Below are 141235 nucleotides of genomic sequence, written 5' to 3'. Positions count from 1 at the left end.
TACTAGCATTCACGTGGCCAGCAGGACAAGGGAGGTTCTTCTGCCCCTGTGCTCAGCACTGCTCAGGCCACACCTTGAGTGCTGTGTCCAGTTCTGGGCTCCTCAATTCAAGAGAGATGCTGAGGTGCTGGAAGGTGTCCAGAGAAGGGCAGCAAGGCTGGTGAGGGGCCTGGAGCACAGCCCTGTGAGGAGAGGCTGAGGGAGCTGGGGGTGTGCAGCCTGCAGAAGATGAGGTTCTGGGCAGAGCTCATTGCTGTCTGCAGCTCCCTGCAGGGAGGCTGTAGCCAGGTGGGGTTGGGCTCTGCTGCCAGGCAAGCAGCAACAGAACAAGGGGACACAGTCTCAAGCTGTGCCAGGGGAGGTCTAGGCTGGATGTTAGGAGGAAGTTGTTGTCAGAGAGAGTGATTGGCATTGGAATGGGCTGCCCAGGGAGGTGGTGGAGTTGCTGTGCCTGGAGGTGTTGAAGCCAAGCCTGGCTGGGGCACTTAGTGCCATGGTCTGGTTGGTTGGCCAGGGCTGGGTGCTAGGTTGGGCTGGCTGAGCTTGGAGCTCTCTTCCAACCTGGCTGATTCTACAATTCTTCAAGTCAACCCCAGCAGAGAAGCAGACACTGATGAAACCCAAGGTTACTTTCACTTCCATCTCCACTGCCTTCTTTCTCTGGCATCTCCCCAGCTGATGCTTCCATGAGTGCCTGGCAAAAACCACTGTGCAATGAAGAGGGCAGCTTTGGGTGTCACTCCATAGGTTGTCTTGAGGGACCTGAAGTGGCACTGCCAGCACACAGCTGAGCCTGTATTTGAAGCAGAAGAGTCTAGGCCTTCCAGCGCTGTTGCAGGATGGTGTCCCACCAGGAATCGTTCCCCCCCCCCCAAAATGTGTCTTTCTCTGCAGGGAAGGTCTTAACTGTATGTCTGACAGATGCAGGAGTGCACACATGCATCTCCTGGAAGACAACAAGCACTGTCATCTGCTGCTGGTGAGGAGAAGAGAAGCAGGGAAAGGTGTAGCAGTCCTCCAAAGTGCTAAGTGACCTACAGTCTCAGTGGGAGGCATGAAGTTATGCAGCTCATTAAACCTTAAAAAAGCAAGGGGAGAAGCTGCTTCCAATTATCAGGATGAAAATTAATGAAATCAAAACTGCAGACAGGCTGGAGAATTATGCAATAAAGAGGGCTTTGCTGGCATTAAGCAGGCACTCTGCAGTATTTGTGTGGTTCTAGCTCAGCCTTGGCTGGAACTTGTGGTGGTTCTGCACATAAAATGTATCCAAATTAATGAATTAAAAATCCCTGCTAATCCCACACGATTTTCTGTTTGTGGTTCAGAATGATTAGCTGGGAAGTCTCCTCAGAAAGGCAAAACGAGGTTGGGATGTGTTGTCTGAGAAAATGACCTGTTTGTGTTGGAATGGTTGGCTGGTTCACGGAAAAGCCCAGCTGCTCTCTTCCTGCAGGGCTCGAAGGCGCAGGGCAGCAGGCACTGCATGTAACATGGTGCAGAGAAGCTCTGCCACCTGGGCAACGTGGGACTGAAGCTGAGTGAGTGTGGTAGTGAATATCCTCCAGCAAAGGTGCCCTTAAGTTCAGGAATGGTCTTATTAAAAGGCTTCACATCAAACCACAAAGAGCATCTTCTAGGGTGTTAGCTCTGCCTTGGGATCCAAAGAGAGTTGCTGTATTAGACTCGTAGAATGGTGAGGTTGGAAGTGACCTCTGGAGATCATCCAGTGCAACCCCCTCACTAAAGCAGCACCCACAGCAGCTTGCCCAGGATTTAGTGTCTTGGCAGGTTTGGAATCTCCAGAGAAGGAGACTCCACAACATCTCAGGGCAGCCTGCTGCAGGGCTCCAGCATCCTCACAGAAAAGTATTCCTGGTGTTGGGGTGGAGCTTCCTGTGTTCAAGTCTGTGCCCATACCATTGTACACATCCTCTCACAGGGCACCACTGGAAAGGGAGTGGCCCTTCTTGACACCCACCCTTCAGATACTGATAAACATTAACAAGATCTCCTCTCAGGCTGCTCTTCTCCAGGCTAATCAGCCCCAGCCTTTCTTCCTCAGACAGATGTTACAGGCCCTTAGTCATCCTCATAGCCTCTGCTGGACTCTCTGCTATTTCCCTGTCTCCCTAGAACTGGGGAGCCCTGAAGTGGACACAATACTCCACCTGTGGTCTCACGAGGGCAGGGCAGAGTGGGAGGAGAACCTCCCTCATCCACCTCCAACATTATCACAGAATCATTCAAAAATCAAATCTGAGAAGTGAACCTGGTGCACCCTGCTGTAACCAGCGGTCAGAGCCCTCAGGAGCTCACATGCAAAACCCCACAGGCTGCACCAGCTTCGTGCAGCCAATATTGCTTTTTCCCCTAAAGCCCAGGCCACCCAAGTCACTTTCGCTTTCCTTCTCCCAGCGTCCATGAAAGGGCACAGTTGTCTTTCTAGGCAGCTGAGTGGAAAAGCCTTCACTTGCTGTGCAGCCTCCATAAATGTGCCCTTTGTTTCTGCCGTAGTGATCCTGGCCTGGACGAGATGTGTGCAGGGCCCAGAAAGTGCTCACTAAGGACTGCAGAACCCACTGGCCTGGTGAGCCAGGCACAGTGGAAGCAGTATACGTGGAAAGGTGTCAGTGAGATTGCTGTTGCCCTGAATGTAGATCTCCAGGGAGAGCAGAATGCTGCAATCCAGACGTTTATATTACAAAGCAGTGGGGGATGATTTGCTCAGGCAGAAATCAGCCCCTGCAAAGCACATCCACTGCGGCGCAGAATGCGCTCATGGGGTACAGTTCTGCACCAAAACGCCTGACCTATAAGCAGCGTTTGGGTCAAACGTTCAGGCCTGTGATGTTTAGCACTGAAGTGAGGCTTTGGAAGGAATGCTGAGGAAGAAGGCTGTGTAAATTGGGGTTGCAGTTGGATCTGGAGTGCTCTGAAGTCTGCCGTCAGCTTTGCGCACAGGAGCCCTGCCAGGCTGCCTGCCACGGGCAGGGCAGAGCTGGGAGCCGAAGGTCTGAAAGGCTCAGAAGAAGTAGTGTCTATGGAGAGCAGCTCTCCCTTCTTCATGCAGAGCCCTTTCTATGCCTGGATCTGGAGACAAGAGAGATGACAGGAGCACAGTTTCAGCAATCTTGTTTCTCCTTCGCCCCTCAGCAAGCCAAAGCTCCACACTCCACAAGCTGCTAAAGCATTGGCTTTGATGGTGATTACTTACTGCGAGAGTGGAGAGACACTGGAAGGGGTTGCCCAGGGAAGCTGTGGATTCCTCATGCCTGGAAGTGTTTAAGACCAGGCTGGATGAGGCTTTGAGCAACCTGGGCTAGTGGGAGGTGTCCCTGCCCATGGCAGAGGGGTTGGAACTGGATGAGCTTTGAGTCTCTTCCAACTCAAGGCATCCTGTGATTCTGTGATTCTTGGTGTCTGAATCAACTCTCCAGCCCATGCCATTCTGTGATTCTGGGGTCCCATTTCATAGATGATGCCTATTAAGAGGCTGGTTGGGGAAATGGCCACGCAAGTGTCCCCAGAGGGTATTTTAAGCTCAGCTACAACCATCCTTCAAGTTATCGTGCACAAAACCTTTCCTTATCTGTTTTAATGCCAAGAACAACTCAATGTATTTAAACCCAAAAGAAGACCAATAGCAAAAGCAGATCATCTCTCACCCATGCACAAAGTGCTAGTGGATGCAGACTCCACCAGAGGAGGTGTGGGAATGGTGATGTCAAGGTTAATGCAGCCTAAAAAAGGCTCAGACCCCAAGTTGCTGGTGACAGAGGGGGTGTAAAGATGACCTTAAGGGACACCTTGGCACTGTTTGTCTGAATTTTCTTTGGCACTCTTTAGCCGTATAAATTCTGTTTTCTGAACCATTTCTTTTCTACCTCTTTACATTTCACACAACCACAGAATGGTAGGGGTGGGAAGGGACCTCTGGAGATCCTTGAGACCAACCCTACTGCCAAAGCAGGTTCACTTAGGAGAATGTCACACAGGAACACATCCAGACTGGCTTTGAATGTCTGCAGAGATGGAGACTCCACCACCTCTCTGGGCAGCCTGCTCCAGTGCTCTGTCACCCTTAATTAAAGAAGTTCCTCCTCACACAGTCTCAAGCTGTGCCAGGGCAGGTCTAGGCTGGATGTTAGGAGGAAGTTCTTCCCAGCAAGAGTGATTTGCATTGGAATGGGCTGCCCAGGGAGGTGGTGGAGTTGCCGTCCCTGGAGGTGTTGAAGCCAAGCCTGGCTGGGGCACTTAGTGCCATGGTCTGGTTGATTGGCCAGGGCTGGGTGCTAGGTTGGGCTGGCTGAGCTTGGAGGTCTCTTCCAACCTGCTTGATTCTATGATTCCATGTTTACATGGAACTTCTGATCTTCTGGTTTGTGCCTGCTGTCCCTTGTCCTGGCACTGGGTGCCAGTGACAGAAGCCTGGTCCCAGTTCTCAGTTAGAGACCTGCTGTAGACCGAATAAAAGGAGAATGTTTCATTCAAGAGCAGTGTTGTCAGCAACACAGCCCTGGCAGGAAAATCACAGTGTTCAGTTCTGATGTACAGAAATTAGGGGAGGGGGAGCTGTGTTAATAGATTAATTTTTAGTAGTTGAGGGCAGGGCAAGGAATATTGAAGTCTGACCTTGAATTTGTTGTGGTTTTGCCTCAAGAAAAGGTCACGTTTACCGAGCACAAATGCCTCATCTTTCTAGGGCGAGCTGTTTTCACCTAATCCATAACATGCTTGCAGTTCTGATGTTGGTAATGAACTGCACTGATTTTTGCTGTGTAAGTAATAAATTCACCCAGCAAATTTGGCAAAAAAATAGCAACCCGGGCCAAATTTGCAAGATCTTGGGGGAAGCCCTGAGAACCATCAATCTCGGCACTCCAGAGCTGACAGAGCTCAACTGTGTTTTTCCCAGCCGCTGCTCCGATAATTTATACATTTCATTTAACATTGCTTTTCCTTAATCAGTGTATAATTCATGCAGGGCAGAAATTAAGTCGTCCCACACTTGGTTTCAATTTTGCAGTTCCTAGTAGGGGATTTTAGTGCTCTCCTATTATTGCTACAGAGGCTTTCGGTCCCCCCCCCCGCCTCGCGCTGTTCTTGGTCCATGTCGCCTGTCCCTTGGCTGGCTTAAAGGAGAAACCGCATCGCAGGGGCTGAACCTTCACCCTATTGCCACCAAACGAAGCAATTCCTGCTCTCTGCCGTCTGAACCTAGCCTGGGGTGAAGGAAACACGATCCGCTTCGGATCAGCTCGCAATTAAAAGAGTTCTCTATGAATCAGCATGACAATGCAGGTGCTAAGCAAGCATCCCCGCAATTAAGTCGGTTTAGCAGTTTTGGGGCAAGTCTATTTTGCTTTTCTTTCCTTGTTTTTCTTTTATTTTTTTCCCCTTCACGTCATTAAGCTTAGGCTTAATGCTCCCAGCAAACAATAGCTCATTAGTGGATTAGGGATAATTACCACCAGCAGTAATTATTCCTAAGGCTTAATGGGCCAATTTGCTGCTGTAATAGTACCCCAGTATTGTGGCGCTGCGGCACAAAAGCTGGGAGCGCTGGAATGAACCATTGCCTCGAAGGCCCTGGAAATGGCTGAGAGTAATCCCATCCCTCCCCAGGACACCCCACCTTGGGGTGGATGAGGTCTGGGGGGTCTCATCGGCTCCCAAGCTTCTGTTTTGGGAGCTGGCTTCGTGCTGAAGTGCATCCGCGTGGGGACAGCTACCTGCTGCAGAGAGCTGGCACCTGGAGGTAGCTGGTACCTGGAGAGCTGGCAGGTACGAGAGCTCGCAGGAAGCTCTGCAAGGTGCCAGTTTAGCCAAAGAGCTGACGGGCAGGAGAAATTCTTAAAGAACGAAATGTTAAGAGATACTTAAGGAGCAAGTGGCTGCGGCAGGCGGAACAGCACACGGCGAGGAGGCAGAGCTGCTCACCCAGTCACCACCTGCGGGCTGCGTTCAGAGGCCATAGAACAAGTGGCAAAACAGTGCTCCTGGAGATCTGCTGCTGCAGGGATAAGAATGAATGACTCAGCTCCATCTTCACAGTTCCCTGGCTGCTCCAGCTGCCTGCAGGTCTCAGCATCTCCATACAATCCGTGGGCAAGGGTTGAGCGGAGAAGCAGGGACCTGAGAGCAGAGGGGTGAAGGGATCTTGGAGGTCTCTTCCACCCTGGTTGATTCTATGATTCTATGATTCTATGAAGTCCAAGCCTGCAGAGCTGCAGTCCTGTCTGCAAGCAGAGTAAAGTGATCTCAAGGACTGTCTTTTTATTTTAAGCATTATATTTGCAGTCACTCATTCCAGGCCAGAGTGCCATATCATTTTTCTGCTTTTAGGAAAGGGATTAAGAAAGTGAAAAAAAAAAAAGACCTAATGCTAGAGTGGAGTTAAGTGCCACTTCTTCAGGCTCCTGTCAGATCTTGTAATTTGGAATAATTACCAGTGTCAGGTCAGGGGAAGGAGTTTGATGTGAATTGCCTGGCAGAAAAGTAACCCAGCATGTGGGAAGTGGAGGACTGAGGAGGCATCGCCAGGGAAGTCGCTGTTCAAGCAGCCTCACTTTAACACCTGACCCTGCTTTGTGTCCATTTTATTCCATGTCACTCAGACCTGGGCAAATCCTGCTCATGCTGAGACTGGTGGTGAGTTCTGATTTATTTTAACAGCCCAGCCTATAGACTCCTGCTTAGCAGGAGGTCTTGTGGGTTGCTGAGCACTGTTCATTACTGTATAACATCCTTTAAAAGGCAGAGAAAAGCTAACCAGGCTTATTTGTAGCTCCATGTAGGGAAGTATGGAGCTCCACGTTTGCATCTGCTGCAAGTGCCCTCGGGAAAAGTTTGGGGGAACCCATCCACATTATGCCCAGCCCTGCAATCCAATCTTGGTGTCCTGAGAAGCCTTGGCAGTGACTGCTGCGTGCTGTGGCTACTGCCAGTGACACTGAGTGAGCAGTGGTGTGAAGAGAAATGCCCACTCAGTCTGAGGCCTCTGCAAGAGGAGGTGCCCTGGAGCAGAGAAAGGAGCCACTCCAGCATTGGGCTGCTCTTGTGTCCCATCCAGTCACTTTCTTGCATCTGCAACTCATCTAAAATTTTAAATAAGATTATTTTTTAATGGGGAAAATATCACTCTCAGAAGCATTTGTACACTTGGAGTTCTTCTTCACATTGAGATGGAAACTTCTGGATTCCAGTGTGTGCCCATTGCCCCTTGTCCTTTTGCTGGGTGCTGCTGAAAAGAGTCTGGCCCTGTTTTCTTGGCCCCTGCCATTTAGATTTGATCAGTATTGACCAGATCCCCTCTCAGGTTGCTCTTCTCCAGAGTCAACAGCCCCAGGGCCTCTCCTCCATGCAGAGATGCTCCAGTCTGCTCATCACTCTCACAGCCTGCACTGGACTCTCTCCAGTAGCTTCCTGTCTCTGTTGGCCGAGGGAGCCCAGAACTGGAGTGATATTTCAGATCTGCCCTCACTAGGGCAGAGTAGAGAAGAAGGAGAACTTCTCTTGACCTGCTGGTCACAGTCTTCTTAATGTACTCAGTTTTGGTAGCATTGGTTGGTATTCGTCCTTGGAGCTGGTGCTTCCCAAAGGAATTCTTGGCAGAGGTCTTACCTGCAGGCACTCAGCATGCAGTTATTCTCTTGTCAGGCTCCCTTGGTCCTTTCCAGTGGAAGGAGAGAGCAGGCAGGTACCGGGCACCGGGTTGGTGAGCTTCATCTGAGGATACAGGCCAGAAGCCACAGCCTGCATCTGGCCGTGGTGGTTGCTGCAGATGCTCCGGTACAGGTCGGCTGCTTTGTGCTCCTCTGCCGTGAGGGCCGAGGCGCAGGGCTCGGAACGCATGTTCGTGAGGCAGGGCAGGTTGGAGGGAGGAGGGCAGGGAGGTGCTTGCGCGGCAGCGGTCGGGGCCGGAGCAGTCCTGGCAGCCGCTCCGGGTCCGGCTCTCCCGCCCCCTCTGCTGGCTGCTGAGCCGTGCCGGGGTCCCAGCAGCAGCGCAGCCTGCGGCGGCTCCGCCGTGCTGCGGCTCCGCGGCCGCCTCCGCCCCCTGTGCCGCGAGAAGCGGCTGCTGGGCAGTGGAGAAGGAGCAAGGGTAGCCCCTGGCCAAAAGTCTCTGCTCACTTCTCTTGGGCCTCGCATCCCTCATGCTGCTGCTGCTGCAAGGGTGAGCAGTTGTAGGCTCCAACAGCAAATAGTTCATGGCGTGATAGACCCTTGAGGCCAATTTGTGCCTCTCTTGGTTGGATTATTCTGTACCCAACTCTAAAGATTCCTCTTTTCCCCACCAATTGGGAGCCTCTTTAATCTCTTATGTGGATATTTTGGTGTCTCATGAGTGGACTCACCCTTAAGGCTTTCCTCGAGTCTCTTATGCCCAGCTTTCCAGAATTTGAGGGAGCTCAGCATCTGTGAGACCTTGACAGCTCCACCAGCTGTGGCTAGCTGGGAGCACAGGTTTCATGGCAGAGAGTATGGGCTGGCTGCTGGGAGTGCTCATGGCTTCACTCCAGGCTGGCAAGGTTCAGTACTGGGGAAAGGAAGCCAAAGCTAAACTCAACCCTCTTGACCAAACCCAAACAAACAAAAGACCCAAAGCTTCTCAGTTTCTTGGGGAGCCTCATGTTCCCCAGGGGTTCATATTTGCTGCAGCTTTCTGTTTAGAGGTCTGGTTACTACTTCCCAGCTCTGCACTGCTGTCTCTTGCAGCCGTGGGCAGGACGCTTACTGTGCTCTCATCTAGTATCTCTAAGCTCAGCCTTGCATAGCTAGGCACTGTGCATAGTCTTCCCCTTTCAGTCTGTCCAATGAGTATTTCAGGAAGAAGGAAAGTCCTTGACAGGGCTTTAGGTTCCAGATTTAATCCTGTAGATTCAAGCACCTTGAATCCATTTGTGTCAATTTAGGGGTTGGTCTTTTCTCCCATGTAACAAGGGTGAGAGGAAATGGCCTCAGGTTGCCTCAGAGTAAGTTTGGGTTGGATATTAGGAAATATTTCTTCACTGGAAGAGTGGTCAGGCATTGGAACAGGATAAATTTCTTTGTCAAGTTCTGGAACAAGCTGCCCAGGGCAGTGGTGGAGTCTCCACCCCTGGAGGTGTTAAGAAGATGTGCAGATGTGGCACTGAAGGACATGGGTTAGTGGTGACCTGGCAGGGCTGAGTTCATGGTTGGACTCAATGATCTCACAGGACTGCTCCAACCAAAATGATTCTAATTCTACCTTTACATGTTCAGATGGGATCGAGCCCAAACCCTTCCGAAGGCTCCTCTCCAGGCAGCAGTGGCTGTGCTGCCCTTTAGCAGTGCTCTGAGGACGCAGGGGGGGTTGGGAAGGGGAGGTGGAGCTGATGGTCATTTCATGATAAAGTGATAATGCCAATAATCCCCGGGCCCACTTCCCCCCCTCCTCTTCTGCCTTTGAACTGAACACTTTGCCTGTCTCAGCTGTGGTTGCCTTTTTGAACTGTCACTTGGGGGGGATTAGATGCATGTTTAGGCTGGGTGAACTCATGAATGAAAATATTTTCCTTGGCAGTTTTAAAAATGCTTCCCCCCCTTGAAGAGCTGAAGCCTTTGGCAACAATCTGCTTTTCTTGCCCAGATTACCACTGTCATTTTGGGAGGTCTTTTCCCCCCAGAACAAACAATGGAATTTTAATAACAGAGCAAAATAGACTCAGAGCCACTTTTATTTATATTTTCTTCCTTTATGCTCGAACACTTAGAATGCAGCTCCAGCAAGGGCACATTTAAGCTTTGTATGACTTCAAAATGATGAATTAAGCTCTGGGAGATTTACTTCCCCAGAAAAGGATCTTTTGATTCATTGCCTTGAACACATCTCATAAGAACAACAAAGATCAGAGAAATTAAAAATGAAATGATACTAATCAAAAAGAACCCTCAGTGAAAGTTGCAGGCGCAGAGGAGAGCAGCCCCAGCACTGCTCCTTCTGCAGCCAGCTCTGCCAGTGTTTGCCCAGCAGCTCCTTGCTGTAGAGGAGGTTTGGCTCCACAGCTCAGTGATCAAATGTAGCAATCACCATCACAATGAGGCTGAATTCATTCTGAGCACTCATTCGATGTTAGGACCTACTCGGATCTGTGTGCAGCTGTGCTCAAACCAACACAGGCTTTTGCTGCCTGGGAAGACAGGCACTCACCGAGCTCCCTGTGCCATCTCTGCCACCACTCTGCTTGCAGAGCATCCTTCAGCGCTTGACTCCTGGGTTCAGCTTTGAGTCCCTCACTTCAAGAGGGACACTGAGGTGCTGGAGCGGGTCAGCCACTCAGCTGTGCTTGTGCAGCAGGAAACACCAGCCAGACCCTGTGAGAACTCCAGCTGTCTGCTGCCAGAGCCAAAGCAAAGGGGTTCAGCCATCTCACCACTGAAATACTGCAGTGACTGAGCTACTGTAAGCCAGCATCTGTCAAAGATATTACAGCTGCTTTCCCGTTTCTCTCTGCTTGTAAAATGAAGGGTGAAGAAGCTGCAGGAACATGGCTTGTGTCCAGGAATGTGATAAAGATGCAAAGGAAAGCAGCGACTCTTGGGGCAATTAACCTCCCTGGTCACTTGTTGTAGCTCTGCTTCACTGGATCCAAGATGCTGCTGCACCTGCACTGTGCAGTTGTAGAAGATGCTCTTCCCCACTGCCTGGATCGAGGGAGGTGGTTGTTGCTTTTCCAAGACACTTTGTCTAAAGCAGAGCAGTGGTATGTAGATAACAGAAAGTGCTGCTGATAACTGGGGAACTTTGGTCAAGAGTTAAACACCTCCCCCAGGCGAAAATGTTTGTCTTTGAGCCTTGCAGCTGGAGCTGGTAGTGGAGCTTGCAGGAAGGAGAAGAGCTTCTGCTCTCCCAAAAGGCTGCTCCATTTCTGCCTTGACATCAAGTGCTGGTTTGGGGCAGAATGTAGAAACCCAGCACTGCTCTCTCAGGCTTGAGAAGGGGCACAGAGAAGAGAAGGACTCTGAAAGCCAGGGCTGCTTCTCTCCCAGGATCCATACGTTTCTCCTCCTTTGCAGCCAAGAAGAAGCAATGGGACTGGCAAAACCTTCACCAAGCCAATGCTGCAGCTGAGTGCTCAGTGGCTTCAAGAGTAAAATGTGCAAGCAAGCAGAAACTAGAGCCTTGGGGCACCAAGCCCTCTGACACACCAACCCAGCTTCAGATGCTTCCAGACCCACCTCACTTGCTGTAGGAGGTGCTTAACCTCCTCCTGGAGCAGTGGCACCAACAGCTTGTGCCCTGCTGTGTCCTGGGAACATCTGGGATGGGCCAGACAGCAGCCTGAGGCAGCAAAGAGCACTGGAAAATTGGTGCCTAAATGTTGGTACTGAGCACTCTGTGCTCTTCCTGGCAAAGGTTGTGACTGACTGTGGTGGCTGAGGGAGGCCACTGACAGCTGTGGGATGAGATGCGACTGGGCACACTCCAGAGAGCACAGGGTTGGGATGTGAAGAGACAAATGCAGTGTCTGTGCTGTATATAGAGCTGCAGGCTGCATCTTCTAAACTCATGAGAGCATCTCTGGGGCTGAATGCTGTGGTGTCAGTGCTGGGGAGGGGGGGGGTGTTTCTGAGGACCCCAGCCACACTCTGAACTGAGCTGCCCAAAGTGTAACCAGAAAACCAGGGCAAATGAACCTGCAGAGCTCCTGCTGTGCCCTGTGTTCTGGCAAGGGCTTTCTTACCATGCCTGTGATCCACTTCTGTTCAGACTGGTCTCTCACTGGTCACTGCTGCTCATTTAGAACCAGAGCAAATGGTATTTTTAGAGGCTTCTGTAGCAGCACAGCATCCAAAAGCACCAAACACAAGCCAGAACTTCTCTATTCTGGGAGCAGGCAGAAAGGGTGGACAGCTGTGCAGCACTTGCACTTTTGCATCAAGAGCAGTGTGGGCAGCAGGGCAAGGGAGGGGATTTTGCCCCTTTACTCTGCTCTCCTCAGACCCCACCTGCAGTCTTCTGTGCAGTTCTGCAGCCCCCAACACAAGCAGGACATGGAACTGTTGGAGCGAGTCTAGAGGAGGCCACCAAGATGCTCAGAGGGCTGCAGCAGCTCTGCTCTGAGGACAGGCTGAGAGATTTGGGGCTATGCAGCCTGGAGAAGAGAAGGCTTCCAGGAGACCTAGGAGTGGCTTTCTGATATCTGAAGGGGGCTACAGGAGGCTGGGGAGGGACTACTGACAAGGTCTGGTAATGGCAGGATGAGGAGGAATGGGTGGTTTGAACTGGCAGAGAGGAGATTCAAACTGGATGTTGGGAAAGGGTTCTTTGCAGTGAGGGTGGTGAGACACTGGCACAGGTTGCCCAGGGAGGCTGTGGTTGCTCCCTCCTTGAAGAAGTTCAAGGCCAGGCTGGATAAGGCCTTCAGTGACCTGTTCTAGTGGGAGGTGTCCCTGCCTATGTTGAGGGGTTGGAACTGGATGAGCTTTGAGGTCCCTTCCAACCTGAACCATTCTATGATTCTAGAATCACAGAATGGTTTGGTTGGGAAGGGACCTTAAAAGCTCACCTGAACCTACCACCCTGCAGTCAGCAGGGACAGCTGCAACCAGAACAGGTTGCTCAGAGCCCCAGCCAACCTGACCTGTGATGGTTCCAGGGAATGGGTATCTCCCACCTCTGTGAAATACTGTCACAAGTGCCTCACAGTCAGCAAAAAGTGAAAGACCAAAGGAGAAAATGCAGGACACATTAAGTAAAGTGTCTGAAGAATAAACTGTGAAGTCCTGAGCAGGAGGAACAGCACTTCATGAATCATTCACAGGAACCGAGATGGTCACTTTAAAAGCTCTGCTTGTGCTGTAGGTCCTGGTCCTGTAAACCCTTAAACAAACAACCTCATGGTCACACGAACAGTTCCTGCTGGAGTCAGTGAGTTCTGCCTTTGAGAGCAGAGTTAATAAAGTGCTGATAGCTGCAGGTCCATTGGCTTTGTCGGAGCAGAGCTGCACCTCCCACAAGCCTCCCCTTTCTTGCTTGCTTTAATAATACAAGTATGAGAAAGCACTGGCAAAGTCAGTGTGCCTCCATGGCTAGAGGAGGCTGTGCTGCCACCACTGAACTCCTGCCTTGGCTACCTGCCACTTCTTCCAGCAAGAAAACCCCTCGTGGAGATGAGGACTGGGCAGGAAAAGGAGGGAAAAGCACCGCCCTCCTGGCAGCACAGAGGGAGGCAGGGACACAGCTCAACAGGCATGTCCATGATTTGCCTTGTTAAGGGCTATTTCCAAAGCACTGGGCAACTTCAGGAGGAGCCAAATAAAACAGAAAGTGCAGTTCTGACTTTACTGAACCATCCATTGGGTAATTTTGTCAGGCAGTCCAGTAATTGTAATTAGCTGAGCCCATAGCTTTGATTGGGGTAATGGGTTGGGTTTTTTGGTTTCTGGTCAGTGAAAAGACTTCATTTTTTAGCTAATGCAAAATGTGAAGTCAGTGCTTTGTTATCCTTCCAGCAGGCTGTACCTGCCTTCCACAGAGCCTCAGACATCAGAGTTCAATCAGCATTAAATCATCCCCATAGTTTAAGTGTTTGCTTATGTGCTTTGAATTGTTACTTACATCCAGAGGAGCGGTGATGTTCCTGGTCTTCTCTCTCTGAGCTCCCCCATACCCTAATTATGTCATTGAGAGAAGGACATTTCCTGGCAGCAGCTCACTGCAACAGCCACTATTGAACTGTGGACAAAGCAAAGCTGTAATAACTCACACATGTGGGCTGTGGCTGCAGGGACAATTAACCTGCTTTTAGCAGTCAGCACAAGCCCTTTCTGGTTAGCATTTCCCAGTGAGGCTGCCTTACGGAGAGCAGAAGTCACACGGCATGCCAAGCTCCAGCATTCACCTGGCCAGTGTTCCCCTCAGGTGTATCACTCCCTTACGGCACAGGCCACCATAGGCTCTAGTAAAGAGCTCCTCTGTCGCCACCCAGAGACGCTGGGTACGGGCAGGCTCCCAGCGCATCCTCCACCTGTGTGAAACTGTGCAACAGCAGACAGCTCCTTCAGAGGCAGCAGCTTAAGGCCAGCACCCACGTTAGCAACGAGCTGTGGGTGAGAGCAGTGTGATGAACGTGTCCAAGGGAACAAAAACGAGTGATATTTTTGGCTGAATCACTGAGCTTGGCTGACTTCTTTTGTCCCCTGGTGACTGAGCTGGCAAAGCAGAGAGACAGCTCCCTGGTGAGGTGCAGCCCCTCTGTGAAGCGTTGCTTGATGCTCTGAGGCATAAAACATGTCCACACTCCACTGATAAAAGAGTGTGAGGCCATAATTTCAATCAACTGCTGCCTCAGAGTCAATCTCAAAGTGTTGCTACTCACTGTTTACTAAATACATAACCTTATTAGTAAGGGTTGTAAAAGCCTGATAAGGTTTAACAAAAGATCAGAGGTAAAGACTGATGTTAAATACAACAGAGACAAGGAGAAATAAAGCTGATAGAGTTTGTGCACTGATAAAAAAACCCCAAAAGTCTTCATCTGTTCCACGTTCACATATGGAAAATATTCCCAGGGGAGAGCAAGCAGCATATTTTTAGGACACTATTTCATCTTAGAAAATCAATGTACAGGCTATTAAAACTCCATTTTTCCACCAATGATAAGCATAATTACATCTCTCTTGCAATAAAAAGTAGTGCTTATTAAATGTAAATATTTAACAATGATTAAAATACATTTGAAGGGAACTTTATAGCTGTATTTTATGTGTCCCCATCTGGGTTGCCTTTCCTAAAGCACTAGAGGTTTGTGGAGAGTTATTAAATGATTATTTTGAGAAGGACTAACCCTGGGCCTGCCCCTGGCCTCCATTCTCATTCCATACACTTGCAGACCGTGCTGCAGGCTGCCGTGTTTATGAGCCAGCCAACGCACTGCCGGGCTGGCAGAGCTGCAGCCAGGGCAGAGTGGCAGAGCTGCAGCCAGGGCAGAGTGGCAGAGCTGCAGCCAGGGCAGAGTGGCTTCACGGGGCGGGAAGCGCCGCACTGCTGTGTCCCTTCTGCAGCCAGTTCTGGTGGCCAGAGAGAGTGCCCTGACTTCACACGCTCCAGCTCTGCTTTGTTTCCAAAGGAAGCAAGCTGGGTCCTTAAATGGGTTGTTCAGTTTTGTTATGACCCTTCTGGGGCTGCTCCAAAAGTAAGCTTCAGTAGAAGGTCTAACCTTATGAACTGCAGATGTGCTTTAGCAGCACTATGGGTGCAAGCTGCTGACCCCGGCCACAGCCTGCGGCTCTGGGTGCAGGACCGACCCTCCGCAAAACACCACCAGAGAATTTCTCCAGCCAAGAATTCACGGGGAGCCAAAGGCCTGTCAGATCCCAAACCCCATTTCCAGTGAAAAGCTTCCCTAGGGAAAGTCCTTTTGCGTTCCCAGCGGAAGATCCTGACAGATTTCTAAGGCAGTTGTAATCCATTTGCTAGGAAATTCTGCAGCTGATTAAAGAGCTGCCCGGTGGGGACGGGAGCCACACAGCGCTGCTCGCACAGCGCCGGCGAGGAGCCCACTCCCTTTGCAAGTTCTCGGCAGAGTTTGTGCCCAGAGGTGCTGCTCTCAGCCCGTTCGCTTTCGCAAGGACGGTGCTCTCCCAGCGATCCCAAACGCTCTCCTATTTGCCTGCTGCTACAGGAGACCTGTGCGAAGCTCAGCTTTATACTCCGGATGGCTCCAAAAGGCTGAAGTCCCTTTCAAATTTGAGCAGTAATTCTGGCCGTGGGGCAACAGCACCAAAGTCAGCTACTTACTCGAGAGAGTTTTAACAGGATCAGGCTGCTGAGAGCTCGTTAAAACTCCTGATCCCGCAAAGAAGCAGGAGCTCACAGTGCTGCAAAGTTCTTTCACATGCAAAAAGAATTTATTGTAAAACAAAAAATCACAACGGAAAAGCCACAACTTCGCTAACCAAAACAACAACCAAACAACCCCAAAGCCCAAACAGCAACAGCAGAAAAACAACAACCCTCCAAACCAGGCGACAACAAAGCAACACAAATCCCAAACAAACCCCCCAAACAAATGCAAGGCAAACGCCAAACCTCGGCAGCTTTGTCCAAGGTGGTTGAAAATCACAATCAAGTGCCCCAGATCTCTTTCTCAGGAGGCAGCCAGCCACGTCAAAACCTGCCTGGGGAGCACATTTAAGGCATCTTTATTTTTCACAGCCTCCTCCTTGCAGATTATCAAACTCCTTTAGCAGCTCTGAGAAGCTGAAACAGAAAAAGGCTCAACCTATGAGACTCTTCAAACCCTTTTATCCGAGGAGGAAAATTTCTCTTTCAATAAACCTTCCTCCATTATTGAAAGTAGTGCTTAACCCCCTAAAACACCCCAAGGAAGAAGCTATTTATCCCCAGAGGGGCACACAGGGCATCTCTGCACAACAGCAATATTCAGTGCTTTGGATCACATCTGACAGAAGGAAAATTAGTTTACAGCAGTGATGAACCTTTGGAAAAGAAAGTTCTGTCTAAGAGAAAAAAATAAAGAGTGACACCAAAAGGGCTTGGCAGCCTGGACACCTTTAACTGCTTAATTAAACCTTGCAACTAAGTCTTCAGTTATGTCTTTTTTACTAATTTTGGTGCTGAAAAATACTGCTTGACGTTAGAGCATCATTGTGTGAGGTTTAATTAGGGAGTTCTTTCTTGCCTTTTTTTGTTTCTCCAGCAGAGCAAACAGCACCTCGTACCTGCAGGCAGAATGTCACAGGCAGCTCTTCCTGGGGACTTCTGTAGTCTGGAACACAGCAGAGATATTACTCACATAGAATGTATTAATATAGAGACATAAATGATCATAGACATGATAACATTGATTACCACCTTGACATATCAATGGCAATATATTAATATCAATACAGTAAACCAAACAGATTCACATCAATACATTAATATAAATATATTGTTATATTTACATATCATATCTGAGTACTTATTGATCTCTGGAATACATCCTAAAGGCCGTGCCTGTTGCCACTGAAGTCAAAGGGGCATGAGCCTGATGGCAGCTGGAGCAAGCACTTCCTTGTAAGCCATTTTAAGCAATAAATATTGCTGAATAGTATATATATATATAAAAAACATAATAGATGTCAGAATAACTAAATAAAGAGGCAAGATAATTTCAAGCAATTTGTTCTCCAGCATTTCTGAGCTGTTTCCGCACAGTACTGAACCAAGCCCACGCTCAGGTACTCATAGGTGCTCACACGGCAGCTTCGAGTTAATACCCACTAAGTATGTTCCAGTTTGTGCCATAACATCAGGGACTGGTGGAGAACTGCACCTTGAGAACCAGCCCTCTCTGTGTGTTTTCCCTGGGCAAAGGGATTTTGTTGAAGCCATTGTGTCTGCTCATCAGGGTGAGTTCAATCAATCTATCATTGTTTTCACCCTGGATACACAGAGCGCCTCCAGCTTTAGCTTCTGAACGAACACTTCCAGTGCAGTATCTGCTAACAAACCCAGCTTGCCCTTAGGAAAAAAAAAAACAACAAACTTTCCCTAAATATGTGGTGTTTTTTTTTTCTGGTAAAAGACATTTTTGTTCTATATTTTTAGATCTCTCCCATCCTATAAACCAGCCTCCTGGAGGTGCTTTAAACTGTAAGCACAAAATAAAACGGTGCATACATTCTGCACGCACAGAGTGGAAATCAAAGAGCAGGAGGCTGTTTTCACAAGCATTAAAGAGGGGAAATCGTTGCCTTCACTTCTCCCCTTTGTTCCCACAAGAGTTTCTTGAACTGAAAATTACAATGCAGGCTTCTGGCTTTAGGCTGGGTGCTGAGCTTGGGCTGAAGTCGCTTTTATGTTTCTTGACAAAAATGCAATCTCCTCCTGCCAGCATCACCAGGTACTTCTGCGCGGCTGGAAATTGCCCTCGCTGTAATCTACGCTGGCTGATTTAGTACCGAATAACTGTCCATCACAGAGAAGCCTGCAGAAAAGAAGCTCCTGCTCCAAGCCTTCTGAAATTGGGGTGATTTTTTTTCTCCCCCGAATGCTGCATTTTCTGTTAACTACACGTGGAGCTGATCCGAGGCTCATCAGTGACATGCTCCTGCACCCGGGAAGATGGGCACTGTGCTTCCAGCCATAAGGGCCCAAACCCTCCCCGTGTTTTCTTTTCCCATCACACGCAGGTAAGGCTACATGTGCTTGATTTAGGTGGAAAAGCTGCTGAAGCGAGCCGCTGAGCTGTGCTCCCTGCTCTGCTTTCCACAGGCGGGTCGAGTTCACCACGGTGAGCGCAGGGCTCGGGAGAGAATTTGCATTCTGTGTCGAATAAATCATTTGCAACCAACCCCTTCCCATCTCCCTGGTGTTCGCAGTGGGTGACAGCAGAGCTGAGGCCACTAAAACGGAGCTACCCACAGGCTGGGAAATGCCACAGGGCTAATAAACTCCCTCTCTCTCTAGTGAATTATTTCATCGCTCCGCTCTCTACCGCTTTCTCCTTCAACTTCACGGCGACCGAGAGCTTTAATCCCTGCTTTCCTCTGGAGGAGACCTTGATGTTTAGGTTTTTCTGTAGTACCTTTAGAGCATTCATTTCACTCTGCAGAAGTCCTGGTCTGCAATATTTGCAGCAGCACTTAGGCTCATGGCTGTGGATGGAGCCTGAGCCTCTGCCTGTGAAGCCCAGGGCTGGTCCCTTGCCTCCTTGCTGAGGGGTTTTAGCTTCCCGCTCAGCAGCTACTGGTCTGGAGCAGCACTTCTGGGAGTGTAGCAGGGGAAATGTGGTGGACACTGACATCAAATCAGTCTCTTGACTCAGTTATTGAAAAACAGAGAATGCCTTTAAATGCATGGAGATTTCTCACTCCTTGACGGGAAAACATTAGAAGCCTGATGCTTTAATCTTGCTGCATCGCCTCAAGTTCAGGGCTTAAAGCTGAAAGCTTGCAGTTCCAGCTCCTGCTCTGCTTGCAAAGATTTCTAACAGGACATAACGTAGCTTACAGCAGCATTAATCCTCTAATAGTGACACCTCCCCATACCACCCAGGCTCCACTGTCCCTGGGCTTGAGGCGGGAGGAGATGAGGCAGCCCTTGCTCCTCCAAGGCCCTAATTGCTCACATTTATTGCCTTTAGGAAATCTGGGAAAGGGCCTAGCCCAGGTCTTTCCTCTGCTTTCCCGTGCTGCAAGACAAGGCCCACTGAGTTCAGTGGCTGCAGGATGAGCCCCCAGATTTCCCCGTCAAATCCAAAGGAGCTGCACGCCTGGGGAGGGAGACTTAGGAATCCACATTTATACTGCTGCAATTAACTGCAAAATTTGGCCCTAAAAATCCCACTAATGTAAACAGCAGGGCTGCAGGTCAGCTCCGAGCACACAGCCCGGGATTAACGGCAGCTCACTACTGCAGCAATTATCTCCTGGCAAAGCCAAAAAACTGCCTTCTGAAGCAACCCTGGGGCTCTCAGTACTCTCCCTTACACCTGTAAAACGCCAGATCAGGCCACCAAACCAAGGGGCTGTTGGGGTTTTTCTTCCCTTTTCCTTGAGTTTCAGCGCAGTGAGCAGTGTGTTCTGAGCGTTCTTTGGCAACTAAATCTTAGCCCCCTCTGTGGAAGAGTGGAGAGCGAGCAGAGCGCCTGGAGCCGATGTTTACCGGGAGGGTTAACAAGCCTGGCAATAAAACCCTGGGTAATGATGGCTCTGAAGAGTTGCATTTGCTCTGGAATTTACTTTTATAAAAGCATGAAATTTTATGTAGAAACAAGATCTATAACCACCTATATAAAAGTAAGGGAGTGTGTGTGTGTGTTTAGTGCCTCTCAGAATGATGGACTAGATTCTGCACTGCTGCTGCGGGGCAGATCTCACATGGGATCAGGGCTCAGTGTGTAATTCAATATTGGTTATTTCATAAGCTTTGTCTTTGGCAGGCAGAAAAATATGATTTTCTTGAACCAATTTATTATATGACTTGATTTTTATGTCAGTCTTCCCCTGACAGACTTATCCTTAGCATTTACTGTCAGAAATTGAAGCTGGTTTGGTTTCTTTGTGCAGATACGATTTGAGAAATTCTGTTCTTTGGCTTTTTTCGGGGTGTGTGTCCACACACAATTCCTTGTTTCCATGGCTGTGCCAGTCAGCAAGGAAACTGAGGTGCACGAAGAGGTAAGTTCAGATTTGCTCGTCGTGGATTGGCAATAGAGATGAAGAAGGCATGTTTTTTTTGTGGAGTTTGCCCACCTTTACAACAAACACCCAGCTCAATCCGCAGGCTCTGCACAGAGCAGTGAGGCATTTTCCTCAGACACCTCCTCCCTGCTTCTCGTTCAGCTTCGTGCCACGAGTTAACAAAAGCTGCGATTTTCCCCACCGTACCCAGGCAAAATTCCCCGTAGCAGAGACACAAGATTTGCCCAAAACACTAAGGACAGCTACTTTGGGCTTCCAATCCGAAACGAAAAGTGCAATTACTGATGCCGAGTGAAACTCCAAATGAATTCAAACCGGGACAGGGCTGGGCGGCAGTAGGGGAGTTCGCCGATCTCCTGCGGCGAAAGCTCGGCTCTCCTGAAGGGAGCAGCCGCAGCAGCTAATGGGAGCAATTTTAATGTTACAAACCCCTCCCATGTCGCTGGGATTTCCAGCTCCGGCGGCAGAGAGGAGCGGGGGGAACTGCGGCTTCCTTCGGCAGTCGCTCCGGCGGAGCCCGGCCGGGTGCCGCGAGTGCATCGCACGGGTCCCCCGCAGCCGAGCCCGGTCCGCTCCCGCTGCTCTGCCGCCTGCCGGCAGCGGAGCGGCCCGGGCCCGCGGGAGAGAGGCTGCTCTCCATCCCGACATCCCGCAGCTTTGCGATCCCGCAGGAGAGGGTCTGCTCTCAGTTCCGACATCCCCCATTTTCGCAGTTCTGCATCTTTGCAGTCCCGCAGGAGAGCATCTGCTCTCCAGTTAGGCATCCTGCAGCACGGCAACCCGTCCCCCTTTTCTCGGCACCCCCCCCCCCCCCCCCCCGCCCCGTCTTTTTGCCCAGGTGCGATGTTTGCCCCAAGCAGCCCCATCCTTCCTTGCAAGCGAGGAGCGCAGGGCTGCGTAGCTGTGCTGTAGCAGCCAACAAGGTGAGGCTAGAACATGGATCTGCATGTTCACATGAGCCCTTCCACTGCCATTTTCTTGTAACTATAGGAGCCAAATGCATATAAACATTTAGGTGGATTCCTTCCAAGTGCAAGGGGCAGCTTGGAAAACACTTGGTGCCCTGATCCAGGATGTGCTTGAACACACGTGGAAACCTCAGGCAGGTGAGCATTCCCCATGGATTTCAGATGGGCCATGCAGAAGCCAAGATGTGCACTGCTGGCTGCATACCACAGTGTGCTGGGACTGATGTCTGACTGCTCAGGGGAGTAATCCCACCAAAGCCCCGTAATAAATGCTTGCAGGATCAGGCCTGGAATGATTCAGGAGAAAGTTTCCCTGGTTTCTTTTGTTTCTTTTCAATCTCTCAAGTGACAGATGATGTGTAAGAGTCAGTCCCTGAAGATCTTGTGCATTACAGACAGACAACAGCCATAAAATAGTCCCTTGCTTGCAGGTTTCTGAGCTTTGCTCTTTCTGCAAGGTCTGGTTTCATGTTTATGGTGGTTGGTGAGAAGCTGTAAGAGGGCCGAGAGAGCCCTTCCCTTAAATGTACTGTGCAAAGAAATAAGTTTTTAGAATGATTGCTTAACCTTTACACTATTATTGCTTAACCCTTTCACTATTATTAGACAGAAGGGGACATTTTAGGACAGGAAAGATGGAACAAAACAAAAATCCTAAGACTGCATCATAAAAAATCATCTACAGCTCCTATGAAAAAGGGCTGAATTTACCTCCCTGCTCCAATGGGTAAGGATGGCAAAATGAGGCATTTAAAACACAATTTCCATGGCTTTTTCTTGCCTGTCCATTTTTTAACTGGAGATAAATTGGTTTAAGTCATTTAGAGCAGAGGGTTTCTTGCCTGATGTTAGTGTGTGGAGCAGTCAGTTGTCTCTGTGCTGTAGTTTACTCATTGTTCTGGAGGAAAGTAACAAATATTGGCTGCCCACCAATAATTGTTTGAGAGACCCAGATATGTGCTGCAGATTTTGGCTGTGTCCCTAGGCCTTATATAAGCAAGATGGGTTGTTTCTAAAACACTCTGCTCCTCTGCACCGAGCACGCAGATGGTATTTGTACTAATCAAGCGAATTCTGCCCTCTGCAACATGCACCCAAAGGCCACTGCCAAGTTTGCAGCCAAACACTGCAAATTTACTCCACTTAGGAGGTGTTTGGAAGGGGAAAGCCTTGGTCACTGGTGAGATGCAACAGTGTGGGTAGAGGTCCTGATTTTTTATCCCCCAAAACTCTGCATTAGGGAAAGGAAACCCCAGAAGCCCTCCAGTGGCACATACCATCAGCTCCAAACCCCTTTACTAATCCCTCCAGCTCATCCCACTGAGCCATGACAAACATTTCCCTATCTATGATCCCACTTTTTGATGGAAAGAGTATTCCACGTGGAAAGACGAGAAGGAAACTTGAATTAAGATTGTGTATGTATAGAATATGTATTTCAAATAAAGTAGATAGCAGAAAGAGGGTATCAACCGAGGCAGCTGGCAGAGATGAGATATTATGGTACCAAAGCATGCTTAATTCTCCTTGGAGCTTGTGCAGGGTTCAAGCCATCCTGCCTCTCAAGAGCAAATGTACAGACAGCACCAAAATCTTATTCACTTAGTAGGAATTCGTTGTGGATCAAACAGAAAAGCTATCAGGGCCTCCTGTGGGCTGTGACCACCGCAATATCCTGCACAACATCCAGCAAGCATTGCAACCAGCACTCCAAACGTGCCCACAGCCAGCCTCAGAGAGACCCCCAACAATGGAGAGCTGTGTTCAGCACCATGGGCTGTGGGAAATGGAGAGAAGACAAACGGACTTTATTTTACAACATAAAGAATGTTACACCCTTCAGTAATACGTAACTAATAACTTAAACCCATTAAAAACCTCCCTTCTCTTCTCCTCTGCTCACGAATGGAGCCAAAGCTGTAAAAATTCATGGAGGAGGCAGTAGCAGGCTGGCTGGGGTTACAAAATCTACACAAAGCTGCTAGAAATCACAGTTTTCTCCATGGAAGTAATGGACATAACAAACACACCACACAGCTCGCTTCCTAATCCATTCCCAGGAAGCTGCATTGCGTGAGGCTGAAGGGATCTGAACATCCAGCAAGGCTGGGAGGCAGCAAGGGGCAGGCAGGAGGGTGTGTGGGAACTGGATGGACGTGAGGTCCCACTGGATGTGGGCTTCTGGGACAGGAGGGGACCCCAAAATGTCCCTGATGCCCTAGACCTGGCTTTGGTGCATGCAGGGTGACACAGAGCTGGCAGTTGACTGATCACACTGGGAAACAAAAGCTGTGCCTGGAAGAAAAGGGCTGCTTTTCATTCCTGTTCCCTGTGTCAGGCAGAAATTAATGACTGAATGCACCTTTCTCTGATGTTGCCCATCATGCAAATAGCGGTGGGCAGGAGTCAATATGAACTTTAAACACACCTGACACAGGTGGCTCTTGCCTTTCAATGCTGAATGGCCACTGGCCAACAATTCACAGCGCAGCATAAAGGAATCCTTGTGGCAAGCAGCCTTCCCTCTGCTTATATTTGTTATTCCAGAATGAAGCTATTCATCGGGGCTGAGATGAAACTGCCCAGGTGAACAGCTTCCTGGAAGCCACAGCTCCTGCAGGAGCACCACCAAAATCAGCTGCAAAATGAAGGTGCAGTGAGTTTGGATGCCAAGGAGAAAGGACAGGAATTAGACCATGAAGAGCAGGATGCAGCCTGCAGGAGATGCTCCGTCGTGCAGGACCCTGCTGCCACAACATCCTTATCACAGTGTCTCTCCCAGCCACTGGCCAGGGTGAATCATCACCCTGCAGAATTTCACCCAGCCAGTGGGTCTCTGGACCTCTGGACCACCTCCTTCTGCTGGTGGCCTACGCTGACACAGAACGGATGGAAACAAGGCAGTGAGTGGTATTTGATGTCAGGCAGTCCACGGGTGCTTCCAAACCTGCAATGGAAATAAACTTTAGGCTGTTCTCAGGAGGGATTTGATGCAAAAGGCTTTTTCCTACAGAGCAGTTGCGATTTATCTCCAGCAAAACAGACACAACCCTCAACGTTCTGCTTCATACTGCTGCCATTTCCCCGCAAGCCTGTGCCTCATTCCTCTTCTGCTGGATGAAAGCAGATCCCACTCTAACATCATCTCATCAAACTACAGAATAGATTGCACTGAATCAAAAAAAGATACACAGACTAAATATTTTGGTCTGTAGTCACCAAAATAACCTCAGAGGGGACTTTGTAAGCAGTTTGGGAAGTTTTCTTTCGGCTTATGCACAGAGAAATCTCCACATACTATCGGAGTTGGGATTAATTTATCACCAAGCCCAGGAACTGTTCCCAATTGGAATTAGCCACACTAATGTCTGGAGCTGACAGGCACAGCTGCAGCAAGCTCGCTCATGTTTATGGTTGCAGTTTTCCCTGCCTTTTAACAGCTTGTGCGCTAATGGAAGTGCAGGGGCTAAAGCAGCTCATCTCCACACTGCTACTGCGGCGAGTCCATTAAGGCAAGAAAGCACCTGGAGGGCTGGGCTTTAGGCTGGTTTTTAAGCTCCTGATGGGATCAGCAGTAGGTGCAGAAAATAGCTGCACACTCCTAAGTCTTCCCTGTTCTTTCAGAAAATCTCTGACAGTCGAGTGCAGAAGATTGCATTCGGCTCATCTTCCTGCGTGGCTTGACTTGAAAGCCTGCTTAGGAACACAGACTGCTGCAGAAGGCTGGAGAGCCAAGCCTTTGCCCAACAGGGAACACAAAAGCAGTGAGAAGGCAGAAAGAAAATGAGGGGAAATGTATGCAGATTTCAAACATGGTGAGGAGCAGAAAGAAGGCATCGACCCAGGAAGCTGGCAGAGATAGGATATTACAGCAGCAAACCATCTTTGATTTCTCTTGGTGCTTGTGCAGGATCCAAGTCATTCTGCCTCTGAAAAGGAAATGTACTGACAGCAAGAAAAACTTATTTATTCAACGAGAAAAAGCCATAGATCAAGCTGACAGGTTGCCAGCTGCTGTGCATTAAAGCTTCCATGCAACGTGCATGGTACAATTGAGGCCTCAGGGGTTACCCTGGGGCTCCACCTTGGTTATGGACAAGTCTCTGCATGGGTACCTGTGGCCACATTGGTTCTTTATGGCTTTGGTATGGCCTTGGGACTGTACCTCCAAGTTTTCTTTTCCTCCCCATGGAAACATGGGAGCAGGGCAAGAAAGCAGGTTTGACATCTGCCTCACCTGCCACGGGAGTTGGGAGACAGCCAGGACAGGCATCTGGACTGGGAACTTGGCAGCAATTCCAGGTCCTGAGTTTTAGGCATCATAATAGGTCAGTAATGTATTTGGAGCATCGCATGCACACTAATTCAGCTGGAATACATCCAGGTTATCCATCCATTTGTACAAGGAAACAGCCAGAGGCAGAGCAGCCGCAGAGCAGACAGCGCCAGTGACTGCCAGATGTCACCTCTCTGGCAAGATCCTCATTTGGCTGAGAGCCCTCATTCTGCCCGGCTGGAGCAGGCACCTCTGCCAGAGGCAAGCCACAGCACCTGCCGGCTGGGCAGCAGGATGGGACCTCCCTCTGCTTCCCATTTTCCGTCCTGACCCTGTCCTCTGCAGGACTTCAGGGAGTTGCAGAAGAGCAAAAGCCGTGGGGCAGAAGTGGGGAACGAGTTGCAGAGGGATAGAAGAGGGGGGAGACTGATGGGGACTTCTGCGGGTGCTTGTATCCTCTAGGCGCTCATCTCGGCCCCGAGGGTTCCGTCCCGCCCCAGCTGCCGGTGTCCCCGGAGGCAGGCCGTGCGCGGCAGCCTGCCCGCCTGGCTCCGGGCTCCGCTGCGCCCCCAGGTGGGGGACACCAGAACTCACTGGCAGCAGCGGCAGGGCTGCGGCGCTTGCCCAGCGAGCCGAGAGCCGAGAACTCGCTTCCCCGTCTGGTCCTTCTGACAAGGCTGTGCCTGCGAACTGCTGAATTAGGTCTGTGCTGAGCGTACTCACCGTTTTCCATCAGCCCTAACTACGTATTCCACTCTGTCCCCATGGGGACCGGGATGCTCCAAGGATGTTTAAATGAGCTTACGGAGCCCTTTGCCTGAAGCTCAGCAGCAGCCCAGCTCGGCAAAGCTGAGAGGGATTTTATCAGTATTTCAGTTCTGGAAGAAGGAACAGGGGAAGCTGCCAGTTTGAAGAGGGAATCAGCTGAGAGGGGAGCAGATGTGACACTGCTTTTGGTGGATGCTTTTGCAGGAAACCTGTGAGGAAAAAGGGGTGAAGGACTCTGGCAGAGGAAGGAGAAAGATCATAACTCGTTAGGGAGGAGGGGAAGAAAAGAATTGCCTTTTAATCTTTGCTTCTTTTCTCCCATCCTGCAGCATTCCAATCTCTGGCAGGTCACTGCCAATACAGCAGTAAGGTCATATGGGTACAGACAAGCAGGTTCTTAGTCCCCTGGGGGGGCTGCAAGACTTGGGCTGGCAAATCTGCTGCATCTGGTGGGGCCTCGGGCTCTCCTGATTTGACTCTTCCTCTCGTCAGTGCCCAAAGCAAAGAGTAAGCAGGCGAACAAATGAGCTGGGGGTTTGGGTTCCTGCCCACAAGCATCACCAAGTCTTTGAGTGAACTCATGCAGCATCTCCCCATGCTTCACCAGTAACTAACACCTTGAGCTGCCTTTTCCTCCATGCCTGTTGGAGGACAAGCCACTGGGACAGCACACTGAGCTGGTGTATACCTGGAACGGGTATACCTGAATGCCCAGGAGGTGTTGCCACTGTGCCAATTAGAGCAAAGTCCTGGTGCTGTTTTGCTGCACAGACTGCTGAGGAAGGCTTCTACTTTCCATCTGCCTCCACCACTGCTGCTTCTCTGTAGTTATTTTCATTTTAGCTGTATGCCAGGTTTAAGGCTTCAAGGATTTTTCTGCGTGACCTCTAAATCCCTTCACTGGTCAGTATGATGCATCACCATTCAGTGTAATATCCTTCTGTCTGGTTTGCTGGCCTCAGACTTATTATTTTATGTTTCTGTACATTAAACTGCATTTTCCATTCACTGGCCCAGGCAGCCAGTGGATCCAAATCCCTTGTTCCTCGTTATTTGTTCCCTCTCCAATTTCGAGCCCTCCACAAAACTTTGGTAGTTGGTGGAGGCATTTCCATTCAGGTCATTTGCAGGTATTACAAATGAGGGAAGTCCCTTGGTGTTCTCATTTGTGGAGCCTTGGCAGAGCAGGATTACCTTTGCAAAGGAGGACGTCGGGCTTTAGCAGCATGACGAGCGGATATTAATAGGTACCTCTTGGTGCAGATCCTCTGACAGACACTGGCAGGGCTGCTTTCCTCCCCTTGCACGGATGAAGGCTGTAAATCTTTTGCTAAAATTGCTCCAAAGTGTAAAGTCTGTGAAGAAATGAAGAAACAGGGCAAGAGTCAGGCATTAGGAAAAGCAGCTGATTAGGGAGTGGGAGCTGCCAGGGGAAAAGAGGAATCCGAGGCACCTGAAATAGTGCTGCGAGGTGCAAAGGGGAATTGGATGTGGAGTGTGGACAGGACTGCAAAGGAGACGTTTTCCCCCGATTGATAAGGTTCTTTTGTTCCTGCTGTGTGCCTCGCTACCAGCCTCCAGCCCTGCTGCCTGCCCTTGCCCCTCTGGCAGGTACTTCCTCACCTCGTAGCTGAAATAAATGAACTGCAGCCCCCAGAGCTGCACCGAGCCCTGAGCCCTGCATCCTGGCCCCGGCCCAGCGCTGCCACGGGGGCACAGCCTGCCACCCCGGTGCCACAATCACGGTACAAAGTAGGTTCAAGCCCGGATTCCTTACGGATATTTCCAGGCACCTCGGCAGCGGCAAAGGAAGCCAGAATGTCTCCCCATCGGCCAGGCAGGGTTTATTAAACATGTGTTTCGGTTTGCAGGCAACCCTTGCTCGCTTGCTTTAGCACTGTTTATTCCTGTCTCTCACAGCCTTTATCAGCTATCCACATCAGCCCTGTTAGCACTGCGAGGGCTGAGTCACACAAATAGGACTTTTATCTGCAGTCCAATCTATAATCAGGCAACAAAACCCCCTCATCTCGCTTCTCTTTAGAGTCCCAGCTCAGGCTCTTAAAGAAAGAGGGACTTCACAAAGGAATTCCAGTAATTATCCACTCCCCTCCATCCCCCAGATGTTGTTTGGTATGATAGAGGTACCTGTGGATACTTGAAAAGAGCCCTTGAAGCTGCCTTCTCTTTAATGGAAGACTTTTAGGAAAGTGAACTTTAACTTTTAAACTTCCCTATGAAAAACAGATCCATGTTAAGTTTGATACCATTTGCCTCAGGATGATCTCAGCTCTTAAAATATGATGGGTTTAGTCGGATTAAGAGCCTATATTGTTGCTGAAGAGAAAGAAGGGTGCCTCTTTAATTGCAGCTCAAATCTACCTAACAATTGCCACATGTTGAACAAGATTTAAGAGTTATTAAATATGAAAGCCACTATTGCTCCTCCACCACCAGCAGCCTTTGTTTTTTTTAAACCTGGAAAGGACTAAGGGAGAGGGGGAGGAAAATATGAAAAACAAACCAGACAAAACCTGCTGCAAATCTGCATTCTAAAGAGGTGTTTGCTGTCTGGGGGGGCTGAAGGCACTGCCATGCACTTCTCCCTGCAGCAGCAGCTGCTGCATTAACTCCAGCTCTTGGGGGTCTGGCAGCCTTACTGCTAGGAAACCTCAGTACAAGTTCACAACGGTTGTTGGTCTGCTGATGTCTGCTATCTGAGGTTATTTACAAGCCATGGGTTGATGGCTCAGCCAGAGCTGTGCTAAAGCAGAGGCTCCTCTGGCTCTGGCGTTGAGCAAGGCAGCCAAGGCTCATGACCTGCCATGCTTGGCTTGGCTCACAGCAGATGGGCTCCTGTGCAGCCTCACAGCAGGCACAGCCCAGCAAAGACACCAAGGACCATTGTGCATGAAAATGTCTTTAAACCCCTCCTGCTCTTTGGCCTCTCAGAAACAAGAAAGCCCCAACATTTCCCCCCTCGCCCCCATGATGAAGCAGCAGCCTGCAGGCTGAGTGGTCACTACTGCAGCAGTTTGGCTTTCTGTTGTGCCCCTGTGTGGCTGAACAGATCTGAAATATCTGAAACACAGCAACAGTGCTGATGGTCAGGAGCTTGGCAGCAGTAAGACACAAGGGATGGGGATTCCACTGGCACTTGGGTAGCATTTGCCACGTTGCTACTGCATTCATTCAGTTCCTTTATGTCTATATTGGCCACACTTTGACCATCCACTTGTCACCCTGGAGCAAGCCTGGCAGCAAAGCTCTGGCAGTGGTGTTACATTAGCCCACTCTTGATGTCATTAGCTTGGTCGTTTGGCTTTGCAAAGCTGAGCCCAGCCCTAAGCACAGGCACCAAGCCTGTAGGTAGAAGCTGACAGGCAGGGCAGCCCCTGTGCTCTCTCAGCTGCTGGGGAGAGCTGCTAAAAAGTGGCCTACTCAGGGTCCTCACTCTGCTTAAGATCCTCTGCAGGAGCATGGTTATTTTGGAGAGCTCTCTACTAACTGTGCACTCCTCCGTGCTCTGAGTTGCTCTCTGCTGGTTAGGGAGCTGATCCCTGTGGCAGCTCAGCTGGCTGGATGCCAGAGCCCTGACACTGGTCTGGGAGCAACCTTTAAAGTGGAGCATTCTCTCCTTCCCCAGCTGTGCTTGGAATGGTCTGGATCATTCAAGGGACTTCTACCCATTGCTCCTCAGTGTGAATTTCCCACTCAGCCACAGTCTTTTCTCCCTTCACGTTAGTGATAGCCCTTCTGTAGACAGAAGCTCTGCTGGGCTGTGGTGCTCCTCTGGCAGTAGTGACCTTCGTGACCTGAGCTATCGACTTCAGTCCCAAAGTAAGAAGGCAGCAGATCTGTTCAACTGGCTGAGCACAAGGATGCAGCTGTGCAGGAGGTGAGAGCTGACATCAAATAGGTCAAGGCAGTGAGGGAGGTTTTCACAAATCACCTGCTGTAATTTGCAGACAATTAACGTTGGGTCAGACGGGGAGCTACAGCTACTGGAGCTGAAAAAATACATTAAACATTAAAAGAAAAGCTAACCTGTGACTTTCAGAGGTCCAGTTCTTTTCAGATGTTAGCCCTCTGCTCTTCTGTGCTGTGCCTGATGCTATCTGAGGGAGATCTTCAGCATCCAGCAGCAGGTTTTAAAGCTATGGTAATGCAGATTTCATACAATCAGTGATTCCTTTTCCAATGCTGGCAGCCAAGGAGGATGGTATAGTTTAGGGCAGGGGCCACTGCAGATCTTTGCAATCTGGCAGGAGAACTCAGCTCTAAGCCTCTCAGGTTACAAAGCAAAAGCAATTTTCATTTTCCCTCCTGCTCAGCAAAGTAAAAGCCAGCTCCTAATTTTCAGCAAAGCAATCACAACAGTTGGATTTTTGGTGTCTGCTCTCAGACACAGCCCTGTAAATCTGGAGTTGCTTATGGAGCTGGGAACCCAGTCCCCTCCTGGGCAAGGTGTGGGAAAGGGGAAAGCAATTGGCTTTCTACCATGGTTTTAAGTGTGCCTTTCTAGAGGGCCAGCAAAAGCCATTAATTCCTCCCAAGTATCTTCTGCTGGCTCAGCATTGCTCCCTGAGGTCTCTGCTGGGGAGCTCTCCTGCAGCACCTTCTCCATTCAGGTTCCAACCAGTCCCTGCCATCAGCCTTTTCCCTCTTGCCCACTTTCTCTGTTGCACACCTGCCTCCCCATTTCTGATCATGGAGCTATGTCCTACCTGAGAGCCAAGTAGAGATGCAGATTTTTCCTCAGCCTGAAGTCTCCCCAACAAATGCCAGTTTGTGGTGCCAAGGCAAAACTAAACCCTTCATTCTCACCGTAGGTGGAAGTGTTGTTTGGAATAGGGGAGCAGGGCTCCCAGGTTCCACCTGTGCCCATCCTGCTGGCGTTCCTTGACGTGAGCATGGTGTTGATCACCCAGTGACAGGGCACAAGCTGGGACACAGCAAGTTCCATCTGAACATGAGGAAAAAATGTCACAGATTTGCTTCCTGTGAGGGTGCTGGAGGCCTGGAGCAGGCTGCCCAGAGAGGTAGGGGAGTCTCCTCGGGAGAGATTCCAAACGCCCCTGAGCACTGCGATCCTGGGCAAGCTGCTCTGGATGAACCTGCTTTAGCAGGGGGATTGGACTGGAAGACCTTCAGGGGTCCTTTCAACCCCGACCATGCTGGGATTCTATGAAATTTCTCCAACCAACAGGACCAACTTTCAGGAGAACTCCAAACCTTTGTCCTCTTGCCCATCCCCACGGCAGAGCTGGAAAGTTGGAAGAAAGCTTTGTTAACTAATCAAGGCAGGAAGGGGAACAACTGGGGTGTGCAGGCAATAAACCATCCTCCCTGAGCTCTCGTTCCTGGGCTCCAGCCTGTCCCCCCAGAATGAAACAGATCTTCAGTTGTGGGCTAACAGTTGTGTGGATAGGGAGTTGGCCTTGCTTCTTCTTCTTTTTTCCTCTTCTTCATTCTCATTTTTGACTTCCAAACTTTTCTTTATTATGAAATTCCGACTTGCAGCTGACCCTTGAGTAATTGGTTTTGTTGCAAGGGTTATTTGAGGTCTAAATGAGCCCAATGACATCTGTTTAATTTTAGATGCTTGGAAAGTGTTCTAAAACTAATGAAATCCAAACGTAGGAGAAACTAATAGAACAATTTTATTTATTAAAAAGCCAGTTAAAAATAAGTCTAAACATTTCAAGGAAACAAAAGAGGTGAATGGGATTTGTCCTTGTTTAAATTGTGCTTATTATATTACATTTCAGTGAAATGCCCTCTCGACCTGCCACAGTTTGCTCGAGTTCCTCGTCAGGCTCCTTCCAGTTAATTTGCTTTGACATAAACAAAAAGGAAAAGACCTCAGGAATCAAATGCACTCACCCAGTATTTGGGGTCTCGCTGCTGATTATAGCCAGACACAAATAAGAATGAATGGAACTTGCTAAAAGCAGGACCATGTTATTAATTCTTCATGAATATCTGGATGGTCATGGGAAATGTACGAAGCCACACAAAGCTCAGATGTGTCACCAACTGCAGCTCGAGTGCTTGTTCCCTGGACAAATGCGGAGCTGAAATGCCCAATTTGCCATTTTCCTCCTTAGGAAGGTTGAGTCCAGCTCATTGGGCTGCAGAAATGTGAGGTGGCTTAAGTGAGCAACCACAAATCATGAGTGAGGAGAGGTGATCTGTCCATTTTGCAGACTTGGTTTGCTACCTGCGTTTGCTTGAGAGGAGTGCTCGGCCAGAGGAACAGCACAGCCATCATGGAGCATCCAGGAGACAATGCCCCCTGACCTCTGCAATACTCAGTGCAGCAGGTGACCTTGTTTCCTAGGTAAAGGTTACCCACAAATGGCAACCACTTCTTGCTACTCATGGGTCAAAAGCTGTCCAACCTGCTCCCAAACTCTCTGAGTTATGATGTCAGCTCCTTTGTTACCTCCTGAAGCAGCTGTGGCTGTCTGGAGAGAGCATTTCACCCTGTGGAGAGAAGGCAGGCAACTTTTATTCATGAAATGCCAAGATTTCTGTAGGGGCAGGCAGGATCCACTCTGGTGCCTGTGAAATCCTTGAGCAGCTCTTGAGAATCAGTGATTGACTGTAGCTGTAAGTTAGGCTAGAGCTGACGGATGCACAAAAGATTGGTGGAATCAGAGTGACCAGCATGGTTCTGGGAGCTGGTTGTGTTTGCTGTGCTTACATCTGATAGCTAAGTAAAACTCTTTAACCATAGTTTATTGGACATTTCTCTGTAGTACAGGTGCTGAGCTCCAGATAACTGCCTTAGGTGGCCCAGTGCTTAGCCTTATCATTGGGTCATTTTCAGCTCAGTTGACAGAAGGATCTCTGGTGGAGCTGTAATTGGAGTTTACAATGTTTGCAAGTATTAGGTGACTTGTAGCTTAATGCCATAACTATAGGGACGATAAATTACATGGTCATTAGAGGGCTTTAGCTATTCATAGAGCATTAGGCATAAGGAGGACAGTCACATTTCTCTAATAACACATAAAATGCATATTCCAATTAAAAGCATAATGGGCTAGAGCTGGCATTGCATTACAGCCCCTGCTGCGCCTCACTGCTGGGCAGTCGCTGCTGCCACAGCCGCGGGCTCCAGGGCTTGCGCACAGGGATAACAAATCCTCCCAGGCAGGGCCAGGCAGCAGCCTGGTGCTGCCGCGCAGGAAGGCTGTGCTTCGGGGATGTGGAAACCCAGCTAGTGAGCAAAGCTTGGAGGGGCTGGCTTCCTTGCTTTCCTTTTTGCTCTCCTCAATTGTTTGGCTCCCTAAACCAAGTGAAGCTTAATTAAAAGCAGTTGAGTAAACAAAAAGCTGTCAGAAATGAGATTTGGAGGCATTTGTCTTCCAGAAGCGCTTCTGCCGCTGTACGTTGCTGTGTGTTCTGCTGTGTTCTTGGAAGGATGTCCAAACCATCTTGGTTTTAAATCCCAGCCTCTTTCTGTCCCTGATACGTGCAGGGTTTCTGTCACCAAAGGGCAGCTCCCAAGAGGGTAGTTGGAGGTAGACTTTGAGTGTAATGCAACTTATTCTGCAGCGTCCAAGCACAAAGGTTTTGCTTCTCTGTTCAGCCAGCATGGCAGTCCCCAAGGACAGCACAGAGCTGCTGTGTGTGCCCTCAGAGCTCGGTGTGTTCACTAGCCCAAGGCCACATTTCATTTGTGTTTGAAGGTGTTGAGTCCTCAAGTGTCTGTCTCGCTGCAGAGAAAGAAGAATGTGCTCGTGTGACCTTCCAGAAGAAGGCTGCTGGTCAGACTGGGACCTCGTTTCTTTATCTGAGGTTAGGCCTCCCTGTTTGTTCACCAGTGACTCCATCCTTGTAAAGCTGGGAGAGATACGGAGCTGTTTGGAGGACAAACTGAACTGTGCTTCCCTGGTCAGTTCCTCACCCCTCTCTCCCTGCTCAGCCTGCAATAACCTTCTAAGTCTTGGCTGTTAAAATGGTTATAAACTTGCTTTGGGAGCCTATGGGTTTGCATCACAGCTCCACAAAGATTATCTGAAGTGTGGCTAAGGTGGGCTAGGAGTTATCTCCCAAAGCTGTTTCACAACAAGCAGAACTACTAAAGGCCTCATTCCAGATTGTTAGGAGATTAGGAAGGAAAGTTAAATGGGTCCCCAGGGGGGAAGAATTAAACACCTCTTAGAAAACAAGAATGTCTCTTGAAACAGTGTCAGGAGTGATTAAGAGAGAAATTGGCTGCTTTTCCTCAGGAATCTTCAGCACCAGACAGAAAAGAGTAACAATAAGCAAGGTTTAAGTCACTACCAAGATGAAGAGCTGTATGTCCGACTGGAAACTGCTCCTTTGCCTGGACTTGGAGCAGACCACAAAGCCAGATGATGAAAAGGACCTGCGCATGAAGAAGGCAGACTGGAGAATGCCCATCAGCTGTGAGTTAGAGCCCTCTGACACACTCCTCCATCATGAGCTCCTCCTGGTGCTCCCGGGGCTGAGGTGCAATCTGCCCTATTCTCCTGTGCACAAGTTTCTGCTATGCTATAAAAGTAAGCAAGGAATAGTCCTTGGTGCAGAGGCCAGAGGTCCTCTGGGTGCTGTAGGAACACACACAAGTACCTTCCAATGGAAACAACAGGATGTCTGCCTGCATGGCCAGAAGTTTCTTGTTCTGTCATAACACTGCCATCTCCCCACTCCTCTTCCTAAGCCCTTCATCCCTCTTTGCTAATGGTTTACAACAGAGCACGATTTAACTGTGTGTATTGATGTAAATCATGTCACCTTCTCTCTGAATTATACAAAATCATTCACACTGAAGAACTCATGGAAGGGTTTTTAAGGCTTTGATTTATCTTCTCTCTTCCATTACTCCAGGCAAGAATAAAAGCCAGACACAGATTTGGCTCTCTCCTTTAGAAAGGGAAAAAAATGTAGTTAGTTAATATCTGCAGCTTGTGGTTCCTCCATATTCGTAAGCTGGACTGGACAAGCTCTGAAGCAGGTTTGTTAGTCCAGACTCTCTCCACTGAAATCAGTGGAACTACAGAGAGCTGCACTACCTTGAGCATGGCAAGTCTTGCCCTTCGCTCACTGGATCCAAAGGGTTTGGATTGGCGTCATGGCCTGCCAACTACTTCCCTCAACCAGCCACCATGGCTACAGCCAGGAATGACCTAGAGAAAAAGCAGTTTTGTAATCTTAGAATCATAGAATCACAGAATAGACCAGGCTGGAAGAGACCTCCAAGATCATCCAGTCCAACCTAGCACCCAGCCCTGGCCAATCAACCAGACCATGGCACTAAGTGCCCCAGCCAGGCTTGGCTTCAACACTTCCAGGCACAGAGATTCCACCACCTCCCTGGGCAGCCCATTCCAATGCCAATCACTCTCTCTGACAACAACTTCCTCCTAACATCCAGCCTAGACCTCCCCTGGCACAGCTTGAGACTGTCCCCCCTTCTTTATATCCTTGTAGTTATTTCAAAGGCTTCCAGAGTTCTTTTAAAGGAGCCACATTGTACTGGACTTGTCTTTGCCCAACCTCTGGCTGCCAACACTAGCCCAAGGGGCTAAGATGTGATGCTGAGATGCGAGCTCCGGGTGTGTGCTGGGCATTCAAATGGTCCCATTCCAGTGTATGAAATAAGCCTTTCATACACTGCTTTCTTAACCTCATCACCCAAAAGTGAGATTTAGTTATCCATTTAGGTGGCCACATCTGAGAATCTGGCATTCACAGCATACACAAGCACACAGGGTATGCAATTGTGGCCATCTGATTGTGGTACTCCGCGCGTGGCCGATTGCCTGGATTTCCTGTGAGGAAGAAGGAGCATCTGTCCCCTGCGGAGCAGCAGAACCACCCCAGCATATGCAGCTGTACTTGTATGCACAAGGTGCAGGGGAAATCCTTGGCGTGGGGCATCTGTGTCAAAACCAGACAAGGAGAGCCCCAGAAACTCAGGTATTAGGAGTTAACATTAGCACAGCTTTTGAAATCCCTCCTTGTCCTGTCACTTTAAATGTTTTATTGATTAAGGCCTGGATTACTTAACCTAAAGCCCTGTATTTATATTTAGCCAAGGTAAGTTATGAGTCACGAGTAATCCTTTTGATCCGGAGGTTGCCATGGGTCAGCAGAGAAATGAGTTGAGTTATAATATCCTAGCAAACTAGCTGTGTGTACAGAGGAGCACGTTAAATAAACTCTCCTTTCGAGAGGCTCGCTGCTCCCCTGCTCTGCTTCTCTTACACCAGAGAAGGTTGTGTTTGTTTTCCTTTCTTCCCCCATCTAAACCCCAAATATATTTGTGATGACAGATGTGAATATAGTCACTGATGTGTGTAGCCAGCTGAACTGTCTTTCCTTTGAGGGTGTCAGCACTTCAGTGCTGAGCCTGAGCTGCTGCAGTTGGGGACTGAAGCCTTTAAAAACACGTGGGAGTAGAATGGACTGAGCTGACTGCTCCCTGCTGGGCTCCAGGTTGAACTGGCATTATTAGCTCTGTCTGCACCTGAGCCATCAGCTCTGCTATGTACTGCTACAGCCCAACAAAGTGATCTTCGTGATCTTCACGATCTTCAGAACCTGCAAAATACCTGAAATGCAAGCTTGGGTCTAAGCATTGCCCTGCGCGTGCAAGCCAAGGGGAGCTACAGGGTAGTAAGTTACTGCAGTTCTCAGACAGGCCAAGCCTGCAGACATGAATGAGATCAGGAACTTGGTGGGTTTTTTCCTTGCTTTTTACAGTCTTAGGGCCTGTCAAGCAAAGTGGTTGTGATGGTTTGGGAGTTACCTCCCCCCCCCCCCCTTGTGAAATCACCCCGGCTAGACTCAGGCGGCTGGAAGCTAATTCACAGCTTAGCACAGCACACAGCAGGTATTTACAAGAGGTACAGCTGTAGACAGAAATAGACGAGACGAAAGCAACACAGAAATGCAACTGCCCTCCCAGAAATCAGAGTCCCCAGGAGGGCTCCCAGCCATCCTTCCACCTTCTTCCCACCCCTCTACCTTATCCCAGAGTTTGCCTCACGTGCAAGGTGAGTTTGGAGGATTGGCCAGGGAGCTTGGAAAGCAAAAGGATTAGTGACACAGGAGCAGCCCAGGGAGAAAAGCACAGCCTCTGTCTTATCTGTATTTGTGTTCTTGGGTTTGTACATCTCAGTATTGTTTCCTTTTCACAGCCTAGCATCTCATTTCTCTCACTGAAATATTCCCATTAGCCTCAAGCTAGCACACTGGTGAGTACCCACAGCTCCCTTTCAACTCACAGAACCATAACAGCGTAGAGTCACAGAATAGTTTGGATTGGAAGAGACCTTAAAGATCTTCTACTTCCAACTTGCCTATCATAGGCAGGGACAACTCTTACTGCAGCAGGATGCTCAAGGTCCCATCCCGCCTGGCTTTGAACAGCTCCAGGGTTGGAGCCTGCATTAATGTCTCTGTCTCCCTTCCCAGTCAGGGATGCAGAGCATCCTCAAGGATGGTGCTGTGTGGTGCAGCTGTGCAACTTCCACATGTGCACACAGCTGGACCATGCATGCACAGCAGCGAGAGGGCTGAGGCCTCTGCATGCTCTGGGGAAGGATGCAGTTACTCTGGAGCCTTGCACGAAGCTGTGCTTGGACTCGCAAGAGATTTTGTCCAACACCGTCCTGCTGGCAGCCCTTGGGATGCAGTGCAGAGGGAGCCCAAACCATGGGCCTGAACCCGCTTTGAGCTGAAGTGGCTCTCCCGAAGCAGCTTTGTGCTGGTTTGCTCTCTTTGGTGTGGTTAACGTTTTTCAAACACATGCATGCTTGCGAGAAGCATCTTGCACATGTATTTTTGTCATGGAAATGGAATGCTTCCTGGCTTCCTGCAGTCTCTTGGTGTAAGCTTATGGCCGAGACCGAGCTAGTGTTAGCAGTTGCATACTAAAACCCTGCAGGAGAGACAGAAACAGATGTGGCTTCCCATCCAAATCAGGTAGACATTGCCAGTGTGAAGCTGGCTGGCCAGAGGCTCGGGTGACTGCCCACTGAGTTCTTTTGACATACTCTAATGACCTCCTGGGTGACACATTGAGATTTTCTGGGCTTGCTGATCATAAAAGGTACCTCACAGTCATCAGAAAACAGATGATGAGTCCCAGATGTTCACCACCCCTGGATTACCGAGGAAAGCAAAGAGAGGGGACAACTTTAAAGGGACCTAAACAAAAGATATGTGTCCTGGTTTAGGTTCCTAACTCGCCAAGTTTGTCTGCTCAAATCCAGAGAAGTGTGGCAGTCCTGGGGCTGTCAAGTAACGTCACTACAGTTCTCAGTGAGCTGGGGCTATAGATCACTTGCAAACGTGGCAGCTGGCTGCATCTTGCTTCAGCTTCTGAGTCTTCTCTTAACAAGCACTCCAATGTGATAGCAGAAACCCCCCAGATTCAGGAACGAATCTTCAGCCCAGCAACTGGAGGAGACAAGGAAGGGTTCTGGTTTCAGTGCACGACTGTCAGAACTTCCACCTTTTGTCACCCATACTGATACGTGGCTGTGCCATCTACTGGGCTCAGTTGCACTTAGTCTTTACCTATAACTCAGTAAAAGACTTGCCCCCAGGAGATTCCCTGTTTCACAAGTGGCCTGTTTTTGAAACAAGAGGATAATAAACGAAGGAATATTTTACTACCCCAGTTCAACAAACGCTTCCACACTGACAGATTCCAGTATGCGGTGATGCAAAGTCCATTTGGTGCTTCCTCTTCCCATAGACCACCAGCAGTTCTTGCTCAGTGCACAGCCAGCCTCCTGACACAAGTGTCCTCTGCTTCTTTCTTACCTTTGTGTTTCTCTCAACAACTCACACCATCCCTTGCATGATCTCATTTCTCCACGTTTAGTGGTCAGGAAGGTTAAGATCCAGAGGAATCGACAGATCTGATCTGCAGCTCACAAACCCTCCCTCTTGCATAGTTCAGTGAAGACCATGCCCAAACTGAATTCCTGCATTGCAGTGCTCAGCTTTACAAGGTAATAGTTTGTCCTTTGCTTGAACACACAGGAACTCGTTGGCAATTCATCATTCTGCCTCAGCTGCTTTTGTTGAGTAGGCAGGTCCCACTAATGCTGACCTTTGCACGGGTTTAACGTTTCCCCTTCACACCTTCAAGGCTGAGGAGCTTGACTGACATCAATCATTAATTTTTGAACAAATAGGGCATACCTTTTCCTATGGTTCTTCTCAAAGATAGGAGTCTTTGTTCATCACAACAACTGGCATGGTATGAAGGGGGGAGTCCAAAGGACACCGGTGAGGGTGGAAGTCTGAGACCAGCCTGTCTTGGTGCTGCTGTTTGTGCTGTGTGTTACCTCTGCTATGCTGTCATGTCCTCTGGGTACCACAGAGAGGATAGAAAAGTCTGTGTCTGCACTGCAGAGCTCAATGCATTCAGGATGGGTGGCTCCACCTGCAGTGGACAAGTCTGCCTAGGTACTTTGGGCACCAGCAGTGATGACAATGGAAGTTCTGGGGAGAGTCACTTCAATTCAGTAGTAAGCCAAAGAAGTTGAAAAACCCAAGAGACCCTGGGCGAGGCAAAAATCCCTAAGGTGAGGAGAAATCATGATGCAGAGAAAGCTGGCAGGGGGGCTTCTGCTTCCCTTGCTGTTCTGACCTGAATGGAGCCTGTTCAGGTCAGGCTGGGGGCCACGCTACACAGAGCGTCACAAGAGGTCTTCTTGCTCTTCTTACTTCCCAGATGATGTAGGTGAGATGAAAGAGAGACTCTGCCTTCATTGACAGCCTGATGGGAACAAAACATGAAGTGGAGACAAGGGCAGAAGATGATTCCTTCAACCAGAATTTTTATCTCCCCTGCATGGCTGACCAGAACTCACCTCCCTAGCTTAGTGACTGGAACCCTCCACAGATATGGTGCAAAAAGAATCATAGAATCAAGCAGGTTGGAAGAGAGCTCCAAGCTCCTGCAGCCCAACCTAGCACCCAGCCCTGGCCAATCAACCAGACCATGGCACTAAGTGCCTCAGCCAGGCTTGGCTTCAACACCTCCAGGCACAGTGACTCCACCACCTCCCTGGCTAGCCTATTCCAATGCCTATCACGCTCTCAATTTTATACTCTTAGAGACTGAAAAGGTTGCTAAGTGTGAGGGTGAATGGTGCAAAGTTTGAAAGCACTTTTGTCAGTCTGCCTTGCCAGCTCTGCTAACACACATCAGCAGCTGCCTGCCACTAGGAAAAGAGTGCTGAAGTAAGGTAGTGCCGCATCTTTTGCTTGTTGGTGTTGGTTACTATGATTTCTGTTCTTGTTGAGGACATCCAGCCTGGAGAGCCAGGCTAGTTATAGTCATAATATTTGTCCTTACAATTTCTGACTTGAATTCCTCTGCTCCTGTGTATGAATCATCCTTAAAATACCCCCTTGAAATTTTGGGTAAGCAACCAACCATCCCTAGTGCTATCAGCTTGCAGAGTCCTGAATCCTAAACTGCTCCAGCTGTGACTTGAGGGAGCCTGGTCTAAGGAGAAGGGAGGGATTTGGGCAACAGGTGCTCTTGTCAGCATCTCTTGCCTTTGAGGGGAGCATAGCTTACAGTGCAATTTGTACTGCAGCATAAATCACGGCTGCCTCAAGCCGCACGTAATTGCTCTGGTGCAGTCTGCAGCTGACGTGCAGCGGTGAGGGCTGAGGGCTGCTGGTGCAACAGATGTTGGTGAAGAAAGCAGTTGACAAGTGACATGGCTCTTGTGGCCTCTGAGCTCCATGAAGAGTTACAGAATCACAGAATCAACCAGGCTGGAAGAGAGCTCCAAGCTCAGCCAGCCCAACCTAGCACCCAGCCCTGGCCAACCAACCAGACCATGGCATTAAGTGCCGCAGCCAGGCTTGGCTTCAACACCTCCAGGGATGGATGGTGACTCCACCACCTCCCTGGGCAGCCCATTCCAGTGCCAATCACTCTATCTGACAACAACTTCCTCTAACATCCATTCTAGACCTCCCCTGGCACAGCTTGAGGCTGTGTCCCCTTGTTCTGTTGCTGGGTGCCTGGCAGCAGAGCCCAACCCCACCTGGCTACAGTCTCCCTGCAGGGAGCTGCAGACAGCAACGAGCTCTGCCCTGAGCCTCCTCTGCTGCAGGCTGCACACCCCCAGCTCCCTCAGCCTCTCCTCACAGGGCTGTGCTCCAGGCCCCTCCCCAGCCTTGGAGCCCTTCTCTGGACAGGGACAGTTTTCTGGTAGTGGCAGCTCCTCAACAGCAGACAGACAAAGGGGGAGATCTGGGAAGGTTTTTGGTCCTCTGGTGAGAGCCCATTCAAACTCCACCTGCACCCTCAGAAACTGGTAGAAATGAGTCCAAATGAAGGAAACCTGAGCTGAATGAGGTCACCCCTTCTGCATGAAGTAGGGAGGAGGGTTTGCTCTGGACGTGTGGCAACGTGGCCTTTGCGTTACCCACTGTGCTCAGACTTCAGGAGTGATCCTGAGCATGCAGCAGGTAATGTCCTGGGTCAGATGCCCAGAGAATCCTGCTGCAGCTGGCTACTTGTGCCAGTTCCCATGTGCAGGAAGGAAGAGAAGCTCTCTAGGAAGGGTGAACTTGGACTGAGGAGTCTCTGGGAGGAACTACAGGCAGGTCTGGGGAGGAGATCTGGCTAGTAAGTTGTTATAGATTCCACACACAACAGACTGGAGCATAGCAGAGGGGTCTGCATGCCTGTGCAGTGCCTGTGACCACTTAGGAGAGGTGAAGGAAAGGCATCTGCTTCTAACTGCTGCTTTGTATTTCCCTCTTGTCGATGCATCTGTGTGAGCTCGTAGGTGCTCAGCACCTGGGGAAACCCTATCACCTCCTTTCCATGGATGAGCTGGAGCATGCTATCCCCTCATGCCTGGCCAGGGAGCCTAAGCCTTCCTGCGCAGCAAGGAGCGTGAAACCAGACCCTGCTGGTGCCTTACAAAGTCCCAGATCCCAGTCCAAGAAATTCAACCATCTCTATGATTTTCACTTGAACAGGACAATGTAGCTGTGTCCCTAGCCCATCCCATCAAGGATCTTGAGTACTGAGGCAGAAAATCCCCCTGAATCTTGTTGTCATGATGCTTTGACCTCTTCCTAGGTGAACTGTTGTGTGTGCTGCCTGAACAGCACATCCAAAGGCCAGAAGAACAGCAGAGACTGCTATTGAATGGCCTCTGTAGGACAAACCCAAACACACAGGCTGCAGCCAGCTAACAGCGAGCACTGCTCTTTGATTTCTTGAGAGCATAACTGGAGAGGGCTGGGGAGGGAGCTAAGAAGTTAGCCACCACTCCTCTGGGCACAAGTGGATACTTGATCTGAAACAGCTGATAAAATAGTTGAGTGCTCTCACAAAACAAATCCCTGCTTCTGAAGAAGCTGCAGAAAATGGATTTTGTGCAGGAATGCCCAGGCTGGAGGGGGGACATGCTCCTCTTCCAGGCATGCTCTTGACTAATGTCCTTGTCACAGAGCTCTCAAACAAATGGCAGTCACCTGGCACTGGAACAGATGTCACTGTTCTTCAGCCAGACTCCACTGCTAATCCTCTTTTTTTGTGTGTTTGGTTGTTGGTTATAACCAAAACCAGGCGAGAGAAGAAAGCCCAGGGGCAACCTAGGCCTTTGCTGCACACCTCAGGAAGGGGCACCGCAGCGGAAACCACTGCTGAGCTCTGGGGGGCTGGCAGGCTTGGGAGCCCGGGGCCAGGCTTGCAGGCAGCCTCCCCATTTTACTGGGACTTGAACAATTCACTGGGCTTGAAAATGGCCAGGGGAGGGCAGAAGGGTCACGCAGAGTTTGAAGCCCACTCGAACTGCAGGGCTCTCGTCGGTGACCTGCAGATTGTGAAACACCAACCTGAGCTTCCAACTCTTATGTTCTGCTTGGTGCTAAAGCTGCGTGGGGCTGACACAGCCAGGACAGACAGCCGTGAAGCGTTGGGCCTGGGCAGGTTCCACTGGCAGAGGTCTTCTGGAAGCCAGACTGGATTTTAAAGCTCCCCAGAGGAGCGGAGCTGGCCACTGGCACTGGCTTCGCTGGCACACACCCACGCGAGCAGCAGCGCCTCTGTGGTTTAGAGAGGACCTCTTCTCAAGAGCTGGTTATGATTGGGCACCAGAGAGATGCAGGATGCAGGACACCCAAGCCAAGAGAGATGAGCAGAGCGTGTGTCTAAGGGGAAAGGGAGGGCTGGCAGTGCGAAGCAGGTTGCTAATGAATTTTGAAAGCTGGGATTTGTTGGTTGCTAATTAACAAAATGAAAACCCGAGGTGGAGTGCAATTAGGAGACTTACTGTGAGCTCCTAACTCCTCCTGGGCTCCTGAGAGGGTGGTTTGTTAAACTGAGCTCTCATGGTGTTGGGCTGGAAAGATATAAATTAGCTCATAATGCAGGAATATTTTCATTTAATAAAGCTGCCCCTAATGTCATCTGGAGTTCCCAGGCTTCTCAAGAGGAAAAGAAGGAGAACTATCATGTTCTACAAAAACAGTGACATTTTACCCTCTGTATTTACTCTTCCAGTTGAAGTCCTGCAGTAGGTTGAGGTCCTTGTGGCAGCAGCGCTTGGCACTTGTAGCAGGCACCTCACATGCCCTTCCAGCCAGCCATGCTGGGGCAGCACTGCCTGCAGTCAGAGCTGCTCCTTCCCTGCAGCAGAACAAATTACCTGACAAATAACAGCTCTTACCCTGAGGGGTGGGTTAAGAATAGATGGAGAGGAGCAGGAGAGCATTTGCAGGCCCACGTGTGAAGCCTGTCAGCTGCTGCAGCCACAGCTGGGACCATGCCAGCAGCGCACCGGGAGCAGGCAGGGGGGCAGGAGCGCTCAGTGCCCGGCGGCAGGCAAAGGCCAGCCATGTCTGCCTCATCTTCACAGTGCTGATTTAGGGACTTTTAAGATCATCAGGCCCAACTGCTAACCCATCACTGACAGATCACCACTAAACCGTGTCCCCAGCACCCCAGCAATGTGACTTTTCGATCCCTCCAGGGATGGGGACTCAACCTCTGCCCGAGACAGCCTGGGCCAGGGCTTGGCAGCCCTTTCAGTGAAGAAATTGTTCCTAATATCCAACCTAAACCTCCCCCAGCACAGTCTGAGGCCATTTCCTCCTGTTCTGTCACTTGTTCCTTGGGAGAAAGAGGCTGATCCCTGTCTTGCTACCACCTTCTCTCCAGCAGTTGTAGAGAGGGAGAAGGTCCCTTCTCAGCCCCCTTTTCTCCAGGCTACAGAGCCCCAGCTCCTGAGGATAGCAGAGCTGGGCACACAGGGAAGCTCCAGGGCAGGCCCTGGCCACGAGGCACTGGCCAGGAGCCAGCCCATGGCTGTGTTTGTGTCTGCAGTTCAGACCCTGTGGCACCGTAGAGCATCTTAGAGCAATGGGAGGCTGTAGCCAGGTGGGGTTGGGCTCTGCTGCCAGGCACCCAGCAACAGAACAAGGGCACACAGTCTCAAACTGTGCCAGGGGAAGTCTAGGCTGGATGTTAGGAGGAAGTTGTTGCCAGGGAGAGTGATTGGCATTGGAATGGGCAGCCCAGGGATGTGGTGGAGTCACTGTCCCTGGAGGTGTTGAATCCAAGCCTGGCTGGGGCACTTAGTGCCATGGTCTGGTTGATTGGCCAGGGCTGGGTGCTCCCTGGAGGAGCTTGGAGGTCTCTTCCAACCTGCTTGATTCTATGATTCTATGAAAACTGAGGAGAGATGGGGCCAGTGTCCAGTGGATCACATCCACTTCCCTTCGGAAGCCTCCCCCACGTGGTCTGCTCCAGCACCCAGCAGCTTAACTGCTGGACCTATTTCAGTAAGACTGAACTCTGCCTTTCCCCTTCCTGTTCAAAGGGAAGGAGCCTGTGCTGGTAGGGCTCACTTTTAAAAGCCTTTAAAAAGTTCTCTTTGGCTGCACCTCTTTGAAGTCTAATCCAATCTGCAATGTATGTCTGCCAAGTTAATCCCAACCTTTTCAGGACACCCAGCAGCGTTACAGAAAGGCCTTCCAATGCAATTAACTCTCCTGATAAGGGGGACAATTCTGGCATGGCTTACCCCAGCAGAGGGGTGACCACGCAGAGCCAGCTCCCTGCAAGCCCACTGACTGCTCACCTTTGCTAGGCTTGCTCTGCCTTTGCCGCCGGAGCGGAGGTTTGGGTTAGAAAATGCTGGTTTTTAATAAGGCAGCAGTGTTTTTAGAAGCCCTCCTGGTTTGTGCTCACTGCAGAGCTTTGTGGCTTTCTCAGGGTTTCTCTGGATATTCACTGCTCGAGTTCCTCTCTGTGCAGTCTGTGTTGTTATGCTTGACCCCCAAAGAGTGAAATTCTGACACAAGAGAAGATACTGAACACAAAAAAGGGGTGGAAAGAGCCTTAACTGAAACACAACATCCACGAGGGGAAATGAAATTCTGGGCTCTGCTACCAATCCTTAAATATCACAAATCAAACTCTGCTTAGAGGGTGGCATAGAGAACCTTCTGGCCCAAACACGGGGAAACCAAAACTGGAAGCGAGAGGTGAACTTGCAAATGCAGTGTAAGTTATTAATGGAGCAGCTTCCCAAGGGACATGATAGGATCTTCTCTGCTCAAACTCTGCTCTTACTGCTATGATTTTCTTCACATGGCCACATTCTCAGGCTGACCCTCTGAAACTCCGTCCCACAGGGTGAGGCTCCGATCACCCTCCTCAGCTCCTCAGATGCCAATCACCCTCTCTGCTCAGGCTGACGAGATGACTGACACAGCTGGGGCTTGGAGGAGATCTTGAAGTGGCCTTCCACTATCTGAAGGGAGCTGCAGGAAGGCTGGAGAGGGACTATTGACAAGGTCTTGTGGTGACAGGAAGAGGAGGAATGGGTTTGAACTGTCAGAGGGGAGATTGGACCTGGATGTTAGGAAAGGGTTCTTGGCAGTGAGGGTGGTGAGACACTGGCACATCTTTGATCACATTGGGTGATTCTGTGTGCCACAACCTCCCTGGCGATGTTCAAGGCCAGGTTGGATGAACCTTTGAGTGACCTGTTCTAGTGGGAGACATCTGCAGAGTGGGCTGCCCACTTTGTCAAAGACCTGCTCATCCCTCTTGTAAGCAGCAGCCAAGTCACCTAATTAATTAATTATAGAAGCAGCAGGATTGTGCATCAAGGATGGGGCTGGATGCAAGCCCTGCTCTGGTGGCTGCATGCTAACATGGCCCTGTTAGGATGGCAGCTGAGGAGTCTCAGACTTCTGCCCTTGATTTTACCAGGTACATACCCCAAAGTTCTCTTTGCAAACCCAGTGGCTGCTGGGTCTGTTGGGCAGCCAGTGGCTGCTGCAGCTCTGAAGAGGCTCTCCAAATGCTCTTAATTAGGACCAGTTGAAGAATGGATTAAAATTCCCCCATCCCCTATGGTAAATATCTCTGCCGTTGGATCACAGGATCACAGAATCAAGCAGATTGGGAGAGAGCTCCAAGCTCAGCCAGCCCAACCTAGCACCCAGCCCTGGCCAATCAACCAGACCATGGCACTAAGTGCCCCAGCCAGGCTTGGCTTCAACACCTCCAGGGACAGCGACTCCACCATCTCCCTGGGCAGCCCATTCCAATGCCAATCACTCTCTCTGCCAGCAACTTCCTCCTAATATCCAGCCTGAACCTGCCCTGGCACAGCTTGAGACTGTGTCCCCTTGTTCTGTTGCTGCTTGCCTGGCAGCAGAGCCCAACCCCCACTCTTTTCTCTAAACTTTACCTCCTGTGAAGGCTTTCCCAAAATCAAAATACCTCTGGTTATGGCTCTCTCTTTTCCTGGCTGCAAAAGACCTGGCCTTGCATAGAGAGGGAGTTCTGGCAGGAGTTCTTGCTCTGCCTTCAGCAGTTACATTTCCAAGAATACCATCCCCAAAGAAAAGGGAAAGCAAGTCAACATGTTAAACTGAAAACCGAGGTTCTGCTTCTCATTGCTGAGTCTTCTCTGCCAAGGAAAAAAAGAAGCACAGGCAGCTAGAAAGGCCAGTGGCTTTGCAGACCTACAGAACTCAGCCTGGGCTGCTCTGAAAATAAACAGCATCTGAGCTAGATAGCTCTGCTGAAACATAACCCTGCAGTCACAGAGCTAATGACTAAGCCTTTCTATTGGTCTGCGTAGCAGAGAGCTTGGAGCACACATGTAAGCAGGTCAGGACGGGTGAGTCATCTTGACTTCATAAGAGCTTACAAATCTTGCTAAAGATTTGAGAAGTCACATGGCAGCAGCCCTCACCACTCCTTTTGTTAGCCCCCTGCTTTGCCAAGCCAGCCAGTCAGAAATCATAAAGAGGAATCCAGCCAATCTGCCTGGCAGTGCAGCCTCCCTGCGCTGGTTGTCTCGCTGTGGGCAGCCCTCCCTTCTGCCATCAGCACTTTGCAACGCAGAGCATGACTTCCTCTGCTCCTGAGGTAAGCAAATGCTTTGCATTTATCAAGTTCCCAGAGGCTGAACGGAGATAGAGGCAGCAGACCTCACATGTTTATGTTTCTGTACTGGAAGTGAGCCACGGGAAGTTGCAGTTAAAAGGCTGCAATGGCTCAGGGTTCAAGGGACACGATCGACTTCAATGGCTTTAACATAGCTGAACATCTGAAGCTCTGTTTGCCTTGAGAGTGAATTTTAAGTGCTCAGAACCTCTGTGAACAGGCCAGAAACCAGAAACCTACAGTTACTCACGGAGCCCACTGCTAGCTCATGTTGGTTTACAGCCTTGTTCTCCTATTAAACAAATACTAATTGCCCCCAACCCCTGCATCAACAATCTAAACCCCATCCAAGCTAGAGCTGCTCCCACATCTGGACTTCCCAGCACTCATTTTCCCTTTGTACCTGGAAATTTTGCCTGTGATTTGGAGGTTTTATTTTAGGGGTAGATATGCAGCTGCTTGGCAACCCAACTGCGTTACTGGGCCAGTTAAGCTGCTGGCCACCCTGAAATCTCAACTCTGTCCACTGCTGACGATTAGATCAAAGCACTCACAAATGTGCAGTGAGATGAATGCTTTGGGGCTCGCCAGACCCTCTGCAGCTGCAGCCTGCACTAGTGATAAATACCAAGTGTCCAAGACATGGTGAATCCATGGCGCCAGCGCACGAGCAGAGCACCTGAGAGCTGCCAGGAGGGTCAGGCTGCCAGAACTGGCAACACTCATCTGGTGTCTGGGGAGAAATATTGCAAGACAACCCAGCAGTGCAGGGCAAGTCCACACAGACAACCACAACAGCTCCATACTGTGAAGGCAAACAGGCAATGCAACTGGGCATTGAAGCTTGTCAACTTCCCTCCCAGTCAGCGGTGCAGGTCGAACCTGTTGCTCACACAGCAGAAACGTAACCATCAGCTCCCCGACAGGCTGCTCTTCCCTGCTCCATAAATCAGAACTCAGGTGTGGCCCCTTGGCAAGAGAGATAAAGAAGTGATTGAATGTCAGTGGAACAAAACGAGTGGTGGAAAGGGCTGAACATTACACACTTGAGTTGCTGGGGAATTAAATTAACTTAATTGACCAGGGGCAGATAAAATCTCTCTGTTACCTGCCAGTTGTGTTACATTTGCCATCCAGGGGCTTAGTGCAGACTGAGCTCTCTGCTGCGCACGTCTGCGGTGCTGGGGGGAGTTGGTGCACTGCTGAGCCAGACTGATGCACTTAGGAACAGGAAGAAGCATCCTCTGGCTTTTACTGCAAGCACTGTGTCCTTCAGCCTGTCCCCCATCATCTCCTCTAGGCACACAGGAGGAGCTGCTTTGCTGCTGGAAAATAAAGGGCAAAAGCTGCTCCTTCTTGGAGATGTCTCTCTCCAGTTCAGCCTCTGTGCCTTGCAACAGCACTTTACTGGACCCCAAGCCACCTGTGACTATGAAAGTCAAGTCTCTGACTGATCAGCTTCCCCAGCTTCTCAAAACCTTGCTGGAGGCCCATTAATAACTCCTGTTTCTGTACCAGCAGCTGGATGCGGTAGCATACCCTTTTACTGCTAACACTGCCTGGATGGGGATGCAGAGAGAAGGAGAACCTAGTGGTTAAGAGCCTTGCCCTCCTCCAGTGGAAGAGGAGCTTTAAACCATTGCACCTGTGAAATGGAAAGAGAGAGAGCAGAGCTCTTTTACAACCTGTTAAAAACACTGAGTGTCCATTTCAATTAAAATCGATCTTGAGGAGGAGGGGAAATGAGCAGCATCAAACCATCTCTGCACTGAAAACATCTCTGGGGGCATCAGGGGTGAATTTTCCACCCATGGGTGTAAATTATTGTTCTCATGGAAGAAGAGTTATGCTGTACCAGTGGGCATTCACACAACACCTAGGAGAGGAAGGAACTTCATGAACTGTACAGAAAGTTGGGCACAAAGAAAGAGGGATTTTTAGTGACAAGCATGGGGGGGGGGGGGGGGGGGGGTGGGAAGAGAGAGAGAGAGATGCTGGGGAAGATCTGGCAGCTCACTGGGATCAGCTGGAGCAGGGCACTTCTGGCCAGGCAGACCTGTTTCTGTTTGTCCTCAGGAGAATTTGTATCTCCCAACAAAATGACACAGCCTGCGTGAGGAAGGGACAAACCCGCAGTGACTTGGCCCCTTGTCCTTACTGACTTCAGCCCCTGGCTTTCAGCAGCTAGGGATGGAAATTCTCCCACTGCCTCCAGCTATTTCTTAAGAGGCTTATGCAGAGGACGAGCAGACAGCGACCAAGGCACCTGTCTGTTGGGACAGAAGATGTGAAGGGTTTGCTCTTCACTCATCTAGGGGCACTGTCTCCACTCATTAAAGTTTTCACTGAACACTCAAATGTTCCTAACTGGATCACATCTCCACTCCCCTCCTATTGAATCCTGGGAGAACTTTTCCCTCTGGCGTTTCCTACTCATCATCCAGTCACGAGGGTAGCAGTCAGTGCCATTCCTTTCCCTTGCTTCCATCATATTTTCTTCCCTCATGGACCGAGCTGTGGTTCACAAGCTCCAGGGACTCCCTGGGAACCAGCAAGGCCTGCGTGCTCCCAGGGGAGACCTTTCTCTCTAGCTCATCTCTAGAGCTTGGATGCCACAGCATCTTCTCCTTTTGCAGCTGCTGGCCAGAGTTTGCTCCCTGGACCACCTCAGAGTTTCTGACTCCAGCCTAGAGATGGAAAGACAATACAGGTCCCCATAGGGCCAAGTGGAAAAGCAGCCCAGGCCTTGGGAGCTCCTGTGAGAGTTTTTCAGGAACAGCAAAAAGCTGAACAGTTGTGAAAAAGAACAACCTCAGAGCAAAGCAAATTCGGCAGAAGGATTTGTGAACAGAGGTTGGGGACAATTCTGCACGTGTTGGCTGCTTCCAGGGGAATCTCTCAGCAGCAGCAGCAGCAGCCACCAGTAACTCCACTCCACTTACTGTGTTTCTAACTACTGAAACTCCATGGCCAGACTGTGGAGGGCAAGAGCACCATGATCAGCTACTGACTGGAGCTGGGGTTGCAATGAACAGGACTCTTAATGCTTAAATGGAGCAGCCCTTTGCCTGCTTGACAGCGTCTGCCTTGGGGTCTCCCTCACTTCAGAAATGGGGACACTTCAAAGATTTTACACCCCTGTAAACCAGCCTGAATTAAATTAAAGTACAGAGCTTCTGCATGCCTTTCCCCCTGTGATTTCCAGAAAGTGGGACTTCTTTCCATTTCTGAGTGTCTCAAAGCTCTTAGCACTGCTTCCTTTGCCGTAATCTCCTTTGCCTTTGCTATGCACTATGCTCCTCCTAATAAAACAAAATATTCAGCCTCCCATTTTACAAGCTTTTAAAAGAACACCAGACTCCTGTGACGTGGTAAAACCTCTTCTCTACCAAAGCTTAAAGGGGAAAAAAGAAGACCAGAAAAAAAGGGCAGATAAGTTGGGAATGTGTGGCATTCTCCTCTGCCTGCAGAGCCTTTGATTTGACAGCATCTGCAGGCACGTTCTGCAGCAGTTGCTCAAGATGAGCAGCCACTGGGCTTATCTTGGGCTGTGCAGCTCCTTGGTGGCAATAACCCTCTTCATGCACAGCCACAACCACGTCTGGAGCAAAATGTGCCTCTGCTCCTGTTGTTTGGTGGCACTCAGTGAGCTAAGTCACCCTGGTGGTGGTGGGGACGGTGCAGTTTTAATCCAGCGTTAATGTTCTCATTGTGTGTGTTTGTGAGAAAGGTCTTTGACTGAAGGGAGAACATTTTGTCACCGCAGCCTTATCACTCCTCATATCAGAGCTCCCCTTTTGGGCTCCAGACTCAGTTGACTCTAATCTGCTTAAAGGGAATTCTGAATCTGGCCCTGAAAAGGCTGCAAGTTACCTGGAAGTGCAACATTCAGCAGAGAGAGACAGAGAAGGAGGCTGGCCAGAGAATTCCACAGCATCTAAAGGCTACATGACACTGAAAGTACATTTCCTGCTACCAAAAACGTCTCTCTGAGCCATTTCTGAAATCTTTGGCTCATTTTGTTTGTCAAGTGCTTGATTTCCACACTTAGTGAGCAGCTGGTGAGGACTTCCAAAACATGAAGCAATTACTAGATATGGGAGTTCTTGGCTATTTTCACAGCAAGATTTCCTCAAACACTGCAGTATTTAAGTCAGTAAAAACAAGAGAGGGAGGTTAGGTGATTATGTTCATTGAAGGTTGGACCGGGTGATCTTTGGGGTTTGGTTGTAAGGGGCTTCCATGTATCCTTACAGTCAAACAGGCTCTAGTCCAGAGACAAAAAGTGGTAAGAAGCTTTGCAATGTGTTTCCCTGCCTCAGCAGAAAAAAACAGAGAGACATCTCAAATCTCAGTGCTGGATCCCCAGCCCCTTCTCCTGCTGCCTCTGCAGCTGAACTGATGATGGCAGCTTGCTAGGCTGTAGGTTTTTATTGCAGTGCCTATGGAGTAAAGCATAATTCATGCTGCTGCTCACCCTTAAAACAGGAAATAATATACCCATTTAACTTAATCACAATTTATATTACATGTGCATATTTCTAAACAAGTGCTGTAGATGGAGAGTTTGGTAGCAATAATATTTATGAATTACACTTTTAGTTAGCAAAGGCAAATGTGTGACCTCTTACATTTTGTTTGACATTCGAATTTGGTGTCCTGTATCTGTGACACTGCTGATGGATGCTTATTAGCACTCTGTATAAACAGGAAATGCTTCCCAGCTGACCATTTATTAGCACACGATGTGTGCAACCCAAAATTTGAATTTTAGCTGCAGAGCTCTTCCCCAGCCACTGCAGAGCCTGGAGGCCAAGCTGGGGCTCTTTCTTTTTTTCCTGCACAGCAAATAGAGCCATAGAGCCGCAGAATCATAGAATCACAGAACCATAGAATCAAGCAGGTTGGAAGAGAGCTCCAAGCTCACCCAGCCCAACCTAGCACCCAGCTCTGGCCAACCAACCAGACCATGGCACTAAGTGCCCCAGCCAGGCTTGGCTTCAACACCTTCAGGTACGGCAACTCCACCACCTCCCTGGGCAGCCCATTCCAATGCCAATCACTCTCTCTGCCAACAACTTCCTAACAACATCCAGCCTAGACCTCCCCTGGCACAGCTTGAGACTGTGTCCCCTTGTTCTGTTGCTGCTTGCCTGGCAGCAGAGCCCAACCCCACCTGGCTACAGCCTCCCTGCAGGGAGCTGCAGACAGCAATGAGCTCTGCCCTGAGCCTCCTCTGCTGCAGGCTGCACCCCCCCAGCTCCCTCAGCCTCTCCTCACAGGGCTGTGCTCCAGGCCCCTCCCCAGCCTTCCTGCCCTTCTCTGGACACCTTCCAGCACCTCAACATCTCTCTGGAATTGAGGAGCCCAGAACTGGACACAGGACTCCAGGTGTGGCCTGAGCAGTGCTGAGCACAGGGGCAGAAGAACCTCCCTTGTCCTGCTGCCCACACTGCTCCTGAGCCAGCCCAGGATGCCATTGGCTCTGCTGCCCACCTGGGCACACAGCTGCCTCCTCTTCAGCTCCTCTCTACCAGCACCCCCAGGTCCCTCTCTGCCTGGTTGCTCTCCAGTCACTCTGTCCCCAGCCTGTAGTGCTGCTCGGGGAGGCCACTCCATGCACAGCACAGACTGGGCAGAGCACAGCTTCTGCGCTGGAAGCAATGCCCCGCGCAGAGCCTGGCGAGGCAGATGAATGCCAAAGCTTCCCTATCATTTGTGCAAAAAAGCCCAAACCAGAGCCATGGGAAATGTATCCTGTGGAAGGATTGTGTAGAACTGAGAATGAACTGTCCCGGGTTAAATCAATATATCCATGTGCCCACGTCCCCCGGCCCTGACCCAGCCAGGAGCCATTCCCCCTTGAGTTCATTGCCGCAGAAATGCAGGGAAGGAGCATCACTGCCTTCACCGGAGCTCTGACAGCTGATCCACCTCTGAGCTGTCCTTTGCAGGACTGCAGACAGGATCGTTTTTCATTCACACTTAATTGCTTTTTTAGGGAAAAAAAAAACCCAAAGCCCATGCTTAAATTCCTGACAAATAAGCTGCAAAGCTTTTGCAGTGAAAGGTTCAGCACTTCAGCCCAGCCAGGCAGAAGCCAGAAACGCCATCAGTGTCAAAGGATCCTTCCAGCAGAGAACTTGGACATAGCTTTCCCAAAGAGCAGCTCCTCCTCTCCAGTTTTGGTGATGAGTTGCTGGGGCAAATACAGAAAAATAGAGAGAACATTTCCCTTTCTGTGTCACGTTTAAGGCAGCTCTCAGGAGTGAGAACATGAACCTGTTTTTCCTAAGCACAGGCTTAATGTTCCAAAGCATTTGGATAATCATTATTTGTTTAACAGAAGAACTGTGATGCCCTGGTAAAGTGCCTCAGGGGGAAGAGTTCATTTTACTTAGAATCATAAAATCAGTCAGGGTTGGAAGGGACCACAAGGATCAGCCAGTGCCAACCCCCCTGCCATGCCCAGGGACACCCTACCCTGGAGCAGGCTGCACACAGCCTCAGCCAGCCTGGCCTCAAACATCTCCAGCCATGGGGCCTCAACCACCTCCCTGGGCAGCTCATGCCAGCCTCTCGCCACTCTCATGCTCAACAACTTCCTCTTTATGGCCAGTCTGACTCTCCCCACCTCCAGCTTTGCTCCATTCCCCTCAGTCCTGTCCCTCCCTTACAGCCTAAAAAGTCCCTCCCCAGCTCTTTTGTAGCCCCCTTCAGATCCTGGAAGGCCACAAGAAGGTCACCTGGGAGCCTCCTCTGCTCCAGACTTCACAGCCCCAACTCTCTGTCTGTCCTCACAGCAGAGCTGCTGCAGCCCTCTGAGCATTAACCAGAATGGACCAGGTTGGAAGAGACCTCCAAGATCATCCTGCCCAAGAAGTTCTGCTGCACAGTCTGGGCCAAGGAAGTTATTCTCCATTGAACAAGTCAGCAGAGAACCTCCACCCAGCTGCTGCAAGCAGCAGGTCTAAAACCTCGACCATTACTAGTAAGTACCTTCACTAAATATACAGCTCTCCCCATTTCAGGACCCAACCACAGGAAGGTTAGCAACCTGGAAATTGAAACTGGCAGATCTTTAATCCAACATTCTGCTTTGGAGTGGAAAAAAAGCAAGGTCTTTATAGATGGGAGTCAAAGGTTAAATTTAGTTTGTATCAAATGACAAAAATCTGCTTTTGGGGAGGTTAGATTCTCATGCTCAGAGCAATTCGAACTGTAATGAAAGCAAACACTGGAAGAGATAATCCCATTAAAGATGAACTATTCACTTGAACCTCAAATATTTGGTAACTAAAATAAAACCATCCTAGTCAGAGGATGAAGTTCAGCTCTTAAGGGAAACTGGAACTCAGCACTATACCTCAGACTGCACCAGAGAAAAAGTCAGCACTGCTGTTCCTGAAAGAAATCCTTCTTTTGGGGAACAAATTCATTCATGTTCTCCTCTTGAGGTCTACACCAAACAGTAGTGACCCTTGTGAAGGTGTGTGCCTGTGCACTGCAGGGTAAATCCTGCTTGTCTCCAAACAGCAGCCTCTCAGGGATGGTGAACCCTGCCTGGAGCTGGGGGTCAGTGGGAAGTCAGGAGCTGGGGGATGAATGTCTGCAGCTGCCAGCTGGCCAGAGCTCGCCCATGACATCCCATGGCAAAGGTTTGTGCCTGCTCTTCCCTCATTCCTTCCAACACCAGCAGCATCAGGATGCCTTTCCTTCGTGCCAGCCCTCTCAGTCATGCATCTGCTTTGAGAGGGAGATAATCCTGCTAAAGACCAAAGTCTGAGCTCAGAACAAACTCTCAAACAATCCTGGTTCCAGTAAGCTCAGCCTGTCCCCTGTCACTGCAGCCTAGCACAAAGGCAGTGCCCTGGGAGTGCTTACCTAGCCTTGGGCAGTGTACTGAGTGTGGTTTGGAGGTCCTGCTGCTTTTAAATTATCCACTTTTCAGAACACAAAGGGGAGCAAGAAGTATTTTTAAAGCCCCATTACTAAAGAACTGAGCTCTCTCATACAGTATGACAAAGCTTCTGGCTTTCAAGAAATACCAAACCCCATCTTTAATCCCTGAACTTCTGACACCCCAATGAAAACTTCCCCCTAAATGCAGCCACAGCCAAAGGCTTTCCTCATTCCCAGGGGCCTGGATGTCGATTTGAAGAATTTGGGAGGAGTCTCATATTCTTCCCTTTTACAACTTAAAATAGACTGAAGAGATTTAAACAAACAAACCCCCAACAACTTTAAAAAGAAAGAAAGAGAAAAGAAAGAAGAAAACCCCAACCATAGACTGATCTTTCTTTTTTATGCCAAGTCCCAGCCTGGAGAAAAGTTTATGGCTGAGTTCTAATCCCCTCCAACCCCTGGTTTATAACAGAAATGCTGACACAATGATAACCACAGCGTTCCCAGTGCTGGGGCTATGATATTTATTGCTCCCTGGTGCCAGCAGGGGTTAATCCTTATTAAGGGCATTCATTTTCTGGCCTGGTGGAGAACAGACCCCGGAGTGATCAGGCAGAGTGTGGGTCGCCAGTAGAGTTAATGGAAGATATCACACAAGATATACTAAGTGAGGAGTCTTTAAGGGGGCTACTGGAGGTGTTTCTGAGGATTATGTTGCTTTCCCAGGGGAGCTGAGCTCAAATTCAAAGTGTCTCTATCCAAGAAGTGTCTCTGCTGCCGTGGAACAGCAGACCCCGAGAGGAGCTTTGTTCTCCCTTTCAGCCTGAAGGAAGAGCATGGGAGGGAACATGGCATGATCGTGGAGGCCACAATCAGCAGCAGAACAGATCCCACTGCTTAGGAATCATCAACCTCTCTCACACCTGGACAGCCAAAATCCTCTTCTGTGCTGGACTGTCCTGTTTGAGGGAGCTGGAGGAGCAACAAGACCTTTATCAAACATCTCCCAGCTGTTCCTTCTGTGAAACTCACAGCTTCTCTCGAGTCAGAAGCTTCTCCACACCTCATCCTCAGAAGCATAACTTAGCAACAGGAGCTGAAAAATGTCTCCAGGAAGCTATGAGGGATGATGTTTGGTTGGTTTTGTTGTGTCGTGTTGTGTTTGTTGTGCCTCTTCTCCTCCCCTCTCCTCCTCCCTTCTCCTTCTCCTTCTCCTTCTCCTTTCTTTTCTTGCTTTCGAATCTTGCTGTACCAGACAAGCACAAAGGGAAGCTGCAGAATTGGTTCAGAAAAGAGCAGGTTCAGAAAAGAGCAGCCTTTTGCTGTCACTCTGGGTTCTCCAGCAGGAGCATGAAATCACCTGCCAAGTTCTCAGCCTTAGAAGTCAGTCTGCAGGCTTTCAGCAAGGGGTTTGCTTGCAGTGAAAAAGCCTCTCGGCAGCAAAGGAGGGAGCATGCGTGCAGAGTTCACCATAAGTTCAGTGAATGATCATATTTTCCCCACAATAATAAATACTTCTGCAATTTATAAAGGCCTCCAAAGGCTGAGATATGTGGGGGATGCAAAACCAAAGTGTCTTGACAGGACAGAGACAAAGGAATGAGCCAGGGAGTGAACTGACTACTAAAATCCCTCCTCTCTGATTTGTTTCCTTTAGAACTCGTCCCCTGAGAAAAAGCTGCACTTTCCAGAGAGGCTTAAAAAGTACAAAGCAATCCTCTGGGCATGTGAACAGCCAGAGAGGGCTTGAAAACCCTTCCATCTGAGCAGGGAGTGAAAGCAACGCTGAAGGTTTTCTCCTATATGATGACTGTGTTTTGAAACAGGAGCAGTGAAAGAGAGACAGAAGTCAGGCAATCATTAAAGGGTGATAATCAGAAGTATGTTTCCATAGAATCAGCCAGGTTGGAAGAGAGCTCCAAGCTCACCCAGCCCAACCTAGCACCCAGCCCTGGCCAATCAACCAGACCATGGCACTAAGTGCCTCATCCAGGCTTTGCTTCCACACCTCCAGGGACAACAACTCCACCACTCTTTCTTCATCTCAAGGCCATCACAGAATCATAGAATGAACCAGGTTGGAAAAGGCCTCTAGGATCATCGAGTCCAACTATCCCCTAACCCTTCCAATGAACTAAGCCATGGCATGTTCTGCCTTGCTACCTGGAAGGCCTCTGGTAATCTCAGGGAAGACCAGGGTGATTTCAGCAGAGCTGCAGAAAACCAGGAGTGTTCAAGAGAGCAGGAAGCTGTCTCCAGCTCTGGGAAAAACACTCTTTGTTTGCAAACTCATCTGGAAAGTGAAGTGGCTAATGCACATTCCCTGGGTATTCAGAGGAGCTGCAAAGGAAAACATCAACAGCTGGAGTTTTGTTTAAATCTATGGGGCAAACACACTGCCAGGACCTCCTCTAACAGATGAGAATCAGAAATGATGAAAACAGCCACTGGGATAGTCAGGAAAGTGCCTTTAATAAGGAGGCAGAAATCCTCATTTCCCTTGGTGCTTCCTTCTGTCCGGCACAAAGAGTTTGGACCAGGAGTCGGTGGAAGCAGGCGAGGCCAAGCACGGGACTGCAGTGTCCTAGAGCATCTCTAAAGCCTGATGGTTTGTTAGTGGAAGCTGGGAGGGGAGAGTGCAGGGCAGAACCAGTTAGAGCCAACAGGACAGAGCAGTGCCAGCAGATGTTGCCTGGTCACACTTGCTCCATCCACAGCACCACCCAAAGGGGAACGAGGCTCCGGCAAAGACTGGCACCATGCAGTTGGCTCCAGTTTGGTAGCCAACTTCCAGGAATTCACAAACATTTTGGCACAGAGAAATTACTGAGAGGAGAAAAGATTAATATAAAATCTTCCTGAAATATTTGCTGGGATACTAAGAGCTTTAGTGGCCTCCTCTGCCCAACGGAGGGAAACAACTGGAGGTGCCTTCCTTCCTTCCTCGTAGGCTTGCTTGCCCTCACTCAGCCACTCCCTTGTTTTCTGCCTTCATTTTGAAGGAGGATTGAGCTCTGCACTGGGGAGAAATGTTTTCTCACCCGTTAGCCACTTGACACAGAGGAATTCCCACAGAACTCAGCATGGCCTCTTGCTCCCTGCCCCACCAGCACAGGCTGGTCCAGCAGAGCTGTGCACATCCTTGGAGCCAGCAGCCCAGGCGAGCCAGGTCTTGTCATAAGGTTGCCTTGAAACCATCAGAAGGACGAAACCACTTGCAGATGGCTGAGTGCTAGAGATGGTACAGTGGTACTTGCCCCTCACTTCCTTGAGATGGGAAGAAATGGAACAGGGGAGGAGGAGAAAGCAAGCAGTGTGAGGGAAGAGGAACTCCAACAAATGCAGTTCTTCTGACAAGAGAGTGCTGAAGGAGTGAGTGAGATCTCTGGCAAACCCAGTGGGACTCTGAAGACAAGCTGGCTGCTGCAGTATTTATTGCTGTGCTTTGATCAAACCCCTGACATCAAGGACTCCCTCAGTGACTGATTTTTGTCAGAATAATGCTGCAGGAACTGGAAGTGACAGATGATTTTTTTTTTTGGACATGAAGCCTGTGCATAATTGCATGAGAAAGAGAACATAAAGAAGTCTGCCCTGCAGCAGCTTAACGTGGCCCTGGAGAAAAGAGCTGTTAGCACTGCTGGCTGGTGTGAGCCACGGCAGGAGCGACTGCTGCCAAAGCCTGGATCCGCAAGTCAGATGGCTGAGCACCGGGAAGAGGCAGCACAGCCCTGCAGAGGCTGGGCCTGGCAGGAGGGAATTGGGCTGAGGACTGCACCTCCAGAAAGGAAACAGAAATTGGCTTTATTGTGTCAGGCCTGTCCCCTGTTCTGCAGCAACAAAGGCGTTGCTGGGGCTTGTGATCACTGTGGGACACAGCATCCCTCTGCTGACTCTGCTGGGCTCCCGAGGGCTGAAGGACACTGTGCTGTGTGCTGCCTGTGGCTCCTCACAGGCACAGAGGCTCTCTAGGAACATGCTGCAGTTCCTTTGCTCTTTTTTCATTACAAAGAAAAGGTAAAAGCAGCCACTCCCAGCTCTGGAAACTTCTGTATGGGGAGGCCTTCAGTGAGAATTTCTAATTCATACCCTCCCCAGGAGCGTGAGAGGGCTTCCAAGCACTGAAGGGGCAGACACAAATGAGCCCACTGGTGGAGCTGCCAGCTCTGCCATGCCTGCTCTTTGGCTCATTTCAGTGAGCTGCCAGGGCAGGATTTCTCCCTGGGTCTTGGTGTATCACACACACCTGTCAGGCAGAAGCTCCAAGCCAGCCCTGGGGAAAGCTCTTTAAGAGCCACTGCTGCAATACCAATGAACTCTCCAGCTGCTGGCAGTCTGTTTCTCTAGGACAACTGATTTCAGGACACACTGACCAAGCCACTGCCACCTCCACAGACCATACCCTGGGGCAGAGTCTTGTAATACCCAGGACTTGACCTGTGGGTCCTCTTGCACACCCACAAGTGAGGTTTGAGCTCGGCAGCGCTCAAAGGGCACCACCCTGATACAAGAGCAATGTGAAGGCAGGGCAGAGTGTGTGCCAGGCAGTGTGTTTCACCAGGACCCTGGCCTGAAGGAAGTGGTAAGCATCCTACCGAGGGAAGTCTGGCATTCAGTGATACACAACTCCAACCCACCAAGGTTTTAGGCAGATCCTACAGTTCCTCTCCCAAGTGTTGCTGACATTAAATAACATTGCAATGTTCTGCCCTCACTGCCTGGCTCGGAGCTGGGCACAGCTGTGAGCCCTGCTCCCTAGGGCTGTCATGAACAACCTGCAGGTTGCTTCAAGCAATTTCTTCTCTGTCTTCCTTCGCTCCAAGTCCTCTGGCAACATTTCAGATGTGAATTTGCCTAACCTGCAGCAGGGATACACAAATGTTTCAGGAGCTCCATTTTTAAAGTGCTGCTCTGGGTCAGGCCAGCTTCTGCTGGAATAAGGGCACAGGGAGCTCAAGCAAGACTTGCATGTTCATCTGGGTCCAGGGGAGACCCTCCTCTGCTCTGGAGCTGTGGACTCACTGGGTCTGCACATGCACCTCTCTAAACCCTGTTTGTCTGTCTGTGGACACCAGCTCAGCTATGGGCTTACAAAGCTGACCAGTGCTGCCCTGTCCTTCAGAAAGACCACCTGAACCCAGCAGGACTTACTGCTCTAATGCAAAACCTTGATTGTTTGGTACAGGATGGGATTTAGCTGACAGTTTAAACTGGGCAAAAAAACGTGCCTGACTTTCTGGGTTTGCCCTGGTTTTGCAGCATAAGCTGGCTCAGAAATGTGCAGACTCTTTCAAAAGGACTCCATGCAAAACCAAGCACATTTGGGCGGTCTAAACTTGCTTTAACAAGTGGAAAGATTTACTAAACCAGACCTGATGTGATGACTTGGGAGGGATTATTCACCACTGGTGCCATTATATTGCAGCCAGCCTGAGGAACTGAAGCACTCTGGGTGCCGAAATCCAGCTGAGCATCACCTCGGACCTGTGCTGAACGGAGCTCCTGCCTGCGAGTGCTGAGTGCCAGGGGTCCAAGGGGCTGCACAGTGGGCGAGGGCAGGTAAGACCTAACTTTGCATTTCCATGTGAGCTTTCCAGAGGGTGATGCAGTCAAGCTCTGCACAGCAATCTGCCCAATAAAGCAGTGAGGCAAAGCACAGCTTTGATAAATGGTGTGCTTCACGACCGCAGTCCAGGTGCTGCTGTCACTCATGAGGCAAATCTGTTCTGCTTTATTCTAGAGTGTGTTGGATTCCAGGTGTCAGGAATTTCCCCTGATCCTCTTATCCTGCTTGTGGCTTCACTTTTCTTTAGGGGAATGGATTAACCACTTACAGCCAGAATTTGGTAACCATTTTTAATGATGGTCTCTCAGATGGGAAAGGAACCCCAAGGAACTGCAGCTGCTCCCAATGGATCAGTGCATGCAGGTAGCACTGGCACAAATGGAAGCAGAGTCCTGGCAGGATGGCACATCCTGAGCTTGCCAGAGAGACCATCCAGGAATTGGTGTGTTGAGGAAGAGTCACAGGGAATGCCAGGAATTACTCCCTAGAGTGAGGCATGGCCAAAGCCAGGGCCGGAGCAAGATGTTTCTGTGTAAAACAGGCAGGCTCAGCTCCATTTGGTTTATCTCCTCAGGTTTAAGTGCTCACTCAGATCATGTCCATGTTCTGTCTCTGATCAATTTCCCTGCTTGAGTATTTTCCCAGCTCACAGTCCATGGACAGCTGGCAAGCAGCACGGAGCTTCTTGTCCAGTAGTGCTGGCTTCCTTCCTCAGGTCCACCTGTTGTAATGTAATAGAGGCTGTTAAACACGCATTTAAAGGTGAGCTTGATGTATTACTTCTGCTGTCACAGCCACAAGGAAGCTACATTACAGCAAACGGAGGGAGATCAGGCTTGTGGGACTGCAGATGAACAGAGTCACGCAGCGGCAGAGCCTTGAAAGGCCTTTTTATGCTGACTTATTTAACCACGTGGGCAGGAATTTATGGAGCCTGGGCTGGAACTCATTCTGCACACACCCAGGTGCTTCTGCACGAGCCTGGGTGCCTCTGCTGTTTTCTCTCTGGTCCAGAGCATTGTCACTCCAGACCATGCAGGACCCCCCCGCCAGAGCTGTGACACAGCCCATGCTGGCGGCGCGGCTCAGCTGCCTTGTGCCGCAGCCACTGTCAGAGCTGGGTGACGCTGCCGGCAGTGCGAGGGGCGTGGGGCCGCTGCTTCCCACCAGCCACCTCTGTGTTTCGCTCTGATGAAGGCTGCATCTCAGGACAACAGTGCAGCTGCAGAAAGCAAAGCTGGAAGGTGACTAAAGCATTGTCTGCCATTAAGTGGGGGGCAGAAATGTGAGCTGAAGCATGGCTTGGACGCACAAGCAAGGCCACTCCAGCTGACTCCACCACGAGCAAACTACACACCAAGGCTGAATATCCAACACCCAAAAATGCTGCTAGTAGCACTGCTCCTTTTCTTGTTCTCTGTACAGATAGCAGCAAGTCTGAAGCGTGTCCAAGTAAGGTCCAGGTTCTCCTGCGATCTAGGGAAGAGTGCGTACTAAGAGGAGCACTTGGCAAGTTCTCATGTGTGACACAGCTAACCAAAGCACAGACTCCAAGCCCAGTTTAACATCTTTCCTTCCACAGCTGCACAAAGTGAGAGCAGCACGAGGTGCTGGAGCTCTTATCCCACGGAGAGGAGGAGTTCTTTACACCAGATCTGTGTGGGGTTATCAACATTTTGTTGTTGCTGCTGCTGCTGTGTGTATAAACAATTCAGAGAGCTAACTGGAAGAGAAACACCTGAACATCATTTGTTTTTCTCCATTGGATAGTCACCTTTGAAACCAAGACTGGAAAGTTTCAGCCAGGGAGATTGAGCCAATTCCCATTCTGGAATCTCACTTCTGCTACAGAGCTTCCCCTCAAGTTAGGGACATGCTTGGGCTTCCCCAGAGCTAACCACTACCCAGGAGAGCTGGGATCCAGATGCCTGTTTGAATCACACACTATCAGTCTTATCACTACACAGCACATGAGGATGTCAAGATCCTGACAGGCTCGAGAGCAGGTACAGCTGATCTGATTTTATGCTCAGCTCCTCCTTCCAGCATTCCCCAGTGTGATGCAGCCTCACAGTGCCTGGTGGAAGACAGGCTGCCAGGGTCAGGACCTTGGTGTTTAAATGTGTAAGGACTTCCCCTTTGGGAACTAAACACTTCAGTGGGAGCTGGGTCTGGCTGTAATCCTCGGATCTTCCTCTTCTCTTGTGAGCATTAAAAGCCTTCATTAGCTTCCCTTACCAGCCAAATTACTCTGCTCTATGTTATTTCTTCATATGAAGTTGTTTCAGTTAGATCTGATTCACATTAGCCTCTTGTATAAAGCATCTCCAAAGGGAAGTGAACTGCCCAGGTATTTCAGACTCCGTGGTGGCAGCACTGCCTCTTATCACCAAGGATTTTAAACCAGCTGTGTCCCTTCGGAGGTGCTTTATGGAGAGGACAAACATGGATCACATCTAACTGCTGCAGCCCTTATCTATTCCTGCAGCCACTCCACCGCAGCAGAATGGATAGGCTAGATCCAGATGAAGCAGTTCTGGTGGGGAAAACCACACTCAGCTGAAAGATGCATTTTTAGCCTTTTGGATATAGTTTCAACTTCCAGGAGACCTGCTCTTTTGAGGGGCTCTAACTGGAAATCCCAACGCACCCACAAGGAGTTGGGCAAAAGCCAGGAAGTGCAAAGTCGGAGGACAATAATTGTTCTCAAATGGCGACAAACCTGCGAGGTCGGCAGAGAACAGAGGAGCTGTGCTGCTGAGAGGAGATGGCCACGAAGCTCAGGCTGATAGTTCTGTACACTAAGCAGAGCCGACCATCTCCGCAGGGTGTTTAGCCGCTGCGAAGGCGGAGCGGAACAGTTCAGCGCTGGTCTAACTCACAGGGCAGGAGGGATATTGAAAGAGAATCTGAAGGCATCGGGTTAGACAGAGCACGCACTGCTAATTCTTTGGCTCGTTCTGTTTCAGTTTCCCAGAGGTGAAGAAACGACAGCTTTTGTACTTTGTAAATGATTGCGCTGAGAAGAATTTGGCAGCTGGGGCTGGAGCGCTCGGTGCGGCTGTGAGGCGCTGCAGGCAATGCGAGCCGTGTGCGGGGCAGCCAGGCACGCCTCGGGGCCGCGGTGCTCGGAGCCAGGCTGGGAGCTTGCCACTGCTCTGGATTCCTCCGCACCCTGGACAGATGCCTGTGCAGTGTGGGAATGTGCTGTGAGGGGTGGCGATGCTTCGGGGAAAGCTTTGCTTTGGAAACTGCAGTTGCAAGTCATGTAGAATCAGCTTGAGGGAGCCTGGCGATTACTTTCCAAGGATACCTCCCCAGCAACCCCCGGTGTGCTGCTGCTGCAAATCAGCAGAGCTCTGCTGACTGCAGCCTAGCTGCGTCCACCTACTCCAGCTGAGGCTCTGCACAAAGGTACTTAAGCAACACAGAGGACCGAAAACTACCAGAACACCTTTAAAGCTAATGTGGCAGCGAGCAGCAGAGGCATTCAGCTGAGCAGAGCAGACTGCTTTCATCTCTGGCAGTTAAAGCAGAAAAGTGAACTTCAGGTTCTCAGAACTTTACTGCGTCTGTTAAAGCAGTGCTGGCTTTCAGCAATGAAATGAGTGCTCAGGCCGAGTGTCTCTGCAGAATTTCGGGCACTCTGTGAAGGGGTAAAATTTCAGTTGCAGACACAAGAGAAAGTAGCAGACACAACTGCACCTCGGCTGGCGCGGAAGGGCAGACTGCGGAGCAGGCAGGTTACACCGGGGGAACAGGCAGCAGCTGGTGGCTGCCCCTGCTGTTACCACTAAGTCAGCCACGAAGCCACAAAAAGTTAGGACAAGTAGTAAGTAAAGGCAGCCTGCCTTTAAGACATCCAGAAGGGCTGCTCTGCGGGTTAGCAGCAGGGAACCGCTGAGATCTGGGCTTGGGCCGCAAGCCGGGTGCCTCGTTCCCAGGCAGAGGGCCGGCAGCAGCCTGCATCACTCTCTGGTGGCCCTCTGGGCAAAGAGCAGAGGCGAGTTGGCAGCCCAGCGAGCGAGCAGCAGCCAGCGCCCCTTGCCAGAACTGAGACACGGCTGCAGCGCGGGCCCCTGCGGTGCGGGAGGCGCAGGGCTTGCCAGCGGAGCGGCGAGAAGCCCCGGGCTGTGGCTGGGTACGGGCCGGGAAGAGGCCGGGCCGGCTGGCACTCACCAGCCGAACGCCCACAGCATCCCCCGGAGAGCGGTGCCGAGGCCAGGCGCCGCCGGGCTGAACCGGCTGCGTGCGGCAGGACCAGGCAGAGATCCATTCCGCACCCGGCCACAGCTCTCCGGGCGCAGCGCGGAGATTGCCTGCGCCTGGAGCGGGCTGCAGCTCTGCTTTCCTCGCTCATGTGGCTTTCCACTTTGCACTGCTGCTCGGCACAGGCCTCCCGCTCATCCTTGCACTTCATTACAAGTGCCCTCGGCCCCTCCTCCAGCATCCTAGCAGGCAGTGCTGGGAAAGCCAGCAGGGACCGAAGGGACAGGCAGAACCTGAGTGACTGCTGCACCCTTTCACTGCAAGCCCCTGCAATTACCTTCCTCCTAGGTGGGGATCTTTCAGTGATTATCTGTTTCTTCTGCTTTTCATCAGCTGGAGAGCTGCGTCTTTGGGACTGTCCTCTCAGCATCCTTACCTACTCCTTAATGTCACAGGCTTTGGCCAGCCAGTCCAGTTGTAACTTCTCTCAGTCCCAGCCTCATCCTCCTGGAAGAGCAACCGACAAATAAAGCAGAGTGGGAGTTGCCATGTTAGTGTGCTCCCCTGGAGCCCTCGGGGAGAGGTCCTGAACATGATTCCTTCCGCTCAGATGGAAAGAGGAATTTCTGTTTGAGCCTCCATGAAATCACAGTCTTCTTCTTTGCCCCCCCTTTTTTTTAACTGAAATGTTAAACAAAGTAAATATTACCTTAGAGCCTCTTATTCATGTAGCAATAAAATGAGACACTTCCTTGGAAACAAGTTTTAAGACACAAGTCTTGTAATATTCCAATTTATTGGAGTGGAGCTCACAGCTGACCTGAGGCCTGGAGGGGCTGGAAGCAACAGTCTGTGTGAACTTCCAGCTCTTTCCCTCCTTCTCCAGCATATGAGGTGCAAAAGTGGTCAGTTACTCAGAGGCTTCCCCACCCTTGGTAAGCTCGTGTGCTCGTATATCTCTCCTGGTGCATAAAAAAGACATATTGCAGAGAATCTGCTGAGAATAGCTTGTAAAATACATCATTATATGAATCAGCCTCATTAGAAGTCTCCTTCTCTCATGATTTAAAACAGACACAGGACTTGCAGGAATGGAAACCAGTGAGGCTTCCCCCCCCCCCCCCCCCCCCCCCCCGCCTCTCCTCCTGGCATGTTGTGCTCAACCAAAAGTTGAAACAGAAGAAAATGACTCTCTGAACTCAAGGCCAGAAGCAGAAAGCTAGAACTGCCTTGCTCTGATGCCTGTCTGGCGTGATGAAGGCCTTGGGTGTTTCCCTGGATATGCAACTTTCCAGCTTCATTAATAGAGCCTCGTCCTGCTCTTCTAAACAGCACGGAGCTGCATTCTTGGCGTGCTCCAAATCCCCCTGACTCGGGACCCTCTAACACTTCCCATTCAGCATCCTCAGCCATTCCAGGCTTTTCTCCTGCAGCTGCTGCTGTGTTTATGAGGGGGATTACAGGACATGGTGCCTGCCGTAGCTGGAGACAAGGCTCAGCAACCCAGGAGGCCTCTCCCAGCCCCACTTTCTGCAGGGACTGGCATACCAGGTGCCACGGCTGCAGGACTCAGACCTCGTTCCAACTCCTTGTCACTCTGCTGCAAGCCCCTGCCAATGGTCTCAATGCAGTTAGTGTTCTACCTCAGACAAGCAGCAGATGCAGTCCAAATGACACAGCACAGGTGACAGCAGCTCTGGGCCAGTGGTCACATCATGCAGAACTCATGGTAGAAAAGGAAGGGCTCTTTGCTCCGTGGCAAGGAAATCAGCTCTTTGATTTGCCCTCAGTGTGCTGTAGAGCTCACTGACAAACTGCAGGTACAGCAACCTTTGATTGTTCCTCCCTTGTCAGGTCAGTGCCAGAGAATGTGATGTTTCTTGCTGCTGTTGCTTTTAACCCCTGCCACCACACACCTTCTGCACCACGTTTTGGCCTAGAAGGCTCTGGCCGTGGTCTCCTGAGCCCTGCTGGCTTTGTCATTAGCCACGAGCACCACCACTGCTCAGCTGTCCCAGCTGTCCTGCTCTCCTCATGCCTCCAACCACCTCCTCTCCCTGGTTTGCTCTGCTTTCTGGGCTTGTCACACAAGAGCCTCCTTGGTTGAACACTGGTCTCCTTCACTGGTTCTCCTTGAACACTTCAGTCTCCTGAGTTTCCAGGCCAGGGACATCACCAGGTGAAGACATCAAGCTGTGCTTACCTTGAGCTGCTTGTTGCCTAGACTCTGCCCTGACCTTTGCAGAAGTAGGTCAGAACGTGCAGTCTGGACGAGTTCTACTGACAGAAGTGATCAGCAGGCTCAGTGCAGCTCAGGTAGGCTCCAGGGAAGCACTGCAGGCTGTGCTTGATCCCACTGCTTCAGACACTGCCCTGATACTCTGCAGTGTCCTCAGGCTGCTCTTGAACCTGCAGTATCTTCAGTGCCTGAGAGCAGAGCCTCATTATTCTCCTGGGGTGCATCTGCAGGTTGACTTTCAATTACCAGGTTTGGACAAATAGGCCTCCTAGGACAGTCACAGGCTGGCAGAAAGACAGGGGCTGGAGCCCTGCCCTGGAGAAGGCAGGTCTTCAGTCTGCTGTACTCTGCTCTCCTTTTGTTTGCAGCAACACAGATCTCTGAGTTTCCTCTGGCCATAGCTCAGCTGTTGTAGCTGGTGATCAGTGGAGGGTGCTGAGGGTGAAGAAGGGTTTGCACAGCTCTCCACTCAGGTGGAGGCATTTCAGGGCACAGAACAAGCAAATGTTGTCTTTGTTTCTAGATCTGACCATCCTCTCCTGTGTCTTCCTGGGTTCCCTGCAGACAGGAGTGGCTTTGCTGCACCACTCAAAAAACTGTTGTACAGGACCTGCTGTGTTTGAGCAGTGATTGCTGTCTTGGGACTGGGCATCCTTTGCAGACCAAGTCTTGCCTTGGATTAGATGGGGAGGATCTGGTTCCCAGAGCTGGGATTTCACAGCTGCGGTCTGACTGGTTTCCAACAGTGCATGCAGAAGTGAGCACCCAGCAACAGCTCAAGACTCCCTTCAGGCTTCTCAACTGGAACAACTGTGGGGTTTGAAGTTGTTTTGTTAGCTCCTTTGGCTAATTGATAACATCTGCACCTCACCACCCTTCCCTGGGTCTCCAGCGACTTCCAAATAGAAGAGACAGATAATTCAGTGGCAGTTTGTGTGTCAGTGATGCCATTACACGGCTGGAGTTGCACTGGGGAGTGTCTCCAAGTAATCCCTCCTTTGTAACGGCTCCTTTCACACAGTCAGACCCAGAGACACTGAGCAAACCTCCTGGTATTTATCTGGCATTTCTCTTGCCACCCTGCTCAGAGAAAAGGACTTTTGCTTTCACATTTCCCCCTGTTGCTTTCCCCTGCCTATCCCGAGTTTGAAATTTACATTTGGGCTGTAAAATACAGGAATTAGCTTTTTATTTTCCCTAGCCTTCATTTTCTTGGGATTACAATGGATGGCTCAGGCCCTGGTGCAGCTGATGTGTCAGTAAATAAAACCTTTGTGCTCAGGAACGCTCCTGAAGTCTGCTAATGCGCAGTGACACCGCATAGGTCCCAGGGAGACATTATGGGTGTAATGGAAATATCACATATCTCATATCCCAGGCCTGATAGATCAGCTCAGCAGTAAAGAGAAACAGGATATTTGCCACTATATTTTAACAGGGCTTTCACTGTTACCATGAGAACCTGGATTACTCAGAAACTTTGGTGAGAAAACTCCTTAGTGGTTTCATCAGCATCCAACCCCCGGAGGTGCCCTCTCGCTGCCGCTGAAACAGCTCCTAGGGCAGGGAGAGTCAGAAACGTGACCGTGCCACTGGTGTCACACCCTGCAGCTCAGGCTTCAGCCCCACTGGTGTCACACCCTGCAGCTCAGGCTTCAGCCCCACTGGTGTCACACTCTGCAGCTCAGGCTTCAGCCCCACTACAGGTCAGATGGGCTCTGCTGTCATATCTCAGGACTCCCAGGCCTGGGTGTGCCTAGGGACACAAGTCTAGTCTGCACTCTCCACAGCTTGTTACCCTCCCAGTGCTGGCTGAGACCTTCCCCTCCACCTCCCTTCTGCTGGTGGCATGGTTGGTGATGCTACTGAGCAAGGCCCTGTGACGTGCAGGGAACTGATCATAGAATCAGCCAGATTGGAAGAGAGCTCCAAGCTCCTCCAGCCCAACCTAGCACCCAGCCCTGGCCAATCAACCAGACCATGGCACTAAGTGCCCCAGCCAGGCTTAGCTTCAGCACCTCCTGCCACGGCCACTCCACCACCTCCCTGGGCAGCCCATTCCTAACATCCAGCCTAGACCTGCCCTGGCACAACTGGATACTGTGCCCTCTTGTTCTGTTGCTGGTTACCTGATGCTAACCAAGACTTGAGGACCTGAGGTTGCTCAGCCAGCCAGGAGAGCCTCAGGAATTTCCTAGTAAAAGGAATTTCTTGGAATCCAGGGAGCCTGCTCTACCTAATCCTTTGAAAACAATCTTTGACACAGGATAGGGCTGTCCCCTTTGTGGAGTCCCCACCTCAAGGTGCCATGAGTGCTATCATTAGCCCAGATCTTGTACTGTGCCATTGCAGCAGCTACAAACCAAGTCAGATACCTCCCCAAACGCAGCTCCCTTGTAGCTTTGCTAATGCAAGCTTAACACATTTGGTCTTAATCCCAGTACCTGGACTGGGATGAGTTCTGCAGGGCCCTAATAAAACAAATATTTTCCTGCGCTGGAAGGGCTCAGTGAAAGGTTCAGTGTCAGGTCAGCTCAGTGAGCTCTGCAACCACCTTTTGCTAGGCATGGAGCACGTCTTGACCTAAGAGATTGTCAGAGCTCCACAGCAGCTGGTGGAGTGAAAGTGGTTAAAATCGTTCAGCTTTTGCTCATTCTAAATGTTGGGCTTGGTCACCAGGGGGTGCAGACTCAGCTCACAGAAATAAAGACCTTTCCACTAGGAAAATAACAAGAGGGCAAAGAGTGAGGGACTTTTGTGGAGCTCCTTTTCCTGCTCCAGTTGGCTCACTGGCAGAAACAGAGGGAGCAAGCAGCCTCCTTGCAGCACACTGCTCCCAGGTGAGGCAGTGTGGGCTGTCTAACAATCAGCAACACAGTGAGAGCTCTTTTAATTGGTATTTCAAGCAAGCTTAAACCACCTCTTCTGTGCTTTCAGTGCAGGAACCAGAGGAGAGGTAGTTTGCAGGTGTGTCACGAAGGGGAAGGAAGCTTTGCCTCTTGCTGCAGTGGGACACAGGGCTGGAAGATTGAGTGTCTGAACCATCAGCAGGACTTGCAAAGACTACCAGCTTTTCAGTTCTTTGCAGTACTGTTGTTTGCTGTTGCACCATAGATAAGCCACAAAGTCAGCCCCCTTGCCAGGCACTGCCAGGAGCCCTTCCTGAGGAGCTGAAACCATACAGCCATCTTTTTGTTCCCTTTCTCACAGCTGGGTGCTGCTGGGGGCTCAGGATGCCTGCCTTTGAATTTGGTGAGAATTGACTGTGAACTCCAGAGACAAAGTGTAGCTCTCTGGGTCGTTATTCTTTACTTGAGGAATCTATTTCAGCTGACTTTCCTAAAGCCTGATGCTTGCCTAGTTTGAGCACTGGGCCATTTTCTACCTACCCATGCATGCAGCTTTCCAATGCTAGCTCCATTTTCCCAGGTAAGAGCATTTTTCTCATTTCCAGTCTTGTACCAAGCCATGCAAGAGCTCAAAGGTTTAACTAAGCTCACAAAGAGGACTGTGAGCAGAGCTGGAAATGAATGCAGGAGTCCTGGTTCCAGGTCTTAGTCCTCTACTAATGAATTATTCGTTGCTGTGAACTAGTCAGCCCCACCACAGATTAGCTCAGCTCACAGCAGAGGGATCAGATGCACTCCTGCAGCCCTTGGACAGCAAGCAAAACATCCTGTGCTCATTACACAAGTGGATGATGCTCTACACCTGGGCCTGGAGCCTTTACTGCTCATTTAAACCCAGTGAATGAGTCGAGTGTGATTTGGTGCAGAACACAGCATCCCTGGGTCAGGGGCATGGTCATCTGTTGAGGGAGCAGAGCAGAGGCCACAGCAGGAAGGGAGAATGCTCCTCTTGGTTGCACTGAGTGCAGAACTCTTCACAGGTGATGCAGTCTGAGGAAAGGGCTTTCCAGGAAGGCTTGGCCCAAGCCTGCACTGTTGGGCCAGTAGAGAGGCTGCCTGCAGAAGCTGATTGAGTGAAAGTATTTCTTTATGGCCACTACCACTCAGCCTTTCCTCTGGAGCAGACTAATCTCTCTCCTTTTAGGGCGTGTCAGTGCATTTACAGGCCATGATAAGTTGCCCAGCACTGAAGGGTTTACAACCATATGTATATTTTTGATTTTTCTGGGACACATATAGATCATGTTAAAAACCAGAAGTCCATTGTTCAATCAATCAAGCTAATCCTGCTGCTCCTTGATAACTACAGCTATCGCCTTTCAGAGTGATTTTACTGGATATTACTGGGATTACTGGTAGTAGCCACTCAGTCTAGACAGGGGTTTCTATTACAGTGAGCACAGACAAAAGGGTAAGAAATATTAATGCCCAGCATCCATTAACCATGCACAAGCTGCACATTGGAGAGTGGATCCTGTTCGCTTGGCTCGGCCTCCCCTCCCTCTCGGTTATCTCTCCGGAGGGCAATGGCTGTTTCAATTAGAAAGAAACAGGTTGTCTTAATAAAAGGAGGGGAAAGAAGAGGTCTGCTTGAGTACTTTGCTGTTTAGAGTTCAAGGAAGTGAGATCTTTTGGTGAACTGTCCCAGTATGGAAAGGTCCAAGTATTGTGGCCCAGGAGCTGTCTTCAGGGTGGCTTTCTGCCACCCTGCCAGTGGCAGCAGAGTCGTGATGGTCTTGGTGCCATGAGCAGCTTAGAAGCTTTGATCTCTGAGAATCCTGTCATGGGGAGAGATATGACAAAGTGAGTCTCGAGGTTGTCATCAGGGCTGCATAAAATAGTCCTCTCACTTTTTATCTGAGGCAAAGCCATGCAGAATGGAAAGCACTCCAGGAATGCAGCCCATCGACTGACTGTAACGTGGCAGTGACATGCAGTCCCCACCAGCACCTACAAGAAACCACACTTTGAGTGCTGTGTCCAGTTCTGGGCCCCTCAATTCAAGAGAGATGTTGAGGTGCTGGAATGTGTCCAGAGAAGGGCAGCAAGGCTGGGGAGGGGCCTGGAGCAGAGCCCTGTGAGGAGAGGCTGAGGGAGCTGGGGGTGTGCAGTCTGCAGCAGAGGAGGCTCAGGGCAGAGCTCATTGCTGTCTGCAGCTGCCTGCAGGGAGGCTGTAGCCAGGTGGGGTTGGGCTCCGCTGCCGGACACAGAACAAGAGGACACAGCCTCAGGTTGTGCCAGGGCAGGTTCAGGCTGGATGTTAGGAGGAAGTTCTTCACAGCAAGAGAGACTGGCACTGGAATGGGCTGCCTGGGGAGGTGGTGCAGTCCCCATCCCTGGAGGTGTGTAAGAGGAGATTGGGAGAGGCACTTAGTGCCATGGCTTAGGTCATTAGAAGGGTTAGGTGCTAGATTGGACTGGATGAGCTCAGAGGTCTTTTCCAACCTGGTTAATTCTGTGAAGGCAATTCTGCTAAGTTAAATGGGCTGATTAAAATCAGGGCTAATTAACAAGGCATTGAGTGAGGTAATAAACACTCTAAAGCATTTCAGATTTTCACCTTATGCTGCTCCACATGCTCGAACTCCTAACACATGGGCAAACATGTTTGCTGCCTAGGTTTGTATTTTGGAGGCAGCATCTCAGATGCTGGACACACTGCCCATCAGAACTGCAGCTGCAGCAGGTCTTTCAGAGCACACTGGGAGTTGGAGGAACAGTGCAAACACTGAAATCCTCTGCACATGGCTCATCATCCTGCCCTCATTCATGCAAAGACCTCGATGTCCTTTGAGTCTCCTTCTCTGGGGACTTTCAAGGCCTGTCTGGATGTGCTCCTGTGTGACCTGAGCTAGGTTGTGTGGTCCTGCTCTAGCAGGGGAGTTGGACTTGATGATCTCTTCGGGTCCCTTCCAACCCCTGACATTCGTCTTTTTGGAATCAGAAGCTAATTAGCAAACAGTTGGGAAGGGTCTGGAGATCCTGAGGGAGCAGAAGGTTCTGACACTCTAAACCCCCCCTCAGTTACACAAGAAGCCTGCAACAATTTTGGGCTTGCCTTAATCCCTGGGTGATGAATACTTTACATGGATGCAAACACGAAGGTAGCATTTGCAATTGTCAGTCCCTTTATGGAAAGGGGACCCCAGGAGGCAGTTTAATGCAGTATGCCAATTGCAGTGCAAAAGCAGTTCCAAGAAGAGAGCCAGGCAAAGAGCAGTGGCTTAGGCTGGAAGGGACCTTAGCCATCACCCAAAGAGGTGTTTAGCCAGGAGAAGCCTGAAAGTCAGCAGTGGTTCTACAAGCCAGCCAGAGGAGTGCCATTGTCCTGATCAGGTCCCTGGTGTGTTTAGCCGGGGGGCCACCAGGCCCCCCGGCCTTTGAGTCCCTCCACCATTCACCAGCGTGCGCCATGGGGACTCACCGGTGGCGACGGGAGGAGGATCCTCTGCCCAGTTGGGCAAGCTTGGGGCTACTGCCTGCCCTGGGGCCCATTATAAAGGGGAGTGGGTGGGGAGGGCAAAGTGGTGACACCTGGGCTGGGAGGAGACTCCAACAGAACCCAGGTGCTGTGGGTTAGGGGGAAAGGGGAAAATGAGGGGTGGGGTGGGAAAGGGCAGGTGTGGTAGGAGAGGGGAGGTGGTGCTGAAAGGAGGGAGATGGAGAGGAAAGGAGAGAGATGAAAACAAAAACCAGAGCAAGCTGTCCTGCAGTGCTTGCCCTGAAGCAGCCTCCCAGCGGCCAGCCCTGTGTCATTCCTGCTCGGAGCAGTAACCAGGCACCTTCCCCCGCTCGCTGTGCTGGCTGAAGAGGAGCAGGTAACGCCTGTCTAAGGGGGCAAAAGGAGGAAATAAAGAGGAAAACTAAGAAATAGGAATGAAAAAGAAAACCAAACGCAAACTATAAATAGATGTATACAAAGTGTGAGGTCTTTCAGCAAGGCCCCCATGCGGTGCACTCCTGTGTGACCTGAGATAGATTCTCTGGTCCTGCTCTGGCAGGAGGGTTGGGCTCAATGATCCATGGAGGTCCCCTCCAACCCCTGACGTGCTGGGAGCCTGTGATAAGCCAAGATTTCCCTGCAAAACTTGAGCTTGGTCTGGAGATGGAGACCATCCTCTGCACGCCAGTGCTCTCAGCTGCCCCTAGTCTCCAGCAGCTGATTTCAGTGTGCTTGAACATGATGCAGCAGACACTGGGACCCTGCTCTCAGTGTCTGCCCTCCAGCTTCCCAGGCTGCCCACTGCCCACCTCTAATCCTCCACAGCAACCTGCTGATGACTGGAACTTTGTCTGTGGCCTGGTGCAGCTCAGCAGAGGGTTTGGTGGCTGCCAGGGCTCCCCTCCAGGCAGAGGTAACTGTTAGGTGCTGGGGCCTTTATTCTGAGGCAAGAGCTGCTTACATTCCTGTTTTGCAAAGTGGAAGTGCTGGCAGGGTGAGGTGAGGCTTTGCTTACCAGGCTCAGGTGATGGTTCCCATCACCAGCTCTGCTTTTCCGTGCAGTTGTGGCCACCCGGCGTTACCTGCAGCCCCTGTGCAGCAGGGCCACGCTCTTGGGCTCCCTCCAGCCTTAGCCTTCCCAGCCCTCCTCTCTTGCTGTGTATAACTTGATCCAGCAGCTGCAGGTCTGCTTGTTTTGATACATCTGCTCCCCTGAACTCTCATTTCACGCTAATAAAGCCGAGTTTGCAGGGTATTTCCCACTGCAGCGGCAGGAAGGGAGGACAGCACATTTCTGCCCTGGCTTCCAGAGTGATCCCCTCAGCTTGTGAGTGTCTCATTTCACCCTTGCCCTGAAAGCAAAGCCTTTCAGATAAGCCCTGGGGACAGCCCTCTTCAGGCAGCCCATGAGCAGGCACAAACTGTTGCTTGGGGAGTAAACCCCATCCTTCCTAGCAAGGCTTCCTTGCGTTCTGGCAGGTGTGGGGATGGGATGTGGCAATTGTTGCTGCCTTCTGATGTGAGTAATTACTGCCTAGGGTAGTGGTAGCCACCACCCCTGGAGGTGTTCAAATAACATGTCCCAGAGTGCCATGTCTACGTGGTCTGGTGGCCACGGTGGTGTTGGGCTGGCAGCTGGACTTGATCTTAGAGGTCTTTTCCAACCTTAATAACTGTCATTCTAAGGTGTAGGGTGATCCAAATAAATCATATGGTATGCTGCTAGAGATCAGGACATCTCCCCTGTGGAAACATTGCCTTTGTCCAAGGCTCTCTGCCAGGCAGCATAACTTGACCCTCTTAAAAGAGCTGCATTGCTTTTATATAGCTTTAACTGCACAGTAGCAAACTGTCCCTACAATTTGAGGCTGTTGTTAATAAGCAGTTCTCTAGCCTGTGGTTCCCTCTGCCTTGGATACTCTCAAACCTCCCCTTCAAATAAATAACAGCCTAGAACAGCAGCTTCAGGAGGAGCTGATGCTGGCTGGTGGCTGGGGACTCGCTGCCTCTCACCACCCTGCAGACAGTTTGGCCTCATGTGTGCTCTTCAGGAAAACAAACGAGAGAGAGCAGCCTGAAGGCTTCAGCTGAACCCCCATCCAGACCAGCTCACAACCTTCCCTTTGTTAGCTGCCAGGAGAGCTTCTCTCTTTTCCCCAGGAGTTTCTGAATCCGTCTACCTCCCCCTAGACATGTTACACTCATTTTTGCCTTCTCCCTCCTGCCCTTCTCCTTGCTCGTTGTTTGATTTCTCTGTGTTTCTCCCACTCTTCATTCTGTGGTGGCTGAAGCCCTGAGATTTCCTTTTACCCCTTTCTGGCCAAGCTGTGCTCCCTGACACCCTTTCACCTGACTGTGCTGCTGCCTGCCCCCTCCCCAGTTCCTGCCTGCATCGCTCAGCTCTGCATTTTTGGGAAGCAAAACATATTTCAGACCTAAAGACAGTGAAGAACTGCACGGAGAGAACAGCCTCAGGCTGTCCTTGAAGCTTTGCTGCATTTCTTTCACCACTTTCCAGGCTGCTGCACAGTCAGTGGCACTGGACTGATGGCATTCACTCAGGTTAAACCTTTTCTCGGCCACTTTGCCAGGGGTCTGGACACTTTGGATGTTGCAGACTAAGAAGGAGGATTTCATTATCCATCTGTACTACTTCAGAGAGTCTTTGGAAGACTGAAGATGCAGATATTTAAATGATAATTAATAGCAGCATTCATCTCAGCCATCCTCTTGGCAGAGCTCTTGCTTTAGCTTTCAATAAAGCTCTGCCATTTTAGACAGAAAAATGCTTTTAAAGCTCCAGATTTTAGAAGCTTTTACAGAGCTTAATGAAGTCCCTTTTTGGGCAAAGCAGAGCTGACAGCTGTCCTGGCACTAATGGGTTCTATTTGAAAACAGGCTCCTTTTGTTTGGAGCTGCTGAGATGCTTTGTCTTGCTGCTCCAGAGTTTCTCTTCCCATCTCCACAACACCGGACAGCAGGGCCTGTGGACTTGGGCAACACCGGTGCAGAGAACTTGGTTCTGCTCCCTCTTGCATGGCTCTTCTCTTTGTACTGATGTGGGGAGGAGCAGCAGCGGCTCCAGAATGCACACAGTGGATCACAGGCCCGCAGGATGTCAGGGCTTGGAAGGGACCCACAGAGATCACCGAGGCAACCCCCCGGCAGAGCAGGACCATCCGATCTGTGATGGTCAGACACTGGGAGGACTTTGCAGGCTGTCAGTAGATGGTAGGAGGCAGGATGGGCTTCATGCAGGACAGACGTACCCTTAGCCCCTACTCCTCTTTGTGACAGACTTGCAGAATGGCTGTGGTTGGAAGAGACCTTCAAGGCCCAGTCCAGCTGCTGGGACAGAGGTGCCTTGTGATTGTTCACCTGCATGTTCCCTTGAGCTATTAATAAGGTCCCCTAGGGACAGCAGTGACAGTGCTGTGGGAATCCAGCTGTATGCTGTTGGGTTTGGCCAGACAAGCAACAGCAAAATGCTCACCAGAGTGAGATGAACTGTTCCAAGAGTAATCGAGGGGCAGGGAAAGGCACAGGTGAGTGGAGTGGAGAGCCTGGGATCTGGCTCATCCCACTGCCACGTTCCTGGACACTCCTAGGAAGAACTGAGCAACATGAAGCAAGGGAAACCAGAGTTAATCTCCTCTCCAACTGGTAGCTGTATGCCTGTACCAGCTTAGCACTTCTGGGCCGTGCGTGCAGGCAGGAGCTGCAGTTGCCCTTCTTTGATGTGTATTGACTCAGCGCAGAGCAAACAGGTTGCCGAGTTCACTTTCTCCTTTATACGAGTCTATAAAAGCGCTCTTAAACCGGAGCCGTAGGGTTCCAAGCAGACAGGCGAGCGATCAGCCGGGCCCGAGACTCCTTGTGATGGATTGGGTGCTTTGGTGTGAGAAACGCCGAGATGCTAATCTGCCCGGAGCGGCTTCGTGCCTCCAGCTCTGCGTCATGGCAGAAACCACCGAGGAGCCTCCAAGCTCCGACCCCGCGGTGAGCAGGATGCAGTGATCGGCAGGCATCACTCGGGATGTCCGATTCCAGCTACAGCCACGTTTGCCAGCGGCTCCCGGCAGCAGCTTTCTTACGCCTTTATAGGAGTCTGAGTGAAACTAAACACAGCCAGCCTTGCTTGGAAACTTCTCTGGCAGCTCTTTGGACACAGCCATGGACAGAACTAATTGTAAACACATGCAGAAGGGCAGCAGCAAGCACACATTAGCATGCTGTTGGAATTCTGCACATGCACTGCCAACCTGCAGCTCAGCAAACCCAGCTCCATCACAGCCCAAACCGGTGACAGCAGCACGACCCCGAGATGGCCTCCAGCCGGGGCTGGGAAGCTGTGGGACACGACAGAAGTGTCCATAACAGGACACTGCAGCACACTTTTTGACTGTGATCCACAATCTTCTTTGCACCAAGGAATGTCTCTGCTTACAGCCCTTACTGTGGCAGGGACCTAGCCCAATGCCAGAGCAGCAAAAACTTTGGTGCAGCAGCACAGCAGCAGGTCACATTTTACCAGGAGGAATCATTTACTGCTCAGGGCTGCTGCACGTCATTCTTGTGTGCTTGGAAACTGACTTCTCTCCTGCCACGTTTGCAGGCATCTAAACGGTGCCTGTGACTCAGTGGCCAAGACAGAATACATCTGTCACTGAGAGACAGAAGATCCCAAAGCCTGGCATTTAACCTGTGTGTGTTCTGGCAGTGGTGATGTTCTGGGAGGTGAGGAACAAACTGAAGTGTTTGGAAGCAGTGCCCAGGGCAGCTCTTTTTTGCAGGCTTCCCTGGGCATGGGCAGCACCTGAGCAGTGCCGAGACGGTTAGCAGACAGCACCGGGCTGGGAAATCAACCTTCGCCCCTGGCACAGCTGCTTCAGGAACCCACGGCTGAGAACCTCACTAAAGCCAGGGCAGCACTGAAATCTCTGGTGGCCAGGAGGACCATGTCAAGGTGAGGTGCTTGTGGTCTGCAGTGAAGGGCAAGCTGAGAGTCATCTCTGCTAGCCCTAGAAATGCACAGCCAAGGCAGCGTGTGAGAGTTGTCACCACATGAAGCAAATGTTACCTGCATAATTAGCAAGTCCTGCTCTGATGGGATCCTTTTAAAGCCTGTTACAAGCTCCAGCAAAGCAGAAAATCCCTCTCTGAGCACCGTTAATAATGGAGCATTAGGAATACACTCTTTTCTTCCCTTGCTTTATATACATCTCTTGAGTTTTAAAGCTGGTTTTTGCTGCTTTCTAGGATTTCTCTCTTGGGTGCTGGAGAGACTTTTCCCCTGGAGCTGGCTCTGAGGAGGAATGTCCCTGCAGCCATCTCTGGTAGTGCTGGGACCGGCCCTCTGCTTCCCACCGCAGTGTGCAGCAGGGCCTGGGACAGGGATTTAGGTGGTGGATGGAGTGAGGGGAGTTTGTCAGCTCTGGGGAATGCTCATGGCCTGGGAGAGGCTGATAATGTACAGAGATTTCTTGCCACAGGGATTAAACTGAGCTTTCTTGTGGAAAATTCATTACATGATGCCAGAGGACTGAAACACTTCTCACGTCCCTCCAACCTCCTTAGTAGAGTCCAGCGAGGTGGGCATGTCCTCGGGGGGTCCCAAGCATGGACCCCACCTAGGCAGTGCCTCCAGTGGTAGTAATGCTCCCCTGGGAATCCTTCGTGGGGTCTAAAAGGGCTTTCCAGGCTATGCTGTTGTGGGGTCCTTGCAGGTGCTGGTGAGCGGCTGCTTGAGAGGCTCCTTCAGCGACACCTGATGGCCTTGGTGACCTGAGCTGCCTCACCCTCTCCAAACCCTGCAGGTCAAGGTGCAGCATCATTGTGCACAGACCTGGGATGAGCTCGGGAGATACAAAATTCTGTTTAAATGGAAAGAGGAAGGGGAGTGACCCCCATAACTCAGGTGAGAAGCAGGAGAGAAAGCTGATGAGGTAACCCCTGGCAATTAAACCTTCCTGGAGCAGCTCCACATCTCGGGCAGAGCCTGTGTGGCTGTTCCTCCCCCTGCGGCTGCTTGTGCACAAGGCAGCCATCAGCAGAGCAAACAGAGCAGAGCAAAGGCCTCTGTCAGGCTTGAGCTTGGTGAGCCCCTGGGACTCTGGCTCTGCAGGGGCTGTGGAGCTCGTCCTCCGTTCAGTGCTGCGTCCAGCTGAGATACGGCCCCGAGCTGAGGGGAGCAGCCCACGGAGCCCAGGACCCTGCAGGGATCCCCACGCAGCAGAGTCCTGTAGCAGGTAGGAGTCAGCCTGCGTGAGCATCCTCCAGCTCCACGCAGTCTGCTGCTGGATCCGCGGCTGCATCTGCCCGCACAAGGCGCTGTGAGGCACAGCAGTTAACGCAGCAGTGGCAGAAGGCAGATGAAAAGCTTCTCCGGGCCGGGCCCTTGCAGAGCTGGGCAGAGCAGCGCTGGCACTGCGTGGCCCTGTGATGGGCACCTGCGTGCCGAGGTTTAAAGCCCAGCAGCTAGACTGAGCAAACAGTGCTGATGGCAGGAGGCAGAACATCTCTTTCCTTGTGCCAGCACAAAGGCTGACCAATTACAGCAGCAACAGTTGCAGTGCACTTGAAACTGTAGAAGAGCAGCTGATTCCTACCCTGCTGCCCCGGCCAACTGCAGTACCTAAGCCCTGCCAGGTAAAACCAGGCTCTGTGCTTTGTCCCAGTCATTACCGCTCCACTTGGAGAGCAGCGAGCAAGAGCCAGGCTCTGCTGCACTGCTTGGGGTTACTCAGAGCTGGGGTGGGAGGGGGAGGAAAAGCCAGGACGAAATATTTGTGTCCAAAGTAGTATTTCCTTGGGTGCATAAAACTTAGTGAAATGCCCTGGAGGTCAGCCACTGCTCACCCTGCTGTGCACTCCTCCTTCAGAGGGTGCTTGCAAGCACTGCTGGCACACACGTGTGCCGAGGGGTTGCCATGGCAAACAGGTTTTGGCACTATTTAAGACAGGGTTTTATTGCACAGCAGAATAAATAAGCATGTTAAAGCCACATACAGTAACTTGTTGGCACATACATTAATGCTCCCAAGGGCTGCAATAACTTAAGCACCCTCCCTTGAAACGTTTCTCAGCGTTCCTCTTTTTCTTTATGGACTACATGCATTCGGTATTAGGGTCAGGAATGTCCATTTCCACCCTCGTTTGAAGTGAGGCATTTAGAAAAGGGGGGGGGGGAAGGGCTGTTGAATAAATCATAAAGGGGCAATTGTGCACAGACAAGAGGGGCAATTTTCCCTCTCCTAATGTACAGGAGGATAAGCCAGCGTGAGACCTGGCTGCGGACTAAATCCCAGCCTGCTCCCTCTGGACACTGGAGGCCGTTGGCTGTGTTTGGATTTCTGATGGAGCCTGGATAATCAGGAATAGTTTCACACCATTCTCTGTCTCGCTCTTTTGTGCCAAGCCAATCTTCCACCACATCACAGCGGCAAGTTAAGTTACTTCAGCTTTAGTCATTTTATGAACCACCTGTTCTGTTCCCAGTTCGGCTCCCAGTTCGCACCAGTGAATCCTGTCGGGTCTGGAATCGCTCCCAGCTTGGAGGAAGTGCTGCAGGGAAGCAAGAGGCAAATCTGTGCCTGTAAGAGGGCTCAGGTTTGTGGTACTCTTAAAGGTGAACATAAATTACACTTTATAATGAAAGCCCTGGTTTAAGGGGAGTTATTAGTGTCTTAGGCTGGGCTTTATTAGCTGGGCGGCTCGGGAGCGTGTGGGAGGTGTGACGCCGGCTCCCTCTTCTGTGTGAAGCGGAAACTTCGCTGCTGTGGAGAGCCTGGAAGCTGCCAGAAGCAGGCGAAGCCCACGAGGTGTGCGCCCTGCCCCCGACCCTGGGCAGGTAAAAGCAGAGTTGGTGCGGAGGGGAGTGGGCAGCAGCAGCTGTAAGGCGAGGGCACGGTGGTCTCACTGGGAGTGGGGCATGGCCGAGGCGGTCAGCTGGAGCTGGCAGTAGGGAGATCCAGTTAGAAGCTGGGCAGCTGGGGACTGTGCTGGACACAAGGCTTTGGTTTATCAGTGACTCAGGAAGGTTCTGGGCAGGAATGACAAAGATCCCACCCCGACAGGCTGCAGGCAGTGCTGCCTCCGTCTCCAAGGAAAAAGTCCTGGTTAACCTATTCCTTATGGATTTATGATCAAAGCTGTAATGCATTTTAGTCCCAGGGCCCTTTTTGCCTCTTGCCCCATTGCCAAGATGACCTCACAGCTTTTAGCAGGGCTTGGGCCAGCCACCAGAGCTCCCCAGCCAGGGCTTGGGCCAGCCACCAGAGCTCCTTGTCTCCCCTAAACTTCCCTGTTGCTGAAGCACGCTGCAGGCTGGCGGCGTGGGGAGGAAGAGAAGAGTTGGCTGCCTGCTGGAGCAGAGATGTTTGTGGCCTCAGATGCTGGCAGTTCCTTAGGCATTGCTGTTTGCTGAATAAGAGAATTCCCAGGGCAGCGACAGCTCAAGGAGAGAAAAGAAAGGGGAAAGGAGGGAGGTGATTTTTCTGCCTGCAAAGGTGTGTGCTGGGCATCCCCGGGGTTGAAGACCTCCCATTTCCTTGTAGCTGCTCAGATTTGCTTACAAATAAAGTCGAGGGCAGCTGTCAGGGGCTGTTGACAAATATATTACAAACAGATTACAACCGACTGGGGTTAGGTGAAAGTTGCTCCCCATTAATCCATCCCTGCACAGGGCTCCTCCTCTTCCTCTTCAGAAGAATGTGCCAGGAGGAGCAAGAACAATCCCAACCATCTTCCCAGAACCTCCTCAAGGTGGAAATTTGCAAATGGGGCTACTGTAGGATGTAATGAGAAGCTGCAGGGCTCTCAATTATCCCACAGAGTCTGTCTCTCTGCAGCTTGACTGACAGCTAATTATGCTGGGGCCTTTTTTTTCCCTCATGTTGGGTTTTTTTCTGGCAGTGGAATTTAATCTCCCAGATGGGAAGCAAATCAATCTGCCCATTGCTGCAGCTGAGGCAGACTTGGGCTCAGCTTTAATTTATTCTCCTCAGCTGAAGAAGGCCCAGGCACTCCAAGGGACACAAACATCACTGCTCCCATTAAGCAGGCTGCAGGAGGAGTGTGGAAGGGTTGGAGTTCTCTAGGCTGTGCTGGGAAATGTTGCTGCTCCTTCTTTTATATTCAGCAGCAGCAGCATCTCCCCTGGATTCCTGCTGGTGGACTCTGACAAGGAGGAGGCATTTATGAGCATGCTGCTGGTGATAATGGTTAAACATGAGTTGTGGAGGCATTAAGTGGGATTCCATGGAGGAAGGAACTAAATCTCTGATGGGCTCGACACAAGGAGGAACCGGTGGCAATTTTCGAGCCCTTCAGCCAGTGAGCAGGAGCTCAGCTCCCCCTGGGTTTGTGCCAGGGATCTAAATGCAATCCTGCTGCTTACCTGCACTCCTCAGGCCTAGCAATTATGCTGCTGCCTCTGACTTGCTGTTACAACCTGGGGTATTACTGTGCTCTGTGAAACCATCATAAAGCAGAGGATGGGACTAGTTACCATGGGCTACAGACCTGATCTTCAAGTACCTGAGCAGCTGCTCCTCCTGGCAGTGCTATTCTTCAGGCTAGAAACCCCAATTTTAGCTGGGATCAAGGGGAAGGGAGCTCAGAAACACTTGGTGATAATGAATGCTGGAAAATTGGAGCCTCATTTTATTCTGCAGGCTTTTGCCTGCTGGGTTAATGCTGTCTGGGCCTGCAGATGGTTCCTGTGGTGCTTTGTGTTGTGCTGCTGTCTGAAGTCTGACTCCCCCAAGTTACAGCATGGATGTGCTCCTGGCTCCAGGAGGGCTCACAAAGAGGAACATTCTCAATTCCCCCATTTTACTAAAAAAAGGCTTTCCTGCAAGTGCCTTGCTCACCCCTCACGAGTCTGGTCACAGCCTTTCATGCCCCTGTACGAAAGCAGGCACTTTCCTGTCTCTCCCTAGCATGCTCAGAGGCTGCAGGATCCCCAGCTCTCCTGTCTGGCTATCAAGAGCCATCACCCTACACCTTCGTGTTGAGTTGATGCTACTTCTAATGAGCTCTCAACTGAGGCTTTGTAACGATGATGAAGTCTTGTACGTGGCAGTGTTTGCTCCCGGCCAGTCGCTGAAGAGCAGATGTTCTGCTGCTGTCCTGCACCTTGTGCTTTGCAGCCTGCAGGTGTGCAGGGAGCCCCTGCAATGTCCTCTTAGTTTGAAGTAGAGAGATCATTCAGAAGGTGGTCAGAGTGCAAAATAATCCAGCTTGTGGGAAAAGCAATCGATACCTGGGGAAAAGTAGCGCAGGAGGAGCTGAATGTGAGCTTGGGAGGCTTCCTTCTGTGTCTTGTAGCTGCTGCTTGAGGTGTTCATGCCTTTCAGAAGATGCTGGCTTCCAGCACTGCTCAGAAAAGGCTGGAAACAAAGGCAAGCCCAGCAGGCTCCGGAAACAACCAGCTAAACGGGGCACTGAGCAGAGCCACCCCCCTGCAGTCAGAGCCAAGCCCCTGCTGCAGGGTGACATCCCACTGAGTGTACCAAACTCCTGCGGCCAGCCTTCCCCAGAGGAGCTGGAGGGAAGGGCAGGGTTTGTTCCTGACTCCTGCATGGATTCTGGAGCTTGGAAGGCTGATCTCAGTGGAATGTAACCTGAGAGTGAAGGTCCAACCTGTCTGTCGGGCAGAAGACACATGTGTGCTGCTGTTGGCCTGTCTGCCCTTCCCAAATGGCTTTAGGAAGGCAAAGGTTACACAAATGCTGATGTTCAGTGCTCCTGGATTTGTTTTTTTCAGGATTTAAACCCTGGATTTCAGGAGACACAAAGGCAGGTGAGCTACAGCATGGTGGAGGGGGCAATAACCCCAAGCTTGCATTTTTTTTGTTGACATTCTCTCTGGGCTACAGAGGACATCATCCTGTGAGCAGCTCATTGCAGCTATAGCCCAGCCTGGCGACCTGTGCAGGGGTGGGGTAGGGTAACTCCATCGACTCAATAACTCCAGGCTGGCAAGAGGAGAGATTGCAAAATGCAGAGGACAGCTGGGTGCACCCTGGGGCTGGCACCGCAGTCCATCTCCTGCAGTGAGCTCTGGACTGGGGGAAAGTCAGCGGGATGGAAGCAGAACAGCAGTGAAGGGCAGTCTGAAACAGTGGATGAGCTGCTGCTGGTCACAGAGCTTTTCCCTCTTGGCAGTACTGAAATGCTTGAAAAGAGGAGACGATGTCTGCTTCAGCTTGGACTTCCTAAGAGGAGCAGAAGCTGTGAGGGCACTCACTGGGGTGTTCTCCTGGCCTCCTTGTTAATATGGCTAATTGATGGGTTTTCCTGCAAGCAGAGCCTGCGCTCTGAGCTCTGAGGAGCACACTGCTGGGCAGATTCCCTGAGCAGAGCTGTCCTGGCTGCAGAGCACATGGCAGCAGCAGCAGCAGCAGCAGCAGCAGCAATTTCTTCTCCCGTTTTTCTGGTTGTGTGTAACCTGATCTGTTACTTTTTAGGCTCTTGAACCGATGCCATGATCTGCTCGGGCTGCCCCATGTGGCCGAGTTCAAGGTTGTTCAGGGATCTCCGGCTGTTTTGGCAGAGCCTGCTGCATTTCAGGACCTCCAAGCCGCCTTCTCCGGGCTGCAGGAGAGTTGGGTGAACGCTGCCGGAGGTAGGTCCGTGTTGCTGCTCCTCCAGGCAGAGTCTCTTCAAACCTGCTGAGCAGTGCTTCAAGGTCGCTGGCGGCACAGGCTGAGCCAAAACGGACTCGTGGTGTTCTCTGAACATGCTGAGGGGTCGCAGGCTCTTGGATCACTGAAGCAGAGGATATGCTGGTAACTTGTATGGGAGGCACACAGTGGTGCTCCAGTGAGGCCAGTTTCAACAAGCAAACGATTCTGCAGAGGAGCAAAACCTGGTCAACAGTTATGAGTTAGAATGACAGGGGAGACTGAAAGCTTCTGGCCTGCCCTCCATGGGAAGCTTTCTCCTTGTTCGGGGCAGCACAAGAGGGCCTTTGACAGGTTCTGGTTGCACAGGGATGTGGTGCTAAGAGCTCAGACCTCTGCAGGTGGGAACTGTTCGTGGTCTCTTTCGGGGGGATCCCATGGAAACCAAGGGAGCTATTTCTGGAGCCTGCTGAACCAGCAGCTGAGATATGAGGCCAGAAGCAGCAAGTCCACGCGATTTGAATTACAGCATAGTTTGCTTTGGGATTTTCTTAGCTGAAAGAGCTGACCCTGCCTGTACGGTGTAGGAGAGCAGAGGATTTATGGAGTGCCAGCAGAGTTCTGCTTCTAACTGCCTGCAGAACACTTGTGGACAACCACAAGTTTGTTACTGACATCACAATTTCGATGCTTAAAAACGAGAGAAAAAGAGACTTTCTACATTACAGGGCAGAGGGCGCAGGGCGCTGCCATCTGCTGCCTCGTTCCGCGGCGCACGTCCCGCCCGAGCCCGCACTGCCGCGGCCAGAGCGGGGCCTGCGCTCAGCCTTTCCGCCCAGCGCCTGCTCTTTCCGCGTCCTTTCGCTGCCACCTAGCGGCATCGAGCGGAAGTGCAGCTGCGGGGCTGAGCTCCAAGGCACCGGCACTGCAGTGACATTTCACAACCAACTGTTCAAAGTCCTGCATCTCTTCCCCCTTACTGCCCTTCCGCTGATGCCTTCGAGGGGTGACACCGGGTGCATGGTGGCTATTGAAATCTGAGTCCAGAGCCTGGTCAATACCTTGCCTATTAGAGGCCCAATTAATGTACCCTTTGCTCTTTGAACTTTGGGGGTAAGTTTGTACCACTGTTTTAAGTTGTCTTCTGCTGTTGTTCTCTACTACAAGCTGCAAGTATCTCTACTGCACAAAACTCTTGAGGAGCTTAGAAATACCTTTTTAATACTTGGTGTTCATACTGAGTCCTGAGGTTACTGTAAAGTCAGTCAGATGTGGAGCACTCAATGCTGTGTATCAGCCTGGAGTGGCTGTGAAGCCCTCTCTCAGCAGCAATGGAAAACGTCTGCCTGCTGCCTAGAAAGGAGGCTGAAGACTTCAAAGGCAAAGTTTCCTCCTCAGAGCGAGCATTTGTGTGCAACAGCTTTTGAAAGTGTAACCTTTTCTTTCTCCAAGCAGGACCCCAAGTGCTTCCATACAGGTTCGTGCTGGTATGGACTTCAGCTGTGCAAATGGTATGGCAACCAATGCAAACTGGGCTCATAAAGAGCTGGAGAACAGACAAACTGGCTTCAAACAGGCCAATATTAAACCACTGGAACTAGTTCAAATAAACCTTAGGTCTTGCTTCATCTGAAAGGCTTCAGGCCTCCCAAACTAAACAGCTAATTAGGTCAGACTCTGCACACAAGGATCTGAGGCAAGTGGAACATGTGAACGCTCACCAGGAAGGGGTCTGATGGTGAGTCCAGCATGCACACGTCCAGCCAGCACGGGGCTGAAGCTCAGCAGCTCCAACCACAGCCCCAGGCCCCCCATTCAGATCTGCTGCTTTAGCATCCTTTTCCAGGCTGCAGAAAGCGAAAGCTTAAGGGGAAGAAATAAGCCAAGTACGCAGAGAGCAACAGTTCAAACATTTTACTAAATCGATTCACACCATTGCAAAATTGTAAATAGAATTAAGGACAAGAGGGCTTCTGCAGGTGTTTTCCTTCCAGAGTCATCATGAAGACAATAAACAAACACAAACCAGGTCGATAGCATCTGCTCTTTAAAAAAAAGACTGGAACGCCACTCGGGGGTTGGTCAAGCACCACGACACAGTTACAAAAGGGGGCAGCCTGTTCCTTTCACGAGTAAAAGACTACATACTCCTACCAGCTTCCTGCCTCAGCTCATACTTCAGTAAAATAAAACTATAAAATCTCCTAGATTACACTAAAGTCAGACAATGCCTGCAGTACAGTGCATTAACAGCAGTAATGCCAGCTATCAGTGCCAACAGAAAGTAGGTTGAGAAAGTTAAAACAAAGCCCCTCCCCAAACCAACCAACCCACACCAACCCCACCTCCACCCCCTAGATGAGCAAAACTGGAAATAAGGGTGCTCTGCTTCACCAGGAGTTAGTTAAGGTTTGGGGAGGAGCGGGGGGCTGGCTGCTGCAGCTTTCTAGGCTTAGTTGGCATCGAGCTTGGCCATTTCCTGCACGTAGATCCCTATACTCTCGCTGTCGAAGAGCACGAAGTACACTGTCTTGATCGAGGAGGACATGGTTGACACAAAGTAGCTGGAGATGGCTTTCAGGATCAGCTGAGCAGCCGTCTGCTTTGGGAAGCCATTTCTAGGAGGAGAGACAGAAAGAAAGTAAGTCAAGAGCTGCTGAAGGAGCTTTGCTGCTGTAACCTGGCAGGCAATGCCCCATCCCTTCCCAGAGCAGTGCAGGAAACAAAGGGGTACAGCCAGGGTGCACACTGGGCTAGAAGCCATGAACTTGTTTGTCCAGGTGAGACTCCAGGCATTCAAAGGGAGGAAGAGCATTCCCAAACCAGGAATTCAGAGCCCACACAGTACTGAACCTCAGTGTGAGGAAAACCAACTTTGCTGTGGGGGTGCCAGAGCCCTGGAGCAGGCTGCCCAGAGAGGTTGTGGTGGCTCCTTCTGTGCAGACTTCCAAGACCAGTCTGGGTGCGTTCCTGTGTGACCTGCCCTAGGTCATCCTGCTTTGGCAGGGGCCTTGGACTGGATCATCTCCAGAGGTCACTGCCAACCTCTGCCATTTTGTGTGTCTGTGTTGGGTGAGTTATCCTCATTCAACAGACCGCTAACCCTGGAGCCTGAAGTGCTCAACAGAGCAGCAAATACATCTGTGTCCCAGGGCCAAACCGGTCTGCAAGCACTGCCCCTGCACTGCACCCTACCATAAACCACACTCCCACTGCAGCTCTGTGCTAGTGCTGTTTCACAGGTGATGCCATGCAGTGATGCCATGCAGTACCTCCTGCTGGTTCTTTCTTTCCTGCAAGTGCTCACTTTTTACTGCAGAAGGAAAAGAAGCAAAGGACAAAGCATTGTGGAAACCCCTCCTGTTCTTGCAAAGGCAGCTGAGCTGGTCGGGGAGAGGCAGCTGTGTGGTGGTTAATCAGCTGAACTACTGCCTGCTGCTGGCCCACACAGAGCAGAGGGCATAGGCTCAGCATGTCCCTGCAGCAGGTCACTTGCTAGCTACTGAGAAGTGCTGCATCCTGGCACATATTGAGCACATCTTTGTGGGCTTTAGCTCCTGAGCAGCAATTACTCTGCAGGCCAGCATCAAACTCACAGTGTACACTGGTGCTGAACGGCTCACAGGACACTCTCCAGTCGTAAATGCCACCTCAGTGGTGTGCTAGCAGGGTGGGCACCACAGGGCAAATGATGGAAGAGCTGCCTGGTCAAAGGCAAGCAGCTCACAGGCAGTTGTTCAGAACCACTCTCCCAAAAGAAAACACAGAGAGGGCAGGAAAATGAAAAGCAAGGTACTGAGGCAAGAGCCAGGGGGGCTGCAGGAAGCAAGGTGCTGAGGCAAGAGCCAGGGGGGCTGCAGGAAGCAAGGTGCTGACCCAAGAGCTGGGGGGAGCTGCAGGAAGCAAGGTGCTGACCCAAGAGCTGGGGGGAGCTGCAGGAAGCAGAAGCCTCTTGCCTCATCTACTGCTCTGAGTTAAATTCCTGTGGAAAGGCAGCTTGAGACTTTAGCCTCCAGTGTCAATTCAGATCAGAGGCAGAGCCTCAGAGTGAAATCCCTGCACCAAGGATGAGTTTATGTTCAATCCCCAACTCTCCTTTCCCTCTTCTCCTGAACTCCAGGCTACCTCTGTGCAGCACCCAGCTCGTGCCTTCCCCAGGCTGGCTGGGGCTCAGCATCTGGCCCTCTGAACGCTGTTTTATTTGCCCCTGTGATTTATTTGAACTGCCCTGGTGTAATCCCATTCCTCAACTATAAAAGAGAATGAAACTGTTTATGTGGCTTTATTGGGTGATGTCTGCCTGACAGATGTCTGCACTGCAACAGCTGCATGCATGTGGAGTCTTTGGCATTTGCTGTCTTTAAAAGCTTTACTTTGGGATTTTTGTAACGCTTCTGACTTCATAAAAACGAGTAGAGAGCATTGTCAGAATGTATTCTGTGCTCAGCAAAACTAACTGAACCTTGAGGAGCTCTAATTAAGAGGAAAAGGGGAAAATACACAACCTCATCGGCTTCTCAAGGCCTGCTGATCCCTCTCCACCTTTTCGAGGCACCACTTCAGCTGGCTTGTGTGAGCAGGACACGCACAGGCCAAGCTGAGCTCAGCCACAGGCCCTGTCTGTCAGGAAGCAGCTCTCATAACAGAATGTGGAACTCTGATTATTCAGGGTTTCATCATCTTCCAACACCAATCAAGTGCTTCACAGCAAGGCTTGAGAATGGTTCTTTGCTGGGAGCTCTCCAGAAAGGGAAGGATACTCTACATAGTTGTGCTTTGACACAACCAATTCCACAGTCAGTTCACAGCCCATGGAGGAGCAGTGTCTCCCAGAGAGCCAAGCAGAGCTTCTCCTTGTTCAGAGCAGCCTGTGACGCTGACAGCCGATTCAGAGGTCAGCCATGACCCCCTCTGCTCTATTTCTCTACCATCCCACAACGCTTGCTGATATTACAAGTGACAGCCATGCCAATTAACCTTAGCTGAAGCCCTGGCAGATGCAAGCCTCTTACATTCAGTATCTCAGTGGAACTTTGATTTCTTCCATTGCCATTCACCCCAAAGCTCCAACAGCTCTTCCTGCCCTGCCCCACAGGACATGCAGGAAGACGGGCAGAATATTCCTGCTGTACCTTGGCCAGCTTCTGTCCTGGCAGATTCCAAAGGGGCAGCTGCTCAGGGTAAAGCACACCATTGTGTAACTCTGCCTACCTTTGGCCCTTGCTCTTCACACTCGGCCATTGTCACAGGCCAAGTGTTGCAGCTCTCCCTACACACGCCAGCCCCTGCAGCATCGGATCAGCAGTGGGGTCTGCATTGAGACCCTTAAGAATGGGACCCAACTTTCAAAGGCACTAAGTATCCTGTACAGAGCCAGAGGACTTCAGACTTTGGCTTTCAGAGACCTTGGCAAAGGCTTTTATTTTGCCCATGAAAGAGTAAACTGCACAGAATTCAGCTTACAGATTTGGGGGGGGAGAAACTTGGAAGTGACTCTGCAAGTCCTGAGAGCTGAGGCACTTCAGCTTCCTGTGCAAGCCACCTCCTGTCCCTCCTGACAGACACTGCAGCAGGTTCAGTTATGCACTAAAGCCAGATGGGATAGACCTCTTTTCTTAATGCTTTCTTCCACAGCCTCAGTTTATATGATGAAACTGACAGTCTGAAAAAGTCTTTTACTGTCCTCTTGACAAGTTTGGTTTGTGCACTTTAACCTGTCTGCATGCTTCAAGATTCTGCAGGGAGCACCAGGAGACCTGCCAAGGCTGAACCAGCACTCAGGAGAACACTGCAAGCACAGCACAGCCTGGGCACACCTAGCAGGAGCACTCCTTGTGGGGACCCAGTTTAAACAAAGGGCAGCAAAGGCAGCACTGTAGCAATGGGGAAGGCCTGGAACACAGGAGGTGGCACTTGGAGGCTGTGAGCTGCGTGGCAGAGGGTTTGTGAGCAGCCTCACCTGCCGCTGCCGATGGAGGGGAAGGCGATGGATTTCAGCTTCTTTTCGTCAGCCAGAGCCAAGCAGTTCTTCACTGTCTTTTCCAGCAGCTCCTCGCACTTGTCCGAGCCCCAGCCTGGGCTGTTACAGTGGATCACAAACTTTGCAGGCAGTCCGTGGCCAGCACTGACAACAGCTGGCAAGAAAGGAAAGGGAAATGTCATTGCTCTGCCCTCCTTGGAATGCAAAGGGTGACTAAAACACAGTCCACTGGCAGACATCCCTCTAACCCCTGCCAACGTTTGAGGTTACAAGTCACACAGCCTTAAACACACCACCACAACCACACAGGCTTTGTGCTTCCCATCTCCCACTGCTCCCTGCTGTGGCCACAACTCGGCTTCTCCCAGAGTGATGAGCCAGGGCTGACACCAAAGGAAACAGGCATCTGCTGTGGGCTGTGCAAGCCTTGCAAGGTGGCAGGGAAAGGCAGCCATGTGCTGGAGCACAAGCCTGAAAGATCCTCCTTTGGGTCAGCTTAGGACAGAGCCACAGCAGGATGCTGCACAGTTATGGTTCGTGTGACCTTCAGCTGCCTCTGCTGCAGTTTGGGTGGCTTCTGCTCATGCTTCTGCTCACACTGCAGCCCAAAGGGGATCAGTTCAGAACTGCTGGTGCAGTGCACACTGGTAAGGAAGGCTGGAAAAGAGCTGAGTCAAGAGTTTTATTTCCAGCTCTGTTTCTGAGTCTCTCTAAGACTTTTGGAGTGAGTTCAAGACTTGGGGCCTGGTTTTACCCAAGACTTTTTTGCGTATGGGTCACCCAAGACCACCTGATTCTGTTTGTAGTTTACCTCTTTCATTGCATTCTTGCCAGGTGGTTGGTCAGGATGCATTTACACTGTTTGTATGCTAACAGGCAGCCATTGTAAGGACAAAAAGGGAAGAAGAGTTTTTATCATGCTTCTACCATGGTCATTTGTGAGTAGAAGGATGCAGCAGAGCCTGCCTGCAGGCTCAGGGATTCCCCACTCAAGAGGCTGGGGTCACCACTTCCCATCACAGAACAACAGGCTGGGCTCTGCCTGCCAGGAAACAGGGCAAGGAGGTCACTGCCTTTCCTGAGTCACAGCTCTGTGGTAGCAATTAAAAACTTGCAACTTTGGTTAAAGACAGAAAGGAAAAAGTGAGGGGAGAAAAATGCCCTAATCATGAGCCAAGGGACTAAAAATACCACAATGAAGTCCCACAGGAGCACAAACTGCATCTTCACAAGAGTCAGGCCCCTAACATGCAGGCTTTGGGATGTAACCATACTCAGCCACCAAAGTGGAGGGATGAAATGGCAGCTCAGGTCTTCACAACAAGTAAAAAGTCCCAATAATGGAGAGGAAAAGATGCTTGCAAAGATGTCTAGAGGCCAGGAATCCTCTGCTCCACTCTGGAATGTTTATGAGCCATTTTGTTATTTAAGCATAGAGGTAACTCTTGGAGCACAATCCCCACATGTGGATGCTATCCTGTGTCTGCTGCAGGCAGGGGATAGCCTTTGCCATATGGCTCTGGCTGGAGGTTGCACAGCAAAGCACATCCTGAAGGATCTGCAGGCACAAGCAGTTGTGTTCCCCCAGCCTGGAGGTTCTCAAGGAGTGGGCCAGGCTCAGTGTCAGCAGTGCTCATCTGTCATAATGTGCAGCTCAAACGGTTCACAGGGGCAGCTACAGAAAGCAGCTGACATCTCCCTAGTCAGATGTGAAGCGTGGCTCATATCTTCACCCCCCCAGCATAGCCCCTGCACTGATATGCCTCTGTGCCTTCACTGCTGATCGGGGCTGCTCCCCAGAGTGGTCAGTAATTAACTCATTAGTGGAATCACCAAGAGCAGTTGTCCCTTAGCTCACATGTACTGCTCTGACAGGGAAGGCAGTTATGCTTTTGGTTGAGGGACAGGCCCATGGGCACACTCTCTGCTAATCACAGCTGTACCCCAGGCAAGGATCCTGGCTGTTGGGTGACAGCCAGCTCAGCGTGAGCCAAGCTGTGTCCAGGTGGCCAAGGAGGGCCCCAGCATCCTGGCCTGGATCAGCAATGGTGTGGCCAGCATGAGCAGAGCAGTGATGGCATCCCTCAGCTCTGCTAAGGCCACACCTCAAAGCCTAGGTTCAGTTATGGGCTCCTCACTACAAGGAGGGCACTGAAGGGCTGGACCAGCTCCAGAGGAGGGCAGTGAAGCTGGGGAAGGGTCCGGAGAACAGGGCTGGGGAGCAGCAGCTGAGGGAGCTGGGGGCGCTTAGTGGAAAAGAGGAGGCTGAGGGAGGCCTCACTGCTCTCTACAGCTCCCTAGAAGAAGGCTGCAGTGTGCTGGGCTTGGGCTCTGCTCCCTAGATTCAGGGGATAGAAAAAGAGGAAATGGCTCAAAATAGTACCAGGGGAGGCTGAGGTAAGAGATGAGGAAACATTTCTTTACTGCAAGAGTGGTCAGGGATTGGAGGAAGCTGCCCAGGGAGGTGGTGGAGTTCCCATCCCTGGGGGTGTTCAAGAAAGGTGGTGTTAGATTGATGGTTGGACTCCATGACCCGAGAGGCTTTTCCAACCAAAACAACTCCATGACTCTTAATTAAAGAGATATCAACAAAACAGAGAAATCTGCACACTGGGCTTTGGTATGAGGAGAGGCTGAGATGTATCAGGCCTGCTCTAGACTCCTCCAACAAGTCCCTAACAGCCAGTTTCTGCCAGTGCAGTGCAGTCCTGCCCTGAGGTGAGACTGCCAAGCATTGCCCATGTCGGAGAGGAACAACCAAAACTCTTTTCTCTCCAAGCTGCAGCAGCCCAGTTGTGAGCAGCCTGGTCTGGGCTGATAACAAACACTCTGCAGAGGCAAAGGGGGAAAAAAAGGAGCAACTGACCCCACATACTTTTGCAGACCAAAAATTCCAGGGAAAACTTATAAAAGTTTTGAAAAGGCAAGGGGAGAGAGGAGAGAAAGTAGGAAGCAGCAGAAGTAAAGTTGTAATTTTTGCTGTTAGAGCTGAAGGCTTCACATCTCCCTTTCAGCTTCAGTTCAGCACACTGCACACCCTGTATTTATTTTCCCAGTATAAACACAGATGGCAGAAGCAGCCTTCTACATGAACACCAAGGACCAGCAGGCTCCCAGATGCTGTCAAATTCTCTCTCCCCACTACCAAACTTTACTACTCGTGGAGTAGATTTTTCTCAGAGATGACATAAATTTTGCTAAGTAGGCACCGAAAAGCTGTAAGCTTTTACAGGGATGCTTTTGGCACTGATTGAACAAAGCACCCAAGCAGATGCTTAACTTTGAGCATGTGCTTAAGCTGGGTGAAATTCAGCAGAGTTTCAGCAAAGCAGATGCTTGACAGGGCTGGACTCAACTGCTGTGAAGAAGCAACATCACAGCCATTGCTTTGCTCAGCTGTGCCCTCACTAATCAGCATCCGTGGCGGCTGCATGTATCTGGGGACAGCCTGTGGCACTGGAGGGCTGCAGCCCCTCTCCTGTGAAGACAGGATGAAAGAATTTGAGATGTTCAGCCTGGAGAAGAGAAGGCTCCAGGGAGACCTTAGAGCTGCATTTCACTATCTGAAAGGGACCTACAGGAAGGCTGGGGAGCGACTGTTCAGGCCGTGGTGCCAGGGTGAGGGGCAGCTGTTTGACCCTAGAACAGGGGAGATTTCGGTTGGACATCAGGAGGAAGTTTGGTGCAGTGTGGGTGAGGAGACACTGGAATGGTTGTCCAGGGATGTGGTTGAGGCCCCAGCCCTGGAAACATTCAAGATCAGACTTGATGTGGCTCTGGGCAGCCTGATCTAGTCGGAAGCATCCCTGCTGATCTCTGAGGGTCCCTTCCAATCCAGTGCCATCTGTCACTCTGTCCTGCAGCACCACAGCACCTCCCAGACGTCTTGGCTCAGGAGATGCAAGGTGCAGCATGTGCATTTCGGTGCGGGAGAAGACAGAAGACAGCCCCTCCCGAGGTGTGTCTGCAGAGGTGCAGGCAGCTGCAGCAGCAGGGGTGGCAGCCAGGCTGGGCAGGGCTGTGGGCTGGCCCCGGAGCACAAGACTCACCTCCAGCTATGTCCAAGGGTCCGTTCTTTTTGCGGAGCTCAATGACAGCTTCCACAAACTCCTTGCCGCCCTTCTTCTCCAGAGTGCTCCCTGGACAGAGAAGGGCGAGATTAGCGCTCTGCCGCCCGCCTGCCACGCAGACATGCGAGTCGTTGCCATTTCAGTCAGTACATCACTCTAGAGTTCTGCCCAAACATTGTTTTGGGGACTGCAAAGTAAGATCTAAACCTTCTGGGACTTGAGTTAGCTAGTCAGTAAAAACAACAACAACAACAACAGAAAGCAAAAACCAAAGAAGACAACCCTGGCAACCCAAAAACCTCACCTCGGTCTCCCTCGCTACCACTCAGACTCTGATTTTCATGCCAGAAGGTCTGAGGGGACGGCCCTGCCTCCTGCCTCAGCGTGAGCAGCTGTTAGTGGGAGATGCTCCAGGAGAACGTGCTTGCTCAGGAGTGGCTGAAGCTTCATCACTCCTTCCCCTAGGACTCATTTCCCCTCTCTCTTACAAATTGTTTTAAAGAGCCATTTGCCACAATAAGAATTTGAAACTCACCTGATCTTGGTCCCTGACCCCAACAGGTGGCACCAGGAATGAAACAGTCTCGTGAGTGCAGCGGGCTGCTTTACTTGGTAACTGCCCAGCTTGTTGAGCCACCTTTAACCAAGAGGAAGAGCCTCAGAAATCAGGAGAATCTCTAAGGAACATATTCCTCCAAAGAACTTCTCTAGCTACAGCTAAGGAGCTGGGCAAGGTCATTCTGGGAGGAGCAGAGCTGTGCGGCGTTGCAGGGCAACCAAAGGTGTGCTCTTGACAAAGGCAGTCCATCACGAAATGGTTTAGATCTTATTTTGCAGCTCTAGTTCCAAATAAGTACTACAAAACACAGCCCAAGAAAGCAGTTTCCTGACTGCGTAAAGCATCACCCCACAGAATCCTGCGCTGTGCACATCGCAAAGGTAGAGAAGTACAAAGCAGTGATTGCCCCAGGCTCTGGTTCGAGACGTGACTGTGAGAACTGATTGCCAACACCTCAGCAGCAGGATCTCTACAGATCTAGCCAGTCATCGGTGGCAGCCCTCGCTCCCCCGGGGGAGGGCAGGCGAGCTGCAGTTCTGATGGGAGTGCACATACTGTACGCTGCAGAGCGCCTCCTCCAGCAGCGGGGCTCAGCTCTGGGCACCGCCAGGTGCTCTGTTTTGGCACCATTGCTAATTTGCTTCCTTAGCGCAGATTAAAGGTTGGAAGCAGGAAGGCATTTGTTTGTTCGTGCAGGAGCTGCCTCTGGGACCCTGTTAATGCTTTTGGGGGACAATTCAAACTGCCTCTTTTGCCTTTTTGTCACCGCCAATTGCCAGTGCTCTGCCAGAGGCTGGGCTGCAGGGCCAGGCCGCGTTTGCTCTTTGCACTCAGTTCAGCTTTGGTGTGTAGATACTCTGGTCAAAGCTTAAACAACTCCTCATTGAGAGGAGTAATCCTGCCTCACCTGTCCCTGTGCCACAGAGTGGAAGGCTCCCCTCACACATCTCCTGGGGGGAGACACCCATGGCTTTAGTCGTGCTGCAGGGTGGCTCCGGACAGCAGGCTAGGAAAGGAGATCCACCCACACCTGAGGTGCATGAGTGGATCAACGACAGCAGGAGACATCGTGTCCTTTGCTGAACCAGCCACAGGCTGAAACCCAGGTCAGACCCTGAGGCAGCAGCAGGGACTTGCAAAATCCCTCTGAGAAGGATGGGGAGGGAAAGAAAGAGCCTTCCACTCTGGTTATATCCTCAGCACTCCTATTTCCATCAGTACATGCTGCAGTTATGCTCCTCTTGAGTCTGTGAACTCGGATCAGTCCTAAGCCCCATGACATTTGTAATCCTCAATTTCTCTTGTTTCAAGGGGAAACATAATTAAGCCTTGTGCAGAGCCTAGGAACAGCAAAGATCTATTAAGTAGGTCATTTCTTTGCCATTGCAAAGCTGTTGTACATTTAATGGAATTTAGCCCAGTTTGCTTTAATTCAATCCAGAAGGCTCAGCTTTCCCCTTCTATGGGGAATTAATTTATAATTAAAAGCAATGCACAACCCTGTCAGTTTATTTCACTGAGCTCTCTGCTTGCAGCTCTGCTACAAAGAAGAGCAAAGGTAGTGTTTGGGAACGAAGCAGCAAGGGCTGCTGCATTTGCCCATCAGTTCTGTTCCTCTGATTACTGCTGAGGCTTTATATTGAAATTGGAGTTCAGAACTGTGTTGTAAATGAGTTTCAGATGGGAAAGGACACTCTGGATTCAACCCTTTCCCACTACACTGCTAAGTTTCTGGATGGAAGTCTTGCTTCACGGCTTCAAGGTTAGCAGCTTACTTGCTCCCAGACGTAAATATGTGTCACTCCCATGAGAAGCAGACCATTATCTCATGCTTTCCAAGCAGGCATTGGTATCAGTGTTGAAAACAGTGTTAGCAGAAATTTAGGCTCTAAAACTCTCAGGAGAAGCCCCCAGGACATTGAAATTGTTAGGGAAAAATAAAAATTAAAAAAATTGAGATGGGTGAAAGTTAATCAGTGGAAGCTAAGCATTTGTGCACTTCTATTCTTCCTTACAGCAGTCAGAGGCAAGAGGAATCTATGCTAAGGAATGAGCAGTGCAGCTCTGAGAGAATTTTCTGTGTGGGGTAGCAAAGTCTTTCTTGGTCAAAGGGTAGCAGACCACCTGGTCAGCTAAGGGGTCTGACAGGCATCAGAAGCCTGCTTCTCAGGTACCAGGGTGCTGAGACACTTACTTAATGTCTCTGCATAACGTTTTGCCAGCCCAGTCACAGCTGGTCCTGCCCAACAGCCTGCAGAGAGCTACATCTGTCTGCGTTACTCCCAGTAGCCCCTTTAGCAGAAGCAGGCAGCGTGGGACAGGCTGGCTCTGCTGCAGGACACGTGTCCTGCACTGACACAGCCTGGAGTGCAGAGGAGGCATCACAGAGCAGTGATGGGGTTGGGAGGAGACACAGAACAAGGGCTGGGCTCAGGTGGCTTTTCTTAAAGCCTACCGGGCCACCACCTTTACCAGCAGCTGCTGCATTCAGCCCCGATTCTGACCTGCCTTTGCAAATTACCAGGCCAGGTCAGCTCAAGTGCTGCTCCCCTTCCACAACAGCCTTCCAAGCACCGTGTGCAGAGAGGATGTCACCGAGGGGGGTTACTCGAGGGACACTTCAGACACTGAATTAAGGTGTCTGTCATCTTTTCTGTCATGCCTTCTCTCACTGCTGCAGCTTGCATGGCCAGCTGCCTGGCACACAGCTAGTGGCACTGGCCTTGTGCTTGCGGGCACGAGGACCACCCAGCAGGGCTACCGAGGTCCTCAGTGCACCAGGGGATGTATCAACTAACCAAGCTCTTGAGAAGCACAGGTGGGCTGGAGCCAGCAGGGCAGCTGTGAGCACCTGGCGTGGGCAGCGTGTCCGGAACCGGTTAGAGGTGTGCCAGTGAAGTGCAGGCAGGCACTTCCCACCCAGCACACGCAGAGGGCGGCACATGGCCCTGCCTCCCGTGCCTGCACCCATCGCCTTCTCCTGCTCTGCCAATTTTAGCCGGCTCCTGAAGGGCCGATGTGGGGATCAGGACCAGAAATGCCTGCCGAGCTTGCAATGGTTGAGTTGGTTTTAGGATCAGTCAGGACTGCTGGAAGTGAGAAATGAATGCAAACCTGCGTAGCTACCCCAAGCTGTGGCTGCTGATTGACCATGCACACACATACAGACTGGGCAGCACTGAACTCGCCATTACCTACTTCACCACCGGTGTAGAAGTCAGAGTTTGTCGGGTGAACGACAGCATCACTGTCGATCGTGGCAATGTCAGCCTGTACAACTTGCAACTACAACAGGTAAACAGATGGAGATCAACCACGTTGGACAGAGACCCAGCACAGGCTCTACATTTACACATGTACCAACGTCCAGCTTGTCCTACCTTTCCATCTCCAAACCTTGCGCCAAAGGAGTAGGCTGAGTTGTGTGTGCAGGTGTGTGTAAAGAGAGGGGAGGAGGGAGCAGCGGGAGGCATATCGAGCATGACATGATCAAATAAAGGTTAACATGACAAGGCAGAGCAATCACATCAGGTCATTTCCAGTTTTACAAAGCAGCTACTACCCCCTGGCACTGGGCAGAAACCTACAGCCAGTTCCCCGCAGAGCATGGCACTACAGGACGGAATCTGCTTAACAACCACAGAAACTGAGGACTGCCAAGCCGCACAAAATAAAGAGTTTCTCCATCTGGCCAGCACCCACAGGCTGCCGGGCACGGATTGGCCCGGGCACGGCACTCACCACTGCCCCACTCCAGCGGCAGGCTCCTGCAGCAGGAGGCAGCCATGCGCTTGGAGGCAGGGCTGTGCCCGGCTTGCTTTAGAAAGCTTCACGTCATTGATGTTCCAAGGGCAGGGCTGAGGCTCCCGATCTGGTGTACTTGCAAATAGAGATTTCTGAGAAAGGCTGCTTTAAAAATTAGCCTTCTGATGTCTTGTTGCTGTTAAATGACTTGTGGACATTGCCACAGGAAATGCAGTCCCAGAGCATTATGGGCTGTGTTCCATTAAGGAAGTTTCAAAAGGCAGCAGCAGGTGTAATCAAATGAGAAGGAGACGCAGGACACGGTGCAAGAAAGCCAATTTTTCCTCTCAGATTTCTGTGGAAGGAGGAGGTTTCTTCCAGCCTGAAACAGAAGCTTTAAAAGCTGCTCCCCACCTCTGGGGGCTATCAACAAGCTCAGTGCTGGTACAAGACCAGGTTTTTTTTTCAGCTGAATATGCAAGTGACAGGCAGTAATTGAAGAGTAATGGAAACAAATTATTTGACTGAATTAAACATGAAATCAAGGCAGGAAAGGTTTGGAGATAGCTAATTAATTAATTACTCCTCTTGAAAAGCTTGGTGCCTCCTCCGAGTGTCAGGAAAAATGAACAAGCTAAACGAGGCTGCAGTTAGAATGGAGAAACTGCTTATTTTGGAGACAACCTGACAAAAAAGTATTGTAGTCCTCAAAGTAGCCACATAAGAACCCCCCCAGAGTAGCTAACAGTCACAGATGAGCATTATGGAAAAGAATTTAAACCGCTGCTTGTGGGTGGAATCGAGCGGAAGGCCAGCAGTGGCTGCGAGGGGCCAGATTTGGTGGGCAAAACCCACACCAGTCTTTGCAGTCAAGTTCTCCAATGAAACAGAACCTGCCAGGTTTCAATTTCTGCTGTTCCTGAAGGTCTGAGGCCCTAGAGAGTAAATTCTGGGTTCCATAATTCCCATGTGACCGTTAGTTGTGTCAACCCGTGCCCCATTTACCTAGGTCATCTTTAAGGTCAATGTCAGCATTGGTGGGATTGATAATGGCCTCCACCTCGAAGCCGGCTAAATTACTGATTTCACTGTGAATAAGGTTCAGCTGAAAAGAAAAGCATGAGGTGGGAAATAACAGGACAGCTGGGAAATCACAGAGAAGCTGCAGAAAGTGAGCTTTGCAACACAGATGGAGATAGCATCACTGCAAACAAATATGCAAAACAAAAGGCAGGTTGTAAGGGTTACTGTCCAATGAGGAGTTCAAACTCAAGACTCAAACACTTCACACTGGGGCACCTGCCTGGACCTGCCAACAGCTCTGCTCTGCCTTTATGCTCTTGGGGATCCTTAGCTGGGCATTAGCAGAGGGTGTTTGCTTCTCCTCACAGCACAAACGAAGGGCAACCTCACCATTTCCTAAGCCCCCATTACAGGAAGCTTTCAGCACTGAAGCTGGACGAAAGCTGCTGCTGCTCCCTCTTTCAGCCAGCAAACAGTGAGCATAACCTAGGGGAAGCACAGACCTGGCTCCAGTGGCTCCTCCATCCTGAGGCTGGGATGTGTTTCTTCTCCAGTGGGCCCCACATGCTGCGTGGCAAGCACTGAAGCTTGGTTTGCACAGCTCTGCTGCCTCTCTGAGTGGCTGCTGACATACTGCAAACACGCAGGCACTGTGTGCTTGTTGCTTCTAGCCCTTCCTTATTTGCTTTAATCCCTTTTGTCATCTATGGAAGCAGAGATTTTCAGCCCCACTTGTTAGTTGCCCTCATTAACACCTCAAGCAGACCTCTCAATTTCTGTCTGAGCAGTGACATCAGGAGGAGTTCTCATCGTGGGGAACAGTGGGAGCTGGCACAGATCTCTGGAGATTGGCCTCTCATCTGCACGACGTGATCTTAGAAGAACACAAAGAACTAGAGACATGTGAGAAGGTGCAGATCCCAATTTCCACAGCACATTTTGAGCAAGACTTGCAATTCATTACATAAATCAACAAGTCACAAACTGATCCTGCCGTGCCAGGCTAGTGAGGATGCTCTTTTGGGAGTGCTCAGAGGTGCAAAGTGATAGCAGCACTTGCTTCCTACAGCCGGCTGGGTGTCTCCTCACAACAGGTGACTCACAGCAACAGCTCCATCATTTGGGGCAGCTGGATGCTAAGGCCAAACCTGGCACAAGTCAAACTGGCAGCAGGCTGACAGGTATGGCAGGAAGCTGGGTAGCCAGAGAGTTGGGGCACCCCTTTGTGGGGAGTCACATTTCCTGTGCATCAAGTTTATTACTGCTAAAACTTTAATCACTTCACAGTGCAAAACTCTTTAGCAGGCCCTCTGGGGCTGTGCATTACCTGCACAATAAACAATGCTTCCGTCCAGAGCACGCATTGCCAAGGATGGCTTCAGCAGCTGCTCAGGCACGATGGAGAGCAGCTAGAAAAGAGGAGCTTCCCCTTCCTTCCTGCAAGTCCTGAAGGCAGCTGCAGTTAAGCCAGGCTTCCCTTCTAGTCCAAAGCCTGCTGGTTTCAGCCTACGGAGCCTGACATGTGTGGCAATTTATCTTATCAAGAACTGCACTCTGCCTCTTGGCTTGCAACCCACAGCCTGTAAACTCAGCTCTTCATGTGCTCTGCTTGTCCCAGTGCACCAGCAGAGCCCATGGGCCAATTCGTGGAACCAGGAGAGGTGAGTGAGACACTTAAGGAGGACAACGCCCAGGTACTTGAATGCTTTCTGACAAATGATTTCCACCTCACTGAGGCGAGAACACGAAGTGACCTTCTTTCTCCTTGGAAGAGCCTGTGATTTGCATGTGTTGTTGGGTGAGCTGTGCTCCCCAGAACAGGCTGCTTCTGGGAATTTGCAGTAAAATCTAAGCTGGCTTTCCAAACAGCTCAGGATCTTCTCCTACTTCTCACATGGGCAGTTATTCAGGCTTGAGTTTGAGTCTTGAGTTTGACTACAAGCAACTGCTGTTTAAAAACCAAACCAACCAACCAAAAGTCAACTCAAATCAAAATGCTCAAAAGAACTTCATGAATTTTGAAATAAACCAACAACAGAACACATGCACACACCAACAGACTGTGCTGTGGAGACGGGAGGATGGTTCCTAAGCAGATCTTGTTCAGGTTATTGGTGACTCTGATCCCTCATTCTGCAGGGTTTTGCCCCACATCTCTCAGCTGCAGAGCTGTTTGTTTTCGAGCAGCTGAAAGCAGAAGCCAGGAGCTGTGGCTTCCAGGCCTCCACCTGAACATTGTCCTCCCTGCCTAAGAGATGAGCTCATTTCTCCTGCCCTCAAAACGCTGTTTAAGAAGTGAGGCTCTGCTGACTGGAACAGGATCTTCCTTCAAAGCGGCAAACAGCTTCTGCCTCCAGATTCTCTTGCACAACATCCCCAGGTCCAAGGAGCTGAACTGCAGCACTACTCCCCAGAACTGATACTGTTCATTGCATTTAGAAGAGGCACATGGTACTAATTTCAGCAGGCTCTAGGAAAGGTGCTTTTTTCCTGCCGAGCCTGAGGTTTGAACTTAGACACAGATTTTAAGAATCAACATCATCTTTTTAAACAGCAATTGCCTGTAGGAATGGCTAAGGGCAGCACTGCACTGATGCTGGCACCAGAGTTTGATAGAGAACTGATATGTTCAATTTGCAAACTTCCAAACCAAAGAGCAGTTATTTGAGCCTCCCATGTGCCACTTAACTAACAACCAGCACCATCAAGGAGGTGACAGTCTGCAGGCAGCAGCAGCCAGCCTGGCACACCTTGCAACCTCCTGGCCTGACAAAACACACCTCGGAGTTAGGAGGGAGGAAACGTTCAGCTCCCACCGATCCCAGGAGTTCAAAGTTTTATCATTGTCTTCTCTATCACAAGAAAATGCAAATTATTTTGATAGCTTAGAAGAGAATTTCTGGAGAATGGTTTGAAAACACATCTAGGAATCAGCCAGTGCCAGGTTTTCTGGGTTCTTTTTGTGTTAAGTAACTACAGTGCAAAGGGTTTTGGCATTCTGTGCTTTCCACATTTTCACTCCTAAAAGAATTTAGGCTGGTCTGAATGTGCTATTGGGGGTAAAATGGTAACAGAGGCATTAAGACAGCACCAGCTCAAACAGGGGAAGGCTCTTGGTGAGCTCACACATAGTATGAGCTAGAAAGTGCTCCTCTTTGTTAGACACAGCTCCCTTTTCCAGCTAACCATTCGTGGCCTCTGAAGAGGGTTTCTCAGAGGGAATCAAACAAACTCTAACCTGTGCTGGCCACATCGCAGCAGCACCTGTGCATTTTCTAACCCTCAGAGAAGAATCTGCTTCCTTTGGAGTGTCCCCCCACAGCAGACAAGTGGGGTTTCATTCTTTTAATTCTGTGCACTGTTCCAAGTACAGGCCAGCTGTGGGCCTCTCATGTGCAGGGCTGGCTGACCGTGAAGCAGGATGGGGACGGACATATTGTGCAAGGAATCTTTGGAGGGGGCTGCATGCCAAGTGAATGAGAAAGCCAGCCAGGCCACTTCCCAGCACAGGCTACTCACTGGAAAGCTCTACAGCAGTCACTGCCTTTGCCCATCACAGCTTAAGGCAGGCTTGGAGCTCATGATTCTCTGCCACTGAGCCCAACAGCAAAGCCTCACTGGTTTGCTGGGTCAATCTTGCTGGAATAGTGCTAGGTCATAGCACAGGTCTCCTATAGCAACTGAAAGGAGTTCAGAAGCAGGTCCCACTGCCTGAACTGCCTTGCTTCCTTGAAATAGGAATGTAGGTTATACAGTTGGAGCTCTCACGTGTTACAAAATATGTTGAAGGCCACTCCCTTAGCAGCAGGCAAACAACAAACCCCGACCCGAGCAGCAATCCAGCTCCAGCTCTGCAATGGAACGTGGGGAACCAGGGATCTGGCAAAAAAGCTAACATGGCTCTCATGCATGTTAAACTTAGCAAACAAACTCTGCCAGGCTCAATGGAGAACAACCTCAGCAGGAAGGGAAAATGACTCAGAGGAGATACATTCCACAATGGACAATGGCTCATCTTTTGTGACTTACAGCACAATGATCTGGGTACTGAATGACACAAGAAAGATGCAGTTTCACTTCACAAAATTTTGTGTCAGGAGCTAAAGGCAGGTTCCAAGCCAGGACCAAATTCATGGAGCCAATTGTCTCTTTAAGTGCACCCTCTCTTGAAGCAGATCTGTGTATTATTAAACCACCCCATGTCTCAGAGCATATTCACAGGGGGAAAATGGGATTGCTGACTTCTGGCTTTGATAAAAGCATCTTTCATTATGACACAGCATTAACTTGTGTAAATAGGAGCAGAACAGAAACCCAGCAAAGGTCTGGAACAGGTTTTGATAAAAGCCTGGGAGTCCTTTCCATCAGCACATCAAGTGGGCTGCTCCTTGGAAAAGACATTTTATTCTTGGAACCATCTCCTCTTTGGCAGCTTAGCTGCAACCATCCTGGTGTTCAGGAGTAAGGAGCCAGCTCAGGAGCACACAGCCTCCCCTTCTGGGTGAGTGTCTCATTGTGCAGCCACAGGAAGAGTCAGGCCTGCATTTTTAAGTTGTTTCAGAGGCTTTTGCTCACAAAGTAGCACCATACACCTCCTTGAGTGCTCAGAGGGGAAATGGCCTTCATACATAGGTGTGTCAGGGGCAGATGGGGGTGGTGGGAAAGGGGTTCCCTAAGCAGCACTGAAAACCAGGTACTGAGTTTCAAAAATGCAGGAGCATACCTTCTGGCCAAGGAACAGGCTCTTGGTGGACAGCACTGTGAAGCCATCTGCAGGAGTCCCCTCTGTTGTGCTGTCAGCACTGGCTGATTTGCTCACTTCTCCCTGCTTCTTCTTCCAGAAATGCAGTGAATTAGTTAACTCAAGGCTGAGAGAAAAGCTTTTTCATAACACTAAGATACATAACATGCCATAAATGCTCACCAGGCTATAAAATGCCAGCACAGCCACTGGCATTTGGAGTTTGTCCTTCAGTCCAGCTAAAGGGACTGACCACAGCTGAAGCCAGAAGTGCCTCGGTGCCTGCACCTCTCCAGAAGCCTTCTCTTGCCCTTGCTCTTCAGCTTTGCATGGAACATGCAAACGGCCTCAGACTTTTAGCAGCTTCCTAACAGCTTGTGTGGAGCAAGATAAGGCACCAATTTGTGTGTGGGGGCAGGCATTCATTCCCAGATAAAAACAGACTTGGCAGAGTGCAAACCTCCTCTCTCAGGGAAGGGAGGTGCTGCCAGATTTCACAAACTTCTTACAAAGACTGCTTTGAAATCTGCCTGTCCTTAGAGCTGCTGCCAGAGGAACTTTGCTTTCCACCTGCTGAGCAGTAGGAAACAGGCTGAGCAGTTTTCTCTGTCTCATTTAACATCATCACCTTCCTTATCTGCAGTGAAAGCGTAGGGGGAGAAGGAGATGCCCTCAGCCAGCACTTGTACTGAATTAAAATGGCAGCTTTCAGGACTGAATTGATTTACTGAATGAAAACAAGAACCCAGAACGTTTTGAACAGGATGTCTGATGAAGGCAGTGAACGACTGCTGTGGTTCTAAACCCAACTAGTGACAAAGCAAGTTTGTATTTTCAATAAACCTGTGCTTTCAGACAAGTATCTGGTGCCTCAGCAACATCACTGCTGAAGCACACCTGGACCACTGACCAAGCCACTGCTCTGCTCTTGGCCCCTTCCAAGCACAAAAACTACATCTGTGGCTGAGCAAGCCGAAGGCTGTTGATGCAGGGAGTGCCTGTGTGCTTCCAGAAGCTGTAACCATGATTTGCTTTGCACAAATGTTTTGAAAATTAGATTTTCATGGGTCCCATTTCAATTCCCCAGGAGTTTTCTGTTAGCTAAATACCAACAGAGTAAGCAGACAATGCAGTTTATTGTGTGGAAGAAAAACAGAACCCCACAACAGACTTCCTGCTTTTGTAATCAAGTAGGGGGAAAAAAACTGCCAGATTTAGGGACATTCTTAGTGCCTGGTTACTACAAGCACTGCACTTGAAGTGGCAGCTATGAGGTGTTCTGGGGAAAAACACAGAAGTCAACAGCTTGAGAAACAAAAACGTGAAACCATCAGAGGAGTGACCAAGCAGGCAGAAGCAGGCACACAGGGGGGACACAGCAGGTTTGCCTAACCCAGAAGGTGACTTTTTGAGGTGCACTGTCCACCTCCTGTGACGCTTCTGTACTTCTCTTTTTACTTTCACAACCTATTGCTTGACAGTTTTGTTTTGCTGCAGGAAGCCAACAAAGCAACCCCTACAAAACCACCACCCAAAATATCCTTGGTCACACAAACTCCCTAGATTTCCTATTCCCTCAAACTGAAACTGAATAGAAAGGGTTGCATGAAAGCTCAGCTCAGCTTCACACAGGATGTTACTCTTAGCTTCCTGGCATGAGAGAAATCACATTTTGGTTCTCCTCTTCCCCTTACCTCCACGCTTCATTTTGAGTCAGTTTAATCAATCATTAGGAATCAATCCCCTCAAGTCTAAAGATGGAAGTCACATCTAAAGCAGAACAAGAGAGGAGATTTGGGGGTCTTTAGCTCAGCCAAACAATTTCTGTGTGACCACAATGCAGTTTGTCTCATGCTGCAGGAGACTCAGCTACCTGACCCAGCAGAACTGCATGCTGCTTCAGAAGCAGTGTTTCACTCTCCATGGAGTTCATCAACTAAGAGGAATCTAATAGTAAGCTAGAACAAAATCAAACTCATTTGCAAACCATCCCAACAAATAACAGAAAAGTACAGCCCTAGACAGCAGGATCCTGACATGCTGAGGGCATTATTTCAATGCAATTACTTGGACTGGTTTCCTTCTGGACTTAAAACTGCCAAATGCTGCTTTAGTGTGAGTCAACTTGTGACAAACACACCCAGATTCCCTGCTTCTTGCAGGCATACAGCAACACTTGAGCAGAGCCCAAGCAAGGTACCAGTAAGACACAACTGATAAAGCCTCCAAACACTCTCATCTTCCTTCTTGTGCTGCCTCCAGGTTGTGCCCACCAAACAACTGTTTTGTACAGAGGATTTTCAGCTTGGCAGTGCCTTGCCACTTCTGAGGCTTCCAGCCACGCTGGGGAGAGGGCAGCACTCCTACAGCACTTGTTTACAGTTCTGCTGGAGCCACGATAGCTCCCACACCCAGAACATCGCCCACAGCTACTCCACATGAGCTGTGCAACATCTTCATCAATGCCATTGATGGGGGCACAGAGTCTGCTCAGCAAACTTTTGCTGATGACACCAAGCTGGAAGGCTTGGCTGAGACAGCTGCAGGCTGTGCTGCCATCCAGAGAGACCTGGACAGACTGAGAGCTGGGCACAGTGGAACCAGATGAGGTTCAACAAGGACATGTGCAGAGTCCTGCAACTGGGAGGAATAATAAACTGCAGCAGTTTGGGCTGGAGAGCAGCCCTGTGGAGAGGGGCCTGGGGGTTGCTGGTGGCTAAAAAGTTACCCATGGCACAGCAATGTGCCCTTGTGGCCAAGAAGGCCAATGGGATCCTGGGGTGTATTAGGAGTGTGCCCAGCAGATCAAGGGAGGTTCTCCTTCCCCTCTACTCTGCCCTTCTGAGACCTCATCTTGAATACTGTGTTCAGTTTTGGGCTCCCCAGTTTAAGAGGGACAGGGATCTGCTGGACAGGGTCCAGCAGCGGAGGGCTATGAGGACAATTAGGGGACTGGAGGGCATGGCTGATGAGGAGAGGCTGAGGGACCTGGGGCTGCTTAGTCTGGAGAAGAGAAGACTCACAGGGGATTTGATAAATGTTTATAAGTATCTGAGGGCTGCCAGGAGTGGGGGAACAGGCTCTGCTCACTGCTCCCTGGGACAGGACAAGGAGCAATAGGTGAAAGTTGCAGCAAAAGAGGTTCTGCCTCAACACAAGGGGGAACTTCTTGACTGTGAGGGTCCCAGAGCACTGGCACAGGCTGCACAGAGAGGTTGTGGGGTCTCCTTCTCTGGAGACTTTCAAGGCCTGTCTGGATGTGTTTCTCTGTGACCTGTGTTAGATAGGATTGTCTTGGTCTGGCAGGGGGGTTGGACTGGATGCTCTCCTTGGGTCCCTTCCAACCCCTGATATCCTGTGATGAGCTGGCTTGGGTTTGAAACAAGCAGAGGACTCTACCTTGGATTTCCTTGCCCCTTTCTTCCCTCCTGTTTTCTTTGTTACAGTTTTTTTCTGTGATGGAGACTTTGCCTTCTTTGCTGGAGGTGGAGTGATGATGGCTTCCAGTTTTCCTTTTGATCCCCTCTTCTTTGCCAAGAGCTCTGGATGGATGTTGGGTAGCACTCCGCCACTGGCTATGGTGACCCCTTTCAACAACTGGTGGGAAAAGAACACAAGCTGCAGGTGGCAAACTCCAACAGGAACTCCCCAATAAACGGAAGGCTGCAAACTCTGGCTAGTGCCTCGAGTTTTAACTGGTTCTTGTGTGTCTCTCAAGATACTGCCCCTGAGGAGGGATGCCAGAGGTCTGAAAAGAAGCTGATCAGGCACCAGATTCTAAAGGGAAAATGTATTCTGCCTGCACAAATGCTTCTCACTGGCAGCATCTCTTGGGCTCATATGAGCCCCACTTCTGTGCAGTCATGGAATGAAGACTGTCATCCAGCTACCAGAAAAGGAGGCCAGCCCCAGCCACAAGGGCTTTGCAGAGCAGCCTGTGGAGAGACACAGGACACCAAAGAAACTTCCACAAACCCCCCTCCTTTGTGTGGAGAAGAAAAGCAGATCACGATTCAAAAGCATGCAGTTCACTCAAGCCTTTGAAAGCAGAGGTGAAATCTCTCATGTTCTGCACTAGAAGCCACTTCACCCCAATTTTTATACATCTCACTGGGTCTAGTACACTATTTGGAAGAATACAAATGGTGACATCAAAGTCTCTCAGGTGCTTCCACCTCCTGATTTGTGCTTACTGCTGCCCAGGCACAGCTGAGTGAGGCTCCGAGCTTACAAAGGGATGATGAATGGAAAGAATGATCACATTTCACACAAGGCCAAGAGGAGCTTGGTTTGGGGATACATTTTTCCCCCTGCCCCATCCTGATACACAGGCTGGGAAAAAAGTTTCTTTTCAGACATGTTTTTACAGCACCTCACACAAAGGTGCATTAATCCCAGCCAGTGCCTCTGGCTGACACCACAGCATGAACAGCAATGGCCAACTTCTGAGCCAAGTTAAAGGCATCTTGAAATCTGCAAAGGACACAGAGTTGCAGAGTTCCAGAGCTCTTCATTCTGTGGTCACACAGACAGACTTCAGTGGAAACAGGATAGGTCCCACTGAGTCCTTCAGCTATGTAAAGGGGAAAACAAATCCAAAGGGAGCAAAGCATCTACAAGATTGTCTCCACGCCTCTGTAGAGTTCTGGCAACATCCCTCTCTAACAGAGGAGACTGTGACAGTGTGAGCAAATGTCACCTTGCTTCTCCACTGCATTTTTACACATTTTAAGAGTCCTGAAAGATAAAATTGAGCTGAGTGCCGTAGTGAGTTACAAAGGCAGCATGCTCGTGAGGGAATGAGCTGTTTCCTGGTGGGCTACTCAATAAGCTGAGCTCTTGAGTTACAGTTCAGCTGTATGGAAAGACAATTTTAAAAGCCCTGAAGGAAATCCTGGCCCTCACACAGCCGAGGTTTTTCTTACCTGATTTAATTCTTCGTCATTTGCTACAGCCAACAGGATGTGCCTAGGAGTGACTCGACCCTTCTTGTTGTCCCTTGCTGCATTTCCAGCCAATTCCAGAATTTCCGCTGAAAGAAAAGGTCAAAAAGCCTTTTAATTACCCTGGGCTCATTAAGAGAGATCAGTGTGTTACCGAGGGGAGCTGAACGAGATCCTGCAGCTCCTAACTGCTGGAGAATGCCCTCCACAGACACCGAGCTCTAAGACGAGAGTTTCCTTGTTGTGTGTTTAACAGTGTGTGCCGAGCGCACACTCCGAGCGCTGTGGCTAAACTGAGTTTGTTTTCAATCCCTTCTAAGCAGTTCCCTTAGACTCTTGACTTCTCAGGCTGCTGCGTGCTCACCCCAGCAGATCCCTCTCCTATCAGGTGACAGAGTATCAGATGGACAAACCGGATAGGGATTTTATCCCCTCAAACCTGGCATAGCTGTGAGCTCTGGCTCACATCACTTCCACTTTTTGATGACTGGAGCAGACACTGCTCTCTGTTTCTCATTTTTCCCCCCGTGGAAGCATGTCGGTACCCAGCCAAGCCAGGACACTAAAAATACCAACTGCTGCTATGCTGGCTTCAGGATTTCCCCTTCCCCCCCACACTTCTATTTGAAAAGAAGTTTCTGCCCAAAAAAAACCAACCGATGAATCATGTTTGTTTACTCCTAGTGAATGATCTCCTTCGAAGAAGTTTCCAGTCCTGACAAAACACATTTAACAGCCACTCTCCCATTGGCTTTGACTGGGATCAGGAAAGATGAACTCGCTCCCCTGCAAGGCTCAGTCAAGAGAAAGGCCAAGGCACTACCTGCTAACTGCTACCTCCTCGACCCAACAAGCCTCAGGCAAAGAATGCAATTAATTACAAGAAAGCCTGGGGGCTAATTAAAAGGTGCCACAATGTGCTTCTCTGCCTTGGCACTTCAGTGCTGCTGCTGTCTGCATCAGACAGAACCTTTCATCTCCCTCTGCACAGGCTGCCTTTCACTGTGGCTGTTGGTCTGCTTCCTTCTGCAAACCTGCTAACATCTGGAGAAAGGCAAACTGCAAAGCCTTTTTTTCCATCTAGTGAGCACTAATCTATTGAAACGTAACAGTAGAGCAGGGCATGAGACTGACTTCACATTTAACAGCTGATGGCCTCATGAAAGCTCCCCCCATAAGCTTGCTTTAGAGGCAAACAGAGCTGAATTAAGACACGAATCTAGAAAGGAAAAAGACCAAAATCAAAGCCCACATGACCACATACCTTTACCATAACACATTGTAAATCTTGAGTAATACTACATGGCACAGCCTGTGGCTTTTCCTCAGGCTGAATGTCCAGGATTCTCCAATCCTTTTTCATCCCAAGTCCCAGAGCGAGCTCGTGGGACACTTACTGGAAAAGCTCCAGCTGCCTCTGGATGTCCTACAGGGAAACTTCAGAGAGGATTTTGCTGGCCTTTCACTAGTTCTGCCTTCTGCAAAGTGCACAATTAACTTCATCATAAGGCAAGACAGGATATTGAGTCTAAGCCCCCAGAAGTACCTCAGCGTTTCGTGCTGACAACAATGGCTGTGACTTCCTTTTCAAGGAGGACTAGCAGGGTAAGGCCAACCTGCCTGTGCTCTCCACACCTGCAGTGAACTCCTGCAAGCTGGCACAATGCTCTGCACGTACCTGAAGGCCCTCAGCTCAGCCATGAGCTCCAGCTCAACAGCTCTGCTGTGGCAACAGGCCGCACCTATCACCTCCCAAGGGACAAGCTGTGCTCTTGCTCACACCCTGCATGCCTCACTGACCTCAGAGGATTCTGTGTGGCTGTACCAACGCCACCATCTTCCCTTCTCCTGGTCAGGAGTTGTTTCATTTGTATCTCACATTTTATTACTGGCTGAAGAGCATGGCAAAGGTTAGCTGCCAACAGCAGATTCCTTTTGGGTTTGCCTCTGCTGCCCCCACCTCTGCTCCCTTAACTGCATGGGGTGGTGCTGAACAGCCAGGCCGTGTTACTCTCTGCAGCCCATCGGCCCAACTGTGCAGACAGCTCGCTCTGTAACTGAAGGCTCTCAGAAAGTGTGATGCCTGTAAAGCACACAGGAATGTTTTATTTGTTCCTCATAAAACTGAAATGTCTGCCCTGTACAGTGGAGAACTGTTCTTGCAAGTGCTAAGCCCTCTTCCTTGGACAGGAAACTCATTTTGAAATTACAGTTCTCTAATGGTCCTTTAGGGAAGCTGAGGCACCCCCCTTCCCCTGCAGGAACAGGACGCTTTGCACTGCCAGGGGGGACCACAGAACAGCGGCCTGGGGAGAGGGAGGGAGGGAAAGGAGAGGAGAAGGGCACGGAAGGTGGAATTTTTCTCCTGGCCTTCTCCTCAGGTCTCCAATAATAACCAAACACACAGAGACCACAGCAAAACATAGCTGTGAACAGCCTGGTCAAGGGAGGATTCTCCCCTGGTTAAAAACAGGAGATGAGGAGGGATTGGAGCTGAAGCCAAGACAGGTGACAGCTTTTGGCCTGAGCACTGACAAACCTAATCCAGACTCAACAGAACAGAGCCCTTACAAATGCCAGAAATGAGGACTTTTCTGCATCTGGACTACTTGCCTGGATGTTGCTTGCAATCAGCTTTGCTCTGACAGTTGGTTTATGCAACTTTAATTCTAAAAATGTAAATGGTGTTTCCTCCAGGTTTGAAAGCAGCTTCAAATTAGATGAAAATCCTGCTCACTCCCTAAGGGAGCTGACCCAGACCTCCAGAATAATCACTCTGGATTTAGGTGTGGAGCTGGAAACGGCAGGGGGTGGGAAAAGGCATTTAAAATTGAGACTGGATCTGAATTCTTAGGTCAGACCCACTTTTGGGAGTGCCATTCTACCTGGTTCAAAGGTCTGAGCCACTGAAGAATTCTGTTTCATTAAACTTCCAACGGGGGTGGGGGTGGTGTGGAAAGAACCAGACACACAAAAATCAACTCCTGCAGCCGAACCGGGTCAAGAGAGAAAGATTTGTTTGTAAGTGTTGAGGCAAAAGAAAGTCCTAAAAACTTCCATGACATCAGGAGTCACTCAGCCTGTGTTTACCCAGCCAGAAGACCAAAACAAGCCCATTTCAGCAAAATGAGGCCTCACAGAAAGGATGGAAGTTGCATAATGTCTATTCCTTTCAGATATTTACTCAAGGCATTTCCCCTCTAGAGAATAATTACACCAGCACCATTCAGGCAAAAGGCAACTATGAGACATGCTTTGCACAACTGCTGAACACCAACATCTCTGGGGGGGGGTTAAATAAGGAAAATATAGAAGTTATTCAACATTATGAGCTGTTGAGGTGTCCTGTTTCGGTTATTGCATATTGAAATCTTAGCTTAATACCAAGAGATACTCTTTATTTGCCCAAAAAGCTTTTGCTGTGCTTTTAAATCACTTCAAACAAAAAAATCCCCATGCATATAATTAGGAAAAGAAAAATGAAGTAGGAAAACCACACCAGCATGTGCCATGTTCATGTACAGCCAGCCATATGTAGCAGGAAAAGGGATGGATGCCTTAGGAGTCTGACTGTAGCACGAACACCAATTTCACTTCAAAGACAGAGCTGTGGTCATCTTTTTTTTCTTCTTTTCAGTCATCTTTAAAGTCAATGGTTCAGGTAAGAAAGGAACTTCTTCAAACCATAAGATGGTTTGAGTTGGAAGAGACCTTGAAGGTTCCAGCAGTTATTTCTATTAAAAGTCAGCCTAGAAGTGGTTCTCATTCACAGCAAATGGAAAGCTCCTCTGTAGCATTCAGCAGTGGGCAGATGGGGAGTGAAAACTGGCCTGAGCCTGTTCCAAGCACTCCAACAGTGGTGGTTTGCTGTCTGCTGAGGTTTTGAAAAGTTCAGTTAACCACTTTTAAAGGGGAAAAGAAAATAGGTTGCATATTTTTGTGCTGAAGGCCCAGGTAAGACCACAGGAAAAGCTGCTCTCAAGGCATTTCCTATCAAACACAACCACCAAGTGTCAGAGGTCTCCATGGAAACCTCATCCAGAAGCAAGGTTTCAGGGCCAGTTCCTCATCCTCTACTTGCAGAGACTCTGCTCTTTGGTCTTCTCTTGGCCATCCTGCTAAGTTCCCAATCCCATCGTTTGCTGTCTCACAGTGGCACTGCTCTGCCTTGAATAGCCTTGCTCTGGCATTTCACCACACTCACAGATGCTGGAACAAGAACTCAAGGCAAGGTTCAAAGGAAACAAATTGCTGTTGGACCCAGACAAAGCAGGCACAGCAGGAGCTGCAGCCCTGGATGGAGACAGAAGTGCACTGCCTTCTCCCACTCCTGCAGAGTGCTCCAGCTCAGTTCTCCTAAATTCCAGCTGCTATGGAACAAAATGCCTGACAAGGCCTTTGGCTTGTCAAGCGTTCCAGATGTAACCCTTTCAAAATGTAACTACTCATCTCAGTCTGCTCTGAGGTGTTTCCCCCTTTCTTTTTGGGGGGGGGGGGGGGGAGTTTTTACATCTCCAGCTATCCCACTGCCATCGCATCAAATCCCTTTGTCCACTTTCTCTGTGGGGAGATGAAATCATAGCTTTGGAAATCAAACTCTTAACAACTACCAGGTGATGTGTTGACACAAGGCCAGTTTCTGAACACCAAGTTCCTACAGGAACAGGTCAGGAGTTTCCAAACATTCTGAAGCCTCTCCTCAAAAGAAAATTGGGAGTGACACCCAGAAATCAAAGCAAAATGAACGTTGATACAATTCCACCGAGAGTCAGGCATCCGCTACACAGCCAACTACATGCCAAGGAGTCTGTTTACTGTACTTTAAATTATTCATCCTTCCATCAGCATTTTATTGACTTCAGAATCATTTCACATAATTCCAGAAGGTTTTAACCCAATCAACCCTAATCAGCCAAGATGGTTAAAGAGTTTCCTGCATTCTTCTCTCTGCGTATTCCACCCAATCCCCCTGGAATCTGCAGTTGCAAGAGCTAAGGTAGAGTCATTTAACAACACTTTCCCCTCTTGTGCATTCCCATAAAACAGTTCTCAGCCTTGGTTCAAAGTCATGGAAATTTGATGCAGTGAAAAATCAATTCAAGGAATTTTACTGCTTTGAACATGCCTTGATGAAACCTCAGCTCTCAGCAGGGCAATCTCTCTCTTAGGATGTGATAAAAAACCCAAACCCTTCAGTCTTTAGTATCTGAGCAGTATCAAAACTAGGGCCCTTAAAGGAGAAACCATTCACTTTGCCAAGTCATTGTAAGGTTGTGTTTCTGACAGACTGTTGCTCACATAGAGCTCAAGTTCGGACCTCAAAAGCCACTTCCACTTCTGATCTGACTCACACTTCCCTTCAGCTCTTTTCTATACTTTAGTACTAAAACAAAACCCAAAATCAAGAAGAGCAAATGATGGCAACACTGAATCTCTTCTTGACCTTCCCATTTATTCTTGCTTTACTGCTGCTCTGTAAATGTCTGAGAGCTCACTTGGCAGGGAAAGTGCAAAGCGAAGCTCCTCTCAGACATTACTTACAGCAACAGGCACACCCCAAGTACTAATTAAAAAGGAGATAACCTCTTTCTTCTTCCCTGCCTTCCAGAACTCTCATCTAACTCGGCTGAACTTGTTTTCTTTCTCTTTTTCTCCCTCTCCCCAGCAGCTCTCACTTTGCTGTTACCCCTAATCCCTTACCTGTGCTCTAGAAATGCACTCAAATATGATTAGGCTGCCTGCTGCCAGAAGGTGCTTGAGCAAATGCAGCATGGATGCTTTGGCCTGGCTGTCGCAGACTGCAGGAAGCTATTGAAGACTTGGGCCCACCTTAGTCTTTGACTTTTGCAGGCAAGTGGTGGGCACTTGCAAACGTTAGAGAAGCCAAGTGGCAGATGCCAATCATCTCCTGAAATTCAGTGAACAGGAATGATGTTACTATCAGAAGAGGACAGGATTTCATATTGTCAGTGTGGATTTTGCTGAGGTGACTCCATAACCTGGGCTTGAAGGAGAAGAAAGGATACATCTGCCAGAGGTGTACTACTACTCATGCCCCTACACAGTGGTGACCAGTGCTAAAGGCTTTGCTAAACAATGCCCAAAGCTGATGCAATCCATATATGCTGTGCTCTCACTTCTGTGCTGTGCTCATTTCAACGTCGTCTGACAGCTGGTATAAACGGGTTCATTAGAGACTGCCTCTGACACTGAGGAAAATATTATGACTCATTAAATTGCTGTTGTCTCAAAGTCCTTGCCCCACATCAAGTCTTTCTGTATCCAGCCAGCAATGGGAGCCACAACACGTACAAATGTCTATAAACAAATAGGAGTGGTATTATGTGGAAGAAAAATATTGACAGGTATTTTTCCCCTATTACTTCACAGAAACAGTTTAGGAGTGACCACAAAGCATGTTCAACATTTGGTTTGGGGAAAAATCTAGGCCTTGAGAACAAGCAAGGGGAAAAAAATAAATTATTACTTTGGGTGTTGTGTGGTAGGTGGAAATGAACAGCAGTGAAAAGAAAACTCTTCATTTACATGCATCTGAAGCGACTGACTCCTACATGTCAAGTTCAGAAAGCAAGTTGGTCATCCAGTTGGTAACAGTGCAGAGTTTTGTCTAAAGAGGCACTTCTTAGCCTGAGTTTAAAGGTGCCATGCTTGTTACCTCACTGCTCCTGGGAGCACGACACAAGTCACAGGTAAAGAGCAATGCCACGAAGGAACTTTGCTCTGTTGATACTTCCGAAAGGTCTCTGCTTCTCAGGCTCTTGTTGTGCTTTATGTCCAGTATTAACCCACATTAAAAACACACTGGATCCGAAGAATCACAGAATCAAGAGGTAGTTTCATGCTTGCTCAAGCTAAGGCACAGGTCCTACAAGTCCCTTATTTGTTTTAAACCCCTTTTGGGACAGAGTTTGTGGCACCATAATAGGGATTACCATTTCTAAAGCTGCTTGTTTAAACAGAAGTTATCCTGGTGGCAAATGCATGCTTCAACCCTATCAAAAAGATACTGTCAATTAATTCTCTTCTTAAATTTCATTACTCTCTAAGGACCATTCTTTATGGTAGCCTCAGAATGCCTGGAACTCAAATCTTTTAACCTAATGCTTTTTTACTGCAGACCTCTGGGCTCCCCTCTGCATGTCCACCTCTGACAAACGGGGCAAAACGTTGTTCTCCTTGCTAACCCTGTGACAATTCTCAGCAGCAAGCAGAACATAAGAGGTGAACAGCAGTTCAAGCTGATCAGCTTGCAGGGTGGAAAGTGAGCACCTGAAGCGGGCACCCAAACTCACTGCACTCAGGAAGGACTTTCACTTTGCAGCCAATCGGCAGCTGGCCTCACAAAGTTTTCCACATCGAAAATTAATCAAGATGAAAATGCAACAAACTGAGCTCCAGCACACAAAGCTCCATTAGGGGAGCCTGGTGACATCAGAGAGCCTGAAAACAAAAGCTCAGGTAAGCAGCAGCCAGCCTCAGATGTAATTCCAACCGTGGGATTCCGAAGGTGCTTGTTCTGCATCCGAACAAACGCATGGTCAACAGTAAACGCTGGGCAATGAAATCCCAGCCGAGGCACAAAGAACTTCTAACGGAGAAAGCAGACAGCATTTTCTGCTCCCTCACTTCAGTATGTACAGGACAAATATAAATCAAAGTCTCATTTCTTCTGCACTCCAGTTCTCCTGCTGTTTTATAAACTTCTCCTTCTCCTCATTTGCTGTGACATTTTGGCAATTGAAAATTATTTACAGTGTAGGGAAGACGATGGGGGGCAGGGGGAGCAGAAATTACTTGCAGGCCTGCTTCTTGCTGCCTTTAAATATGCTCCAGAGATTTCTGGGTTTTAAGGGCAAAGAAATATCTCCTTCTATTAGTAAGAAAGTTTGGAGTAAACTGTAACTTGTGCAGGCTACACGTCTGAAGGGAATATGGCTGATTGCATGCATGGCTGGACCACTCCTGACAAACACAAGCCACGCGACTTCATCTGAATGGCCACAGCATCCCACACTCTGTCTGTGGTCTCGACTAACCTAGCTGGGGGTTTTGACATAAACTGATGCTGATGCACGAGTTTGCAGAGAAAATAAAGGGAGGATTGTGGTTTTCTGAAGCACAAGCTAAAGGAAGATAAACAAGCAGTGAGCCATTGTAAAACAAGCACCACAATAAGGAAAGGATACAAAAGGAATTACCAACACTGAACTTTTCACCAGCTTAAAGACCTTGATAATGCTTAAAATTAGTTCTGCAGTGTAAGCAGAAAGTAATCAAATATTCTGTTCCCTGCAAGACAGGCAACACTGCATCAACTGCTGCTGTGAAGAAACCAGAACCACAAATTATAGTTCTTCAGCATCCATACTAGTCCCTCAGAGCAAAGAAAGGACACGTATCTGCTTGGTGCAGTACCTGCAAAGCTCACAGGTACTGTCTGCAAGTTCACCCAGGAACACTCTTGGAGCCTATTTACAGGTCATTTCCTGAGATGCAAAGCAGCAGGGAAAAAGCAAGTGGTGCACTTAAGAAACTAACCTAGATACACTAGGTGTGCTGATCAGAGCATGACTGTGGTTTGACTTGTAGGTAACAAGAACCTTTAGAGAGCAAGAAGGAGAAGAACACTCATTGCAACCTGCTCATGTCAAGTATATTGAAATGCAAGACATGGGAAACCACTTTCTTAGCTGAAGAGCAGAATTTAATTTGTAGATCTAATAATATAGTGAATTTATTGACGTTATCACAATAGACAACACAGGGAACTCAACACAACTCCAGCCCCTGCCGAAGTTGTCAGAAGGCAAAAGGCTGAAAAGTAGCACAGCAAGGAGAGAGTTTTCAGTTCACAGCAAGTGAAGCAGCCAGACCAAGTCCTGTATGCTCAGACAGTGCTGCTCCTGCATGTGGAGCTGACCTGTGTGTAGCTGCACTAGCGCACAAGAACATCAAAGCGGGCTGAAAAAGCCCTTTGTTTGGCACAGGCTGGAGAGGGCTAAAGTCCCACACCCGACAAGAAACTACAGAATGTGCATTTTCACTTCACATTCACGGGAACAGGAAGGCAACTTCAAAGCACAAAGTGGCCAAAGCCAAAGCTGTGGATGGATCCAGAGCAGAACTCCAGGTCTGAACAGCTGGAAGCATTACACAGCTTCAAATCTCAAACTCACCCAGACCCAGATCTGAGCACGTTATGGGGTAATTGCAGCCTGACGTCAGAGCTGAACTTCAGCAAAGGTCAGCAAAACCTAGCACCTCATCTCCTGAAGGGCTGCGGGCAGCGCTGTGCTCTGCACACGCAGGAACCGGCTTTCGATCTGAGCAGGTTCCTGTCTCAGGTCACATCTCTGTCATTGCTCCTCCCAGGCTTTTCTGAAGTTCTTCCCTACAACTGCTTTTGATATTTGACGTTTCCCTCTCCTTCCTGGATGCACAGGGCTGCTTTTTGATTTAACCAATTTATTAGCATGCCACTTCACAGGCTCTCCTTCCTATTATGTCACGTTCCTGCTTTTACTTTGAAATGGCTGAAAGGCTTTGATTTAGTCTCAGATCATGTGCTGGCAACGAGCATCTTTAGAACTCTCCTGGAGAGAAGTCAGGATTTCTCTGCTCTTGTGAAGCCATAACTGCAAAGAAGTAAAAAAACAAACCACGATCCCAAAATCTTCATCTTCATGCATCTGCAGTGTCTCTGAATTACACTGAAACCCGGGAACGATCTGAGGTGCAGAACACACACTGAGCATTAAAGGCTAAGAAATTACTCTCATGGAGAGTGTGAAAAACTTACAGAGTGGGGGGAAGAAAAATCCCACCAGACTGAAAGCAGTCATAAAGCTGCTACTAAGCCAGTAGGGAAACAAGAGTACTTGTGCTTTTGAGATGCGTCTACCTATAAGAAGGAAAGCAAAGACTGGTACAGGATACTAGGACTATCTACCTGGCTTTCAGAGGAGGAAAAACTAAACCAGACCAGCTGTAAATTATTTAAAGGAAGAAAAGGTGGAAAAAGGTACTTTCCCCCTCCTTTTCTCCCCTTCCTGAAGAAGCAATGTGTCAAAATTGTTTTTTGGCCTTTTTTGTTGTTAACCTCCTCAGACACCTTCCCAAGCACTTAAAGAAACACCTTTATTTCCCCAGCCTGTTCTCAGCTGCCTAAACCATCAGTGCCTCAGTAAACACTTCCAATCAGTTACCCATAACATGTGCTGCTCATTAGCAGTGCCTTAAGCTCACCTGTATTGTTCCCTGCCTTTAACAGGGCACATTCAAAGCACCCTTCACCCTAAGAAGCATTTTATTTGAGTTGTTATTGCTGTAAGCTGGAACCCAGCTGAAGGAAACATTAATTTAAGGCCAGCTAGGAATTTAAAAGCACTCTTTGAAAGAAAAGGCCTGAGTAAAGAAAGCTACAAACATGAACAAAGTTAAAAAAGCAAGACAGGGATATTTGATGACTGAGGAAATTCTATCAAGCAGCACGAACCCCTGACAGAAAACAAGCACTCTTCATTATTCTCCAGCATTACCAATCTGCCTCTTTAGTGGAAGAAGCCTTCCAAAAAAACCCAAACCAGCCTATTTTTGCCCTTCCACATCTACATCCATTATAAGGTGTATCTGAAATTCTTAGGAGTCGGGTCAGGTTGGTTTTAAATACTCTCAAAGTTTAAGCACACTTTGCTGCTTTGTGCTTCAGTCAAGGACAGAGTGAAGCATTTCCCTTCCCCAGGGCTCAGCATAGCACTGTCGCTTAGAGACAACTGTCCCTTGAAACACTCGAACCTGCTGCAGCCACAACACTGACATCAGCAGAGCCACTGGTAAAGAAACACTGCTCTGAGAAACAAGCTCCAGCTCAAGCTTCTTCCTAGACATGCTAACAGAATCTTTCTCCAGAGGGTTACCCTCTTAGCTCTTGTGCTTTCTGCTAGAATCTGCCTCCAGAGCAACTCACCCAGCATTTGTGCCTTCTGCTAGCACCCCCAGCCTACAGCTACTTGCTGCAAGTCAGTCTGGCCACACGAGCACGAGTGAACTGAGGGCTCATTCTTGCACACTTCTTGAAATGTATTGCTCTGCTAAGCAAGCCAATACTGCAGTGAGCCCACCTGTTGCTGCTGTACAGCTGGGGTTCATTTTCTCTTTGAAGACTACTTTTGTAGTGTTTGTGAGGTAAACTTACATTTAAAGTCTCATTTGAGAGAACTGCTAAAGATCTTTACTTGCACACCTGCTTGTGTATGACTCTAGGCAAAGCATTTACTTCCTTTGAGGCTTCTTACTAAATGGTGGGAAAAAATAGTTTTGTCCCTCAAGAAGGTACTGTGATAATTATTTAAGGTAGTCTTATTGTGATGAGAGAAAGAGGACTACAAGCACAAGCAGATCTGGGCTAGTTAAGCAGAGTGTGCATTTATACACAGACTCAGCCAGCTGCAGCCTGTGGAGGCTCCCAAATGATCTGCACATTGAACAACAGTGGTTAAACAATGCTGTAAGGAACAGCCTTGTGTAAACACCAAGAAGCTCTCTGTGTCAAAGAAATGGATATGCTTGACAGACAACTGCAACCCAGGCAAAGCCATCAGGCTCAACACTGGAGCAGGGAGGACTGCAGCACTGAAGGTCCAGACCACATGTACTGGCACTGGTAGGAATCCTTCTGACTGCTCATGTGGAAGAAAAGTGTTTGCAACAGGTCAGAGCATATCCAGTGCAAAAGCTCTGGTACAAAAGCCAGCAACGCTCTGAGGCAGGGGTGGGGGACCTTCAGTTTTGGCTCAGTTTGTGATCAGCAGAGCACTTCAGCTATAACTTTTTTAGCCAGAGAATCTTTTTAGGCTTTACTTTGCATTATTATTTCCATGTGACAGGGTTCAGCCAAACCTACCAGTCAGATACTCCAGTACAGCAGCCATGTACACAGGAGCACCAACACCAATTCTGTACTTGGGGTGGCCTTTCTTGATGTAACGTAGCATCCTTCCAACAGGGAAGATCACCCCAGCCTTGGCGGAGCGGGAAGTCTTGGTGGACTTCTTCTTTCCACCCCTGCTGGACATTTTGTCTGTACTGGGTCTGCAACAGCACTCTGTAAATTGGGAAGAGGAGAGAAAAGGAAAAGATAAAGGTTATCAGTAAGGGCTGCAATATTGTATCCTGAACCTCTCAACACAGCAGTATCTTGGGCTGGGCCTAAACCATCCAGACAAGTTGGCTCTCTAGAGGGTCTAGAAGAAGCAGCTCCAACAATGTGACACAATGTTTACTTGCCATTGTAATCCTGGCACATTTTACACAGTAAATACACAAACCAAGGAAACTCTCTCATTTACATCAGCCTTGCCACTGACCTCCTGAAATTCCTGACAGATTAAACTGGTACCACTAATGGAGTACAGCCTGCTAACTACCTTGTGGAAAACAGAGACTCTGTTAAAACAGGAGGTGCTTCCCACAAGGAGACTGACACAAGCCTCAGCTCTCTGGACAAAACTCTTGACCAACCATTTGAATAACTGTGGTGGGAACTCTTCTCCTAATCACAGAACGGTTTGGAAGGGGCCTTCAAGTTCATTTAGTTCCAAAGCCCCTGCCATGCACAGTGACACCTACTACTACTAAACCAGGTTGCCCAAGGCCCCAGCCAATCTGTCTTTGAACACTCCCAGAGATGGAGCCTCCACAACTTCTCCAGCTAATCTCTTCCAGTGCCTCACCACCCTCAAGGGGGAAGAATTTCCTCCTAATGTCTAATTTAAATCCAGCTTCTTCCAGTTTGAAGCCACTATCCCTTGTCCTGTCACTCCATGCTTTTGTGAAAGTCCCTCTCCAGCTCTCCTGTAGCCCCCTTCAAACTGCAAGGCTCCCTGGAGCCTCCTCTTCTCCAGGCTTCCTAAAGGATATTTGCATTCCTCAAGGAGCCAATTTTCCAGGACGCATGAATTCACAGAACAAAGGCCTGTGATGGGCACAACACATCTCTTGTACAGCAGATGTCCTGTTTTCTGGAGGACCTGAAGTGAACCTGGTGTTTTGAGCCTAACAAAGCAGCCATCTCTACATGGAAGCCTCTACTTCTGCAACGTGCCCTCTAGCAATCTGATGAGCTGCAACCTGCCACTTTTCCTTACCATGCCAGTGGTCTAAACATCCAGCAGCTATCTGATAGCTGTATCTCGGTGTATGGCAGTGCAGGAACCTGCTGCTGATACAGCTGTCAAACACTTTTTTCTCTCGTTGATTTTGACTCTGGCTGCAAATAAAAGCTGACAAACTCAAAAAGGTGAAGGGTTTGCAGGCTCTTGAGGCACCCGTGAGGGTTTAGGCAACGAACCGAGCTGTGAAATCAGCTCAGAGGAAAGGAGACAGTCCCTGTCTTGCCCTCCTGTGTGTCTGGAGCAATAAGGAAACCAGCAGCATGCATTAGTGATAAGTGCACCTCTGTATCCCCCAGCTCTTCCCTTGCACAAGTCCTACCAAGCAGAGATTCCCCACAGTGTTTCTGTACTCCCCAGTGAACCCCGTTCCAACTTGCTTTCCCATCACACCACTTCTCTGCCGCACCTTTTTGGGTTTTGTCTTGTTTATTCTGAATCCTGTCCTTGTCCTTCTGAACCTAGCTGTATTTACCACATGCCTGATCTACAGTGAGTGAGCTCACAATCAGGCCAAACAAGTTCACCAAGCCCACTGCTGAGTTCTGCAGCTTCTCTTCTGTGCTGACATGTCCTACAGTCTGCTTAATCTCCATGAGTCACTGGGATTCACACTGCATGACTATCAGATGGAGACCACTCAGGATAACCACAGAAACACAAGTATCAAACATTTCTTTTCCACTTCCACATCCCATTAATCAAAGAGTTCATATTTGAATTAAGTAACTGCTTGTTAAAGGCAAATGGAATAATCCCATCTTATTAGCTCAGATGAAAGTCACACTATGTTTTTGGAACTGCTGTCAAAAACACAGACAGGACATTTTGGAAGGAGAAAGTCACCAAAAAGGGCTCCTTCTCTTTTCCTCTGCTCTCAATTATCCTGTGAAGAGGATGAGAAAAGCCTGTGCTTTTGCCTTAAGAAACTGCCCAGTGGAGCTCACAACTCTTGCATTTAATTGCATTTTCTCATCCACTTCGCTCTGCCTTTGTTAGCAGGAAGGCTGGGTGTGGCTTTGAGTTGGCTCTGGACTTTCTGCCAGCAATTTTCATAGTTCATTATCCATTTTCATCAATGCTAGAGATGTTTAATCTCACAAATGTTAAGAAGTCGACTGAATAAAATTTGCACCAAATGCTTCTAGCTTCCCCCAGAACTTCTTGGGTTTGTAACTGACAGGTGAATGGTGAAAACCATTTTTTTCTAGAGGAAATCTGCAAGTGTTAAGCAGCAAACCTCTGTGGGTGAGATTATGAGTGTAAGGGATAGTCAAAGAAGTTGGAAGATATCGTGGGAATCCTTACTTCTTGGCGCTGGATTTCGTTTCCTTCTCTGGGAGAGTCTCACCTGGCCATCAGCTGCATTTAGATCAAAGTATGAGTAATGCAGCCCTGCAGAATCACTGCCAGAGACTCTGAGGGAGCTAAAGTACAGCTCACCCAATATGAAATCCAACTGCAAGGCACACGTGGATGGCCGTGCTGCAGATGGTGCCAGGGAGGGATAGAGGAGTTCGCAGTTCCGCGACACTGTTCCTTAGAGAAGGAAAGGAATTGGCTCCTTCCTATACAGGGACAAATCGGTCCTGCACATCCCTGTCCCTGGGCACATCCCATCCCTTCAGAGTGCTGTCAAGTCAACTGCCATCGGTCACACTAAACCAACCTCCTCTATATTACCCTGCAGCAAAACACTTTGCTGCTTCCAACCTCTTTCACCTGGTTTTCAGAAGATGTTCTTCCCTTTAATGCACTATTTTCTACTTGATGTCTCCAAGCCTCCTGTCATCTGCCGCTAGCTAACACCTATCCGTACACAAAAAGGAGCATCTTCGTTGTTGTTGTTCACAATAAGCTTATTTTATCTCTTCTGCAAGCTCTAGAAGTTAATTTGCCCCTTTTTATTTTATTTTGTACCCCTGGTGAATTTGTCTTGCTATTATTTAGCAAAACCCTGCACCAATCTTCACAATTAACCTGATCCTCTCATACTGGACACCAAAGAGCTTTCCGCCTGGAAGTTTCTGTGCAAGGGAAAATTCTGCCTGAACCAGAAGGTGGGGGATTCTTACTGAAGAGAGCAAGAACTTGTGGAACTTCTAGCATCAGAGGTGAAGAGATAAAGATGATTCTCAGAGCTTCCTGTCTCAGGGATGTTCTTCCTACAACATTTAGTGACCCACTGTATCTTTAGCTGTTTGGGGCTAGAGCGAAGAAAATCCCAAGTTTCAAGGACCACTTTTAATTGTGTCAATCGTGTGATTTGGAAGGGGGAAAAGCACCTGGCATGGAAGACCTTTGGGTTTAATTACAGATTCAGGATCCACAATCAGGTTAGCAAAACCTGTTTATCCTGTCTTTGAGCTGCGGGATGGCCCAATGGGCTCTCAAAGCTTCTGCTCTTGTTTTTCACAGCAAAAGAGAAGGGAAAGAGGTTTCACATGCAACAGCCACAAAAAAAAAAAAGATTTACTGGAGTTAAACGTAGAGAGCATGGCAAGAGATCAAACCCCAGAGAAAACCGTGTGCCTTCCATGTTCTCAAATGCTTTATCTTTGTAATACCAGAAACTCTGGAATGCTGCCAACGCTAATGAACCAGAGCTGTCTGCTGAGTCACTGCTAGCCAAAGATGAGGGAGGGAGGCAACCAAAGGGAACCTTATCACATGAGCCATAGTCCAGCCAAGATTGGAGCAGGATCATTTACAATAAAAAGGAAAAACAAAAGGAGAGGCAGCCAGTGACAGTCAGTCAACAGAGCAGTCCTGTCCCTTCCTCCCTCTGCCTTGCCTTTGCAATGCCACTGCTGAGCAGCTTTGCCAAAGGTGCAGCATCTTCCAAGATGTGACAACAGAGTGACTGAGTTTCATTGTGACAGTTCACAGAACGATCGCTGTGACAACTACGGGAGATCTCCGAGGAGCCAACTTAGCCAAGTGCACCTTTGACTTCCAATCACACTGAATGCTCTGTTCTCCAGTGGCTCTGCTGTGCTTGGACGTGGATTGCCCTACTTGCAGAATTTAGCCTTTTGAAAGCCCCTTAAAGACTGTAGCAAGATCCAGGCTGCTTTCTAGGATCCCTAAACTGACAGAAGTGAGGATCTGATAGTGTATTATTTTTGCTTACAGCAAAAGTTCACAGTACAAGGCTTCTCTACCTCATGTCTCAAGTTGTGCCAGGGTAGGTATAGGCTGGATATTAGGAAGAAGTTCTTCACAGAGAGAGTGATTTCCCATTGGAATGGGCTGCCCAGGGAGGTGGTGGAGGCACTGTCCCTGGGGGTCTTCAAGAAAAGACTGGATGAGGCACTTAGTGCCATGGTCTAGTTGATTGGATAGGGCAGGGTGATAGGTTGGACTGGATGATTTTGGAGGTCTCTTCCAACCTGGCTGATTCTATGATTCTATGTCTTTGAGAGTCAGAAATACATTCTCCAAGAACAAAAATATGAAAGGTGTAGCAATACAAGCAGCAGAATTCACTTTTTTTTTTTTTATTTGAAGCTGGTTGTGGTGGACTCTGGTTGGCCAGAGTTTTCTGGACAAAGAGCTAAAGCTACCCTTCCAAATACCTTCCCAAAACACACACAGGGAAAGGTTTAACTTTGCTGAATTCTGAAGGTGCTGCCTGCACATCTCTCATTTCTAAATCCCAGTACTTCATTAGCTCAGTCAATCTGACACTTTCATCAAACAGTAGTAAATAAACCCTCCTGCTATTAATAGCTTTCAGGTCCTGCTTATAAATGACTTAAATGACTGCAAATGCTGCTGTCAGGCAGCATGGGCTTGCGCTGGTGTATTAACTGCACTCAGCAAACAGATGATTAAATTTAGATCTACATGATCACATCAAGTCAGTCTAGTGGAATCCAAGAGTGCAATCCATTTATCCTGCAACAGGATAAATACTATGATTTAGTAATTATTCTTCTCTTCTTTCCAGTACAGCGACTAAGCTGGAAAGTTCATTGTTGAATCGGAGGGGATTAATACAATGCTATTTCCTCTCCATTGTTTCAAAGCTTAACAAGGCAAGTGCTGCCATTCTCTCTTACAGCTGTTTCTGGGCTGTAACAACAGCCACTCGCTGAACTCCCTTTGAAAAGGTGCAGCTGAATTTGCTTTGACAACTAACTTGCTCTGCTCTTGGCTAATCAGAAGCTAGTCTGGCACATTCAGAAGAGGCGCTGCTTCTAGACTCTGCAGAAAATGGTCTCTAATAATCTTGCCACCGTCTGCGAGTGTGGTTTCCAGGTACAACAGGAATAAAAGAAGAGTTAATAGCTTATCATGGCTTCAAATTGTAGCTGAAGTGCTTTATCAAAGCAGGAATTCTGCTCTGAGGCAGAGAGAGGAGTGCAACTGGATGTGAAACGGCTTCCAGCACCGCAGCCATTTCTCACCTGAAAAGGTAACAGCACACACCTTCACTTTCACCTGCACAAGGCGGAGAAGAGCCCTTCCCTAGGAATGCCCAGCAGGTGAGCTTTCAGATGGAGATTAGCAAGACTAGAATTCCTTTAGTGCTGATGTAAAGGGTAGAAGAAGAGGAACAACCTTTGCACAAAACCTGTGTGCAAAACAAAGCACTCTTACACACTGTGTAGAGCTGGCCAAAGTCACGATGCCCCTGAAAACCCCAGCATCCCCTCACTGTGCAAACCTCCAATGTGAGCATGACCTAGCAGCAGTGCCGGGAGCATGACAAGAGTGTCCGCTGGGCATCCTGCCACCACCGCTCAGGACAAGGGAAACACAGCTGGCACCACTGACCACTGCTGGGAGCGCTGTCATGGAAGCACGTTACAGCTTTTGGGGTAGAAGGGAGGAAGGGTAACATCTACTGCAGGACTTTAAACCACTGGGCAGCTTATGAATTCAGCAGTCAGACAAACTGGTTTAAAGAGCATGTTGAAAAGCTCTTTGCCCCCTGACGTTTTTGTTAGGAAGCCAAAAGGTAATAAAGAATTCATATGGATGCTTCCAAGGCAACATCCAGATCAGAATGCATCTGAAGATAGATGCCACAGTGCTGAGGGGAAGGAGCATAACACAGTGACTGTGAGGAGGCCATGAGCAGTGGGAGTCTACCATCTTGGCACAAGGACCACAAGCCAAGTCCTGCCCATCCTCTCTTTAGAATGGGTCTGGGCAAGGAGCTATAGCTTCTTCCTATCTTTATAGCAACTTTCCCCAACAAGCCAGCAGGCACTGCACTCCCTCCACAAACACTTGCTCCTTCTGTGCCTCTTTTGCCTCTTCAAAGCACTGAGCTGACCAAATCTAGTGCTCACTGCACTGCCCACTGGGTCAATATTCCCTCTCACAAGGATGGCTCTATCTGGAGGCTCTTTTTCCTTCTTGTGGCATCCCTTCCAGATTGCTGCTCCTTTATGTCCTTGCTGGGCCAGGACTACTTCTTGTGCAGAACAAACACCAGGCCTTGATGTCGGTCATCAGACTCGTACAAAAACACTTCTAACTTACTTGGAAGCACAAGATTTCGACCATGCTTCTAGGGTGTGATTATATCACCTACCTTATCCAGCTTTTATCAAAGCCATGCACTGGTGGGTTTTTTAATCTGCAGAAGCAGGCAGTTCCCAAGAACACATTTAAACACACTGATATCTTTTAAGACTAACGTTGCAGAGCTGGACTTTTCTTGCCAGTGCTAACCTCTAAAGCAAGCAGTGCTTAAGCACTCTCCCTGTATTACTTTCACTAGGCCAAATTTTAGTCTTACCACTAGTTTTCAGATCAGTTATGGCTTAATCTACACCATCAGCACTTGGCTTCACCGGCGATCAGATGAGTGTGTTTGCACACAACAAAACAAAGTTACTCTTTAGGAACACAGAAGGCCTGGTAGATTTCAAGGTGAAAGGCTATGGATGCATAGCACAGCAAAATAACTTGTCACCACCAATACTAAGTAAGCAAGTGTCATTTCTTTCTTTTAGAACACTTAAAAGCAACTAAAACAAACCAACAACCCACACAACACATTTTTTACTAGGGACCACTTGATACAAAATATCTCATAGTCAGTGGCATAAACCTGTATTTTTAAAAGGAACTGTAACTGCCTTGTTTCCACCTCAATTTTTATTTCTGGCTGCGCCTAAGGAGCCAGGTTTTGTTTTTAGTAATTGCTGACTTTTCTCCTTAGCTCATTTCTTTCTTCTGCTTTTAGGAATGGGGGAAGACAGTAGATCTGCAAAGTTCCCTACAGACCTGTTGCTAAGTGACAGCCACACACAGCCCTGGGGAAAAAATGGTGGTTCATTTGTATGGTCAAGAGATAAACAGCAAGCCTCATCCAAACAGATTTTCGCAGCCAGACTCCTTCCATCAACCTTAATGAAGCAACCTCAGTTTTACACCATCCGACTCTACCACGAGCTGGGTCCAGCTGCCGGCTTCGGGTGAAATTTCATGGTCCTGCTGCAACTTTTCAGAGATCACAGAGGAAACAAAAGGTGCACGGGAAGACAGAAGTTAGAGAGGCAGCTTGTTCCTCTGGCTGGCTATCACGGGCACAGTTTTTGGTCTAAATCCAGGCGCTGGAGTGCTGTGCCTGGCGTGGTACCTCGGGAACCTGCATTCACCTGCAGTCCTTGCAGTCCCCGGTGAGGAACACCCACAGGCAGAGGCAGCCTGCCCGGGCTGCTCGGCTCCCGCAGGCAGACATATTGCGGGCACCGCCAGAAGTGACAGGTCCCAAACAACGCCGGGCCCCCTCCTCGCTCAGCCTTTATTTGCCACCGCCCTCGGAAGCCTTTGCTCAAGGGTTTTAAAAATGCCATTTGGCTTTTTTAATTAAGTCGTTCACTTGCGGCAGGTAACTTTGATGCCACAGTTCGTTCATCCCGCAGTGCACACAGACCGCAAGCCCCTTCCGCTGCGCCTCACTCGCGCTCTCCGCGGTCTCTGCGCGTTATCTTCTGCCCGAGGACCCCAGGCGGCAACGGCGAAGGAGTCCGTGCGGACGTGTCGGAGGGAAGCGTGAGGAAACCGCGGATCGACCCCTCAGCCCTTCCCTGAACCCCTCCTCGGCAGGGCCGGCGACTGTGGGGTGTCCACCGGACCCCTTCCAGCCTCCCGCCCCAGCCCCGAGGCAGACGCCACGGAAGCGACCCCCAGCTGCCACCATTTCGCTGGGCGCGGGGGGGATCTCCGGCTTCACCCAAGGCACAACAAGAGGGGGCAGAACCGACAGACCGCCCGGCGCGGCCCGAGCCTCCTGGGTTTCCTCGGGGAAGAGCCAAAGGAGCAAGCCCTCACCTCCCCCAAAGCCCACCCGGCTGCGGGGGCCCCGAACTCCGCGGGCCGGGTGCTCCCCGCCGCGGCAGAGCCCCTCAGCGCTCTCCTCAATCCCCACGGGGCAGGCGGCCCTTCCCGCCGGACGCGGGCAGCGACTCACAGCGAGGCCTCCGGCGGCGAGACGTTTCCAGTCGGTCGGTCGGTAACCGGTGGCGGCCCCGCAGCCTCCGCTCCGCCCGCGGGGCCAACGGGAACGGCTGGCGGGGGCTGGCGGCGAGCTCCCACAATGCCCTGCGCGCCCGCGCCGCACGTCACATCCCCGCGCTCCGCCCGCCGCTCCGCCCCGCCCCGCTCCTCACTGCGCCGGGCCCGGGCCCTGCGGGCGCTGCCTGCTCCCCGCTCCCCGCGGGGCTCCTGCCTCTCCGCCCGCCGCTCCGCCCCGCCCCGCCCCGCTCCTCGCTGCGCCGGGCCCGGGCCCTGCGGGCGCTGCCTGCTCCCCGCTCCCCGCGGGGCTCCTGCCTCTCCGCCCGCCGCTCCGCCCCGCCCCGCTCCTCACTGCGCCGGGCCCGGGCCCTGCGGGCGCTGCCTGCTCCCCGCTCCCCGCGGGGCTCCTGCCTCTCCGCCCGCCGCTCCGCCCCGCCCCGCCCCGCTCCTCGCTGCGCCGGGCCCGGGCCCTGCGGGCGCTGCCTGCTCCCCGCTCCCCGCGGGGCTCCTGCCTCTCCGCCCGCCGCTCCGCCCCGCCCCGCTCCTCGCTGCGCCGGGCCCGGGCCCTGCGGGCGCTGCCTGCTCCCCGCTCCCCGCGGGGCTCCTGCCTCTCCGCCCCGCCCCGCTCCTCGCTGCGCCGGGCCCGGGCCCTGCGGGCGCTGCCCGCTCCCCGCGGGGCTCCTGCCTCTCCGCCCGCTAGCGCGGGCCCGCGGTGCGCCCAGGCGGGGCCAGCCCCTCCGGTCCCCGCGGCAGGCGGCAGCCATGCGGGCGCTCCGCCTGGCTTCTGCAGAGCCCCGTCCCTGTGCGGGGCTGGGCCCTGGCACCGCGCTCCCCGCAGCTGCTCCCGGCCCTCCTCTGCCTGCGCCTGCCCGGGCCATTGTGTGCTGAGCTGTGTGCTCCTAAGGCTTCGGTGGGGAGGACCGGGCGGGGGTAACGCCATTCCCCTCAGCATGAGGAGGGAAGGGAATGAGCCATGGCAGCGTTCGTGCCGGCGTGAGCTGTGCGCACTCTTGCTGCTGTCCTTGCTCTGTACAAAAATGGCTTTTTGCCATTATATAACGGCCCCAGATGGAGATTTTGGAGGAGCTTCTGCGTGGGGGATGCTAATAGGCTTGCGCGCACCTTGCTGGGCTGGGGAGGCTGTGATGCTGCTGCCCCCTGCCCACACGCCCAGCTGGCAAATGGAGAGGGCACCTCGCAGGATGTCAGGGACTGGAAGGGACCCAAGGAGATCATCCAGTCCAGCCCCCCTGCCACAGCAGGACCACACAGTCTAGCTCAGGGCACACAGGAACACATCCAGACAGGCCTGGAGAGGCTCCAGAGAAGGAGACTCCACAGCCTCTGTGACCCTTATAGTAAAGTCCCCCCTTGTGCTGAGCTGGAACCTCCTGTGCTGCAGCTTCCATCCATTGCTGCTTGTCCTATCCCCGGGAACAAGTGAGCAGAGCCTGCCCCCTCTTCCTCCTTCCCACTCTCACAGCTGCTTCACCTGCCGGTAATAGAGGGAAGCTGCTACTGAGGGCCTCAGCTGAGGGACACACAAGTCATAACAGATTGCTGTCTCACAGCATGCTGCTGGCTTGCTAATGCTCCCAAGCCCTTCTGCTGCTACAGCCTGCATGGAGCATCCTCTTGTTTTAGTGCCCGAAATGGGATGCCAGTCCACAGCTGCTTCCCCAGTGCCCCTAGCTGGTGTTTCATGGCTAGAGCCATGGTGAGTGTCGGTGGCACAGCAGTGTAATCTCAGTCCAGCTACCAACAGCTGATGGGGCCAGCAGTTTCTTTATGCCTCTGGGCTCTGTCTCTCTCTGTTTTGCTCACTCATCACATACGGTGCCTTTGGCAGAGGGCATAAAAAGCAGGGAGAACGTTGTTTAAAGAAGAATGAAAAGTGGGGAACTAGGGAAAGCCTGCAGAGAGCTGTGGGGCTGGTCTGGGAAACGTCCCTTCAGAGAGTGCTCCTGGAACAAGGGCGAGAAGGCACAGCTGGCACAGGGCCTGGGAAAGCAGTGCCATGAGCAGCTCGGCACTGTCAGTGTGGAGTTCTCATCCATATCGGTGGCTTTTAGTGCAGCTAAACTCTGCATCTCCCAAGACATCTCTCCTTAGGCTTCCCTGCAGCACAGAGTCGAAGGCAGCCTTGGCCTGGCTGTGCTCCCCAGCGCCAGTTGTAACCTCGGTGCTGTTCACACAGGCGGTTTCTGCCTAACAAAGGCTCCCTGCTAGGTTAAGTACCCTGTAGTCCCTGATTGCCCTTAACCCACTGATACGGATACAGTACTCACCGGGCCATCTGCCGAGACTGACAAAGCTGAGGACACACACTGCGTTCCCTGTGCTCCACCATCTCACTCCCATCTCCTCCTCTGCATTCTCTGCTCCCGTTTGTCTTGCTGGCAGCGCTGCCCACGCAGGAGCCCTGCTCGTGTGCTGTGCAGAGCGCTCAGCAGAACTGGGGCTCCAGGGCTTGGCTCTCCCCACTCTGTTTTGTTGTCAGTCACACGAGTTTTATCTGAAAAAACCCAACCACAACAACAACACAGAAAAAACAACAGCCCAAAAGCCCCATGCCCGACACACCTCTGTGGAGATGGTGAGCTCTAAAGGGCCAGGTGGGGTTTAAAGAGCCCACAGCACTGCCCAGTGAGGTTGATGTGAGGCTACAGAGTGAAGAGAGCTGATCTGAGAGGGCAGGTCACAGAAACACAGAATCGTGGAATGCTGTGGACTGGAGGAGACCTTTAAAATGTCCAGCCCCTCTGGGACACCTTTAACTAGATCATGTTGCTCAGAGCCCTAAACAACCTTACCTGGAATGATTCCAGGGATGGGAACCTGAGCAACCTGGACTGGTGTCTCACCACCCTATGTAAAAAGATTCCTCCTTCTCTCCAGTCTACATCTCCCTCTCTTAGTTTGAACCATCACTCCCTATTCTGTCACCCCAGATCCTGCTGAAAAGTCTGTCCCCAGCTTTCTCATCAGGCCTTTTATGTACTGAAAAGCTGCTAGAAGGTCTCAGCAGAGCCTTCTTCATGCTGACACCCCCAACTCTCCCAGCCTGGCCTCACAGCAGAGCCTTGCCAGCACTGCTGTGGCCTCCTCTGGCCCTGCTCCAACAGGTTCCTGACTGATGTGCTGAGGACTCCAGAGCTGCCCCAGCACTGCAGGGGGGGTCAGCAGAGCAGAGCAGAGGGGCAGAAGCAGATAGAAGCAGTTAGCTGGGAAGTCAGTGCAGGTCACTTTCTGTGCTTTCCTACCATCCTGGTTCATTTTGTCTGTTTTTTGAAATGGACTCTCTGGAGTCTCTGCTTCTGGACCTGCCTGGGTCTGCAGGGAGCCTGCACACACAGTGAGATGCTGTTGGTCACTTCAGTGCTGACAGTGCCTAGCTCACCTCGCACCAAAGCCCAGGTTTGCCCTGGTGAACATGTGCTGGGCCTCCAGAGAGCACTCATTTTGAGAGCACTCAGTGTCTCACAAGTGCCTGAAAGGGAGCCTGGCTTACCAAAGCCTGTGAAGCTGCACTCTGTAAACCACCCCACTAAGCCAAACCCTGGCTTAGCTTTTACTCCCTTTGCCAGTTTCGTGCTGTGTTTATTTATACACAGGCTGATAAAAAGCACCTTTTCAGAGCTCCACTGTCTTTATGATTAATATAAACACTTCTTACTTTTACATTCTTGTATTCTTACTTCATTTTGACACCCTGACTCTGCAATCAATTTTAGCAAGCTCAAGGGACTCTTTGCAGAAGATAGCTCTGAGCCATTTGGAACATAAACACTTAGCTTGTTTATGCAGCATAGGTGGCCAAGAAGGAAATATTGCTTGGGAGGGGAGAGAGCAGTGTGGGGAGGGTTGTGGTGGATGGTAATCCTCTTAAACTTAGCTCAGTGTTTGCCCTTTGGGACAGCTATCATAATTCTGGGCATGTCACCTCATTTGTCACTGGTGTTTATTTGTCATTGTGTGTTTACTGGATGTGCAGAATGCCTGTCCAGGGTTACTTTGCTTTGCTGAGCTATCTCCTTGGGACATAGTGTGCCCAGCTGTTTTCTTTCCACCTTCACATGGTCAAAAGGCAGTGCAGGTCTCTCAGACACCACCAACTTCTCTAAACTCCCTGCAGCCTCTTATCCTCCCCTCTTTTTGCAGACTCTGTGTCTGATTCGTGCTCCAGTTAACTCCTTACAGCCAGGCTACGATCAGCTGTCTGTATTCCATGCTGTTGGCATTCTTGCACCCTCCATCGGATGAGCACAGTGACCTCCTGCCAAGCCTAGTCAGTGCCCATTGTGCCCTTAGTGCAGCCCACAGGCTGTGTAGCTGTCCTAGGGGAGTATTAGCTGTGATTTCCAGAGGGCTGACTCTGCCCTTCAGCAGTTGCTGTAATCCACCTTGGTGTTCCTGTGCTGAGAAACGACTCACTAGAGTGCTTGCCTGTGTGAGGGACAGGGCTTTGCTTCTCTTTTGCTTTGGTTTCCAGCCACCTTAAGGACATGAAGCTTCTCCTTAGTAAAAATTAACCCAAGGAGGTCAGGAGCTTCTGCAAGTGAATTCAGCCCCAGACTGGTGCTGGAACCACAGTGCATTTTGATACCTGTTTCGTGTAGGGTTGGGGCCACTGCTACGAGGATGATGAGGGGACTGGAGCACTGCCTGGTGAGGAGAGGCTGAGGGAGCTGGGGCTGTTTAGTCTGGAGAAGAGAAGACTGAGAGGGGCTTAAATCAATGTTTATACATATCTGAGGGCTGGGGGTCAGGAGGGGGGTACAGGCTCTGCTCACTGCTCCCTGGGACAGGACAAGGAGCAATGGTTGGCAATGGATGGCAATGGATGGAAGCTGCAGCACAGGAGGTTCCAGCTCAACACAAGGGGGAACTTCTTTCCTGTAAGGGTCTCAGAGCACTGGCACAGGCTCCCCAGAGAGGTTGTGAAGTCTCCTTCTCTGGAGCCTTTCAAGTCCTGTCTGGATGTGTTCCTATGTGCCCTGAGCTAGGTTGTGTGGTCCTGCTCTGGCAGAGGGTTGGACTGGATGAGCTCTTTGGGTCCCTTCCAAGCCCTGACATCCTGTGAGCCTGTGGTCCTGTGACAGATTGGGTGTTACCTGCCCCCTACTCTTATTAAATCATCCAGACTAGACTCATCCAGCTGGAAATTAAGGAATGAAGCTTTATATGTACAGCTTAGCAGAATATACAAGCAGGTATTTGCAGTGTATGCAGCTCTATACATATATATGTACACATACATATACAAGTTAAAGGTAATACAGAAACACAGCAGCCCTCCCAGAAACCCAAGTCCCCAGGAGGGCTCCCAACAACTCTGCCACCTCCTTTCCACCCCTCTACCTTATCCCAGAGTTTGCCTTACATGCAAGGTGAGTTTGGAGGATTGGCATGGGGGGTTAGAAAGCAGAAGAATTAGTGACACAGGAGCAGCCCAGGGAGAAAAAAAGCACAGGCTCCCAGAGACTCACACCAGCTGTCTTACCTGTGCTTATGTTCTTGTTTTTATCCACCTCAGCAAGCCTAAGAGTGCAGCAGCCATCACCCCTGTTTCCTTTTCACAGCCTGCAATCTAATTTCTCTCACTAAAATTTTCCAGTTAGCCTCGAACTAGCACAGATCCCTTTTTTTCTTCCTTACCTAGCCAAACACAGGCCTACAGTTTGGTTTCCAGCTCACTTCCAAACCCCACAGCTGGTTTTGTGGAAGTGAGCTGCTGTTTCGTGCTCAGCCTTCGTCCACCAGAGGTGAACAGAACTAATTCCATTTTCAGATAGCCACTCTTTGCTTTGGCACCCAAGCCATGACAAGTGTGAGGATATCTCCCCTTTTCTGATCACAGAGAACAACTATTTCCTCCTGCCTCTGTGGTCTCAAGGCACTGTTGGCTGGAGATTGATTGCCAGCTGTGGTGTCCTGCAGCAGAAGTGCCAACCGGTGGTAATATGTCATTATGGGGAGATGAACACTTCCAGGGCACAAAGAGTGTGTGCCTGGGGTTGGTTTTCCTGGCTGGTAGGCAGAGATAAGTTAGCAGAGATAATTTGCTCCTTTTGTTTGGGGTTTGCAGTAGACAGGGTACCTCTTAGGGGGTTGTGTTTGCCAGACGTGTGGTTTGTGTGGCCCAAGATTTGCAAACGAGTCATTTCAGCACAGCTTTCTGATAGAAGCATAGCATCTGCAGGAGTTTTTGTCTCATGGAAGACTCACCTGCTGTGGAAAGATCTCAAATACAACAACAGATATTGTTGTATTCTTCCCCAGGGCCAGGTTTTGCCCTCCCACATTTTAAATCTGGACAAGAGGAGCCACTCTGACAACTGCACTTTGTAACCCGAGTTCTGAAGTTATTCATGCAGCTAAGGGATGCTTTGACTCAAAAAAAAAGAGAAAACCAAAAGAAGCTGTTCTGCAAAGTCATAATGAGTCTGGAGATCAGAGGTAATGTTGACCTCCAGTGCGATGCATTTCACAGCCTATTCCTCCCAGATAAAAGCTAACTGCTGGTTTGAGTGCTAAAACCAGCAGCAGTGTGGCACAGTGTCACCAGGAAACGTCAGTGCTTGTCTCCAGGCAGTGAGGAAGAAATGGTCTCTAAAGTAAGCCTGGAGCACCCTGCAGCACCCAGGGAAGAGGCAGCTTTGGCTGCTCCCCTGTAGCCAGCCTCCTGCTCCCAGTGGGACCCCGCTGCAGGCTGTGCATTAGGCAAAGCAGTGCATTCTCTTCTGGCATCCAGAGCGGCCTCTGGCTTGACTGCCTTGATGATGTCAGGTGGCTGGGGAAAGTTCTGGGGTATTGCACAAAGAAAGTATTAAACCTAAGAGCTGTGATTTATATTATGAGGTCAGAGGATTCAAAATTACATCCCATGGTGATCTGCTGGCTGGTTGCTGGCGGTGGGTGAGGATCTTGGCAGGTACTCATGTACTAGTAACTCATATTCCTTATTTTTAGTTATTAAATCCCAGTGCTTTCCCAACATTAATTTTCCATGTAAGCAAAAGCTGGAGTTGCCAGAGGGATTGGATCTAATTGCAGATGGTAGGAGCCATGGCTGGCAATTGCAGAAATGCAGGGGGAGATGTCCAGAGGATGATCTCCTGTTAAGATGTGTCTGTTGCTATGGAATACTTTGCTAGCTGCTGCTCTGCATCAGAGCTCCATGATACCTCATTGCAAAGCAGGGGTTATTTTTAAAGCAGACCCATTTCTTTGTCTGCAAAGGCAAAATCAGATCACCTCTCTGAGGAACATGCCTTTAAAAAGCTCCAGTGCTGGACACCAGATATTATGTAGAATATAGTTCATGAAGGAGTCAGGAGAATCAGAGTCCAGGCAGCAGTGAAATCAGGGGCTTTCATGCCCATCTCCTGAGGCAAACTGCTCCTGCAGTTAAGCAAAGCTGCTCTTGCAGGTATGATCAGCAGCTGCTACAGCAAAAAACACCAGCAAGCTTACTAGAGGCAAATGTCCTCGGTTCAGACTGAGCTTCATGAACTCACTCTTGTCAGAGAGACCAGAATATCTTCTGCTTGCCTGGGAGTTTGCTGTCTGTGTGGACAGAATGAAGAGCTGACGGTGCTGGATGTTGGTGATGGACACAGAAGACTGAGAGCCCAGGGGCTGTTTAGTCTGGAGCAGAGAAGGCTGAGAGGGAATCTTATCAGTGTCTATAACTACCTGAGGAGTGGGGGGCAACAGGAAGGGGCCCGGCTCTTTTCTATGCCACCTGGCAATAGGACAAGGAATAATGAACATAAGCTAGAACCCAGGAGGTTCCACCTCAGCATGAGGAGAAGCTTTTTTACCGTGGGTGTGCTGGAGCCCTGGAGCAGGCTGCCCAGAGAGGTTGTGGAGTCTCCTTCTCTGGACGCTTTCCAAGCCAGCCTGGATGTGTCCCTGCGTGGCTGCCCTGGGTTCTCCTGCTCTAGCAGAGGCGTTGGAGCCCACAATCTCTGGAGGTCACTTCCAACCCCTACCACGCTGTGATTGTGCCTGTATGTTTGTGTCAAAAGTCATGCAAGGTGACAGGGTCACCCTGGGTTTTGCTGGAGGACCTGGAGAGCTCTGGGAACACAGCTGCTTCCCTAGCTAAGAGCGGTTTCCACCTCTCTTAGGGAGGTGTTCTAAGGGTAGGTAAGGAAAAGAGTTTGGAACTTTGGGTCTAATAATGCTGGCTCAGCACTTCCCACATCACAGCTGTCACTCAGAGTCTATCTTTAGCTCTTTGTGGAGAAGCTGTCTGCGGAAGAGCTCTGTCAGGACAACAGAGAAAACAGAACTCAGAATCAGGCACGAATGACAAATTCTTGTTCTTGCTTTGCTCTCCTCAAATACCTACACACTGGGCAGTGTCTGTGCCACGGCTGCAGCAGGACAAGCCTCTGCCCCGGCTTGGGCAGATGAAAACTTGGAGACAAGGAGGAAGCAGAGCAACATCTCCCTCTGCGGGAGTCCCCAACATTGCACCCCCAGGCTCTCTGCAGCTGGAATCTCCTGCAGCCGACTGCCTGTCTGCTGGACCAAGCCTCCTGTTGCCTCCAGAGAGGCTGAGTGGGCTGAGCCAGCAGATGCTGAGGTGTGACCCATGACTAATTACTTCTAACTGAAGTCTTGTTTTTCTTGACAGCTACTCACAGTCGGTGCTGTGAAACTGTTTACAAATGTCAATGGGAAAACCACTTTCTAAGTGTTACTGTTTTTAAATGGCAGTGAGCTGGCCTGGGTCAGCAATGGTGTGGTTAGCAGAAGCCCCTCTACTTAGAGAGAGTCATCCAGGCTGGAAGAGACCTCCAAGCTCCTCCAGCCCAACCTAGCACCCAGCCCTGGCCAATCAACCAAACCATGGCACTAAGTGCCCCAGCCAGGCTTGGCTTCAACACCTCCAGGGACAGTGAGTTCAGCACCTCCCTGGGCAGCCCATTCCAATGCCAATCACTCTCTCTGCCAACAACTTCCTCCTAACATCCAGTCTAGACCTACCCCGGCACAGCTTGGGCCTGTGTCCCCTTGTTCTGGTGCTGGCTGCCTGGCAGCAGAGCCCAACCCCACCTGGCTACCGCCTCCACGGAGACCACACCTGAAATGCAGTGTTCAGTTTTGGGGCCCTCACTACAAGAAGGACATTGAGGGGCTGAAGTGGGTCCAGACAAGGGCAATGAAGCTGGGGAAGGATCTGGAGAACAGGGCTGGGGAGGAGCAGCTGAGGGCCCTGGAGGTGTTTAGCATGGAGAAGAGGAGGCTGAGGGGAGACCTTCTTATTGTCTACTGCTACCTGAAAGCAGGTTGGAGTGAGGTGGTTCTTCTCCCAAGGAACAAGTTCTAGGACAAGAGGAAATGGCCTTTAGGGTCAACATTAGGAACGGTTTTTCTGCTGAAGGAGTGGTCAATCCCTGGAGCAGGCTGCCCAGGGAAGTGATGGAGTCCCCATCTCTGGAGGGGTTTCAAAGTGGAGTAGGTGCAGTGCTGAGGGACATTTCTTGGTGAAGGTTTGGCAGTGTTGGGTTAATGGCTGAACTCAGTGATCGTGGAGGCCTTTTCCAACCTTCATGATTCCATGCCTGTGTTGCTTTTGATGGGGTAACCAGCAGGCAACTAACCATATACCACCAGCTCCACCCATCCTCCTGTGCCTTGGCAGTCCAACCCTGCCACACAGTCCCTGGAAGAAGCAGGAGCCACAGAGGGCAGAAGACATCGCCGTGCTGAAGCCACGCTGCGCCCTAGGCACGAGACAGGCTTTTCTTGTGTCACCTTCAGATGGTGCCATGAGGCACAGCCAGCAAAGCAGATACCTGCAACGTGTATGTCATTCTGGGCTGGGACAGGCATATTCCTTGCTGCTCTACTTCCATAAAGCCTTATGATTGATTTTGGGATATGTTATTCCCTTCTGCATGCTTCTTGTCTTGAGGACGTTTTTGTGCTTTAAAGAATGGCTTATGGAAAGCTCT

General features: G+C 50.2%; 1 protein-coding gene and 2 long non-coding RNA genes across 7 annotated transcripts; 1 reads left to right on the top strand and 2 right to left on the bottom strand.

Moving 5' to 3' along the window:
- Positions 1 to 69693: 69693 nt before the first annotated feature.
- Positions 69694 to 73951, bottom strand: LOC135185039 (uncharacterized). Its single transcript, XR_010306339.1, has 2 exons — positions 73891 to 73951; positions 69694 to 72244 (listed from the first exon to the last, which is right to left on the bottom strand). It is a non-coding gene; the product is annotated as an uncharacterized LOC135185039 (long non-coding RNA).
- A 10702-nt stretch (positions 73952 to 84653) lies between these two features.
- Positions 84654 to 87819, top strand: LOC135185432 (uncharacterized). Its single transcript, XR_010306481.1, has 2 exons — positions 84654 to 84712; positions 85380 to 87819. It is a non-coding gene; the product is annotated as an uncharacterized LOC135185432 (long non-coding RNA).
- LOC135185431 (core histone macro-H2A.1) lies at positions 87435 to 131375 on the bottom strand. 5 transcript variants are annotated; one of them, XM_064162186.1, is made up of 9 exons: positions 131221 to 131375; positions 122519 to 122719; positions 110578 to 110684; positions 109052 to 109249; positions 105635 to 105745; positions 100894 to 100993; positions 95565 to 95654; positions 91495 to 91669; positions 87435 to 88153 (listed from the first exon to the last, which is right to left on the bottom strand). In XM_064162186.1, exons 2-9 carry the CDS (start codon positions 122688 to 122690, stop codon positions 87988 to 87990), a joined length of 1119 nt encoding a protein of 372 aa, XP_064018256.1. In that variant the 5' UTR covers positions 122691 to 122719; positions 131221 to 131375; the 3' UTR covers positions 87435 to 87987. The 5 variants fall into 5 exon arrangements, with proteins under 5 accessions (XP_064018256.1, XP_064018258.1, XP_064018259.1 ...); XM_064162188.1 differs by having other exon boundaries at positions 105635 to 105742; XM_064162189.1 differs by lacking the exon at positions 100894 to 100993 and adding an exon at positions 99339 to 99429 and having other exon boundaries at positions 131221 to 131372.
- Positions 131376 to 141235: the final 9860 nt, after the last annotated feature.

This window comes from Pogoniulus pusillus, chromosome 22 (genome assembly GCF_015220805.1).
Source record: "Pogoniulus pusillus isolate bPogPus1 chromosome 22, bPogPus1.pri, whole genome shotgun sequence".
In the NCBI taxonomy this organism is placed as follows: domain Eukaryota; kingdom Metazoa; phylum Chordata; class Aves; order Piciformes; family Lybiidae; genus Pogoniulus; species Pogoniulus pusillus.
This window is presented reverse-complemented; position numbering and strand designations above follow the sequence as displayed.

Coding starts and splice junctions, on each gene's coding strand:
- LOC135185431 (XM_064162186.1), bottom strand. CDS start 122,690: ATGTCCAGCAGGGGTGGAAAGAAGAAGTCCACCAAGACTTCCCGCTCC. Junction 110,685..122,518: donor TGTACTGGAGTATCTGACTG/GTAGGTTTGGCT, acceptor CTTTTCTTTCAG/CGGAAATTCTGGAATTGGCT. Junction 91,670..95,564: donor ACCCTTGGACATAGCTGGAG/GTGAGTCTTGTG, acceptor CTTTCTTGCCAG/CTGTTGTCAGTGCTGGCCAC.